Source organism: Melospiza melodia, chromosome 4 (assembly GCF_035770615.1).
Source record: "Melospiza melodia melodia isolate bMelMel2 chromosome 4, bMelMel2.pri, whole genome shotgun sequence".
In the NCBI taxonomy this organism is placed as follows: domain Eukaryota; kingdom Metazoa; phylum Chordata; class Aves; order Passeriformes; family Passerellidae; genus Melospiza; species Melospiza melodia.
The window spans coordinates 40,855,938-40,998,864 of record NC_086197.1 but is presented as its reverse complement, the minus strand read 5'-3'; positions in this window follow the sequence as shown (position 1 = coordinate 40,998,864).

The window sequence follows — 142,927 nt, the reverse complement described above, 5'->3', positions numbered from 1 at the left end:
GTTCTGGGAACCATGCTGCGTATCGTGGATTCTAAGGAGCCAGCCGGCCACTCCCACCCACAGGCCCCCAAACACAAACAACGGCGCTTTTCCCTGGATAACAAACTCGCCTGCCAACTTTTTGATGGCAGATTGCAGGAGCCACTTGGTACTATCAAATCACCCCAACTTGGCACTGGTGCCACCATGGGTCTGGTCACCATCCTGCCTATCGTAGCTTTTCAGGAGCCAGGAGGTCACTCCCAGCCATAGGCCCCCAGACACAAACCTCGGCCCGTTTCCCTGGCAAACAAAAGTAAGCTGCCCCGCTTCTGGATGGCAGATTGCAGGACGCACTTGGTAGTATCAAACCAGCCCGACTTGGCACTGGTGCCACCTCTGGTCTGGGAACCATCCTGCGTATCGTGGTTCTAAGGAGCCATCCGCCACTCCCAGCCACAGGCCCCCAAACACAAACAACGGCGCTTTTCCCTGGAAAACAAAACTCGCCTGCCAACTTTTTGATGGCAGATTGCAGGAGCCACTTGGTACTATCAAATCAGCCCAACTTGGGACTGGTGCCACCATGGGTCTGGTCACCATCCTGCCTATCGTAGCTTTTCAGGAGCCAGCCGGTCACTCGCAGCCATAGGCCCCCAGACACAAACCTCGGCCCGTTTCCCTGGCAAACAAAAGTAAGCTGCCCCGCTTCTGGATGGCAGATTGCAGGAGCCACTTTGCACCATCAAACTAGCCCGACTTGGCACTGGTGCCACCTCAGGTCTGGGAACCATCCTGCGTATCGTGGATTCTAAGGAGCCAGCCGGCCACTCCCACCCACAGGCCCCCAAACAAAAACAACGGCGCTTTTCCCTGGAAAACAAAACTCGCCTGCCAATTTTTTGATGGCAGATTGCAGGAGCCACTTGGTACTATCAAACCAGCCCAACTTGGCACTGGTGCCACCATGGGTCTGGTCACCATCCTGCCTATCGTAGCTTTTCAGGAGCCAGACGGTCACTCCCAGCCATAGGCCCCCAGACACAAACCTCGGCCCGTTTCCCTGGCAAACAAAAGTAAGCTACCCCGCTTCTGGATGGCAGATTGCAGGACGCACTTGATAGTACCAAACCAGCCCGACTTGGCACTGGTGCCACCTCAGGTCTGGGAACCATGCTGCGTATCGTGGATTCTAATTAGCCATCTGGCCACTCCCACCCACAGGCCCCCAAACAAAAACAACGGCGCTTTTCCCTGGAAAACAAACCTCGCCTGCCAAATTTTGATGGCAAATTGCCGGAGCCACTTGGTACTATCAAACCAGCCCAACTTGACACTGGTGCCACCATGGGTCTGGTCACCATCCTGCCTATCGTAGCTTTTCAGGAGCCAGCCGGTCACTCCCAGCCATAGGCCCCCAGACAAAAACCTTGGCCCGTTTCCCTGGCAAACAAAAGTAAGTTATCCCGCTTCTGGATGGCAGATTGCAGGAGCCACTTTTCACCATCAAACCAGCCCGACTTGGCACTGGTACCACCTCTGGTCTGGGAACCATCCTGCGTATCGTGGATTCTAAGGAGCCAGCCGGCCACTCCCAGCCACAGGCCCCCAAACACAAACCACAGCGCTTTTCCCTGGAAAACAAAACTCGCCTGCCCACTTTTTGATGGCAGATTGCAGGAGCCACTTGGTACTATCAAACCGGCCCAACATGGCACTGGTGCCACCATGGATCTGGTCACCATCCTGCCTATCGTAGCTTTTCAGGACCTAGCCGGTCACTCCAAGCCATAGGCCCCCAGAGAAAAACCTCGGCCCGTTTCCCTGGCAAACAAAAGTAAGCTGCCCCGCTTCTGGATGGCAGATTGCAGGAACCACTTGGTACAATCAAACCAGCCCAACTTGGCACTGGTGCCACCTTGGGTCTGGGAACCATCCTGCGTATCGTGGATTCTAAGGAGCCAGCCGGTCACTCCCAGCCACAGGCCACCAAACACAAACAACGGCGCTTTTCCCTGGAAAACAAAACTCGCCTGCCAACATTTTGATGGCAGATTGCAGGAGCCACTTGCTACTATCAAATCAGCCCAACTTGGCACTGGTGCCACCATGGGTCTGGTCACCATCCTGCCTATCGTAGCTTTTCAGGAGCCAGCCGGTCCCTCCCTGCCATAGGCCCCCAGAAAAAAACCTCGGCCCGTTTCCCTGGCAAACAAAAGTAAGCTACCCCGCTTCTGGATGGCAGATTGCAGGAGCCACTTTGCACCATCAAACTAGCCCGACTTGGCACTGGTGCCACCTCAGGTCTGGGAACCATCCTGCGTATCGTTCATTGTAAGGAGCCAGCCGGCCACTCCCAGCCACAGGCCCCCAGACAAAAACAACGGCGCTTTTCCCTGGAAAACAAAACTCGCCTGCCAAATTTTTGATGGCAGATTGCAGGAGCCACTTGGTACTATCAAATCAGCCCAACTTGGCACTGGTGCCACCATGGGTCTGGTCACCATCCTGCCTATCGTAGCTTTTCAGGAGCCAGCCGGTCACTCCCAGCCATAGGCCCCCAGACACAAAACTCGGCCCGTTTCCCTGGCAAACAAAAGTAAGCTACCCCGCTTCTGGATGGCAGATTGCAGGAGCCACTTTGCACCATCAAACTGGCCCGACTTGGCACTGGTGCGACCTCTGGTCTGGGAACCATCCTGCGTATCGTGGATTCTAAGGAGCCAGCCGGTCACTCCCACCCACAGGCCCCCAAACACAAACAACGGCACTTTTCCCTGGAAAACAAAACTCGCCTGCCAACATTTTGATGGCAGATTGCAGGAGCCACTTGGTACTATCAAACCAGCCCAACTTGGCACTGGTGCCACCATGGGTCTGGTCACCATCCTGCCTATCGTAGCTTTTCAGGAGCCAGACGGTCACTCCCAGCCATAGGCCCCCAGACAAAAACCTCGGCCCGTTTCCCTGGCAAACAAAAGTAAGTTATCCCGCTTCTGGATGGCAGATTGCAGGAGCCACTTTTCACCATCAAACCAGCCCGACTTGGCACTGGTGCCACCTCTGGTCTGGGAACCATCCTCCGTATCGTGGATTCTAAGGAGCCAGCCGGCCACTCCCAGCCACAGGCCCCCAAACACAAACAACGGCGCTTTTCCCTGGATAACAAACTCGCCTGCCAACTTTTTGATGGCAGATTGCAGGAGCCACTTGGTACTATCAAACCAGCCCAACTTGGCACTGGTGCCACCATGGGTCTGGTCACCATCCTGCCTATCGTAGCTTTTCAGGAGCCAGGCGGTCACTCCCAGCCATAGGCCCTGAGACACAAACCTCGGCCCGTTTCCCTGGCAAACAAAAGTAAGCTGCCCCGCTTCTGGATGGCAGATTGCAGGACGCACTTGGTACTATCAAACCAGCCCAACTTGGCACGGGTGCCACCTCTGGTCTGGGAACCATGCCGCGTATCGTGGATTCTAAGGAGCCAGCCGGCCACTCCCAGCCACAGGCCCCCAAACAGAAACAACGGCGCTTTTCCCTGGAAAACAAAACTCGCCTGACAAATTTTTCATGGCAGATTGCAGGAGCCACTTGGTACTATCAAATCAGCCCAACTTGGCACTGGTGCCACCATGGGTCTGGTCACCATCCTGCCTATCGTAGCTTTTCAGGAGCCAGCCGGTCACTCCCAGCCATAGGCCCCCAGACACACACCTTGGCCCGTTTCCCTGGCAAACAAAAGTAAGCTGCCCCGCTTCTGGATGGCAGATTGCAGGAGCCACTTGGTACTATCAAACCAGCCCAACTTGGCACTGGTGCCACCTCTGGTCTGGGAACCATGCTGCGTAACACAGATTCTAAGGCGCCAGTCGGCCACTCCCAGCCACAAGCCCCCAAACACAAACAACGGCGCTATTCTCTGGCAAACAAAACTCCACTGCCCCTCTTCTGGATGGCAAATTGCAGGACGCACTTGGTACTATAAAAACAGCCCGACTTGGCACTGGTGCCACCTTGGGTCTGGGAACCATCCTGCGTATCGATCTTTTTAATGAGACAGCCGGCCACTCCCAGCCATATGCCCCCAAACACAACCCACGGCCCTTTTCTCTGGCAAACAAAACTCAACTGCACCGCTTCTGGATGGCAGATTGCAGGAGCCACTTGGTACTATCAAACCAGCCCGACTTGGCACTGGTGCCACCTTGGGTCTGGGAACCATCCTGCGTATGGTGGATTCTAAGGAGCCAGCCGGCCACTCCCAGCCACAGGCCCCCAACAAAAACCACGGCCCTTTTTTCTGGCAAACAAAACTTAGCTGCCTCACTTCTGGATGGCAGATTGCAGGAGCCACTTGGTGTAATCAAACCAGCCCGACTTGGCACTGGTGCCACCTTGGGTCTGGGAACCATCCTGCATATCGTGGATTCTAAGGAGCCAGCCGGCCACTCCCAGCCACAGGCCCCCAAACAAAATCAACGGCGCTGTTCCCTGGAAAACAAAACACGCCTGCCAACTTTTTGATGGAGTTTGCAGGAGCCACTTGGCACTATCAAACCAGCCCGACTTGGCTCTGGTGCCACCTTGGGTCTGGGAAACATCCTGCGTATTGTGGATTCTTAGGAGCCAGCCGGCCACTCCTAGCCACAGGCCCCCAGACAAAAACCTAGGCCTATTTCTCTGGCAAACAAAAGTAAGCTGCCCCGCTTCTGGATGGCAGATTGCAGGAGACACTTGGTACTATCAAACCAGCCCAACTTGGCACTGGTGCCACCTTGGATCTGGGAACCATGCTGTGTATCGTGGATATTCAGGGGCCAGCCGGCCACTCTCAGCCATATGTCCCCAAACAGAAACCTCGGCCCGTTTCTCTGGCAAACAAAACTCAACTGCCCCTCTTCTGGATGGCAAATTGCAGGATGAACTTGATACTAAAACCGCAGGCCGACTTGGTAGTGGTGACACCTTGGACCTGGGAACCATCATGCGTATCGAGCATTTTAAGGAGCCAGCCGGCCACTCCCAGCAATATGCCCCCAAAAACAATCCACGGAATTTTTCTCTGGCAAACAAAAATCAGCTGCCCCGCTTCTGGATGGCAGATTGCAGGAGCCACTTTGCACCATCAAACCAGCCCGACTTGGCACTGGTGCCACCTTGCATCTGGGAACCATGCTGCCTAGCGTGGATTTTCAGGAGCCAGCCGGCCACTCTCAGCCATAGGCCCCCAAACAAAACCCACGGCCCGTTTCCCTGGCAAACAAAATTAAGCTGCCCCGCTTCTGGATGGCAGATTGCAGGACGCACTTGGTAGTATCAAACCAGCCCGACTTGGCACTGGTGCCACCTTGGGTCTGGGAACCATCCTGCGTATCGTGGGTTCAAAGGAGCCAGCCGGCCACTCCCAGCCACAGGCCCCCAAATACAAACAACGGCGCTTTTCCCTGGAAAACAAAACTCGCCTGACAACTTTTTGATGGCAGATTGCAGGAGCCACTTGGCACTATCAAACCAGCCCAACTTGGCACTGGTGCCACCATGGGTCTGGTCACCATCCTGCCTATCGTAGCTTTTCAGGAGCCAGCCAGCCACCCCCAGCCAGAGGCCCCTAGACAAATATTTCGGCCCGTTTCCCTGGCAAACAAAAGTAAGCTACCCCGCTTCTGGATGGCAGATTGCAGGAGCCACTTTGCACCATCAAACTAGCCCGACTTGGCACTGGTGCCACCTCAGCTCTGGGAACCATCCTGCGTATCGTTCATTGTAAGGAGCCAGCCGGCCACTCCAGCCACAGGCCCCCAGACACAAACAACGGCGCTTTTCCCTGGAAAACAAAACTCGCCTGCCAACTTTTTGATGGCAGATTGCAGGAGCCACTTGGTACTATCAAATCAGCCCAACTTGGCACTGGTGCCACCATGGGTCTGGTCAACATCCTGCCTATCGTAGCTTTTCAGGAGCCAGCCGGTCACTCCCAGCCATAGGCCCCCAGACACAAAACTCGGCCCGTTTCTCTGGCAAACAAAAGTAAGCTACCCCGCTTCTGGATGGCAGATTGCAGGAGCCACTTTGCACCATCAAACTAGCCCGACTTGGCACTGGTGCCACCTCTGGTCTGGGAACCATCCTGCGTATCGTGGATTCTAAGGAGCCAGCCGGTCACTCCCACCCACAGGCCCCCAAACACAAACAACGGCACTTTTCCCTGGAAAACAAAACTCGCCTGCCAACTTTTTGATGGCAGATTGCAGGAGCCACTTGGTACTATCAAATCAGCCCAACTTGGCACTGGTGCCACCATGGGTCTGGTCACCATCCTGCCTATCGTAGTTTTCAGGAGCCAGCCGGTCACTCCCAGCCATAGGCCCTGAGACACAAACCTCGGCCCGTTTCCCTGGCAAACAAAATTAAGCTGCCCCGCTTCTGGATGGTAGATTGCAGGACGCACTTGGTACTATCAAACCAGCCCAACTTGGCACTGGTGCCACCTCTGGTCTGGGAACCATCCTGCGTATCGTGGATTCTAAGGAGCCAGCCGGCCACTCCCAGCCACAGGCCCCCAAACACAAACAACGGCGCTTTTCCCTGGAAAACAAAACTCGCCTGCCAACATTTTGATGGCAGATTGCAGGAGCCACTTGGTACTATCAAACCAGCCCAACTTGGCACTGGTGCCACCATGGGTCTGGTCACCATCCTGCCTATTGTAGCTTTTCAGGAGCCAGCCGGTCACTCCCAGCCATAGGCCCCCAGACACAAACCTCGGCCCGTTTCCCTGGCAAACAAAAGTAAGCTGCCCCGCTTCTGGATGGCAGATTGCAGGAACCACTTTGCACCATCAAACTAGCCCGACTTGGCACTGGTGCCACCTCTGGTCTGGGAACCATGCTGTGTATCGTGGATTCTAAGGAGCCATCCGTCCACTCCCAGCCACAGGCCCCCAAACACAAACAACGGCGCTTTTCCCTGGAAAACAAAACTCGCCTGCCAACTTTTTGATGGCAGATTGCAGGAGCCACTTGGTACTATCAAACCAGCCCAACTTGGCACTGGTGCCACCATGGGTCTGGTCACCATCCTGCCTATCGTAGCTTTTCAGGAGCCAGCCGGTCACTCCCAGCCATAGGCCCCCAGACACAAAGCTCGGCCCGTTTCCCTGGCAAACAAAAGTAAGCTGCCCCACTTCTGGATGGCAGATTGCAGGACGCACTTGGTAGTATCAAACCAGCCCGACTTGGCACTGGTGCCACCTCTGGTCTGGGAACCATCCTGCGTATCGTGGATTCTAAGCAGCCAGCCGGCCACTCCCAGCCACAGGCCCCCAAACACAAACAACGGCGCTTTTCCCTGGAAAACAAAACTCGCCTGCCAACTTTTTGATGGCAGATTGCAGGAGCCACTTGGTACTATCAAATCAGCCTAACTTGGCACTGGTGCCACCATGCGTTTGGTCACCATCCTGCCTATCGTAGCTTTTCAGGAGCCAGACGGTCACTCCCAGCTATAGGCCCCCAGACAAAAACCTCGGCCCATTTCCCTGGCATACAAAAGTAAGCTGCCCCGCTTCTGGATGGCAGATTGCAGGAACCACTTGGTACTATCAAACCAGCCCGACTTGGCACTGGTGCCACCTCTGGTCTGGGAACCATCCTGCGTATCGTGGTTCTAAGGAGCCATCCGTCCACTCCCAGCCACAGGCCACCAAACACAAACAACGGCGCTTTTCCCTGGAAAACAAAACTCGCCTGCCAACTTTTTGATGGCAGATTGCAGGAGCCACTTGGTACTATCAAATCACCCCAACTTGGCACTGGTGCCACCATGGGTCTGGTCACCATCCTGCCTATCGTAGCTTTTCAGGAGCCAGCCGGTCACTCGCAGCCATAGGCCCCCAGAAACAATACTCGGCCCGTTTCCCTGGCAAACAAAAGTAAGCTGCCCCGCTTCTGGATGGCAGATTGCAGGAGCCACTTTGCACCATCAAACTAGCCCGACTTGGCACTGGTGCCACCTCTGGTCTGGGAACCATCCTGCGTATCGTGGATTCTAAGGAGCCAGCCGGCCACTCCCACCCACAGGCCCCCAAACAAAAACAACGGCGCTTTTCCCTGGAAAACAAAACTTGCCTGCCAATTTTTTGATGGCAGATTGCAGGAGCCACTTGGTACTATCAAACCAGCCCAACTTGGCACTGGTGCCACCATGGGTCTGGTCACCATCCTGCCTATCGTAGCTTTTCAGGAGCCAGCCGGTCACTCCCAGCCATAGGCCGCCAGACACAAACCTCGGCCCGTTTCCCTGGCAAACAAAAGTAAGTTATCCCGCTTCTGGATGGCAGATTGCAGGACGCACTTGATAGTATCAAACCAGCCCGACTTGGCACTGGTGCCACCTCAGGTCTGGGAACCATGCTGCGTATCGTGGATTCTAATTAGCCATCTGGCCACTCCCACCCACAGGCCCCCAAACAAAAACAACGGCGCTTTTCCCTGGAAAACAAACCTCGCCTGCCAAATTTTTATGGCAGATTGCCGGAGCCACTTGGTACTATCAAACCAGCCCAACTTGACACTGGTGCCACCATGGGTCTGGTCACCATCCTGCCTATCGTAGCTTTTCAGGAGCCAGCCGGTCACTCCCAGCCATAGGCCCCCAGACAAAAACCTTGGCCCGTTTCCCTGGCAAACAAAAGTAAGTTATCCCGCTTCTGGATGGCAGATTGCAGGAGCCACTTTTCACCATCAAACCAGCCCGACTTGGCACTGGTGCCACCTCTGGTCTGGGAACCATCCTGCGTATCGTGGATTCTAAGGAGCCAGCCGGCCACTCCCAGCCACAGGCCCCCAAACACAAACCACAGCGCTTTTCCCTGGAAAACAAAACTCGCCTGCCAACTTTTTGATGGCAGATTGCAGGAGCCACTTGGTACTATCAAACCAGCCCAACTTGGCACTGGTGCCACCATGGGTCTGGTCACCATCCTGCCTATCGTAGCTTTTCAGGACCTAGCCGGTCACTCCAAGCCATAGGCCCCCAGAGAAAAACCTCGGCCCGTTTCCCTGGCAAACAAAAGTAAACTGCCCCGCTTCTGGATGGCAGATTGCAGGAACCAATTGGTACTATCAAACCAGCCCAACTTGGCACTGGTGCCACCTTGGGTCTGGGAACCATCCTGCGTATCGTGGATTCTAAGGAGCCAGCCAGTCACTCCCAGCCACAGGCCACCAAACACAAACAACGGTGCTTTTCCCTGGAAAACAAAACTCGCCTGCCAACATTTTGATGGCAGATTGCAGGAGCCACTTGGTACTATCAAACCAGCCCAACTTGGCACTGGTGCCACCATGGGTCTGGTCACCATCCTGCCTATCGTAGCTTTTCAGGAGCCAGCCGGTCCCTCCCTGCCATAGGCCCCCAGAGAAAAACCTCGGCCCGTTTCCCTGGCAAACAAAAGTAAGCTACCCCGCTTCTGGATGGCAGATTGCAGGAGCCACTTTGCACCATCAAACTAGCCCGACTTGGCACTGGTGCCACCTCAGGTCTGGGAACCATCCTGCGTATCGTTCATTGTAAGGAGCCAGCCGGCCACTCCCAGCCACAGGCCCCCAGACACAAACAACGGCGCTTTTCCCTGGAAAACAAAACTCGCCTGCCAACTTTTTGATGGCAGATTGCAGGAGCCACTTGGTACTATCAAATCAGCCCAACTTGGCACTGGTGCCACCATGGGTCTGGTCACCATCCTGCCTATCGTAGCTTTTCAGGAGCCAGCCGGTCACTCACAGCCATAGGCCCCCAGACACAAAACTCGGCCCGTTTCCCTGGCAAACAAAAGTAAGCTACCCTGCTTCTGGATGGCAGATTGCAGGAGCCACTTTGCACCATCAAACTGGCCCGACTTGGCACTGGTGCGACCTCTGGTCTGGGAACCATCCTGCGTATCGTGGATTCTAAGGAGCCAGCCGGTCACTCCCACCCACAGGCCCCCAAACACAAAGAACGGCACTTTTCCGTGGAAAACAAAACTCGCCTGCCAACATTTTGATGGCAGATTGCAGGAGCCACTTGGTACTATCAAACCAGCCCAACTTGGCACTGGTGCCACCATGGGTCTGGTCACCATCCTGCCTATCGTAGCTTTTCAGGAGACAGCCGGTCACTCCCAGCCACAGGCCCCCAGATAAAAACCTCGGCCCGTTTCCCTGGCAAACAAAAGTAAGTTATCCCGCTTCTGGATGGCAGATTGCAGGAGCCACTTTTCACCATCAAACCAGCCCGACTTGGCACTGGTGCCACCTCAGGTCTGGGAACCATCCTGCGTATCGTGGATTCTAAGGAGCCAGCCGGCCACTCCCAGCCACAGGCCCCCAAACACAAACAACGGCGCTTTTCCCTGGATAACAAACTCGCCTGCCAACTTTTTGATGGCAGATTGCAGGAGCCACTTGGTACTATCAAACCAGCCCAACTTGGCACTGGTGCCACCATGGGTCTGGTCACCATCCTGCCTATCGTAGCTTTTCAGGAGCCAGCCGGTCACTCCCAGCCATAGGCCCCCAGACACAAACCTCGGCCCGTTTCCCTGGCAAACAAAAGTAAGCTGCCCCGCTTCTGGATGGCAGATTGCAGGAACCACTTGGTAGTATCAAACCAGCCCAACTTGGCACTGGTGCCACCTCTGGTCTGGGAACCATCCTGCGTATCGTAGTTCTAAGGAGCCATCCGTCCACTCCCAGCCACAGGCCCCCAAACACAAACAACGGCGCTTTTCCCTGGAAAACAAAACTCGCCTGCCAACTTTTTGATGGCAGATTGCAGGAGCCACTTGGTACTATCAAATCAGCCCAACTTGGCACTGGTGCCACCATGGGTCTGGTCACCATCCTGCCTATCGTAGCTTTTCAGGAGCCAGCCGGTCACTCGCAGCCATAGGCCCCCAGAAACAATACTCGGCCCGTTTCCCTGGCAAACAAACGTAAGCTGCCCCGCTTCTGGATGGCAGATTGCAGGAGCCACTTTGCACCATCAAACTAGCCCGACTTGGCACTGGTGCCACCTCTGGTCTGGGAACCATCCTGCGTATCGTGGATTCTAAGGAGCCAGCCGGCCACTCCCACCCACAGGCCCCCAAACAAAAACAACGGCGCTTTTCCCTGGAAAACAAAACTCGCCTGCCAATTTTTTGATGGCAGATTGCAGGAGCCACTTGGTACTATCAAACCAGCCCAACTTGGCACTGGTGCCACCATGGGTCTGGTCACCATCCTGCCTATCGTAGCTTTTAAGGAGCCAGCCGGTCACTCCCAGCCATAGGCCCCCAGACACAAACCTCGGCCCGTTTCCCTGGCAAACAAAAGTAAGCTACCCCGCTTCTGGATGGCAGATTGCAGGACGCACTTGATAGTATCAAACCAGCCCGACTTGGCCCTGGTGCCACCTCTGGTCTGGGAACCATGCTGCGTATCGTGGATTCTAATTAGCCATCTGGCCACTCCCAGCCACAGGCCCCCAAACAAAAACAACGGCGCTTTTCCCTGGAAAACAAACCTCGCCTGCCAAATTTTGATGGCAGATTGCAGGAGCCACTTGGTACTATCAAACCAGCCCAACTTGACACTGGTGCCACCATGGGTCTGGTCACCATCCTGCCTATCGTAGCTTTTCAGGAGCCAGCCGGTCACTCCCAGCCATAGGCCCCCAGACAAAAACCTTGGCCCGTTTCCCTGGCAAACAAAAGTAAGTTATCCCGCTTCTGGATGGCAGATTGCAGGAGCCACTTTTCACCATCAAACCAGCCCGACTTGGCACTGGTGCCTCCTCTGGTCTGGGAACCATCCTGCGTATCGTGGATTCTAAGGAGCCAGCCGGCCACTCCCAGCCACAGGCCCCCAAACACAAACCACAGCGCTTTTCCCTGGAAAACAAAACTCGCCTGCCAACTTTTTGATGGCAGATTGCAGGAGCCACTTGGTACTATCAAACCAGCCCAACTTGGCACTGGTGCCACCATGGATCTGGTCACCATCCTGCCTATCGTAGCTTTTCAGGACCTAGCCGGTCACTCCAAGCCATAGGCCCCCAGAGAAAAACATCGGCCCGTTTCCCTGGCAAACAAAAGTAAGCTGTCCCGCTTCTGGATGGCAGATTGCAGGAACCACTTGGTACTATCAAACCAGCCCAACTTGGCACTGGTGCCACCTTGGGTCTGGGAACCATCCTGCGTATCGTGGATTCTAAGGAGCCAGCCGGTCACTCCCAGCCACAGGCCACCAAACACAAACAACGGCGCTTTTCCCTGGAAAACAAAACTCGCCTGCCAACATTTTGATGGCAGATTGCAGGAGCCACTTGCTACTATCAAATCAGCCCAAATTGGCACTGGCGCCACCATGGGTCTGGTCACCATCCTGCCTATCGTAGCTTTTCAGGAGCCAGCCGGTCCCTCCCTGCCATAGGCCCCCAGAGAAAACCTCGGCCCGTTTCCCTGGCAAACAAAAGTAACCTACCCCGCTTCTGGATGGCAGATTGCAGGAGCCACTTTGCACCATCAAACTAGCCCGACTTGGCACTGGTGCCACCTCAGGTCTGGGAACCATCCTGCGTATCGTTCATTGTAAGGAGCCAGCCGGCCACTCCCAGCCACAGGCCCCCAGACACAAACAACGGCGCTTTTCCCTGGAAAACAAAACTCGCCTGCCAACTTTTTGATGGCAGATTGCAGGAGCCACTTGGTACTATCAAATCAGCCCAACTTGGCACTGGTGCCACCATGGGTCTGGTCACCATCCTGCCTATCGTAGCTTTTCAGGAGCCAGCCGGTCACTCACAGACATAGGCCCCCAGATACAAAACTCGGCCCGTTTCCCTGGCAAACAAAAGTAAGCTACCCCGCTTCTGGATGGCAGATTGCAGGAGCCACTTTGCACCATCAAACTGGCCCGACTTGGCACTGGTGCGACCTCTGGTCTGGGAACCATCCTGCGTATCGTGGATTCTAAGGAGCCAGCCGGTCACTCCCACCCACAGGCCCCCAAACACAAACAACGGCACTTTTCCCTGGAAAACAAAACTCGCCTGCCAACATTTTGATGGCAGATTGCAGGAGCCACTTGGTACTATCAAACCAGCCCAACTTGGCACTGGTGCCACCATGGGTCTGGTCACCATCCTGCCTATCGTAGCTTTTCAGGAGCCAGCCGGTCACTCCCAGCCATAGGCCCCCAGACAAAAACCTCGGCCCGTTTCCCTGGCAAACAAAAGTAAGTTATCCCGCTTCTGGATGGCAGATTGCAGGAGCCACTTTTCACCATCAAACCAGCCCGACTTGGCACTGGTGCCACCTCTGGTCTGGGAACCATCCTGCGTATCGTGGATTCTAAGGAGCCAGCCGGCCACTCCCAGCCACAGGCCCCCAAACAAAAACAACGGCGCTTTTCCCTGGATAACAAACTCGCCTGCCAACTTTTTGATGGCAGATTGCAGGAGCCACTTGGTACTATCAAACCAGCCCAACTTGGCACTGGTGCCACCATGGGTCTGGGAACCATCCTGCCTATCGTAGCTTTTCAGGAGCCAGGCGGTCACTCCCAGCCATAGGCCCTGAGACACAAACCTCGGCCCGTTTCCCTGGCAAACAAAAGTAAGCTACCCCGCTTCTGGATGGCAGATTGCAGGACGCACTTGGTACTATCAAACCAGCCCAACTTGGCACTGGTGCCACCTCTGGTCTGGGAACCATGCCGCGTATCGTGGATTCTAAGGAGCCAGCCGGCCACTCCCAGCCACAGACCCCCAAACAGAAACAACGGCGCTTTTCCCTGGAAAACAAAACTCGCCTGCCAACTTTTTCATGGCAGATTGCAGGAGCCACTTGGTACTATCAAACCAGCCCAACTTGGCACTGGTGCCACCATGGGTCTGGGCATCATCCTGCCTATCGTAGCTTCTCAGGAGCCAGCCGGTCACTCGCAGCCATAGGCCCCCAGAAACAATACTCGGCCCGTTTCCCTGGCAAACAAAAGTAAGCTGCCCCGCTTCTGGATGGCAGATTGCAGGACGCACTTGATAGTATCAAACCAGCCCGACTTGGCACTGGTGCCACCTCTGGTCTGGGAACCATCCTGCGTATCGTGGATTCTAAGCAGCCAGCCGGCCACTCCCAGCCACAGGCCCCCAAACACAAACAACGGCGCTTTTCCCTGGAAAACAAAACTCGCCTGCCAACATTTTGATGGCAGATTGCAGGAGCCACTTGGTACTATCAAATCAGCCCAACTTGGCACTGGTGCCACCATGCGTTTGGTCACCATCCTGCCTATCGTAGCTTTTCAGGAGCCAGACGGTCACTCCCAGCCATAGGCCCCCAGACAAAAACCTCGGCCCGTTTCCCTGGCATACAAAACTAAGCTGCCCCGCTTCTGGATGGCAGATTGCAGGAACAACTTGGTACTATCAAACCAGCCCGACTTGGCACTGGTGCCACCTCTGGTCTGGGAACCATCCTGCGTATCGTGGTTCTAAGGAGCCATCCGTCCACTCCCAGCCACAGGCCCCCAAACACAAACAACGGCGCTTTTCCCTGGAAAACAAAACTCGCCTGCCAACATTTTGATGGCAGATTGCAGGAGCCACTTGGTACTATCAAACCAGCCCAACTTGGCACTGGTGCCACCATGGGTCTGGTCACCATCCTGCCTATCGTAGCTTTTCAGGACCTAGCCGGTCACTCCAAGCCATAGGCGCCCAGACAAAAAGCTCGGCCCTTTTCCCTGGCAAACAAAAGTAAGCTGCCCCGCTTCTGGATGGCAGATTGCAGGAACCACTTGGTAGTATCAAACCAGCCCGGCTTGGCACTGGTGCCACCTTGGGTCTGGGAACCATCCTGCGTATCGTGGATTCTAAGGAGCCAGCCGGTCACTCCCAGCCACAGGCCCCCAAACACAAACAACGGCGCTTTTCCCTGGAAAACAAAACTCGCCTGCCAACTTTTTGATGGCAGATTGCAGGAGCCACTTGCTACTATCAAATCAGCCCAACTTGGCACTGGTGCCACCATGGGTCTGGTCACCATCCTGCCTATCGTAGCTTTTCAGGTGACAGCCGGTCCCTCCCTGCCATAGGCCCCCAGAGAAAAACCTCGGCCCGTTTCCCTGGCAAACAAAAGTAAGCTACCCCGCTTCTGGATGGCAGATTGCAGGAGCCACTTTGCACCATCAAACTAGCCCGACTTGGCACTGGTGCCACCTCAGGTCTGGGAACCATCCTGCGTATCGTTCATTCTAAGGAGCCAGCCGGCCACTCCAGCCACAGGCCCCCAGACACAAACAACGGCGCTTTTCCCTGGAAAACAAAACTCGCCTGCCAACTTTTAGATGGCAGATTGCAGGAGCCACTTGGTACTATCAAATCAGCCCAACTTGGCACTGGTGCCACCATGGGTCTGGTCACCATCCTGCCTATCGTAGCTTTTCAGGACCTAGCAGGTCACTCCCAGCCATAGGCGCCCAGACACAAAGCTCGGCCCGTTTCCCTGGCAAACAAAAGTAAGCTGCCCCGCTTCTGGATGGCAGATTTCCGGAGCCACTTGGTACTATCAAACCAGCCCGACTTGGCACTGGTGCCACCTCTGGTCTGGGAACCATGCTGCGTATCGTGGATTCTAAGGAGCCAGCCGGCCACTCCCAGCCACAGGCCCCCAAACACAAACAACGGCGCTTTTCCCTGGAAAACAAAACTCGCCTGCCAACATTTTGATGGCAGATTGCAGGAGCCACTTGCTACTATCAAATCAGCCCATCTTGGCACTGGTGCCACCATGGGTCTGGTCACCATCCTGCCTATCGTAGCTGTTCAGGCGCCAGCCGGTCACTCCCAGCCATAGGCCCCCAGAGAAAAACCTCGGCCCGTTTCCCTGGCAAACAAAAGTAAGCTGCCCCACTTCTGGATGGCAGATTGCAGGAGCCACTTTGCACCATCAAACCAGCCCAACTTGGCACTGGTGCGACCTCTGGTCTGGGAACCATCCTGCGTATCGTGGATTCCAATTAGCAAGCCGGCCCCTCCCAGCCACAGGCCTCCAAACAAAAACAACGGCGCTTTTCCCTGGAAAACAAAACTCGCCTGCCAACTTTTTGATGGCAGATTGCAGGAGCCACTTGGTACTATCAAACCAGCCCAACTTGGCACTGGTGCCACCATGGGTCTGCTCACCATCCTGCCTATCGTAGCTTTTCAGGACCTAGACGGTCACTCCCAGCCATAGGCCCCGTGACACAAAGCTCGGCCCGTTTCCCTGGCAAACAAAAGTAAGCTGTCCCGCTTCTGGATGGCAGATTGCAGGACGCACTTGGTAGTATCAAACCAGCCCGACTTGGCACTGGTGCCACCTCTGGTCTGGGAACCATCCTGCGTATCGTGGATTCTAAGCAGCCAGCCGGCCACTCCCAGCCACAGGCCCCAAAACACAAACAACGGCGCTTTTCCCTGGAAAACAAAACTCGCCTGCCAACATTTTGATGGCAGATTGCAGGAGCCACTTGGTACTATCAAACCAGCCCAACTTGGCACTGGTGCCACCATGGGTCTGGTCACCATCCTGCCTATCGTAGCTTTTCAGGAGCCAGCCGGTCACTCCCAGCCATAGGCCCCCAGACACAAACCTCGGCCCGTTTCCCTGGCAAACAAAAGTAACCTACCCCGCTTCTGGATGGCAGATTGCAGGAACCACTTTGCACCATCAAACTAGCCCGACTTGGCACTGGTGCCACCTCTGGTCTGGGAACCATGCTGCGTATCGTGGATTCTAAGGAGCCATCCGTCCACTCCCAGCCACAGGCCCCCAAACACAAACAACGGCGCTTTTCCCTGGAAAACAAAACTCGCCTGCCAACATTTTGATGGCAGATTGCAGGAGCCACTTGGTACTATCAAACCAGCCCAACTTGGCACTGGTGCCACCATGGGTCTGGTCACCATCCTGCCTATCGTAGCTTTTCAGGACCTAGCCGGTCACTCCAAGCCATAGGCGCCCAGACAAAAAGCTCGGCCCGTTTCCCTGGCTAACAAAGTAAGCTGCCCCGCTTCTGGATGGCAGATTGCAGGAACCACTTGGTACTATCAAACCAGCCCGACTTGGCACTGGTGCCACCTTGGGTCTGGGAACCATCCTGCGTATCGTGGATTCTAAGGAGCCAGCCGGTCACTCCCAGCCACAGGCCCCCAAACACAAACAACGGCGCTTTTCCCTGGAAAACAAAACTCGCCTGCCAACTTTTTGATGGCAGATTGCAGGAGCCACTTGCTACTATCAAATCAGCCCAACTTGGCACTGGTGCCACCATGGGTCTGGTCACCATCCTGCCTATCGTAGCTTTTCAGGAGACAGCCGGTCCCTCCCTGCCATAGGCCCCCAGAGAAAAACCTCGGCCCGTTTCCCTGGCAAACAAAAGTAAGCTACCCCGCTTCTGGATGGCAGATTGCAGGAGCCACTTTGCACCATCAAACTAGCCCGACTTGGCACTGGTGCCACCTCAGGTCTGGGAACCATCCTGCGTATCGTTCATTCTAAGGAGCCAGCCGGCCACTCCAGCCACAGGCCCCCAGACACAAAAAACGGCGCTTTTCCCTGGAAAACAAAACTCGCCTGCCAACTTTTAGATGGCAGATTGCAGGAGCCACTTGGTACTATCAAATCAGCCCAACTTGGCACTGGTGCCACCATGGGTCTGGTCACCATCCTGCCTATCGTAGCTTTTCAGGACCTAGCAGGTCACTCCCAGCCATAGGCGCCCAGACACAAAGCTCGGCCCGTTTCCCTGGCAAACAAAAGTAAGCTGCCCCGCTTCTGGATGGCAGATTGCAGGACGCACTTGGTACTATCAAACCAGCCCGACTTGGCACTGGTGCCACCTCTGGTCTGGGAACCATGCTGCGTATCGTGGATTCTAAGGAGCCAGCCGGCCACTCCCAGCCACAGGCCCCCAAACACAAACAACGGCGCTTTTCCCTGGAAAACAAAACTCGCCTGCCAACATTTTGATGGCAGATTGCAGGAGCCACTTGCTACTATCAAATCAGCCCATCTTGGCACTGGTGCCACCATGGGTCTGGTCACCATCCTGCCTATCGTAGCTGTTCAGGCGCCAGCCGGTCACTCGCAGCCATAGGCCCCCAGAGAAAAACCTCGGCCCGTTTCCCTGGCAAACAGAATAAGTTATCCCGCTACTGGATGGCAGATTGCAGGAGCCACTTTTCACCATCAAACCAGCCCGACTTGGCACTGGTGCCACCTCAGGTCTGGGAACCATGCTGCGTATCGTGGATTCTAAGGAGCCAGCCGGCCACTCCCAGCCACAGGCCCCCAAACACAAACAACGGCGCATTTCCCTGGATAACAAACTCGCCTGCCAACTTTTTGTTGACAGATTGCAGGAGCCACTTGGTACTATCAAACCAGCCCAACTTGGCACTGGTGCCACCATGGGTCTGGTCACCATCCTGCCTATCGTAGCTTTTCAGGAGCCAGCCGGTCACTCCCAGCCATAGGCCCCGAGACACAAACCTCGGCCCGTTTCCCTGGCAAACAAAAGTAAGCTACCCCGCTTCTGGATGGCAGATTGCAGGACGCACTTGGTACTATCAAACCAGCCCAACTTGGCACTGGTGCCACCTCTGGTCTGGGAACCATCCTGCGTATCGTGGATTCTAAGGAGCCAGCCGGCCACTCCCAGCCACAGGCCCCCAAACAAAAACAACGGCGCTTTTCCCTGGAAAACAAAACTCGCCTGCCAACATTTTGATGGCAGATTGCAGGAGCCACTTGGTACTATCAAACCAGCCCAACTTGACACTGGTGCCACCATGGGTCTGGTCACCATCCTGCCTATCTTAGCTTTTCAGTAGCCAGCCGGTCACTCCCAGCCATAGGCCCCCAGACACAAACCTCGGCCCGTTTCCCTGGCAAACAAAAGTAAGCTGCCCCGCTTCTGGATGGCAGATTGCAGGACGCACTTGGTACTATCAAACCAGCCCAACTTGGCACTGGTGCCACCTTGGGTCTGGGAACCATCCTGCGTATCGTGGATTCTAAGGAGCCAGCCGGTCACTCCCAGCCACAGGCCCCCAAACACAAACCACAGCGCTTTTCCCTGGAAAACAAAACCCGCGTGCCGACATTTTGATGGCAGATTGCAGGAGCCACTTGCTACTATCAAACCAGCCCAACTTGGCACTGGTGCCACCATGGGTCTGGTCACCATCCTGCCTATCGTAGCTTTTCAGGAGCCAGCCGGTCACTCCCAGCCATAGGCCCCCAGACACAAAGCTCGGCCCGTTTCCCTGGCAAACAAAAGTAAGCTGCCCCGCTTCTGCATGGCAGATTGCAGGAGCCACTTGGTACTATCAAACCAGCCCAACTTGGCACTGGTGCCACCATGGGTCTGGTCACCATCCTGCCTATCGTGGATTCTAATTAGCCATCCGTCCACTCCCAGCCACAGGCCCCCAAACAAAAACAACGGCGCTTTTCCCTGGAAAACAAAACTCGCCTGCCAAATTTTTGATGGCAGATTGCAGGAGCCACTTGGTACTATCAAACCAGCCCAACTTGACACTGGTGCCACCATGGGTCTGGTCACCATCCTGCCTATCGTAGCTTTTCAGGAGCCAGCCGGTCACTCCCAGCCATAGGCCCCCAGACACAAAGCTCGGCCCGTTTCCCTGGCAAACAAAAGTAAGCTGCCCCGCTTCTGGATGGCAGATTGCAGGAACCACTTGGTACTATCAAACCAGCCCAACTTGGCACTGGTGCCACCTTGGGTCTGGGAACCATCCTGCGTATCGTGGATTCTAAGGAGCCAGCCGGTCACTCCCAGCCACAGGCCCCCAAACACAAACCACAGCGCTTTTCCCTGGAAAACAAAACTCGTCTGCCAACTTTTTGATGGCAGATTGCCAGAGCCACTTGGTACTATCAAACCAGCCCAACTTGGCACTGGTGCCACCTTGGGTCTGGGAACCATGCTGCGTATCGTGGATTATAAGGAGCCAGCCGGCCACTCCCAGCCACAGGCCCCCAAACACAAACCACAGCGCTTTTCCCTGGAAAACAAAACCCGCCTGCCGACATTTTGATGGCAGATTGCAGGAGCCACTTGCTGCTATCAAATCAGCCCAACTTGGCACTGGTGCCACCATGGGTCTGGTCACCATCCTGCCTATCGTAGCTTTTCAGGAGCCAGCCGGTCACTCCCAGTCATAGGCCCCCAGACACAAAGCTCGGCCCGTTTCCCTGGCAAACAAAAGTAAGCTGCCCCGCTTCTGGATGGCAGATTGTAGGACGCACTTGGTACTATCAAACCAGCCCGACTTGGCACTGGTGCCACCTCTGGTCTGGGAACTATGGTGCGTATCGTGGATTCTAAGGAGCCAGCCGGCCACTCCCAGCCATAGGCACCCAAACACAAATAACGGCGCTTTTCCCTGGAAAACAAAACTCGCCTGCCAACTTTTTGATGGCAGATTGCAGGAGCCACTTGGTACTATCAAACCAGCTCAACTTGGCACTGGTGCCACCATGGGTCTGGGAACAATCCTGCCTATCGTAGCTTTTCAGGAGCCAGCCGGTCACTCCCAGCCATAGGTCCCCAGTCACAAACCTCGGCCCGTTTCCCTGGCAAACAAAAGTAAGCTGCCCCGCTTCTGGATGGCAGATTGCAGGAGCTATTTCGTACTATCAAACCAGCCCGACTTGGCACTGGTGCCACCTCAGGTCTGGGAACCATCCTGCGTATCGTGGATTCTAAGGAGCCAGCCGGCCACTCCCAGCCACAGGCCCCCAAACACAAACAACGGCGCTTTTCCCTGGAAAACAAAACTCGCCTGCCAAATTTTGACGGCAGATTGCAGGAGCCACTTGGTACTATCAAATCAGCCCAACTTGGGACTGGTGCCACCATGGGTCTGGTCACCATCCTGCCTATCGTAGCTTTTCAGGAGCCAGCCGGTCACTCCCAGCCATAGGCCCCCAGACAAAAACCTCGGCCCGTTTCCCTGGCAAACAAAAGTAAGCTGACCCGCTTCTGGATGGCAGATTGCAGGAACCACTTGGTACTATCAAACCAGCAAAACTTGGCACTGGTGCCACCTTGGGTCTGGATACCATGCTGCGTATCGTGGATTCTAAGGAGCCAGCTGGCCACTCCCAGCCACAGGCCCCCAAACACAAACAACGGCGCTTTTCCCTGGAAAACAAAACTCTCCTGCCAACTTTTTGATGGGAGATTGCAGGAGCCACTTGGTTTTATCAAATCAGACCAACGTGGCACTGGTGCCACCATGGGTCTGGTCACCATCCTGCCTATCGTAGCTTTTCAGGAGCCAGCCGGTCACTCCCAGCCATAGGCCCCCAGACACAAACCTCGGCCCGTTTCCCTGACAAACAAAAGTAAGTTATCCCGCTCCTGGATGGCAGATTCCAGGAGCCACTTGGTACTATCAAACCAGCCCGACTTTGCACTGGTGCCACCATGGGTCTGGTCACCATCCTGCGTATCGTGGATTCTAATTAGCCATCCGTCCACTCCCAGCCACAGGCCCCCAAACAAAAACAACGGCGCTTTTCCCTGGAAAACAAAACTCGTCTGCTAACTTTTTGATGGCAGATTGCCAGAGCCACTTGGTACTATCAAACCAGCCCAACTTGGCACTGGTGCCACCTTGGGTCTGGGAACCATGCTGCGTATCATGGATTATAAGGAGCCAGCCGGCCGCTCCCAGCCACAGGCCCCCAAACACAAACCACAGCGCTTTTCCCTGGAAAACAAAATTCGCCGGCCAACTTTTTGATGGCAGATTGCAGGAGCCACTTGGTACTATCAAATCAGCCCAACTTGGCACTGGTGCCACCATGGGTCTGGTCACCATCCTGCCTATCGTAGCTTTTCAGGAGCCAGCCGGTCACTCCAAGCCATAGGCGCAAAGACACAATGCTCTGCCCTTTTCCCTGGCAAACCAAAGTAAGCTGCCCCGCTTCTGGATGGCAGATTGCAGGAACCACTTGGTACTATAAAACCAGCCCGACTTGGCACTGGTGCCACCTCTGGTCTGGGAACCATGCTGCGTATCGTGGATTCTAAGGAGCCAGCCGGCCACTCCCATTAAAAGGCCCCCAAACACAAACAACGGCGCTTTTCCCTGGAAAACAAAACTCGCCTGCCAACTTTTTGATGGCAGATTGCAGGAGCCACTTGGTACTATCAAACCAGCCCAACTTGGCACTTGTGCCACCATGGGTCTGGTCACCATCCTGCCTACCTTAGCTTTTCAGGACCTAGCCGGTCACTCCCAGCCATAGGCCCCCAGACACAAAGCTCGACCCGTTTCCCTGGCAAACAAAAGCAAGCTGTCCCGCTTCTGGATGGCAGATTGTAGGACGCACTCGGTACTATCAAACCAGCCCGACTTGGCACTGGTGCCACCTCTGGTCTGGGAACCATCCTGCGTATCCTGGATTCTAAGGAGCCAGCCGGCCACTCCCAGACATAGGCACCCAAACACAAACAACGGCGCTTTTCCCTGGAAAACAAAACTCGCCTGCCAACTTTTTGATGGCAGATTGCAGGAGCCACTTGGTACTATCAAACCAGCCCAACTTGGCACTTGTGCCACCATGGGTCTGCTCACCATTCTGCCTATCATAGCTTTTCAGGGGGCAGCCGGTCACTCCCAGCCATAGGCCCCCAGACAAAAAGCTCGGCCCGTTTCCCTGGCAAACAAAAGTAAGCTGCCCCGCTTCTGGATGGCAGATTGCAGGACGCACTTGGTGCTATCAAACCAGCCCGACTTGGCACTGGTGCCACCTCAGGTCTGGGAACCATCCTGCGTATCGTGGATTCTAAGGAGCCAGCCGGCCACTCCCAGCCACAGGCCCCCAAACACAAACAACGGCGCTTTTCCCTGGAAAACAAAACTCGCCTGCCGACATTTTGATGGCAGATTGCAGGAGCCACTTGGTACTATCAAACCAGCCCAACTTGGCACTGGTGCCACCATGGGTCTGGTCACCATCCTGCCTATCGTAGCTTTTCAGGAGCCAGCCGGTCACTCCCAGCCATAGGCCCCGAGACACAAAGCTAAGCCCTTTTCCCTGGCAAACAAAAGTAATCTGCCCCGCTTCTGGATGGCAGATTGCAGGAGCCACTTTGCACCATCATACTAGCCCGACTTGGCACTGGTGCCACCTTGGGTCTGGGAACCATCCTGCGTATCGTGGATTCTAAGGAGCCAGCCGGCCACTCCCAGCCACAGGCCCCCAACAAAAACCACGGCCCTTTTTTCTGGCAAACAAAACTTAGCTGCCTCAGGATGAACTTGATACTAAAACCGCAGGCCGACTTGGTAGTGGTGACACCTTGGACCTGGGAACCATCATGCGTATCGAGCATTTTAAGGAGCCAGCCGGCCACTCCCAGCAATATGCCCCCAAAAACAATCCACGGAATTTTTCTCTGGCAAACAAAAATCAGCTGCCCCGCTTCTGGATGGCAGATTGCAGGAGCCACTTTGCACCATCAAACCAGCCCGACTTGGCACTGGTGCCACCTTGCATCTGGGAACCATGCTGCCTAGCGTGGATTTTCAGGAGCCAGCCGGCCACTCTCAGCCATAGGCCCCCAAACAAAACCCACGGCCCGTTTCCCTGGCAAACAAAATTAAGCTGCCCCGCTTCTGGATGGCAGATTGCAGGACGCACTTGGTAGTATCAAACCAGCCCGACTTGGCACTGGTGCCACCTTGGGTCTGGGAACCATCCTGCGTATTGTGGGTTCAAAGGAGCCAGCCGGCCACTCCCAGCCACAGGCCCCCAAATACAAACAACGGCGCTTTTCCCTGGAAAACAAAACTCACCTGACAACTTTTTGATGGCAGATTGCAGGAGCCACTTGGTACTATCAAACCAGCCCAACTTGGCTCTGGTGCCACCATGGGTCTGGGAACAATCCTGCCTATCGTAGCTTTTCAGGAGCCAGCCGGTCACTCCCAGCCATAGGTCCCCAGTCACAAACCTCGGCCCGTTTCCCTGGCAAACAAAAGTAAGCTGCCCCGCTTCTGGATGGCAGATTGCAGGAGCCACTTGGTACTATCAAACCAGCCCAACTTGGCACTGGTGCCACCTCTGGTCTGGGAACCATGCTGCGTAACACAGATTCTACGGCGCCAGTCGGCCACTCCCAGCCACAAGCTCCCAAACACAAACAACGGCGCTATTCTCTGGCAAACAAAACTCCACTGCCCCTCTTCTGGATGGCAAATTGCAGGACGCACTTGGTACTATAAAAACAGCCCGACTTGGCACTGGTGCCACCTTGGGTCTGGGAACCATCCTGCGTATCGATCTTTTTAATGAGACAGCCGGCCACTCCCAGCCATATGCCCCCAAACACAACCCACGGCCCTTTTCTCTGGCAAACAAAACTCAACTGCACCGCTTCTGGATGGCAGATTGCAGGAGCCACTTGGTACTATCAAACCAGCCCGACTTGGCACTGGTGCCACCTTGGGTCTGGGAACCATCCTGCGTATGGTGGATTCTAAGGAGCCAGCCGGCCACTCCCAGCCACAGGCCCCCAACAAAAACCACGGCCCTTTTTTCTGGCAAACAAAACTTAGCTGCCTCACTTCTGGATGGCAGATTGCAGGAGCCACTTGGTGTAATCAAACCAGCCCGACTTGGCACTGGTGCCACCTTGGGTCTGGGAACCATCCTGCGTATCGTGGATTCTAAGGAGCCAGCCGGCCACTCCCAGCCACAGGCCCCCAAACAAAATCAACGGCGCTGTTCCCTGGAAAACAAAACACGCCTGCCAACTTTTTGATGGAGTTTGCAGGAGCCACTTGGCACTATCAAACCAGCCCGACTTGGCACTGGTGCCACCTTGGGTCTGGGAAACATCCTGCGTATCGTGGATTCTTAGGAGCCAGCCGGCCACTCCTAGCCACAGGCCCCCAGACAAAAACCTAGGCCTATTTCTCTGGCAAACAAAAGTAAGCTGCCCCGCTTCTGGATGGCAGATTGCAGGAGACACTTGGTACTATCAAACCAGCCCAACTTGGCACTGGTGCCACCTTGGATCTGGGAACCATGCTGTGTATCGTGGATATTCAGGGGCCAGCCGGCCACTCTCAGCCATATGTCCCCAAACAGAAACCTCGGCCCGTTTCTCTGGCACACAAAACTCAACTGCCCCTCTTCTGGATGGCAAATTGCAGGATGAACTTGATACTAAAACCGCAGGCCGACTTGGTAGTGGTGACACCTTGGACCTGGGAACCATCATGCGTATCGAGCATTTTAAGGAGCCAGCCGGCCACTCCCAGCAATATGCCCCCAAAAACAATCCACGGAATTTTTCTCTGGCAAACAAAAATCAGCTGCCCCGCTTCTGGATGGCAGATTGCAGGAGCCACTTTGCACCATCAAACCAGCCCGACTTGGCACTGGTGCCACCTTGCATCTGGGATCCATGCTGCCTAGCGTGGATTTTCAGGAGCCAGCCGGCCACTCTCAGCCATAGGCCCCCAAACAAAACCCACGGCCCGTTTCCCTGGCAAACAAAATTAAGCTGCCCCGCTTCTGGATGGCAGATTGCAGGACGCACTTGGTAGTATCAAACCAGCCCAACTTGGCACTGGTGCCACCTTGGGTCTGGGAACCATCCTGCGTATCGTGGGTTCAAAGGAGCCAGCCGGCCACTCCCAGCCACAGGCCCCCAAATACAAACAACGGCGCTTTTCCCTGGAAAACAAAACTCGCCTGTCAACTTTTTGATGGCAGATTGCAGGAGCCACTTGGTACTATCAAACCAGCCCAACTTGGCACTGGTGCCACCTCTGGTCTGGGAACCATGCTGCGTAACACAGATTCTAAGGCGCCAGTCGGCCACTCCCAGCCACAAGCCCCCAAACACAAACAACGGCGCTATTCTCTGGCAAACAAAACTCCACTGCCCCTCTTCTGGATGGCAAATTGCAGGACGCACTTGGTACTATAAAAACAGCCCGACTTGGCACTGGTGCCACCTTGGGTCTGGGAACCATCCTGCGTATCGATCTTTTTAATGAGACAGCCGGCCACTCCCAGCCATATGCCACCAAACACAACCCACGGCCCTTTTCTCTGGCAAACAAAACTCAACTGCACCGCTTCTGGATGGCAGATTGCAGGAGCCACTTGGTACTATCAAACCAGCCCGACTTGGCACTGGTGCCACCTTGGGTCTGGGAACCATCCAGCCTATCGTGGATTTTAAGGAGCCAGCCAGCCACTCCCAGCCACAGGCCCCGAACAAAAACCAGGGCCCTTTTTTCTGGCAAACAAAACTTAGCTGCCTCACTTCTGGATGGCAGATTGCAGGAGCCACTTGGTGTAATCAAACCAGCCCGACTTGGCACTGGTGCCACCTTGGGTCTGGTTAACATCCTGCGTATCGTGGATTCTAAGGAGCCAGCCGGCCACTCCCAGCCACAGGTCCCCAAACAAAATCAACGGCGCTGTTCCCTGGAAAACAAAACACGTCTGCCAACATTTTGATGGAGTTTGCAGGAGCCACTTGGTACTATCAAACCAGCCCGACTTGGCACTGGTGCCACCTTGGGTCTGGGAAACATCCTGCGTATCGTGGATTCTAAGGAGCCAGCCGGCCACTCCTAGCCACAGGCCCCCAGACAAAAACCTAGGCCTATTTCTCTGGCAAACAAAAGTAAGCTGCCCCGCTTCTGGATGGCAGATTGCAGGAGACACTTGGGACTATCAAACCAGCCCAACTTGGCACTGGTGCCACCTTGGATCTGGGAACCATGCTGTGTATCGTGGATATTCAGGGGCCAGCCGGCCACTCTCAGCCATATGTCCCCAAACAGAAACCTCGGCCCGTTTCTCTGGCAAACAAAACTCAACTGCCCCTCTTCTGGATGGCAAATTGCAGGATGAACTTGATACTAAAACCGCAGGCCGACTTGGTAGTGGTGACACCTTGGGCCTGGGAACCATCATGCATATCGAGCATTTTAAGGAGCCAGCCGGCCACTCCCAGCAATATGCCCCCAAAAACAATCCACGGAATTTTTCTCTGGCAAACAAAAATCAGCTGCCCCGCTTCTGGATGGCAGATTGCAGGAGCCACTTTGCACCATCAAACCAGCCCGACTTGGCACTGGTGCCACCTTGCATCTGGGAACCATGCTGCCTAGCGTGGATTTTCAGGAGCCAGCCGGCCACTCTCAGCCATAGGCCCCCATACAAAACCCACGGCCCGTTTCCCTGGCAAACAAAATTAAGCTGCCCCGCTTCTGGATGGCAGATTGCAGGACGCACTTGGTAGTATCAAACCAGCCCGACTTGGCACTGGTGCCACCTTGGGTCTGGGAACCATGCTGCGTATCATGGATTTTCAGGAGCCAGCCGTCCACTGCCAGCCACAGGCCCCGAAACACAAACAACAGCCTTTTTCTCTGGCAAACAAAATTCAGCTGCCCCGCTTCTGGATGGCAGATTGCAGGAACCACTTGGTACTAACAAACTAGCCCGACTTGGCACTGGTGCCACCTTGGGTCTGGGAACCATCCTGCGTATCGTGGATTCTAAGGAGCCAGCTGGCCACTCCCAGCCACAGGCCCCAAAACACACACAACGGTGCTTTTCCCTGGAAAACAAAACTCGCCTGCCAAACATTTGATGGCAGATTGCAGGAGCCACTTGGTACTATCAAACCAGCCCAACTTGGCACAGGTGCCACCATGGGTCTGGTCACCATCCTGCCTATCGTAGCTTTTCAGGTGCCAGCCAGCCACCCCCAGCCAGAGGACCCTAGACAAATATTTCGGCCCGTTTCCCTGGCAAACAAAAGTAAGCTACCCCGCTTCTGGATGGCAGATTGCAGGAGCCACTTTGCACCATCAAACCAGCCCAACTTGGCACTGGTGCCGCCTCTGGTCTGGGAACCATGCTGCGTATCGTGGATTCTAAGGAGCCATCTGGCCACTCCCAGCCACAGGCCCCCAAACACAAACAACGGCGCTTTTCCCTGGAAAACAAAACTCGCCTGCCAACTTTTTGATGGCAGATTGCCGGAGCCACTTGGTACTATCAAACCAGCCCAACTTGGCACTGGTGCCACCATGGGTCTGGTCACCATCCTGCCTATCGTAGCTTTTCAGGAGCCAGCCGGTCACTCCCAGCCATAGGCCCCCAGACACAAACCTCGGCCCGTTTCCCTGGCAAACAAAAGTAAGCTGCCCCGCTTCGGCATGGCAGATTGCAGGAGCTATTTAGTACTATCAAACCAGCCCGACTTGGCACTGGTGACACCTCTGGTCTGGGAACCATCCTGTGTATCGTGGATTTTCAGGGGCCAGCCGGCCACTCTCAGCCATATGCCCCCAAAAACAAACCACGGCCCTTTTCTCTGGTAAACAAAACTCAACTGCCCCTCTTCTGGATGGAAATTTTAGGACGCACTTTGTACTACGAAAACCGCCCAACGTGGCACTGGTGCCACCTTGTGTCAGGGAACCATCCTGCATATCGAGCTTTTTAAGGAGCCAGCCGGCCACGCCCAGCCATATACCCCCAAAAAAAAACCACGGACCATTTCTCATGGAAACAAAAATCCGCTGCCCCGCGTCTGGATGGCAGATTGCAGGAGCCACTTTGCACCATCAAACCAGCCCGACTTGGCACTGGTGCCACCTTGGGTCTGGGAACAATCCTGCATATCGTGGATTCTAAGGAGCCAGCCGGCCACTCCCAGCCACTGGCCCCCAAACACAAACAACGGCGCTTTTCCCTGGAAAACAAAACTCGCCTGCCAGCTTTTTGATGGCAGATTGCAGGAGCCACTTGGTACTATCAAATCATCCCAACTTGGCACTGGTGCCACCATGGGTCTGGTCACCATCCTGCCTATCGTAGCTTTTCAGGAGCCAGCCGGTCACTCCCAGCCATAGGCCCCCAGACAAATATCTCGGCCCGTTCCCCTGGCAAACAAAAGTAAGCTGCCCCGCTTCTGGATGGCAGATTACAGCAGCCACATGGTACTATCAAACCAGGCCAACATGGCACTGGTGCCACCTTGGCTCTGGGAACCATCCTGCCTATCGTGGATTTTCAGGCGCCAGCCGGCCACTCTCAGCCATATGCCCCCAAACACATACCACGGCCCTTTGCTCTGGCAAACAAAACTCAACTGCCCCTCTTCTGGATGGCAAATTGCAGGACGCACTTGGTACTACGAAAACAGCCCGACTTGGCAGTGATGCCACCTTGGGTCAGTGAAGAATCCTGCGTATCGATCTTTTTAAGGAGCCAGCCGGCCACGTCCAGCCATATACCCCCAAAAAAAAACCACGGAACTTTTCTCCAGCAAACAAAAATCCGCTGCCCCGCGTCTGAATGGCAGATTTCAGGAGCTATTTAGTATTATCAAACCAGCCCGACTTGGCACTGGTGCCACCATGAGTCTGGTAACCATCCTGCCTATCGTAGCTTTTCAGTAGCCAGCCGGTCACTCCCAGCCATAGGCCCCCAGACACAAACCTCGGCCCGTTTCCCTGGCAAACAAAAGTAAGCTGACCCGCTTCTGGATGGCAGATTGCAGGAGCCACTTGGTACTATCAAACCAGCCCAACTTGGCACTGGTGCCACCTTGGCTCTGGGAACCATCCTGCGTATCCTGGGTTCAAAGGATGCAGCCGGTCACTCCCAGCCACAGGCCTCTAAACAAGAACAACGGCGCTTTTCCCTGGAAAACAAAAGTCGCCTGACAACTTTTTGATGGCAGATTGCAGGAGCCACTTGGTACTATCAAACCAGCCCAACTTGACACTGGTGCCACCATGGGTCTGGTCACCATCCTGCCTATCGTAGCTTTTCAGGAGCCAGCCGGTCACTCCCAGCCATAGGCCCCCAGACACAAAGCTCGGCCCGTTTCCCTGGCAAACAAAAGTAAGCTGCCCCGCTTCTGGATGGCAGATTGCAGGACGCACTTGGTACTATCAAACCAGCCCAACTTGGCACTGGTGCCACCTTGGGTCTGGGAACCATCCTGCGTATCGTGGATTCTAAGGAGCCAGCTGGCCACTCCCAGCCACAGGCCCCCAAACACAAACAACGGTGCTTTTCCCTGGAAAACAAAACTCACCTGCCAACTTTTTGATGGCAGATTGCAGGAGCCACTTGGTACTATCAAACCAGCCCAACTTGGCACTGGTGCCACCATGGGTCTGGTCACCATCCTGCCTATCGTAGCTTTTCAGGAGCCAGCCGGTCACTCCCAGCCATAGGCCCCCAGACACAAAGCTCTACCCGTTTCCCTGGCAAACAAAAGTAAGCTGCCCCGCTTCTGGATGGCAGATTGCAGGACGCACTTGGTACTATAAAACCAGCCCGACTTGGCACTGGTGCCACCTCAGGTCTGGGAACCATCCTGCGTATCGTGGATTCTAAGGAGCCAGCCGGCAACTCCCAGCCACAGGCCCCCAAACACAAACAACGGCGCTTTTCCCTGGAAAACAAAACTCGCTTGCCAACTTTTTGATGGCAGATTGCAGGAGCCACTTGGTACTATCAAACCACCCCAACTTGGCAACAAGTGGTTCCTGCAATCTGACATCCAGAAGCGGGGCAGCTTACTTTTGTTTGCCAGGGAAATGGACCGTTGTTTGTGTTTGGGGGCGTATGGCTGGGAGTGGCCGACTGGCTCCTTAAAATCCACGATACGCAGCATGGTTCCCAGACCAGAGGTGGCACCAGTGCCAAGTCGGGCTGGTTTGATGGTACAAAGTGGCTCCTGCAATCTGCCATCCAGAAGCGGGGCAGCTTACTTTTGTTTGCCAGGGAAACGGGCCGGGCTTTCTGTCTCGGGGCCTATGGCTGGGAGTGACCGGCTGGCTCCTGAAAAGCTACGATAGGCAGGATGGTGACCAGACCCATGGTGGCACCAGTGCCAAGTTGGGCTGGTTTGATAGTACCAAGTGGCTCCTGCAATCTGCCATCAAAAAGTTGGCAGGCGAGTTTTGTTTTCCAGGGAAAAGCGCCATTGTTTGTGTTTGGGGACCTGTGGTTGGGAGTGCCCGGCTGGCTCCTTAGAAACCACGTTACGCAGCATGGTTACCAGACAAGAGGTGCCACCAGTGCCAAGTTGTGCTGGTTTGATACTGCCAAGTGGTTCCTGCAATCTGCCATCCAGAAACGGGGCAGCTTACTTTTGTTTGCCACGGAAACGGGCCGTTGTTTGTGTTTGGGGGCCTGTGGCTGGGAGTGGCCGACTGGCTCCTTAGAATCCACGATACGCAGGATGGGTCCCAGACCAGAGGTGGCACCAGTGCCAAGTTCGGCTGGTTTGATAGTACCAAGTGGCTCCTGTAATCTGCCATCAAATAGTTGGTAGGCGAGTTTTGTTTTCCAGGGAAAAGCGCCGTTGTTTGTGTTTGGGGGCCTGTGGTAGGGAGTGGCCGGCTGGCTAATTAGAATCCACGATACGCAGGATGGTTCCCAGACCAGAGGTGGCACAAGCGCCAAGACGGGCTAGTTTGATGGTGCAAAGTGGCTCCTGCAATCTGCCATCCAGAAGCGGGGTAGCTTACTTTTGTTTGCCAGGGAAACGGGCCGAGCTTTTTGTCTGGGGGCCTATGGCGGGGAGTGACCGGCTGGCTCCTGAAAAGCTAAGATAGGCAGGATGGTGACCAGACCCATGGTGGCACCAGTGCCAAGTTGGGCTGATTTGATAAAACCAAGTGGCTCCTGCAATCTGCCATCAAAAAGTTGGCAGGAGAGTTTTGTTTTCCAGGGAAAAGCGCCGTTGTTTGTGTTTGGGGGCCTGTGGCTGGGAGTGGCCGGCTGGCTCCTTAGAATCCACGATACGCAGCATGGTATCCAGACCCAAGGTGGCACCAGTGCCAAGTTTTGCTGGTTTGATAGTACCAAGTGGTTCCTGCAATCTGCCATCCAGAAGCAGGGCAGCTTACTTTTGTTTGCCAGGGAAACGGGCCGAGGTTTTTGTCTGGGGGCCTATGGCTGGGAGTGACCGGCTGGCTCCTGAAAAGCTACGATAGGCAGGATGGTGACCAGACCCATGGTGGCACCAGTCCCAAGTTGGGCTGATTTGATAGTACCAAGTGGCTCCTGCAATCTGCCGTCAAAATTTGGCAGGCGAGTTTTTATTTTCCAGGGAAAAGCGCCGTTGTTTGTGTTTGGGGGCCTGTGGCTGGGAGTGGCCGGCTGGCTGCTTAGAATCCACGATACGCAGGATGGTTCCCAGACCCAAGGTGGCACCAGTGCCAAGTCGGGCTAGTATGATGGTGCAAAGTGGCTCCTGCAATCTGCCATCCAGAAGCGGGGCAGCTTACTTTTGTTTGCCAGGGAAACGGTCCGAGCTTTGTGTCTCGGGGCCTATGGCTGGGAGTGACCGGCTGGCTCCTGAAAAGCTACGATAGGCAGGATGGTGACCAGACCCATGGTGGCACCAGTGCCAAGTTGGGCTGGTTTGATAGTACCAAGTGGCTCCTGCAATCTGCCATCAAAATGTCGGCAGGCGAGTTTTGTTTTCCAGGGAAAAGCGCCGTTGTTTTTGTCTGCGGGCCTGTGGCTGGAGTGGCCGGCTGGCTCCTTAGAATCCACGATACGCAGCATGGTTCCCAGACCCAAGGTGGCACCAGTGCCAAGTTGGGCTGGTTTGATAGTACCAAGTGGTTCCTGCAATCTGCCATCAAAAAGTTGGCAGGCGAGTTTTGTTTTCCAGGGAAAAGCGTCGTTGTTTGTGTTTGGGGGCCTGTGGCTGGGAGTGGCCGGCTGGCTCCTTAGAATCCACGATACGCAGGATGGTTCCCAGACCCAAGGTGGCACCAGTCCCAAGTTGGGCTGGTTTGATAGTACCAAGTGTTTCCTGCAATCTGCCATCCAGAAGCGGGGCAGCTTACTTTTGTTTGCCAGGGAAACGGGCCAAGGTTTTTGTCTGGGGGCCTATGGCTGGGAGAGACCGGCTGGCTCCTGAAAGGCTACGATAGGCAGGATTGTGACCAGACCCATGGTGGCACCAGTCCCAAGTTGGGCTGATTTGATAGTACCAAGTGGCTCCTGCAATCTGCCATCAAAAACTTGGCAGGCGAGTTTTGTTTCCCAGGGAAAAGCGCCGTTGTTTGTGTTTGGGGGCCTGTGGCTGGGAGTGGCCGGCTGGCTAATTAGAATCCACGACAGGCAGGATGGTTCCCAGACCAGAGGTGACACCAGTGCCAAGTCGGGCTAGTTTGATGGTGAAAAGTGGCTCCTGCAATCTGCCATCCAGAAGCGGGTTAACTTACTTTTGTTTGCCAGGGAAAAGGGCCGAGGTTTTTGTCTGGGGGCCTATGGCTGGGAGTGACCGGCTGTCTCCTGAAAAGCTACGATAGGCAGGATGGTGACCAGACCCATGGTGGCACCAGTCCCAAGTTGGGCTGATTTGATAGTACCAAGTGGCTCCTGCAATCTGCCATCAAAAAGTTGGCAGGCGAGTTTGTTATCCAGGGAAAAGCGCCGTTGTTTTTGTTTGGGGGCCTGTGGCTGGGAGTGGCCGGATGGCTAATTAGAATCCACGATACGCAGCATGGTTCCCAGACCTGAGGTGGCACCAGTGCCAAGTTGGGCTGGTTTGATACTACCAAGTGCGTCCTGCAATCTGCCATCCAGAAGCGGGGCAGCTTACTTTTGTTTGCCAGGGAAACGGGCCGAGGTTTTGTCTGGGGGCCTATGGCAGGGAGTGACCGGCTGGCTCCTGAGAAACTACGATAGGCAGGATAGTGACCAGACCCATGGTGGCACCAGTGCCAAGTTGGGCTGGTTTGATAGTACCAAGTGGCTCCTGCAATCTGCCATCAAAATGTTGGCAGGCGAGTTTTGTTTTCCAGGGAAAAGCGCCGTTGTTTGTGTTTGGGGGCCTGTGGCTGGGAGTGGCCGGCTGGCTCCGTAGAATCCAAAATACGCAGGATGGTTCCCAGACCTGAGGTGGCACCAGTGCCAAGTTGGGCTGGTTTGATTGTAGCAAATGGTTCCTGCAATCTGCCATCCAGAAGCGGGGCAGCTTACTTTTGTTTGCCAGGGAAACGGGCCGAGCTTTGTGTCTGGGGGCCTATGGCTGGGAGTGACCGGCTGGCTCCTGAAAAGCTACGATAGGCAGGATGGTGACCAGACCCATGGTGGCACCAGTGCCATGTTCGGCTGATTTCATAGTACCAAGTGGCTCCTGCAATCTGCCATCAAAATGTTGGCAGGCGAGTTTTGTTTTCCAGGGAAAAGCGCCGTTGTTTCTGTCTGCGGGCCTGTGGCTGGAGTGGCCGGCTGGCTCCTTAGAATCCACAATACGCAGCATGGTTCCCAGACCCAAGGTGGCACCAGTGCCAAGTTGGGCTGGTTTGATAGTACCAAGTGGTTCCTGCAATCTGCCATCAAAAAGTTGTCAGGCGAGTTTTGTTTTCCAGGGAAAATCGCCGTTGTTTTTGTTTGGGGGCCTGTGGCTGGGAGTGGCCGGCTGGCTCCTTAGGATCCACGATACCCAGGTGGTACCCAGACCAGAGGTGGCACCAGTACCAAGTCGGGCTTGTTTGATGGTGCAAAGTGACTCCTGCAATCTGCCATCCAGAAGCGGGGTAGCTTACTTTTGTTTGCCAGGGAAACGGGTAGAGCTTTGTGTCTGGGGGCCTATGGCTGGGAGTGACCGGCTGGCTCCTGAAAAGCTACGATAGGCAGGATGGTGACCAGACCCATGGTGGCACCAGTGCCAAGTTGGGCTGGTTTGATAGTACCAAGTGGCTCCTGCAATCTGCCATCAAAAAGTTGTCAGGCGAGTTTTGTTTTCCAGGGAAAAGCGCCGTTGTTTGTGTTTGGGGGACTGTTGGTGGGAGTGGCCGGCTGGCTCCTTAGAACACACGATACGCAGGATGGTTCCCAGACCCAAGGTGGCACCAGTGCCACGTCGGGCTGGTTTGATGGTGAAAAGTGGCTCCTGCAATCTGCCATCCTGAAGCGGGGTAGCTTACTTTTGTGTGCCAGGGAAACGGGCCGAGGTTTATGACTGGGGGCCTAGGGCTAGGAGTGACCGGCTGGCTCCTGAAAAGCAACAATAGGCAGGATGGTGAGCAGACCCAAGGTGGCACCAGTGCCAAGTTGGGCTGGTTTGATGGTACCAACTGGCTCCTGCAATCTGCCATCTAAAAGTTGTCAGGCGAGTTTTGTTTTCCAGGGAAAAGCGCCGTTGATTTTGTTTGGAGGCCTGTGGCTAGCAGTGGCTGCCTGTCGTCTTAGAATCCGGGTTACGCAGCATGGTTCCCAGAGCCAAGGTGGCACCAGTGCCAAGTTGGGCTGGTTTGATGGTGCAAAGTGGCTCCTGCAATCTGCCATCCAGAAGTGCGGTAGCTTACTTTTGTGTGCCAGGGAAACAGGCCGAGGTTTGTGTCTGGGGGCCTATGGCTGGGAGTGACCGGCTGGCTCCTGAAAAGCTACGATAGGCAGGATGGTGACCAGACCCATGGTGGCACCAGTGCCAAGTTGGGCTGATTTGATAGTACCAAGTGGCTCCTGCAATCTGCCATCAAAAAGTTGGCAGGCGAGTTTTGTTTTCCAGGGAAAAGCGCCGTTGTGTGTGTTTTGGGGCCTGTGGCTGGGAGTGGCCAGCTGGCTCCTTAGAATCCACGATACGCAGGATGGTTCCCAGACCCAAGGTGGCACCAGTGCCAAGTCGGGCTGGTTTGTTAGTACCAAGTGGTTCCTGCAATCTGCCATCCAGAAGCGGGGCAGCTGAATTTTGTTTGCCAGAGAAAAAGGCTGTTGTTTGTGTTTCGGGGCCTGTGGCTGGCAGTGGACGGCTGGCTCCTGAAAATCCATGATACGCAGCATGGTTCCCAGACCCAAGGTGGCACCAGTGCCAAGTTTTGCTGGTTTGATAGTACCAAGTGGTTCCTGCAATCTGCCATCCAGAAGCAGGGCAGCTTACTTTTGTTTGCCAGGGAAACGGGCCGAGGTTTTTGTCTGGGGGCCTATGGCTGGGAGTGACCGGCTGGCTCCTGAAAAGCTACGATAGGCAGGATGGTGACCAGACCCATGGTGGCACCAGTCCCAAGTTGGGCTGATTTGATAGTACCAAGTGGCTCCTGCAATCTGCCGTCAAAATTTGGCAGGCGAGTTTTTATTTTCCAGGGAAAAGCGCCGTTGTTTTTGTTTGGGGGCCTGTGGCTGGGAGTGGCCGGCTGGCTGCTTAGAATCCACGATACGCAGGATGGTTCCCAGACCCAAGGTGGCACCAGTGCCAAGTCGGGCTAGTATGATGGTGCAAAGTGGCTCCTGCAATCTGCCATCCAGAAGCGGGGCAGCTTACTTTTGTTTGCCAGGGAAACGGTCCGAGCTTTGTGTCTCGGGGCCTATGGCTGGGAGTGACCGGCTGGCTCCTGAAAAGCTACGATAGGCAGGATGGTGACCAGACCCATGGTGGCACCAGTGCCAAGTTGGGCTGGTTTGATAGTACCAAGTGGCTCCTGCAATCTGCCATCAAAATGTCGGCAGGCGAGTTTTGTTTTCCAGGGAAAAGCGCCGTTGTTTGTGTTTGGGGGCCTGTGGCTGGGAGTGGCCGGCTGGCTCCTTAGAATCCACGATACGCAGGATGGTTCCCAGACCCAAGGTGGCACCAGTCCCAAGTTGGGCTGGTTTGATAGTACCAAGTGTTTCCTGCAATCTGCCATCCAGAAGCGGGGCAGCTTACTTTTGTTTGCCAGGGAAACGGGCCGAGGTTTGTGTCTGGGGGCCTATGGCTGGGAGTGACCGGCTGGCTCCTGAAAGGCTACGATAGGCACGATTGTGACCAGACCCATGGTGGCACCAGTGCCAAGTTGGGCTGGTTTGATAGTACCAAGTGGCTCCTGCAATCTGCCATCAAAAACTTGGCAGGCGAGTTTTGTTTCCCAGGGAAAAGCGCCGTTGTTTGTGTTTGGGGGCCTGTGGCTGGGAGTGGCCGGCTGGCTAATTAGAATCCACGACAGGCAGGATGGTTCCCAGACCAGAGGTGACACCAGTGCCAAGTCGGGCTAGTTTGATGGTGAAAAGTGGCTCCTGCAATCTGCCATCCACAAGCGGGTTAACTTACTTTTGTTTGCCAGGGAAAAGGGCCGAGGTTTTTGTCTGGGGGCCTATGGCTGGGAGTGACCGGCTGTCTCCTGAAAAGCTACGATAGGCAGGATGGTGACCAGACCCATGGTGGCACCAGTGCCAAGTTGGGCTGGTTTGATAGTACCAAGTGGCTCCTGCAATCTGCCATCAAAAAGTTGGCAGGCGAGTTTGTTATCCAGGGAAAAGCGCCGTTGTTTTTGTTTGGGGGCCTGTGGCTGGGAGTGGCCGGATGGCTAATTAGAATCCACGATACGCAGCATGGTTCCCAGACCTGAGGTGGCACCAGTGCCAAGTTGGGCTGGTTTGATACTACCAAGTGCGTCCTGCAATCTGCCATCCAGAAGCGGGGCAGCTTACTTTTGTTTGCCAGGGAAACGGGCCGAGGTTTTGTCTGGGGGCCTATGGCAGGGAGTGACCGGCTGGCTCCTGAGAAACTACGATAGGCAGGATAGTGACCAGACCCATGGTGGCACCAGTGCCAAGTTGGGCTGGTTTGATAGTACCAAGTGGCTCCTGCAATCTGCCATCAAAATGTTGGCAGGCGAGTTTTGTTTTCCAGGGAAAAGCGCCGTTGTTTGTGTTTGGGGGCCTGTGGCTGGGAGTGGCCGGCTGGCTCCGTAGAATCCAAAATACGCAGGATGGTTCCCAGACCTGAGGTGGCACCAGTGCCAAGTTGGGCTGGTTTGATTGTAGCAAATGGTTCCTGCAATCTGCCATCCAGAAGCGGGGCAGCTTACTTTTGTTTGCCAGGGAAACGGGCCGAGCTTTGTGTCTGGGGGCCTATGGCTGGGAGTGACCGGCTGGCTCCTGAAAAGCTACGATAGGCAGGATGGTGACCAGACCCATGGTGGCACCAGTGCCATGTTCGGCTGATTTCATAGTATCAAGTGGCTCCTGCAATCTGCCATCAAAATGTTGGCAGGCGAGTTTTGTTTTCCAGGGAAAAGCGCCGTTGTTTGTGTCTGCGGGCCTGTGGCTGGAGTGGCCGGCTGGCTCCTTAGAATCCACAATACGCAGCATGGTTCCCAGACCCAAGGTGGCACCAGTGCCAAGTTGGGCTGGTTTGATAGTACCAAGTGGTTCCTGCAATCTGCCATCAAAAAGTTGTCAGGCGAGTTTTGTTTTCCAGGGAAAATCGCCGTTGTTTTTGTTTGGGGGCCTGTGGCTGGGAGTGGCCTTCTGGCTCCTTAGGATCCACGATACCCAGGTGGTACCCAGACCAGAGGTGGCACCAGTACCAAGTCGGGCTTGTTTGATGGTGCAAAGTGACTCCTGCAATCTGCCATCCAGAAGCGGGGTAGCTTACTTTTGTTTGCCAGGGAAACGGGTAGAGCTTTGTGTCTGGGGGCCTATGGCTGGGAGTGACCGGCTGGCTCCTGAAAAGCTACGATAGGCAGGATGGTGACCAGACCCATGGTGGCACCAGTGCCAAGTTGGGCTGGTTTGATAGTACCAAGTGGCTCCTGCAATCTGCCATCAAAAAGTTGTCAGGCGAGTTTTGTTTTCCAGGGAAAAGCGCCGTTGTTTGTGTTTGGGGGACTGTTGGTGGGAGTGGCCGGCTGGCTCCTTAGAACACACGATACGCAGGATGGTTCCCAGACCCAAGGTGGCACCAGTGCCACGTTGGGCTGGTTTGATGGTGAAAAGTGGCTCCTGCAATCTGCCATCCTGAAGCGGGGTAGCTTACTTTTGTGTGCCAGGGAAACGGGCCGAGGTTTATGACTGGGGGCCTAGGGCTAGGAGTGACCGGCTGGCTCCTGAAAAGCAACAATAGGCAGGATGGTGAGCAGACCCAAGGTGGCACCAGTGCCAAGTTGGGCTGGTTTGATGGTACCAACTGGCTCCTGCAATCTGCCATCTAAAAGTTGTCAGGCGAGTTTTGTTTTCCAGGGAAAAGCGCCGTTGATTTTGTTTGGAGGCCTGGGGCTGGCAGTGGCTGCCTGCCGTCTTAGAATCCGGGTTACGCAGCATGGTTCCCAGAGCCAAGGTGGCACCAGTGCCAAGTTGGGCTGGTTTGATGGTGCAAAGTGGCTCCTGCAATCTGCCATCCAGAAGTGCGGTAGCTTACTTTTGTGTGCCAGGGAAACAGGCCGAGGTTTGTGTCTGGGGGCCTATGGCTGGGAGTGACCGGCTGGCTCCTGAAAAGCTACGATAGGCAGGATGGTGACCAGACCCATGGTGGCACCAGTGCCAAGTTGGGCTGGTTTGATACTACCAAGTGGCTCCTGCAATCTGCCATCAAAAAGCTGGCAGGCGAGTTTTGTTTTCCAGGGAAAAGCGCCGTTGTGTGTGTTTTGGGGCCTGTGGCTGGGAGTGGCCAGCTGGCTCCTTAGAATCCACGATACGCAGGATGGTTCCCAGACCCAAGGTGGCACCAGTGCCAAGTCGGGCTGGTTTGTTAGTACCAAGTGGTTCCTGCAATCTGCCATCCAGAAGCGGGGCAGCTGAATTTTGTTTGCCAGAGAAAAAGGCTGTTGTTTGTGTTTCGGGGCCTGAGGCTGGCAGTGGACGGCTGGCTCCTGAAAATCCATGATACGCAGCATGGTTCCCAGACCCAAGGTGGCACCAGTGCCAAGTTTTGCTGGTTTGATAGTACCAAGTGGTTCCTGCAATCTGCCATCCAGAAGCAGGGCAGCTTACTTTTGTTTGCCAGGGAAACGGGCCGAGGTTTTTGTCTGGGGGCCTATGGCTGGGAGTGACCGGCTGGCTCCTGAAAAGCTACGATAGGCAGGATGGTGACCAGACCCATGGTGGCACCAGTCCCAAGTTGGGCTGATTTGATAGTACCAAGTGGCTCCTGCAATCTGCCGTCAAAATTTGGCAGGCGAGTTTTTATTTTCCAGGGAAAAGCGCCGTTGTTTGTGTTTGGGGGCCTGTGGCTGGGAGTGGCCGGCTGGCTGCTTAGAATCCACGATACGCAGGATGGTTCCCAGACCCAAGGTGGCACCAGTGCCAAGTCGGGCTAGTATGATGGTGCAAAGTGGCTCCTGCAATCTGCCATCCAGAAGCGGGGCAGCTTACTTTTGTTTGCCAGGGAAACGGTCCGAGCTTTGTGTCTCGGGGCCTATGGCTGGGAGTGACCGGCTGGCTCCTGAAAAGCTACGATAGGCAGGATGGTGACCAGACCCATGGTGGCACCAGTGCCAAGTTGGGCTGGTTTGATAGTACCAAGTGGCTCCTGCAATCTGCCATCAAAATGTCGGCAGGCGAGTTTTGTTTTCCAGGGAAAAGCGCCGTTGTTTGTGTTTGGGGGCCTGTGGCTGGGAGTGGCCGGCTGGCTCCTTAGAATCCACGATACGCAGGATGGTTCCCAGACCTGAGGTGGCACCAGTGCCAAGTCGGGCTGGTTTGATGGTGCAAAGTGGCTCCTGCAATCTGCCATCCAGAAGCGGGGCAGCTTACTTTTGTTTGCCAGGGAAACGGGCCGAGCTTTGTGTCAGGGGGCCTATGGCTGGGAGTGACCGGCTGGCTCCTGAAAGGCTACGATAGGCACGATTGTGACCAGACCCATGGTGGCACCAGTGCCAAGTTGGGCTGGTTTGATAGTACCAAGTGGCTCCTGCAATCTGGCATCAAAAACTTGGCAGGCGAGTTTTGTTTCCCAGGGAAAAGCGCCGTTGTTTGTGTTTGGGGGCCTGTGGCTGGGAGTGGCCGGCTGGCTAATTAGAATCCACGACAGGCAGGATGGTTCCCAGACCAGAGGTGACACCAGTGCCAAGTCGGGCTAGTTTGATGGTGAAAAGTGGCTCCTGCAATCTGCCATCCACAAGCGGGTTAACTTACTTTTGTTTGCCAGGGAAAAGGGCCGAGGTTTTTGTCTGGGGGCCTATGGCTGGGAGTGACCGGCTGTCTCCTGAAAAGCTACGATAGGCAGGATGGTGACCAGACCCATGGTGGCACCAGTGCCAAGTTGGGCTGGTTTGATAGTACCAAGTGGCTCCTGCAATCTGCCATCAAAAAGTTGGCAGGCGAGTTTGTTATCCAGGGAAAAGCGCCGTTGTTTTTGTTTGGGGGCCTGTGGCTGGGAGTGGCCGGATGGCTAATTAGAATCCACGATACGCAGCATGGTTCCCAGACCTGAGGTGGCACCAGTGCCAAGTTGGGCTGGTTTGATACTACCAAGTGCGTCCTGCAATCTGCCATCCAGAAGCGGGGCAGCTTACTTTTGTTTGCCAGGGAAACGGGCCGAGGTTTTGTCTGGGGGCCTATGGCAGGGAGTGACCGGCTGGCTCCTGAGAAACTACGATAGGCAGGATAGTGACCAGACCCATGGTGGCACCAGTGCCAAGTTGGGCTGGTTTGATAGTACCAAGTGGCTCCTGCAATCTGCCATCAAAATGTTGGCAGGCGAGTTTTGTTTTCCAGGGAAAAGCGCCGTTGTTTGTGTTTGGGGGCCTGTGGCTGGGAGTGGCCGGCTGGCTCCGTAGAATCCAAAATACGCAGGATGGTTCCCAGACCTGAGGTGGCACCAGTGCCAAGTTGGGCTGGTTTGATTGTAGCAAATGGTTCCTGCAATCTGCCATCCAGAAGCGGGGCAGCTTACTTTTGTTTGCCAGGGAAACGGGCCGAGCTTTGTGTCTGGGGGCCTATGGCTGGGAGTGACCGGCTGGCTCCTGAAAAGCTACGATAGGCAGGATGGTGACCAGACCCATGGTGGCACCAGTGCCATGTTCGGCTGATTTCATAGTACCAAGTGGCTCCTGCAATCTGCCATCAAAATGTTGGCAGGCGAGTTTTGTTTTCCAGGGAAAAGCGCCGTTGTTTGTGTCTGCGGGCCTGTGGCTGGAGTGGCCGGCTGGCTCCTTAGAATCCACAATACGCAGCATGGTTCCCAGACCCAAGGTGGCACCAGTGCCAAGTTGGGCTGGTTTGATAGTACCAAGTGGTTCCTGCAATCTGCCATCAAAAAGTTGTCAGGCGAGTTTTGTTTTCCAGGGAAAATCGCCGTTGTTTTTGTTTGGGGGCCTGTGGCTGGGAGTGGCCGGCTGGCTCCTTAGGATCCACGATACCCAGGTGGTACCCAGACCAGAGGTGGCACCAGTACCAAGTCGGGCTTGTTTGATGGTGCAAAGTGACTCCTGCAATCTGCCATCCAGAAGCGGGGTAGCTTACTTTTGTTTGCCAGGGAAACGGGTAGAGCTTTGTGTCTGGGGGCCTATGGCTGGGAGTGACCGGCTGGCTCCTGAAAAGCTACGATAGGCAGGATGGTGACCAGACCCATGGTGGCACCAGTGCCAAGTTGGGCTGGTTTGATAGTACCAAGTGGCTCCTGCAATCTGCCATCAAAAAGTTGTCAGGCGAGTTTTGTTTTCCAGGGAAAAGCGCCGTTGTTTGTGTTTGGGGGACTGTTGGTGGGAGTGGCCGGCTGGCTCCTTAGAACACACGATACGCAGGATGGTTCCCAGACCCAAGGTGGCACCAGTGCCACGTCGGGCTGGTTTGATGGTGAAAAGTGGCTCCTGCAATCTGCCATCCTGAAGCGGGGTAGCTTACTTTTGTGTGCCAGGGAAACGGGCCGAGGTTTATGACTGGGGGCCTAGGGCTAGGAGTGACCGGCTGGCTCCTGAAAAGCAACAATAGGCAGGATGGTGAGCAGACCCAAGGTGGCACCAGTGCCAAGTTGGGCTGGTTTGATGGTACCAACTGGCTCCTGCAATCTGCCATCTAAAAGTTGTCAGGCGAGTTTTGTTTTCCAGGGAAATGCGCCGTTGATTTTGTTTGGAGGCCTGGGGCTGGCAGTGGCTGCCTGTCGTCTTAGAATCCGGGTTACGCAGCATGGTTCCCAGAGCCAAGGTGGCACCAGTGCCAAGTTGGGCTGGTTTGATGGTGCAAAGTGGCTCCTGCAATCTGCCATCCAGAAGTGCGGTAGCTTACTTTTGTGTGCCAGGGAAACAGGCCGAGGTTTGTGTCTGGGGGCCTATGGCTGCGAGTGACCGGCTGGCTCCTGAAAAGCTACGATAGGCAGGATGGTGACCAGACCCATGGTGGCACCAGTGCCAAGTTGGGCTGGTTTGATACTACCAAGTGGCTCCTGCAATCTGCCATCAAAAAGCTGGCAGGCGAGTTTTGTTTTCCAGGGAAAAGCGCCGTTGTGTGTGTTTTGGGGCCTGTGGCTGGGAGTGGCCAGCTGGCTCCTTAGAATCCACGATACGCAGGATGGTTCCCAGACCCAAGGTGGCACCAGTGCCAAGTCGGGCTGGTTTGTTAGTACCAAGTGGTTCCTGCAATCTGCCATCCAGAAGCGGGGCAGCTGAATTTTGTTTGCCAGAGAAAAAGGCTGTTGTTTGTGTTTCGGGGCCTGTGGCTGGCAGTGGACGGCTGGCTCCTGAAAATCCATGATACGCAGCATGGTTCCCAGACCCAAGGTGGCACCAGTGCCAAGTTTTGCTGGTTTGATAGTACCAAGTGGTTCCTGCAATCTGCCATCCAGAAGCAGGGCAGCTTACTTTTGTTTGCCAGGGAAACGGGCTGAGGTTTTTGTCTGGGGGCCTATGGCTGGGAGTGACCGGCTGGCTCCTGAAAAGCTACGATAGGCAGGATGGTGACCAGACCCATGGTGGCACCAGTCCCAAGTTGGGCTGATTTGATAGTACCAAGTGGCTCCTGCAATCTGCCGTCAAAATTTGGCAGGCGAGTTTTTATTTTCCAGGGAAAAGCGCCGTTGTTTGTGTTTGGGGGCCTGTGGCTGGGAGTGGCCGGCTGGCTGCTTAGAATCCACGATACGCAGGATGGTTCCCAGACCCAAGGTGGCACCAGTGCCAAGTCGGGCTAGTATGATGGTGCAAAGTGGCTCCTGCAATCTGCCATCCAGAAGCGGGGCAGCTTACTTTTGTTTGCCAGGGAAACGGTCCGAGCTTTGTGTCTCGGGGCCTATGGCTGGGAGTGACCGGCTGGCTCCTGAAAAGCTACGATAGGCAGGATGGTGACCAGACCCATGGTGGCACCAGTGCCAAGTTGGGCTGGTTTGATAGTACCAAGTGGCTCCTGCAATCTGCCATCAAAATGTCGGCAGGCGAGTTTTGTTTTCCAGGGAAAAGCGCCGTTGTTTGTGTTTGGGGGCCTGTGGCTGGGAGTGGCCGGCTGGCTCCTTAGAATCCACGATACGCAGGATGGTTCCCAGACCTGAGGTGGCACCAGTGCCAAGTCGGGCTGGTTTGATGGTGCAAAGTGGCTCCTGCAATCTGCCATCCAGAAGCGGGGCAGCTTACTTTTGTTTGCCAGGGAAACGGGCCGAGCTTTGTGTCAGGGGGCCTATGGCTGGGAGTGACCGGCTGGCTCCTGAAAAGCTACGATAGGCAGGATGGTGACCAGACCCATGGTGGCACCAGTGCCATGTTCGGCTGATTTCATAGTACCAAGTGGCTCCTGCAATCTGCCATCAAAAAGTCGGCAGGCGAGTTTTGTTTTCCAGGGAAAAGCGCCGTTGCTTTTGTCTGCGGGCCTGTGGCTGGAGTGGCCGGCTGGCTCCTTAGAATCCACGATACGCAGCATGGTTCCCAGACCCAAGGTGGCACCAGTGCCAAGTTGGGCTGGTTTGATAGTACCAAGTGGTTCCTGCAATCTGCCATCAAAAAGTTGGCAGGCGAGTTTTGTTTTCCAGGGAAAAGCGTCGTTGTTTGTGTTTGGGGGCCTGTGGCTGGGAGTGGCCGGCTGGCTCCTTAGAATCCACGATACGCAGGATGGTTCCCAGACCCAAGGTGGCACCAGTCCCAAGTTGGGCTGGTTTGATAGTACCAAGTGTTTCCTGCAATCTGCCATCCAGAAGCGGGGCAGCTTACTTTTGTTTGCCAGGGAAACGGGCCGAGGTTTGTGTCTGGGGGCCTATGGCTGGGAGTGACCGGCTGGCTCCTGAAAGGCTACGATAGGCAGGATTGTGACCAGACCCATGGTGGCACCAGTGCCAAGTTGGGCTGGTTTGATAGTACCAAGTGGCTCCTGCAATCTGCCATCAAAAACTTGGCAGGCGAGTTTTGTTTCCCAGGGAAAAGCGCCGTTGTTTGTGTTTGGGGGCCTGTGGCTGGGAGTGGCCGGCTGGCTAATTAGAATCCACGACAGGCAGGATGGTTCCCAGACCAGAGGTGACACCAGTGCCAAGTCGGGCTAGTTTGATGGTGAAAAGTGGCTCCTGCAATCTGCCATCCAGAAGCGGGTTAACTTACTTTTGTTTGCCAGGGAAAAGGGCCGAGGTTTTTGTCTGGGGGCCTATGGCTGGGAGTGACCGGCTGTCTCCTGAAAAGCTACGATAGGCAGGATGGTGACCAGACCCATGGTGGCACCAGTGCCAAGTTGGGCTGGTTTGATAGTACCAAGTGGCTCCTGCAATCTGCCATCAAAAAGTTGGCAGGCGAGTTTGTTATCCAGGGAAAAGCGCCGTTGTTTTTGTTTGGGGGCCTGTGGCTGGGAGTGGCCGGATGGCTAATTAGAATCCACGATACGCAGCATGGTTCCCAGACCTGAGGTGGCACCAGTGCCAAGTTGGGCTGGTTTGATACTACCAAGTGCGTCCTGCAATCTGCCATCCAGAAGCGGGGCAGCTTACTTTTGTTTGCCAGGGAAACGGGCCGAGGTTTTGTCTGGGGGCCTATGGCAGGGAGTGACCGGCTGGCTCCTGAGAAACTACGATAGGCAGGATAGTGACCAGACCCATGGTGGCACCAGTGCCAAGTTGGGCTGGTTTGATAGTACCAAGTGGCTCCTGCAATCTGCCATCAAAATGTTGGCAGGCGAGTTTTGTTTTCCAGGGAAAAGCGCCGTTGTTTGTGTTTGGGGGCCTGTGGCTGGGAGTGGCCGGCTGGCTCCGTAGAATCCAAAATACGCAGGATGGTTCCCAGACCTGAGGTGGCACCAGTGCCAAGTTGGGCTGGTTTGATTGTAGCAAATGGTTCCTGCAATCTGCCATCCAGAAGCGGGGCAGCTTACTTTTGTTTGCCAGGGAAACGGGCCGAGCTTTGTGTCTGGGGGCCTATGGCTGGGAGTGACCGGCTGGCTCCTGAAAAGCTACGATAGGCAGGATGGTGACCAGACCCATGGTGGCACCAGTGCCATGTTCGGCTGATTTCATAGTACCAAGTGGCTCCTGCAATCTGCCATCAAAATGTTGGCAGGCGAGTTTTGTTTTCCAGGGAAAAGTGCCGTTGTTTGTGTCTGCGGGCCTGTGGCTGGAGTGGCCGGCTGGCTCCTTAGAATCCACAATACGCAGCATGGTTCCCAGACCCAAGGTGGCACCAGTGCCAAGTTGGGCTGGTTTGTTAGTACCAAGTGGTTCCTGCAATCTGCCATCAAAAAGTTGTCAGGCGAGTTTTGTTTTCCAGGGAAAATCGCCGTTGTTTTTGTTTGGGGGCCTGTGGCTGGGAGTGGCCGGCTGGCTCCTTAGGATCCACGATACCCAGGTGGTACCCAGACCAGAGGTGGCACCAGTACCAAGTCGGGCTTGTTTGATGGTGCAAAGTGACTCCTGCAATCTGCCATCCAGAAGCGGGGTAGCTTACTTTTGTTTGCCAGGGAAACGGGTAGAGCTTTGTGTCTGGGGACCTATGGCTGGGAGTGAGCGGCTGGCTCCTGAAAAGCTACGATAGGCAGGATGGTGACCAGACCCATGGTGGCACCAGTGCCAAGTTGGGCTGGTTTGATAGTACCAAGTGGCTCCTGCAATCTGCCATCAAAAAGTTGTCAGGCGAGTTTTGTTTTCCAGGGAAAAGCGCCGTTGTTTTTGTTTGGGGGACTGTTGGTGGGAGTGGCCGGCTGGCTCCTTAGAACACACGATACGCAGGATGGTTCCCAGACCCAAGGTGGCACCAGTGCCACGTCGGGCTGGTTTGATGGTGAAAAGTGGCTCCTGCAATCTGCCATCCTGAAGCGGGGTAGCTTACTTTTGTGTGCCAGGGAAACGGGCCGAGGTTTATGACTGGGGGCCTAGGGCTAGGAGTGACCGGCTGGCTCCTGAAAAGCAACAATAGGCAGGATGGTTCCCAGACCCAAGGTGGCACCAGTGCCAAGTTGGGCTGGTTTGATGGTACCAACTGGCTCCTGCAATCTGCCATCTAAAAGTTGTCAGGCGAGTTTTGTTTTCCAGGGAAAAGCGCCGTTGATTTTGTTTGGAGGCCTGTGGCTGGCAGTGGCTGCCTGTCGTCTTAGAATCCGGGTTACGCAGCATGGTTCCCAGAGCCAAGGTGGCACCAGTGCCAAGTTGGGCTGGTTTGATGGTGCAAAGTGGCTCCTGCAATCTGCCATCCAGAAGTGCGGTAGCTTACTTTTGTGTGCCAGGGAAACAGGCCGAGGTTTGTGTCTGGGGGCCTATGGCTGGGAGTGACCGGCTGGCTCCTGAAAAGCTACGATAGGCAGGATGGTGACCAGACCCATGGTGGCACCAGTGCCAAGTTGGGCTGGTTTGATAGTACCAAGTGGCTCCTGCAATCTGCCATCAAAAAGTTGGCAGGCGAGTTTTGTTTTCCAGGGAAAAGCGCCGTTGTGTGTGTTTTGGGGCCTGTGGCTGGGAGTGGCCAGCTGGCTCCTTAGAATCCACGATACGCAGGATGGTTCCCAGACCCAAGGTGGCACCAGTGCCAAGTCGGGCTGGTTTGTTAGTACCAAGTGGTTCCTGCAATCTGCCATCCAGAAGCGGGGCAGCTGAATTTTGTTTGCCAGAGAAAAAGGCTGTTGTTTGTGTTTCGGGGCCTGTGGCTGGCAGTGGACGGCTGGCTCCTGAAAATCCATGATACGCAGCATGGTTCCCTGACCCAAGGTGGCACCAGTGCCAAGTAGGGCTGGTTTCATAGTACCCAGTGGCTCTTGCAATCTACCATCCAGAAGAGGGGCAGTTGAGTTTTGTTTTCCAGAGAAAAGGGCCGTGGTTTGTGTTTGGGGCCTATGGCTGAGAGTGACCGGCTGGCTCCTGAAAAGCTACGATAGGCAGGAAGGTGACCAGACCCATGGTGGCACCAGTGCCAAGTCGGGCTGGTTTGATAATACTAAATAGCTCCTGCAATCTGCCATCCAGACGCGGGGCAGCGGATTTTTGCTTGCTGGAGAAAAGTTCCGTGGGTTTTTTTTGGGGGTATATGGCTGGACGTTGCCGGCTGACTCCTTAAAAACATCGATACGCAGGATGGTTCCCTGACCCAAGGTGGCATCACTGCCAAGTCGGGCTGTTTTCGTAGTACCAAGTGCGTCCTGCAATTTGCCATCCAGAAGAGGGGCAGTTGAGTTTTGTTTACCAGAGAAAAGGGCCGTGGTTTGTGTTTGGGGGCATATGGCTGAGAGTGGCCGGCTGGCGCCTGAAAATCCACGATAGGCAGGATGGTTCCCAGAGCCAAGGTGGCACCAGTGCCATGTTGGCCTGGTTTGATAGTACCATGTGGCTCCTGCAATCTGCCATCCAGAAGCGGGGCAGCTTACATTTGTTTGCCAGGGAAACGGGCCGAGGTATTTGTCTGGGGGCCTATGGCTGGGAGTGACCGCCTGGCTCCTGAAAATCTACGATAGGCAGGATGGTGACCAGACCCATGGTGGCACCAGTGCCAAGTTGGGCTGGTTTGATAGTACCAAGTGGCTCCTGCAATCTGCCATCCAGAAGCGGGGTAGCTTACTTTTGTTTGCCAGGGAAACGGGCAGAGCTTTCTGTCTGGGGGCCTATGGTTGGGAGTAACCGGCTGGCTCCTGAAAAGCTACGATAGGCAGGATGGTTCCCAGATCCAAGATGGCACCAGTGCCAAGTCGGGGTGGTTTGATGGTGCAAAGTGGCTCCTGCAATCTGCCATCCTGACGCGGGGCAGCGGATTTTTGTTTCCAAGAGAAATGATCCGTGGTTTGTTTTTGGGGCTATATGGCTGTGCGTGGCCTGCTGGCTCCTTAAAAAGCTACGATAGGCAGGATGGTTCCCTGACCCAAGGTGGCACCAGTGCCAAGTCGGGCGGTATTCGTAGTACAAAGTGCGTCCTAAAATTTGCCATCCAGAAGAGGGGCAGTTGAGTTTTGTTTACCAGAGAAAAGGGCCGTGGTTTGTTTTTGGGGGCATATGGCTGATAGTGGCCGTCTGGCGCCTGAAAATCCACGATAGGCAGGATGGTTCCCAGACCAGAGGTGGCACCAGTGCCAAGTCGGGCTGGTTTGATAGTACTAAATAGCACCTGCAATCTGCCATGCAGAAGCGGGGCAGCTTACTTTTGTTTGCCAGGGAAACGGGCCGAGGTTTGTGTCTGGGGGCCTATGGCTGGGAGTGACCGCCTGGCTCCTGAAAAGCTACGATAGGCAGGATGGTGACCAGACCCATGGTGGCACCAGTGCCAAGTTGGGCTGGTTTGATAGTACCAAGTGGCTCCTGCAATCTGCCATCAAATGTTGGCAGGCCAGTTTTGTTTTCCAGGGAAAAGCGCCGTTGTTTGTGTTTGGGGGACTGTGGCTGGGAGTGGCCGGCTGGCTCCTTAGAACACACGATACGCAGGATGGTTCCCAGACCCAAGGTGGCACCAGTGCCACGTCGGGCTGGTTTGATGGTGAAAAGTGGCTCCTGCAATCTGCCATCCTGAAGCGGGGTAGCTTACATTTGTGTGCCAGGGAAACGGGCCGAGGTTTATGACTGGGGGCCTAGGGCTAGAAGTGACCGGCTGGCTCCTGAAAAGCAACAATAGGCAGGATGGTTCCCAGACCCAAGGTGGCACCAGTGCCAAGTTGGGCTGGTTTGATGGTACCAACTGGCTCCTGCAATCTGCCATCTAAAAGTTGTCAGGCGAGTTTTGTTTTCCAGGGAAAAGCGCCGTTGATTTTGTTTGGAGGCCTGTGGCTGGCAGTGGCTGCCTGTCGTCTTAGAATCCGGGTTACGCAGCATGGTTCCCAGAGCCAAGGTGGCACCAGTGTCAAGTTGGGCTGGTTTGATTGTACCAAGTGGCTCCTGCAATCTGCCATCCAGAAGCGGGGCAGCTTACTTTTGTTTGCCAGGGAAACGGGCCGAGGTATTTTTCTGGGGACCTATGGCTGGGAGTGACGGGCTGGCTCCTGAAAAGCTACAATAGGCAGGATGGTGACCAGACCCATGGTGGCACCAGTGCCAAGTTGGGCTGGTTTGATAGTACCAAGTGGCTCCTGCAATCTGCCATCAAAAAGTTGGCAGGTCAGTTTTGTTTTCCAGGGAAAAGCGCCGTTGTTTCTGTTTGGGGGACTGTGGCTGGGAGTGGCCGGCTGGCTCCTTAGAACACAGGATACGCAGGATGGTTCCCAGACCCAAGGTGGCACCAGTGCCAAGTCGGGCTGGTTTGATAGCACCAAGTGGCTCCTGCAATCTGCCATCCAGAAGCGGGGCAGCTTACTTTTGTTTTCCAGGGAAACGGACCGAGGTTTTTTTCTGGGGGCCTATGGATGGGAGTGACCGGCTGGCTCCTGAAAAGCTACGATAGGCAGGATGGTGACCAGACCCATGGTGGCACCAGTGCCAAGTTGGGCTGGTTTGATAGTACCAAGTGGCTCCTGCAATCTGCCATCAAAATGTTGGCAGGCGAGTTTTGTTTTCCAGGGAAAAGCGCCGTTGTGTGTATTTTGGGGCCTGTGGCTGGGAGTGGCCAGCTGGCTCCTTAGAATCCACGATACGCAGGATGGTTCCCAGACCCAAGGTGGCACCAGTGCCAAGTCGGGCTGGTTTGTTAGTACCAAGTGGTTCCTGCAATCTGCCATCCAGAAGCGGGGCAGCTGAATTTTGTTTGCCAGAGAAAAAGGCTGTTGTTTGTGTTTCGGGGCCTGTGGCTGGCAGTGGACGGCTGGCTCCTGAAAATCCATGATACGCAGCATGGTTCCCAGACCCAAGGTGGCACCAGTGCCAAGTAGGGCTAGTTTCATAGTACCCAGTGGCTCCTGCAATCTGCCATCCAGAAGAGGGGCAGTTGAGTTTTGTTTTCCAGAGAAAAGGGCCGTGGTTTCTGTTTGGGGCCTATGGCTGAGAGTGACCGGCTGGCCCCTGAAAATCCACGATAGGAAGGATGGTTCCCAGATCCAAGGTGGCAGCAGTGCCATGTTGTGCTGGTGTGATAGTCCCAAGTGGCTCCTGCAATCTGCCATCCAGAAGTGGGGCAGCTGAATTTTGTTTGCCAGAGAAAAAGGCTGTGGTTTTTGTTTGGGGGCCTATGGCTGGGAGTGGCCGGCTGGCTCCTGAAAATCCATGATACGCAGGATGGTTCCCAGACCCAAGGTGGCACCAGTGCCAAGTGGGGCTGGTTTCACAGTGTCAAGTGCCTCCTGCAATTTCCCATCCAGAAGCGGGGCAGCTGAGTTTTGTTTGCCTGTGAAACGGGCCGTTGTTTTTGATTGGGGTCTGTGGCCGAGAATGTTCAGCTGGCTCCTGACAATCCACAATACGCAGGATGGTTCCCAGACCCAAGGTGGCACCAGTGCCAAGTCTTGCTGGTTTGATAGTACCAAGTGGCTCCTGCAATCTGCCATCCAGAAGCGGTGCAGCTGAGTTTTGTTTGCCAGAGGAAAGGGCCGTGGGTTGTGTTTGGGGGCATATGGCTGGGAGTGGCCGGCTGTCTCATTAAAAAGATCGATACGCAGGATGGTTCCCAGACCCAAGGTGGCACCAGTGCCAAGTCGGGCTGTTTTTATAGTACCAAGTGCGTCCTGCAATTTGCCATCCAGAAGAGGGGCAGTGGAGTTTTGTTTGCCAGAGAATAGCGCCGTTGTTTGTGTTTGGGGGCTTGTGGCTGGGAGTGGCCGACTGGCGCCTTAGAATCTGCGATACGCAGCATGGTTCCCAGACCCAAGGTGGCACCAGTGCCAAGTCGGGCTGGTTTGATAGTACCAAGTGGCTCCTGCAATCTGCCATCCAGAAGCGGGGCAGCTTACTTTTGTTTGCCAGGGAAACGGGCCGAGGTTTGTGACTGGGGGCCTATGGCTGGGAGTGACCGGCTGGCTCCTGAAAAGCTACAATAGGCAGGATGGTTACCAGACCCATGGTGGCACCAGTGCCAAGTTGGGCTGGTTTGATAGTACCAAGTTGCTCCTGCAATCTGCCATCAAAAAGTTGGCAGGCGAGTTTTGTTTTCCAGGGAAAAGCGCCGTTGTTTGTATTTGGGGGCCTGTGGCTGGGAGTGGCCGGCTGGCTCCTTAGAATCCACGATACGCAGGATGGTTCCCAGACCCAAGGTGGCACCAGTGCCAAGTCGGGCTGGTTTGATACTACCAAGTGGTTCCTGCAATCTGCCATCCAGAAGCGGGGCAGCTTACTTTTGTTTGCCAGGGAAACGGGCCGTGGGTTTTGTTTGGGGGCATATAGCTGAGAGTGGCCGGCTGGCCCCTGAAAATCCACGCTAGGCAGCATGGTTCCAGGATGCAAGGTGGCACCAGTGCCAAGTCGGGCTGGTTTGATGGTGCAAAGTGGCTCCTGCAATCTGCCATCCAGAAGCGGGGCAGCTGATTTTTGTTTGCCAGAGAAAAATTCCGTGGATTGTTTTTGGGGGCATATTGCTGGGAGTGGCCGGCTGGCTCCTTAAAATGCTCGATACGCATGATGGTTCCCAGGCCCAAGGTGTCACCACTACCAAGTCGGCCTGCGGTTTTAGTATCAAGTTCATCTTGCAATTTGCCATCCAGAAGAGGGGCAGTTGAGTTTTGTTTGCCAGAGAAACGGGCCGAGGTTTCTGTTTGGGGGCATATGGCTGAGAGTGGCCGGCTGGCCCCTGAAAATCCACGATACACAGCATGGTTCCCAGATCCAAGGTGGCACCAGTGCCAAGTTGGGCTGGTTTGATAGTCCCAAGTGTCTCCTGCAATCTGCCATCCAGAAGCGGGGCAGCTTACTTTTGTTTGCCAGAGAAATAGGCCTAGGTTTTTGTTTGGGGGCCTGTGGCTAGGAGTGGCCGGCTGGCTCCTAAGAATCCACGATACGCAGGATGTTTACCAGACCCATGGTGGCACCAGTGCCAAGTTGGGCTGGTTTGATAGTACCAAGTGGCTCCTGCAAACTCCATCAAAAAGTTGGCAGGCGTGTTTTGTTTTCCAGGGAACAGCGCCGTTGATTTTGTTTGGGGGCCTGTGGCTGGGAGTGGCCGGCTGGCTCCTTAGAATCCACGATACGCAGGATGGTTCCCAGACCCAAGGTGGCACCAGTGCCAAGTCGGGCTGGTTTGATTACACCAAGTGACTCCTGCAATCTGCCATCCAGAAGTGAGGCAGCTAAGTTTTGTTTGCGAGAAAAAAGGGCCGTGGTTTTTGTTGGGGGCCTGTGGCTGGGAGTAGCCGGCTGGCTCCTTAAAATCCACGATAGGCAGGATGGTTCCCAGACCCAAGGTGGCACCAGTGCCAAGTCGGGCTGGTTTGATAGTACCAAGTGGCTCCTGCAATCTGCCATCCAGAAGCGGGGCAGCTGAGTTTTTATTGCCAGAGAAAAAGGCTGTGGTTTTTGTTTGGGGGCCTGTGGCTGGCAGTGGCCGGCTGGCTCCTGAAAATCCACGATACGCAGCATGGTTCCCAGACCCAAGGTGGCACCAGTACAAAGTGGGGCTCGTTTGACAGTGTCAAGTGCCTCCTGCAATCTCCCATCCAGAAGCGGGGCAGCTGAGTTTTTTTTGCCAGGGAAACGGACCTTTGTTTTTGATTGGGGTCTGTGGCCGAGAGTGGTCGGCTGTCTCCTGACAATCCACAATACGCAGGATGGTTCCCAGACCAAAGGTGGCACCAGTGCCAAGTCGGGCTGGTTTGATAGTACCAAGTGTCTCCTGCACTCTGCCATCCAGAAGCGGGGCAGCTGAGTTTTGTTTGCCAGAGAAAAGGGCCGTGGGTTGTGTTTGGGGGCATATGGCTGGGAGTGGCCACCTGGCTCCTTAAAATGCACGATACGCCGCATGGTAACCAGACGCAAGGTGGCACCAGTGCCAAGTCGGGCTGTTTTTGTAGTACCCAGTGGCTCCTGCAATTTGCCATCCAGAAGCGGGGCAGCTAAATTTTGTTTGCTAGAGAAAAGGGCTGTGGTTTGTGTTTGGGGGCCTATGGCCGAGAGTGGTAGGCTGGCCCCTGAAAATCAACAATAGGCAGGATGGTTCCCAGATACAAGGTGGCACCAGTGCCAAGTAAGGCTGGTTGTATGGTTCAAAGTGACTCCTGCAATCTGCCATCCAGAAGCGGGACAGCTGAGTTTTTTGCCAGAGAAAAGGTCCGTGGTTTCTTTTTGGGGCATACGGCTGGGAATTGCCGGCTGGCTCCTTAAAATGCCCGATACGCAGGATGGTTCCCAGAGCCAAGGTGGCACCACTGCCAAGTCGGGCTCTTTTTGTAGTACCAAGTGCGTCCTGCAATTTGCCATCCAGAAGAGGGGCAGTTGAGTTTTGTTTGCCAGAGAAAAGGGCCGAGGTTTGTGTTTGGGAGCATATGGCTGGGAATGACCGGCTGGCCCCTGAAAATCCACGATACGCCGGATGGTTCCCAGATCCAAGATGGTACCATTACCAAGTCGGGCTGCTTTGATAGTCCCAAGTGGCTCCTGCAAACTGCCACACCAGAAGCGGGGCAGCTGAGTTTTGTTTGCCAGGGAAATGGGCCGTTGTTTGTGTTTGGGGGCCTGTGGCTGGGAGTGTTCGGCTGGTTCCTGAATATGTACGATACGCAGGATTGTTCCCAGATCCAAGGTGGCAGCAGTGCCATGTTGTGCTGGTGTGATAGTCCCAAGTGGCTCCTGCAATCTGCCATCCAGAAGTGGGGCAGCTGATTTTTGTTTGCCAGAGAAAAGGTCCGTGGTTTGTGTTTGGGGGCATATGGCTGAGAGTGGCCGGCTGGCCCCTGAAAATCCACGATACACAGGATGGTTCCCAGATCCAAGGTGGCACCTGTGCCAAGTCGGGCTGATTTGATAGTACTAAGTAGCTCCTGCAATCTGCCATCCAGAAGCGGGGCAGCTTACTTTTGTTTGCCAGGGAAACGGGCCGAGGTTTCTGTTTGGGGGCCTATGGCTGGGAGTGACCGGCTGGCTCCTGAAAAGCTACAATAGGCAGGATGGTTCCCAGAGCCAAGGTGGCACCAGTGCCAAGTTGGGCTGGTTTGATAGTACCAAGTGGCTCCTGCAATCTGCCATCCAGAAGCGGGGCAGCTTACTTTTGTTTGCCAGAGAAATAGGCCTAGGTTTTTGTCTGGGGGCCTGTGGCTAGGAGTGGCCGGCTGGCTCCTTAGAATCCACGATACGCAGGATGTTTCTCAGACCCAAGGTGACACCAGTGCCAAGTCGGGCTGGTTTGATAGTACCAAGTGGCTCCTGCAAACTCCATCAAAAAGTTGGCAGGCGTGTTTTGTTTTCCAGGGAACAGCGCCGTTGATTTTGTTTGGGGGCCTGTGGCTGGGAGTGGCCGGCTGGCTCCTTAGAATCCACGATACGCAGGATGGTTCCCAGACCCAAGGTGGCACCAGTGCCAAGTCGGGCTGGTTTGATTACACCAAGTGGCTCCTGCAATCTGCCATCCAGAAGTGAGGCAGCTAAGTTTTGTTTGCCAGAAAAAAGGGCCGTGGTTTTTGTTGGGGGCCTGTGGCTGGGAGTGGCCGGCTGGCTCCTTAGAATCCACCATATGCAGGATGGTTCCCAGACCCAAGGTGGCACCAGTGCCAAGTCGGGCTGGTTTGATAGTCCCAAGTGGCTCCTGCAAACTGCCATCCAGAAGCGGGGCAGCTGAGTTTTGTTTGCCAGGGAAATGGGCCGTTGTTTGTGTTTGGGGGCCTGTGGCTGGGAGTGTTCGGCTGGTTCCTGAATATGTACGATACGCAGGATTGTTCCCAGACCCAAGGTGGCACCAGTGCCAAGTCGGGCTGATTTGATGGTGCAAAGTGGCTCCTGCAATCTGCCATCCAGACGCGGGGCAGCGGATTTTTGTTTCCATGAGAAATGATCCGTGGTTTGTTTTTGGGGGTATATGGCTGGGCCTGGCCGGCTGGCTCCTTAAAAAGCTCGATATGCAGGATGGTTCCCTGACACAAGGTGGCACCAGTGCCACGTCGGGCGGTTTTCGTAGTACAAAGTGCGTCCTAAAATTTGCCATCCAGAAGAGGGGCAGTTGAGTTTTGTTTGCCAGAGAAAAGGTCCGTGGTTTGTTTTTGGGGGCATATGGCTGAGAGTGGCTGGCTGGCCCCTGAAAATCCACGATACACAGGATGGTTCCCAGATCCAAGGTGGCACCTGTGCCAAGTCGGGCTGATTTGATAGTACTAAGTAGCTCCTGCAATCTGCCATCCAGAAGCGGGGCAGCTTACTTTTGTTTGCCAGGGAAACGGGCCGAGGTTTGTGTTTGGGGGCCTATGGCTGAGAGTGACCGGCTGGCTCCTGAAAAGCTACAATAGGCAGGATGGTGACCAGACCCATGGTGGCACCAGTGCCAAGTTGGGCTGGTTTGATAGTACCAAGTGGTTCCTGCAATCTGCCATCCAGAAGCAGGGCAGCTGAGTTTTGTTTGCCAGAGAAAAGGGCCTTGGTTTGTGTTTGGGGGCATATGGCTGGGTGTGGCCAGCTGGCTCCTTAAAATGCACGATATGCAACATGGCTCCCAGACCCAAGGTGGCACCAGTGCCAAGTTGGGCTGGTTTGATAGTACCAAGTGGCTCCTGCAATCTTCCATGATCACGTGGAGAAATACTTTCTGGTTTCAGCCTCATGCTCTTTCTTCTCTCCCTCAACTTCTCTATCACCTCTCATCTGGTTCACATGCGCTGTCTTCAAGGTCCACAGGCTACTTTTCACAGAATCTTCTGGCCTGATGAAGTAAGAATGATGAATAGAACAGAGCTGGGATCTATTTTCCAGTTTGGATAAAATGCATTCTGCACACAAATCCAAGGAGAACGGGCTGCCCCGATGCCCAGAAAATCTTTCACTCCTGCTAGTGTTCTACGTCAACCGCAACTTAGTCTGAAAGAAAAGCTTTTTCTCTGAGAGCATCTGAGAGGTTTGCATGAAGCACTGATATCTGACATATGCAATTTTGAATAGGAGAGGAAAAAGAAAATGGCAAGGAGTTTTTAATTTTAGTGGTTTCAATTTTAATTTCCGTGCACTTTTTCAAAACTTGTCAGCTCAAATGCCCATCAACATCTTTTAGTCATCTGTAAGTCAGTATTCATATAAAATGTGCTTCAAATCCAAAGAATTTCAAATTTGCACTCCAAGCTTCTATGCCTAGATTTATGATTTCCTACACATATTAGATGAAAGGAAGGCCTTTTTTACTGTGGGAGTGCTGGAACACTGGAACAGGTTGCCCAGAGAAGTTGTGGGTGTCCCATCCCTGAAAGTATTCAAGGTCACCTTGGACGGGGCTTGGAGCAGCAACAAAGGAGAAGCTTGATGGTAGAGAAACAAAGTTGGACTATAGAAGAAACTCGGATTGAAGTATAGGATCAAGTTTTCTCTCAGCTCTTGGGGTAAATTCAAAGTTGTACAAAATGACATTTATCTGTGCTATTCACTACTGTAACAGAAAGTTTCATGAAAACTGTACAGAAGATAGTAAATTTTAAAAGAGATAAGAATTACAGCATAAAATCCATGGGATAGGTTACAACATGAGACACTCTCTAAGAGAAAATCTCTTTGTTTCAGCACTTCATCGGGGTAAGATTTCATGAAGTGCCAAAGAAGGCGGCAAAATATCATTCGGGACATTATTTACTGGAATTCAGCCTGGCCATTAGTAGGAACTGCCTTTGAACATATCATGTAGATATACCACACACACTTTCCCTTCACTGAAAAATTACTGTTTACAACAAATAAGCAATTGACGATCAAAATTGATTGAAAGCATCTTAAACATGTCAAGTATTTCATTGTAGATGATCTGTGATCCAAATGCTTCTTCCACCTTCGAGAGGGACAGAAGAATTCTTCCATATCATGATGGTTTAAAATTGTATCAACCAATGTTTTCTGCTGAAAAGATATCATCTATTTTTTTCTATTTTTGGAAGAAAATATTCCTAGACATACAACAGGTGAGAACTAAGTAATTTTAAAGAAACAAATGAAATGAAAATATTCTGTAAATAGAATGAAATGAAAAGCTGTGTTTTAAATAGGAGCTAAATATTAAACAGAATTTTTGTACCAGGCATTTGAATTACTGCACCAGCTCTTTTGCCCATCAAGAGAGGCATTTAGCATTTCAGTCTTTTCCAAGGTGTTCATGATCTGCTATGCTGATCTCTGTGTGTGCCTAGGTGTGTGTGGAGGGGGGGGCATATGAAGGGGAGTGTGTATGTTTGCTTTACAATTGTTGTGGCAGATTCATGCCTCAGCTCCACATTTTGTTTTAAAAAGGTCACACCGAGTGGATATGAAGTTTACTATCAACAAGAGATCGATTCCCAAATCATCCATTTGACTCTCCCTTATAAATCATGTGCTTTGTTGCATATTTTATCAAATATACTTTCAAGCCAGATGGAGGAAGGAGGATGTGGGAATCCCTCCACCATCTTGCAACTTTTATGTAAGTAGGTTTTCAAGAAAATCATCATTTCTCTTTTAAATATGTCTGGAACAGGCATGATGGTAGTGTCAACCTGTTGGAGTTTTTGTTGCTGGAAGAAGTTGTACAAAAGGATTGGTTTTTACATTGACCAGTTACTGAATCAAGCGCAGGAATACATTGGAAATTTAGCTGGGGGTTCCTTTTCCCAGCAGACTACTTCTAGAACGAGCTTGTACACTGAAGCTGACTCTTTTGCTCTCTTTTTGTTTCTTTCCTATTTTCTTGGCTTCTTTGCCACTATCTAGACAATTTTGGAACTTTGTTCCCAACTAAAATGGTTTCAATAGTCTGATTGTGATCATACATTTTTACAAGGAATTTTTAAAATCTTTCCTCGAGTCCAGAAAGTCAAGGACTTAGATCTTTTTCTTCCCTTATCAATATTGCCATGAAATTGATAAATAAAGACCAACTCTTTATTTTTGTTTTTAACCCACGTAGATAATTCCCATCCATTAATCCATTTTGTGGACCAATAGCTGCCATTCTGATGGAAGCTGTCACTTCTTAACAATAGGCATTCTGTGACTATGTTGACTGCACTTTGGGTGAAGATCCTAACTGGTCTTAGATATACATAGGGAGAAATTTGCTCAGCCAGTGTCAGTCTTAAGCATGCGTATCAGAAGATCTTTCTAGAGCTGGGAATTTTCCCATGAAAGGGATTCAGTTAGGGAAGAGACACTTGTGCCAGAGTTTTACATTCTTCTTGAACACTGCTTAAGGAACTTAGATGCCATGTCCATTTGGATCTCTGTCTGCACAGAACTTTGTCATGCCAGCGCTTTGAAATGCATCTTGAAGAGAATTCACTAGCACAGAATGAAAGAGAGTGGAAGGGGTTGGTGGGGCTAACCAGGCCCAACCCCCCTGCCTAAACCAGGATACCTAGAGCCTCTTGCCCAGGATTCTATCTGGGTGTACTTTTAATGTCTTCAAAGATCCAGGCTCCACAATCTTTCTGGGCAGTCTGTGCCGTGGTTCAGTCACCCTGACAGTAAAGAAACATTTACTGATGTTCAAAGGCAATCTCCTGTATTTCAGTGTGTGCCCACTGCCTCTTGTCTTTTCCCTCAGCATCACTGAAAAGACACTGATTCCCTCCCCTTTGCACTATTGCTTCCATATGTATGTGTGATGCCATGTAGAGGTATGTCAAAAACCTCCCTGAAGCCCAGGCAGATAATATTCCCTTCATCTACCAGTCAAGTTGATTCATCAGAGGAGTTTAAAGTGATGTTCAGCATGAAATTCCCCTGAAAAATCATGCTAACTACATTATTTGGTCATCTGTCATGTGCCTGGCAAGGATTTCCAGGAAGAGCTGCTTCATCAACTTCCTGGGGATAAAAAAGAGGCTGGCTCGTTTGTACTATGGCGAGTCCTCTTAATTGCCTTTTTTGAAGATGGGTGTCATTTGCTAACATCCACTCTTTAGCTCCTCTTCTCATCTACACCTCGGCAAAAAGCTTTTCCACTATGTCTGGCTAGGAAAAACTGTGCCAGCACAGAAAACATCTCCCATCGTGTTCTAGAAGTTGCACGGATGTCTGCCAAGTGTTTGGCAGGAAGAAAAGAAAAGTTGTCCAAAACAGCTTCCAATCGAATGTTCATGTGATTGGAAAAGTCAGGAGAGTGCAAAGGTACTGTTTTCTATCAGTTGGCAAGGTGCGCACACAATCCCAGTGTTGTACAGCTTGCTTCTTCACCTTCCCGAAGCTGCCGCTCTCGCCGGCTGCCGGAGCCCAAGAAGCGGCTTCTTCGCGCAAAGACGATTGTGCCGCTCACAGGGCTCTCCTTAGCGCGGCTTCTGCCGAAAGACGCCCGGCAGCGGCTCTTACCTCCGGAGAGCATCCTACCTTCGTCTTTCGCGTCTTTTGTAGTCTACATCTTAGCAAAACGCTTTTCCACTATGTCTGGCTAGGAAAAACTGTGCCAGCACAGAAAACATCTCCCATCGTGTTCTCGAAGTTGCACGGATGTCTGCCAAGTGTTTGGCAGGAAGAAAAGAAAAGTTGTCCAAAACAGCTTCCAATCGAATGTTCCTGTGATTGGAAAAGTCAGGAGAGTGCAAAGGTACTGTTTTCTATCAGTTGGCAAGGTGCGCACACAATCCCAGTGTTGTACAGCTTGCTTCTTCACCTTCCCGAAGCTGCCACTCTCGCCGGCTCCCGGAACCGAAGAAGCGGCTTCTTCGCGCAAAGACGATTGTGCCGCTCACAGGGCTCTCCTTAGCGCGGCTTCTGCCGAAAGACGCCCGGCAGCGGCTCTTACCTCCGGAGAGCATCCTACCTTCGTCTTTCGCGTCTTATGTAGTCTACATCTTAGCAAAACGCTTTTCCACTATGTCTGGCTAGGAAAAACTGTGCCAGCACAGAAAACATCTCCCATCGTGTTCTAGAAGTTGCACGGATGTCTGCCAAGTGTTTGGCAGGAAGAAAAGAAAAGTTGTCCAAAACAGCTTCCAATCGAATGTTCCTGTGATTGGAAAAGTCAGGAGAGTGCAAAGGTACTGTTTTCTATCAGTTGGCAAGGTGCGCACACAATCCCAGTGTTGTACAGCTTGCTTCTTCACCTTCCCGAAGCTGCCGCTCTCGCCGGCTGCCGGAGCCCAAGAAGCGGCTTCTTCGCGCAAAGACGATTGTGCCGCTCACAGTGCTCTCCTTAGCGCGACTTCTGCTGAAAGACGCCCGGCAGCGGCTCTTACCTCCGGAGAGCATCCTACCTTCGTCTTTCGCGTCTTATGTAGTCTACACCTCGGCAAAAAGCTTTTCCACTATGTCTGGCTAGGAAAAACTGTGCCAGCACAGAAAACATCTCCCATCGTGTTCTAGAAGTTGCACGGATGTCTGCCAAGTGTTTGGCAGGAAGAAAAGAAAAGTTGTCCAAAACAGCTTCCAATCGAATGTTCCTGTGATTGGAAAAGTCAGGAGAGTGCAAAGGTACTGTTTTCTATCAGTTGGCAAGGTGCGCACACAATCCCAGTGTTGTACAGCTTGCTTCTTCACCTTCCCGAAGCTGCCGCTCTCGCCGGCTGCCGGAGCCCAAGAAGCGGCTTCTTCGCGCAAAGACGATTGTGCCGCTCACAGTGCTCTCCTTAGCGCGGCTTCTGCCGAAAGACGCCCGGCAGCGGCTCTTACCTCCGGAGAGCATCCTACCTTCGTCTTTCGCGTCTTTTGTAGTCTACATCTTAGCAAAACGCTTTTCCACTATGTCTGGCTAGGAAAAACTGTGCCAGCACAGAAAACATCTCCCATCGTGTTCTAGAAGTTGCACGGATGTCTGCCAAGTGTTTGGCAGGAAGAAAAGAAAAGTTGTCCAAAACAGCTTCCAATCGAATGTTCCTGTGATTGGAAAAGTCAGGAGAGTGCAAAGGTACTGTTTTCTATCAGTTGGCAAGGTGCGCACACAATCCCAGTGTTGTACAGCTTGCTTCTTCACCTTCCCGAAGCTGCCGCTCTCGCCGGCTGCCGGAGCCCAGGAAGTGGCTTCTTCGCGCAAAGACGATTGTGCCGCTCACAGTGCTCTCCTTAGCGCGGCTTCTGCTGAAAGACGCCCGGCAGCGGCTCTTACCTCCGGAGAGCATCCTACCTTCGTCTTTCGCGTCTTATGTAGTCTACACCTCGGCAAAAAGCTTTTCCACTATGTCTGGCTAGGAAAAACTGTGCCAGCACAGAAAACATCTCCCATCGTGTTCTAGAAGTTGCACGGATGTCTGCCAAGTGTTTGGCAGGAAGAAAAGAAAAGTTGTCCAAAACAGCTTCCAATCGAATATTCCTGTGATTGGAAAAGTCAGGAGAGTGCAAAGGTACTGTTTTCTATCAGTTGGCAAGGTGCGCACACAATCCCAGTGTTGTACAGCTTGCTTCTTCACCTTCCCGAAGCTGCCGCTCTCGCCGGCTGCCGGAGCCCAAGAAGCGGCTTCTTCGCGCAAAGACGATTGTGCCGCTCACAGTGCTCCCCTTAGCGCGGCTTCTGCCGAAAGACGCCCGGCAGCGGCTCTTACCTCCTGAGAGTGGCAGCTTCGGGAAGGTGAAGAAGCAAGCTGTACAACACTGGGATTGTGTGCGCACCTTGCCAACTGATAGAAAACAGTACCTTTGCACTCTCCTGACTTTTCCAATCACAGGAACATTCGATTGGAAGCTGTTTTGGACAACTTTTCTTTTCTTCCTGCCAAACACTTGGCAGACATCCGTGCAACTTCTAGAACACGATGGGAGATGTTTTCTGTGCTGGCACAGTTTTTCCTAGCCAGACATAGTGGAAAAGCGTTTTGCTAAGATGTAGACTACAAAAGACGCGAAAGACGAAGGTAGGATGCTCTCCGGAGGTAAGAGCCGCTGCCGGGCGTCTTTCGGCAGAAGCCGCGCTAAGGAGAGCACTGTGAGCGGCACAATCGTCTTTGCACGAAGAAGCCGCTTCTTGGGCTCCGGCAGCCGGCGAGAGCGGCAGCTTCGGGAAGGTGAAGAAGCAAGCTGTACAACACTGGGATTGTGTGCGCACCTTGCCAACTGATAGAAAACAGTACCTTTGCACTCTCCTGACTTTTCCAATCACAGGAACATTCGATTGGAAGCTGTTTTGGACAACTTTTCTTTTCTTCCTGCCAAACACTTGGCAGACATCCGTGCAACTTCTAGAACACGATGGGAGATGTTTTCTGTGCTGGCACAGTTTTTCCTAGCCAGACATAGTGGAAAAGCGTTTTGCTAAGATGTAGACTACAAAAGACGCGAAAGACGAAGGTAGGATGCTCTCCGGAGGTAAGAGCCGCTGCCGGGCGTCTTTCGGCAGAAGCCGCGCTAAGGAGAGCACTGTGAGCGGCACAATCGTCTTTGCGCGAAGAAGCCGCTTCTTCGGTTCCGGGAGCCGGCGAGAGCGGCAGCTTCGGGAAGGTGAAGAAGCAAGCTGTACAACACTGGGATTGTGTGCGCACCTTGCCAACTGATAGAAAACAGTACCTTTGCACTCTCCTGACTTTTCCAATCACAGGAACATTCGATTGGAAGCTGTTTTGGACAACTTTTCTTTTCTTCCTGCCAAACACTTGGCAGACATCCGTGCAACTTCTAGAACACGATGGGAGATGTTTTCTGTGCTGGCACAGTTTTTCCTAGCCAGACATAGTGGAAAAGCGTTTTGCCGAGGTGTAGATGAGAAGAGGAGCTAAAGACGAAGGTAGGATGCTCTCCGGAGGTAAGAGCCGCTGCCGGGCGTCTTTCGGCAGAAGCCGCGCTAAGGAGAGCACTGTGAGCGGCACAATCGTCTTTGCGCGAAGAAGCCGCTTCTTGGGCTCCGGCAGCCGGCGAGAGCGGCAGCTTCGGGAAGGTGAAGAAGCAAGCTGTACAACACTGGGATTGTGTGCGCACCTTGCCAACTGATAGAAAACAGTACCTTTGCACTCTCCTGACTTTTCCAATCACAGGAACATTCGATTGGAAGCTGTTTTGGACAACTTTTCTCTTCTTCCTGCCAAACACTTGGCAGACATCCGTGCAACTTCTAGAACACGATGGGAGATGTTTTCTGTGCTGGCACAGTTTTTCCTAGCCAGACATAGTGGAAAAGCTTTTTGCTGAGGTGTAGATGAGAAGAGGAGCAAAAGAGTGGATGTTAGCAAATGACACCCATCTTCAAAAAAGGCAATTAAGAGGACTCGCCATAGTACAAACCAGCCAGCCTCTTTTTTATCCCCAGGAAGTTGATGAAGCAGCTCTTCCTGGAAATCCTTGCCAGGCACATGACAGATGACCAAATAATGTAGTTAGCATGATTTTTCAGGGGAATTTCATGCTGAACATCACTTTAAACTCCTCTGATGAATCAACTTGACTGGTAGATGAAGGGAATATTATCTGCCTGGGCTTCAGGGAGGTTTTTGACATACCTCTACATGGCATCACACATACATATGGAAGCAATAGTGCAAAGGGGAGGGAATCAGTGTCTTTTCAGTGATGCTGAGGGAAAAGACAAGAGGCAGTGGGCACACACTGAAATACAGGAGATTGCCTTTGAACATCAGTAAATGTTTCTTTACTGTCAGGGTGACTGAACCACGGCACAGACTGCCCAGAAAGATTGTGGAGCCTGGATCTTCGAAGACATTAAAAGTACACCCAGATAGAATCCTGGGCAAGAGGCTCTAGGTATCCTGGTTTAGGCAGGGGGGTTGGGCCTGGTTAGCCCCACCAACCCCTTCCACTCTCTTTCATTCTGTGCTAGTGAATTCTCTTCAAGATGCATTTCAAAGCGCTGGCATGACAAAGTTCTGTGCAGACAGAGATCCAAATGGACATGGCATCTAAGTTCCTTAAGCAGTGTTCAAGAAGAATGTAAAACTCTGGCACAAGTGTCTCTTCCCTAACTGAATCCCTTTCATGGGAAAATTCCCAGCTCTAGAAAGATCTTCTGATACGCATGCTTAAGACTGACACTGGCTGAGCAAATTTCTCCCTATGTATATCTAAGACCAGTTAGGATCTTCACCCAAAGTGCAGTCAACATAGTCACAGAATGCCTATTGTTAAGAAGTGACAGCTTCCATCAGAATGGCAGCTATTGGTCCACAAAATGGATTAATGGATGGGAATTATCTACGTGGGTTAAAAACAAAAATAAAGAGTTGGTCTTTATTTATCAATTTCATGGCAATATTGATAAGGGAAGAAAAAGATCTAAGTCCTTGACTTTCTGGACTCTAGGAAAGATTTTAAAAATTCCTTGTAAAAATGTATGATCACAATCAGACTATTGAAACCATTTTAGTTGGGAACAAAGTTCCAAAATTGTCTAGATAGTGGCAAAGAAGCCAAGAAAATAGGAAAGAAACAAAAAGAGAGCAAAAGAGTCAGCTTCAGTGTACAAGCTCGTTCTAGAAGTAGTCTGCTGGGAAAAGGAACCCCCAGCTAAATTTCCAATGTATTCCTGCGCTTGATTCAGTAACTGGTCAATGTAAAAACCAATCCTTTTGTACAACTTCTTCCAGCAACAAAAACTCCAACAGGTTGACACTACCATCATGCCTGTTCCAGACATATTTAAAAGAGAAATGATGATTTTCTTGAAAACCTACTTACATAAAAGTTGCAAGATGGTGGAGGGATTCCCACATCCTCCTTCCTCCATCTGGCTTGAAAGTATATTTGATAAAATATGCAACAAAGCACATGATTTATAAGGGAGAGTCAAATGGATGATTTGGGAATCGATCTCTTGTTGATAGTAAACTTCATATCCACTCGGTGTGACCTTTTTAAAACAAAATGTGGAGCTGAGGCATGAATCTGCCACAACAATTGTAAAGCAAACATACACACTCCCCTTCATATGCCCCCCCCTCCACACACACCTAGGCACACACAGAGATCAGCATAGCAGATCATGAACACCTTGGAAAAGACTGAAATGCTAAATGCCTCTCTTGATGGGCAAAAGAGCTGGTGCAGTAATTCAAATGCCTGGTACAAAAATTCTGTTTAATATTTAGCTCCTATTTAAAACACAGCTTTTCATTTCATTCTATTTACAGAATATTTTCATTTCATTTGTTTCTTTAAAATTACTTAGTTCTCACCTGTTGTATGTCTAGGAATATTTTCTTCCAAAAATAGAAAAAAATAGATGATATCTTTTCAGCAGAAAACATTGGTTGATACAATTTTAAACCATCATGATATGGAAGAATTCTTCTGTCCCTCTCGAAGGTGGAAGAAGCATTTGGATCACAGATCATCTACAATGAAATACTTGACATGTTTAAGATGCTTTCAATCAATTTTGATCGTCAATTGCTTATTTGTTGTAAACAGTAATTTTTCAGTGAAGGGAAAGTGTGTGTGGTATATCTACATGATATGTTCAAAGGCAGTTCCTACTAATGGCCAGGCTGAATTCCAGTAAATAATGTCCCGAATGATATTTTGCCGCCTTCTTTGGCACTTCATGAAATCTTACCCCGATGAAGTGCTGAAACAAAGAGATTTTCTCTTAGAGAGTGTCTCATGTTGTAACCTATCCCATGGATTTTATGCTGTAATTCTTATCTCTTTTAAAATTTACTATCTTCTGTACAGTTTTCATGAAACTTTCTGTTACAGTAGTGAATAGCACAGATAAATGTCATTTTGTACAACTTTGAATTTACCCCAAGAGCTGAGAGAAAACTTGATCCTATACTTCAATCCGAGTTTCTTCTATAGTCCAACTTTGTTTCTCTACCATCAAGCTTCTCCTTTGTTGCTGCTCCAAGCCCCGTCCAAGGTGACCTTGAATACTTTCAGGGATGGGACACCCACAACTTCTCTGGGCAACCTGTTCCAGTGTTCCAGCACTCCCACAGTAAAAAAGGCCTTCCTTTCATCTAATATGTGTAGGAAATCATAAATCTAGGCATAGAAGCTTGGAGTGCAAATTTGAAATTCTTTGGATTTGAAGCACATTTTATATGAATACTGACTTACAGATGACTAAAAGATGTTGATGGGCATTTGAGCTGACAAGTTTTGAAAAAGTGCACGGAAATTAAAATTGAAACCACTAAAATTAAAAACTCCTTGCCATTTTCTTTTTCCTCTCCTATTCAAAATTGCATATGTCAGATATCAGTGCTTCATGCAAACCTCTCAGATGCTCTCAGAGAAAAAGCTTTTCTTTCAGACTAAGTTGCGGTTGACGTAGAACACTAGCAGGAGTGAAAGATTTTCTGGGCATTGGGGCAGCACGTTCTCCTTGGATTTGTGTGCAGAATGCATTTTATCCAAACTGGAAAATAGATCCCAGCTCTGTTCTATTCATCATTCTTACTTCATCAGGCCAGAAGATTCTGTGAAAAGTAGCCTGTGGACCTTGAAGACAGCGCATGTGAACCAGATGAGAGGTGATAGAGAAGTTGAGGGAGAGAAGAAAGAGCATATGGCTGAAACCAGAAAGTATTTCTCCACGTGATCATGGAAGATTGCAGGAGCCACTTGGTACTATCAAACCAGCCCGACTTGGCACTGGTGCCACTATGGGTCTGGGAGCCATGTTGCATATCGTGCATTTTAAGGAGCCAGCTGGCCACACACAGCCATATGCCCCCAAACACAAACCAAGCCCTTTTCTCTGGCAAACAAAACTCAGCTGCCCTGCTTCTGGATGGCAGATTGCAGGAGCCACTTGGTACTATCAAACCAGCCCAACTTGGCACTGGTGCCACCTTGGCTCTGGGAACCATCCTGCCTATTGTAGCTTTTCAGGAGCCAGCCGGTCACTCTCAGCCATAGGCCCCCAAACACAAACCTCGGCCCGTTTCCCTGGCAAACAAAAGTAAGCTGCCCCGCTTCTGGATGGCAGATTGCAGGAGCTACTTAGTACTATCAAATCAGCCCGACTTGGCACAGGTGCCACCTTGGATCTGGGAACCATCCTGTGTATCGTGGATTTTCAGGGGCCAGCCGGCCACTCTCAGCCATATGCCCCCAAACACAAACCACGGACCTTTTCTCTGGCAAACAAAAATCAGCTGCCCCACTTCTGGATGGCAGATTGCAGGAGTCACTTTGAACCATACAACCAGCCTTACTTGGCACTGGTGCCACCTTGTATCTGGGAACCATCCTGCCTATCGTTGATTTTCAGGGGCCAGCCTACCGCTCTCGGCCATAGGCCCCCAAACACAAACCACAGCCCTTTTCTCTAGCAAACAAAATTTAGCTGCCCCGGTTCTGGATGGCAAATTGCAGGAGCCACAGGGTACTACAAAAACAGCCCGACTTGGCACTGGTGCCACCTTGCGTCTGGTTACCATGCGGCGTATCGTGCATTTTAAGGAGCCAGGTGGCCACTCCCAGCCATATGCCCCCAAACACAACCCACGGCCCTTTTCTCTGGCAAACAAAACTCAGCTGCCCCGCTTCTGGATGGCAGAGTGCAGGAGCCACTTGGTACTATCAAACCAGCCCGACTTGGCACTGGTGCCACCTTTGGTCTGGGAACCATCCTGCGTATTGTGGATTGTCAGGAGACAGCCGACCACTCTCGGCCACAGACCCCAATCAAAAACAAAGGTCCGTTTCCCTGGCAAAAAAAACTCAGCTGCCCCGCTTCTGGATGGGAGATTGCAGGAGGCACTTGACACTGTCAAAAGAGCCCCACTTTGTACTGGTGCCACCTTGGGTCTGGGAACCATGCTGCGTAACATGGATTTTCAGGAGCCAGCCGGCCACTCCCAGCCATAGGCCCCCAAACAAAAACCACAGCCTTTTTCTCTGGCAAACAAAACTCAGCTGCCCCGCTTCTGGATGGCAGATTGCAGGAGCCACTTGGTACTATCAAACCAGCCCGACTTGGCACTGGTGACACCTTGGGTCTGGGAACCATCCTGCCTATCGTGGATTTTAAGGAGCCAGCCGGCTACTCCCAGCCACAGGCCCCCAACAAAAACCACGGCCCTTTTTTCTCGCAAACAAAACTTAGCTGCCTCACTTCTGGATGGCAGATTGCAGGAGTCACTTGGTGTAATCAAACCAGCCCGACTTGGCACTGGTGCCACCTTGGTCTGGGAACAATCCTGCGTATCGTGGATTCTAAGGAGCCAGCCGGCCACTCCCAGCCACAGGCCCCCAAACAAAATCAACGGCGCTGTTCCCTGGAAAACAAAACACGCCTGCCAACTTTTTGATGGAGTTTGCAGGAGCCACTTGGTACTATCAAACCAGCCCAACTTGGCACTGGTGCCACCATGGGTCTGGTAAACATCCTGCGTATCGTGGATTCTTAGGAGCCAGCCGGCCACTCCTAGCCACAGGCCCCCAAACAAAAACCTAGGCCTATTTCTCTGGCAAACAAAAGTAAGCTGCCCCGCTTCTGGATGGCAGATTGCAGGAGACACTTGGGACTATCAAACCAGCCCAACTTGGCACTGGTGCCACCTTGGATCTGGGAACCATGTTGTGTATCGTGGATTTTCAGGGGCCAGCCGGCCACTCTCAGCCATATGCCCCCAAACAGAAACCTCGGCCCGTTTCTCTGGCAAACAAAACTCAACTGCCCCTCTTCTGGATGGCAAATTGCAAGATGAACTTGATACTAAAACCGCAGGCCGACTGGGTAGTGGTGACACCTTGGGCCTGGGAACCATCATGCGTATCGAGCATTTTAAGGAGCCAGCCGGCCACTCCCAGCAATATGCCCCCAAAAACAATCCACGGAATTTTTCTCTGGCAAACAAAAATCAGCTGCCCCGCTTCTGGATGGCAGATTGCAGGAGCCACTTTGACCCATCAAACCAGCCCGACTTGGCACTGCTGCCACCTTGCATCCTGGAACCATGCTGCCTAGCGTGGATTTTCAGGGGCCAGCCGGCCACTCTCAGCTATATGCCCCCAAACAAAACCCACGGCCCGTTTCCCTGGCAAACAAAAGTAAGCTGCCCCGCTTCTGGATGGCAGATTGCAGGAACCACTTGGTAGTATCAAACCACCCCGACTTGGCACTGGTGCCACCTTGGGTCTGGGAACCATCCTGCGTATCGTGTGTTCTAAGGAGCCAGCCGGCCACTCCCAGCCACAGGCCCCCAAATACAAACAACGGCGCTTTTCCCTGGAAAACAAAACTCGCCTGCCAACTTTTTGATGGCAGATTGCAGGAGCAACTTGGTACTATCAAACCAGCCCAACTTGGCACTGGTGCCACCATGGGTCTGGTAAGCATCCTGCCTATTGTAGCTTTCCAGGAGCCAGCCGGTCACTCCCAGCCATAGGCCCCCAGTCACAAACCTCGGCCCGTTTCCCTGGCAAACAAAAGTAAGCTGCCCCGCTTCTGGATGGCAGATTGCAGGAGCCACTTGGTACTATCAAACCAGCCCGACTTGGCACTGGTGCCACCTTGGGTCTGGGAACCATGCTGCGTATCGCAGATTCTAAGGCGCCAGTCGGCCACTCCCAGCCACAAGCCCCCAAACACAAACAACGGCGCTTTTCTCTGGCAAACAAAACTCAACTGCCCCTCTTCTGGATGGCAAATTGCAGGACGCACTTGGTACTATCAAACCAGCACGACTTGGCACTGGTGCCACCTTGGGTCTGGGAACCATCCTGCGTATTGTGGATTGTCAGGAGCCAGCTGGACACTCTCGGCCACAGACCCCAATCAAAAACAACGGCCCGTTTCACAGGCAAACAAAAGTCAGCTGCCCCGCTTCTGGATGGGAGATTGCAGGAGGCACTTGACACTGTGAAACCAGCCCCACTTGGCACTGGTGCCACCTTGGGTCTGGGAACCATGCTGCGTATCATGGATTTTCAGGAGCCAGCCGGCCACTCCCAGCCATAGGCCCCCAAACAAAAACCACAGCCTTTTTCTCTGGCAAACAAAATTCAGCTGCCCCGCTTCTGGATGGCAGATTGCAGGAGCCACTTGGGACTATCACACCAGCACAACATGGCACTGGTGCCACCTTGGATCTGGGAATCATCCTTCCTATCGTGGATTTTCAGGGGCCAGCCGGTCACTCTCAGCCATAGGCCCCAAACACAAACCACGGCCCTTTTCTCTGGAAAACAAAACTCAACTGCCCCTCTTCTGGATGGCAGATTGCAGGAGCCACTGGGTACTATGAAACCAGCCCTACTTGGCACTGGTGCCACCTTGGGTCTGGGAACCATGCTGCGTATCATGGATTTTCAGGAGCCAGCCGTCCACTGCCAGCCACAGGCCCCGAAACACAAACAACAGCCTTTTTCTCTGGCAAACAAAATTCAGCTGCCCCGCTTCTGGATGGCAGATTGCAGGAACCACTTGGTACTAACAAACCAGCCCGACTTGGCACTGGTGCCACCTTGGGTCTGGGAACCATCCTGCGTATCGTGGATTCTAAGGAGCCAGCCGGCCACTCCCTGCCACAGGCCCCAAAATACACACAACGGCGCTTTTCCCTGGAAAACAAATCTTGCCTGCCAACTTTTTGATGGCAGATTGCAGGAGCCACTTGGTACTATCAAACCAGCCCAACTTGGCACTGGTGCCACCATGGGTCTGGTCACCATCCTGCCTATCGTAGCTTTTCAGGAGCCAGCCGGTCACTCCCAGCCATAGGCCCCCAGACAAAAACCTCGGTCCGTTTCCCTGGAAAACAAAAGTAAGCTGCCCCGCTTCTGGATGGCAGATTGCAGGAGCCACTTGGTGCTATCAAACCAGCCCGACTTGGCACTGGTACCACCTTGGGTCTGGGAACCATCCTGCCTATCGTGGATTTTAAGGAGCCAGCCGGCTACTCCCAGCCACAGGCCCCCAACAAAAACCACGGCCCTTTTTTCTGGCAAACAAAACTTAGCTGCCTCACTTATGGATGGCAGATTGCAGGAGCCACTTGGTGTAATCAAACCAGCCCGACTTGGCACTGGTGTCACCTTGGGTCTGGGAACCATCCTGCGTATCGTGGATTCTAAGGAGCCAGCCGGCCACTCCCAGCCACAGGCCCCCAAACAAAATCAACGGCGCTGTTCCCTGGAAAACAAAACACGCCTGCCAACTTTTTGATGGAGTTTGCAGGAGCCACTTGGTACTATCAAACCAGCCCAACTTGGCACTGGTGCCACCATGGGTCTGGTAAACATCCTGCGTATCGTGGATTCTTAGGAGCCAGCAGGCCACTCCTAGCCACAGGCCCCCAAACAAAAACCTAGGCCTATTTCTCTGGCAAACAAAAGTAAGCTGCCCCGCTTCTGGATGGCAGATTGCAGGAGACACTTGGGACTATCAAACCAGCCCAACTTGGCACTGGTGCCACCTTGGATCTGGGAACCATGTTGTGTATCGTGGATTTTCAGGGGCCAGCCGGCCACTCTCAGCCATATGTCCCCAAACAGAAACCTCGGCCCGTTTCTCTGGCAAACAAAACTCAACTGCCCCTCTTCTGGATGGCAAATTGCAGGATGAACTTGATACTAAAACCGCAGGCCGACTTGGTAGTGGTGACACCTTGGGCCTGGGAACCATCATGCGTATCGAGCATTTTAAGGAGCCAGCCGGCCACTCCCAGCAATATGCCCCCAAAAACAATCCACGGAATTTTTCTCTGGCAAACAAAAATCAGCTGCCCCGCTTCTGGATGGCAGATTGCAGGAGCCACTTTGCACCATCAAACCAGCCCGACTTGGCACTGGTGCCACCTTGCATCTGGGAACCATGCTGCCTAGCGTGGATTTTCAGGGGCCAGCGGGCCACTCTCAGCTATATGCCCCCAAACAAAACCCACGGCCCGTTTCCCTGGCAAACAAAAGTAAGCTGCCCTGCTTCTGGATGGCAGATTGCAGGAACCACTTGGTACTATCAAACCAGCACGACTTGGCACTGGTGCCACCTTGGGTCTGGGAACCATCCTGCGTATCGTGGATTCTAAGGAGCCAGCCGGCCACTCCCAGCCACAGGCCCCCAAACACAAACAACGGCGCTTTTCCCTGGAAAACAAAACTCGCCTGCCAACTTTTTGATGGCAGATTGCAGGAGCAACTTGGTACTATCAAACCAGCCCAACTTGGCACTGGTGCCACCATGGGTCTGGTCACCATCCTGCCTATTGTAGCTTTCCAGGAGCCAGCCGGTCACTCCCAGCCATAGGCCCCCAAACACAAACCTCGGCCCGTTTCCCTGGCAAACAAAAGTAAGCTGCCCCGCTTCTGGATGGCAGATTGCAGGAGCCACTTGGTACTATCAAACCAGCCCAACTTGGAACTGGTGCCAGCTTGGGTCTGGGAACCATGCTGCGTATCGCAGATTCTAAGGCGCCAGTCGGCCACTCCCAGCCACAAGCCCCCAAACACAAACAACGGCGCTTTTCTCTGGCAAACAAAACTCAACTGCCCCTCTTCTGGATGGCAAATTGCAGGACGCACTTGGTACTATAAAAACAGCCCGACTTGGCACTGGTGCCACCTTGGGTCTGGGAACCATCCTGCGTATCGATCTTTTTAATGAGACAGCCGGCCACTCCCAGCCATATGCCCCCAAACACAACCCACGGCCCTTTCCTCTGGCAAACAAAACTCAGCTGCACCGCTTCTGGATGGCAGATTGCAGGAGCCACTTGGTACTATCAAACCAGCAAGACTTGGCACTGGTGCCACCTTGGGTCTGGGAACCATCCTGCGTATTGTGGATTGTCAGGAGCCAGCTGAACATTCTCGGCCACAGACCCCAATCAAAAACAACGGCCCGTTTCACAGGCAAACAAAACTCAGCTGCCCCGCTTCTGGATGGGAGATTGCAGGAGGCACTTGACACTGTGAAACCAGCCCCACTTGGCACTGGTGCCACCTTGGGTCTGGGAACCATGCTGCGTATCATGGATTTTCAGGAGCCAGCCGGCCACTCCCAGCCATAGGCCCCCAAACAAAAACCACAGCCTTTTTCTCTGGCAAACAAAATTCAGCTGCCCCACTTCTGGATGGCAGATTGCAGGAGCCACTTGGGACTATCACACCAGCACAACATGGCACTGCTGCCACCTTGGATCTGGGAACCATCCTTCCTATCGTGGATTTTCAGGGGCCAGCCGGTCACTCTCAGCCATAGGCCCCAAACACAAACCACGGCCCTTTTCTCTGGAAAACAAAACTCAACTGCCCCTCTTCTGGATGGCAGATTGCAGGAGCCACTGGGTACTATGAAACTAGCCCTACTTGGCACTGGTGCCACCTTGGGTCTGGGAACCATGCTGCGTATCATGGATTTTCAGGAGCCAGCCGTCCACTGCCAGCCACAGGCCCCGAAACACAAACAACAGCCTTTTTCTCTGGCAAACAAAATTCAGCTGCCCCGCTTCTGGATGGCAGATTGCAGGAACCACTTGGTACTAACAAACCAGCCCGACTTGGCACTGGTGCCACCTTGGGTCTGGGAACCATCCTGCGTATCGTGGATTCTAAGGAGCCAGCTGGCCACTCCCAGCCACAGGCCCCAAAATACACACAACAGCGCTTTTCCCTGGAAAACAAAACTCGCCTGCCAACTTTTTGATGGCAGATTGCAGGAGCCACTTGGTACTATCAAACCAGCCCAACTTGGCACTGGTGTCACCATGGGTCTGGTCACCATCCTGCCTATCGTAGCTTTTCAGGAGCCAGCCGGTCACTCCCAGCCATAGGCCCCCAGAAAAAAACCTCGGTCCGTTTCCCTGGAAAACAAAAGTAAGCTGCCCCGCTTCTGGATGGCAGATTGCAGGAGCCACTTGGTGCTATCAAACCAGCCCGACTTGGCACTGGTGCCACCTTGGGTCTGGGAACCATCCTGCGTATCCTGTGTTCTAAGGAGCCAGCCGGCCACTCCCAGCCACAGTCCCCCAAACACAAACAACGGCGCTTTTACCTGGAAAACAAAACTGACCTGCCAACTTTTTGATGGCAGATTGCAGGTGCTATTTAGTACTATCAAACCAGCCCGACTTGGCACTGGTGCCACCTCTGGTCTGGGAACCATCCTGCCTATCGTGGATTTTCAGGGGCCAGACGGCCACTATCAGCCATATGCCCCCAAAAACAAACCACGGGCTTTTCTCTGGTAAACAAAACTCAACTGCCCCTCCTCTGGATGGCAAATTTTAGGACGCACTTTTTACTACGAAAACCGCCCGACTTGGCACTGGTGCCACCTTGGGTCTGGGAACCATCCTGCCTATCGTAGCTTTTCAGGAGCCAGCCGGTCACTCCCAGCCATAGGTCCCCAGACAAATACCTCAGCCCGTTTCCCTGGCAAACAAAAGTAAGCTGCCCCGCTTCTGGATGGCAGATTGCAGGAGCCACTTGGTACTATCAAACCAGCCCAACTTGACAATGGTGCCACCTTGGCTCTGGGAACCATGCTGCGTAACCCGGATTCTAAGACGACAGGCAGCCACTGCCAGCCACAGGCCTCCAAACAAAATCAACGGCGCTTTTCCCTGGAAAACAAAACTCGCCTGACAACTTTTAGATGGCAGATTGCAGGAGCCAGTTGGTACCATCAAACCAGCCCAACTTGGCACTGGTGCCACCTTGGGTCTGGGAACCATCCTGCCTATTGTTGCTTTTCAGGAGCCAGCCGGTCACTTCTAGCCCTAGGCCCCCAGTCATAAACCTCGGCCCGTTTCCCTGGCACAAAAATGTAAGCTACCCCGCTTCAGGATGGCAGATTGCAGGAGCCACTTTTCACCATCAAACCAGCCCGACGTGGCACTGGTGCCACCTTGGGTCTGGGAACCATCCTGCGTATCGTGTGTTCTAAGGAGCCAGCCGGCCACTCCCACCCACAGTCCCCCAAACACAAACAACGGCGCTTTTCCCTGGAAAACAAAACTGGCCTGCCAACTTTTTGATGGCAGATTGCAGGAGCCACTTGGTACTATCAAACCAGCCCAACTTGGCACTGGTGCCACCATGGGTCTGGTAACCATCCTGCCTATCGTAGCTTTTCAGGAGCCAGCCGGTCACTCCCAGCCATAGGCCCCCAGACACAAACCTCGGCCCGTTTCCCTGGCAAACAAAAGTAAGCTGCCCCGCTTCTGCATGGCAGATTGCAGGTGCTATTTAGTACTATCAAACCAGCCCGACTTGGCACTGGTGCCACCTCTGGTCTGGGAACCATCCTGCCTATCGTGGATTTTCAGGCGCCAGACGGCCACTATCAGCCATATGCCCCCAAAAACAAACCACGGCCCTTTACTCTGGTAAACAAAACTCAACTGCCCCTCTTCTGGATGGCAAATTTTAGGACGCACTTTGTACTACGAAAAACGCCCGACTTGGCACTGCTGCCACCTTGGATCAGGGAACCATCCTGCCTATCGTAGCTTTTTAAGGAGCCAGCAGGCCACGCCCAGCCATATAGCCCCAAAAACAAACCACGGACCATTTCTCTTGGAAACAAAAATCCGCTGCCCCGCGTCAGGATGGCAGATTGCAGGAGCCACTTTGCACCATCAAACCACCCCGACTTGGCACTGGTGCCAGCTTGGATCTGGGAACCATCCTGCCTATCGTAGCTTTTCAGGAGCCAGCCGGTTACTCCCAACCATAGGCCCCCAGACAGAAAGCTCTGCCCGTTTCCCTGGCAAACAAAAGTAAGCTACCCCGCTTCTGGATGGCAGATTGCAGGAGCCACTTGGTACTATCAAACCAGCCCAACTTGGCACTGGTGCCACCATGGGTCTGGTCACCATCCTGCCTATCGTAGCTTTTCAGGAGCCAGGCGGTCACTCCCAGCCATAGGCCACCAGACAAATACCTCGGCCCGTTTCCCTGGCAAACAAATGTAAGCTGCCCCGCTTCTGGATGGCAGATTGCAGGAGCCACATGGTACTATCAAACCAGGCCAACATGGCACTGGTGCCACCTTGGCTCTGGGAACCATCCTGCCTATCGTGGATTTTCAGGCGCCAGCCGGCCACTCTCAGCCATATGCCCCAAAACACAAACCACGGCTCTTTTCTCTGGTAAACAAAACTCAACTGCCCTCTTCTGGATGGCAAATTGCAGGACGCACTTGGTACTACGAAAACAGCCCGACTTGGCAGTGATGCCACCTTGGGTCAGGGAACCATCCTGCGTATCGATGTTTTTAAGGAGTCAGCCGGCAACGTCCAGCCATATACCCCCAAAAAAAACCCACGGAACTTTTCTCCAGCAAGCAAAAATCCGCTGCCCCGCGTCTGGATGGCAGATTGCAGGAGCTATTTAGTATTATCAAACCAGCCCGACTTGGCACTGGTGCCACCATGGGTCTGGTCACCATCCTGCCTATCGTAGCTTTTCAGGAGCCAGCCGGTCACTCTCAGCCATAGGCCCCAAACACAAACCACGGCCCTTTTCTCTGGAAAACAAAACTCAACTGCCCCTCTTCTGGATGGCAGATTGCAGGAGCCACTGGGTACTATGAAACCAGCCCTACTTGGCACTGGTGCCACCTTGGGTCTGGGAACCATGCTGCGTATCATGGATTTTCATGAGCCAGCCGTCCACTGCCAGCCACAGGCCCCGAAACACAAACAACAGCCTTTTTCTCTGGCAAACAAAATTCAGCTGCCCCGCTTCTGGATGGCAGATTGCAGGAACCACTTGGTACTAACAAACCAGCCCGACTTGGCACTGGTGCCACCTTGGGTCTGGGAACCATCCTGCGTATCGTGGATTCTAAGGAGCCAGCTGGCCACTCCCAGCCACAGGCCCCAAAACACACACAATGGCGCTTTTCCCTGGAAAACAAAACTCGCCTGCCAACTTTTTGATGGCAGATTGCAGGAGCCACTTGGTACTATCAAACCAGCCCAACTTGGCACTGGTGCCACCATGGGTCTGGTCACCATCCTGCCTATCGTAGCTTTTCAGGAGCCAGCCGGTCACTCCCAGCCATAGGCCCCCAGACACAAACCTCGGCCTGTTTCCCTGGCACACAAAAGTAAGCTACAGCACTTCTGGATGGCAGATTGCAGGAGCCACTTTGCACCATCAAACCAGCCCAACTTGGCACTGGTGCCACCTTGGCTCTGGGAACCATGCTGCGTAACCCGGATTCTAAGACGACAGGCAGCCACTGCCAGCCACAGGCCTCCAAACAAAATCAACGGCGCTTTTCCCTGGAAAACAAAACTCGCCTGACAACTTTTAGATGGCAGATTGCAGGAGCCAGTTGGTACCATCAAACCAGCCCAACTTGGCACTGGTGCCACCTTGGGTCTGGGAACCATCCTGCCTATTGTTGCTTTTCAGGAGCCAGCCGGTCACTCCTAGCCCTAGGCCCCCAGTCATAAACCTCGGCCCGTTTCCCTGGCACACAAAAGTAAGCTACCCCGCTTCAGGATGGCAGATTGCAGGAGCCACTTTTCACCATCAAACCAGCCCGACGTGGCACTGGTGCCACCTTGGGTCTGGGAACCATCCTGCGTATCGTGTGTTCTAAGGAGCCAGCCGGCCACTCCCACCAACAGTCCCCCAAACACAAACAACGGCGCTTTTCCCTGGAAAACAAAACTCGCCTGACAACTTTTTGATGGCAGATTGCAGGAGCCACTTGGTACTATCAAACCAGCCCAACTTGGCACTGGTGCCACCATGGGTCTGGTAACCATCCTGCCTATCGTAGCTTTTCAGGAGCCAGGCGGTCACTCCCAGCCATAGGCCCCCAGACACAAACCTCGGCCCGTTTCCCTGGCAAACAAAAGTAAGCTGCCCCGCTTCTGCATGGCAGATTGCAGGTGCTATTTAGTACTATCAAACCAGCCCGACTTGGCACTGGTGCCACCTCTGGTCTGGGAACCATCCTGCCTATCGTGGATTTTCAGGCGCCAGACGGCCACTATCAGCCATATGCCCCCAAAAACAAACCACGGCCCTTTTCTCTGGTAAACAAAACTCAACTGCCCCTCTTCTGGATGGCAAATTTTAGGACGCACTTTGTACTACGAAAAACGCCCGACTTGGCACTGCTGCCACCTTGGGTCAGGGAACCATCCTGCCTATCGTAGCTTTTTAAGGAGCCAGCAGGCCACGCCCAGCCATATAGCCCCAAAAACAAACCACGGACCATTTCTCTTGGAAACAAAAATCCGCTGCCCCGCGTCAGGATGGCAGATTGCAGGAGCCACGTTGCACCATCAAACCACCCCGACTTGGCACTGGTGCCATCTTGGATCTGGGAACCATCCTGCCTATCGTAGCTTTTCAGGAGCCAGCCGGTTACTCCCAACCATAGGCCCCCAGACAGAAAGCTCTGCCCGTTTCCCTGGCAAACAAAAGTAAGCTACCCCGCTTCTGGATGGCAGATTGCAGGAGCCACTTGGTACTATCAAACCAGCCCAACTTGACACTGGTGCCACTTTGGGTCTGGGAACCATGCTGCGTAACGTAGATTCTAAGGCGCCAGGCGGCCACTCCCAGCCACAGGCCCCCAAATACAAACAACGGCGCTTTTCCCTGGAAAACAGAACTCGCCTGCCAGCTTTTTGATGGCAGATTGCAGGAGCCACTTGGCACTATCAAATCATCCCAACCAGGCACTGGTGCCACTATGGGTCTGGGGACCATCCTGCCAATTGTACCATTTCAGGAGCCAGCCGGTCACTCCCAGCCATAGGCCCCCATCACAAACCTCGGACCGTTTCCCTGGCAAACAAAATTAAGCTGCCCCGATTCTGGATGGCAGATTGCAGGAGCCACTTGGTAGTGTCAAAACAGCCCGACTTGGCACTGGTGCCACCTTGGGTCTGGGAACCATCCTGCGTATCGTGGATTCTAAGCAGCCACCCGGCCACTCCGTGCCACAGGCGCCCAAACACAAACAACGGCGCTTTTCCCTGGAAAACAAAACTCGCCTGCCAACATTTTGATGGCAGATTGCAGGAGCTACTTGGTACTATCAAACCAGCCCAACTTGGCACTAGTGCCACCATGGGTCTGGTCACCATCCTGCCTATCGTAGCTTTTCAGGAGCCAGCCGGTCCCTCCCAGCCATAAACCCTTAGACAAAAACCTCGGCCCGTTTCCCTGGAAAACAAAAGTAAGCACCCCCGATTCTGGATGGCAGATTGCAGGAGCCACTTGGTAGTATCAAATTAGCCCAACTTGGCACTGGTGCCATCATGGGTCTGGTAAACATCCTGCCTATCTTAGCTTTTCAGGAGCCGGCCGGTCACTCCCTGCCATAGGCCCCCAGAGAAATACCTCGGCCCGTTTCCCTGGCAAACAAAAGTAAGCTGCCCCTCTTCTGGATGGCAGATTGCAGGAACCACTTGCTACTATCAAACCAGCCCAACTTGGCACTGGTGCCACCTTGGCTCTGGGAACCATGCTGCGTAACGTAGATTCTAAGAGGACAGGCGGACACTCCCAGCCACAGGCCTCTAAACAAAAACAACGGCGCGTTACCCTGGAAAACAAAACTCGCCTGCCAACTTTTTGATGGCAGATTGCAGGAGCCACTTGGTACTATCAAACCAGCCCAACTTGGCGCTGGTGCCACCATGGGTCTGGTCACCATCCTGCCTATCGTAGCTTTTCAGGAGCCAGCCGGTCACTCCCAGCCATAGGCCCCCAGACAAATACCTCGGCCCGTTTCCCTGGCAAACAAAAGTAAGCTGCCCCGCTTCTGGATGGCAGATTGCAGGAGCCACATGGTACTATCAAACCAGGCCAACATGGCACTGGTGCCACCTTGGCTCTGGGAACCATCCTGCCTATCGTGGATTTTCAGGCGCCAGCCGGCCACTCTCAGCCATATGCCCCAAACACAAACCACGGCCCTTTTCTCTGGTAAACAAAACTCAACTGCCCCTCTTCTGGATGGCAAATTGCAGGAGCCACTTGGTACTACGAAAACAGCCCGACTTGGCAGTGATGCCACCTTGGGTCAGGGAACCATCCTGCGTATCGATGTTTTTAAGGAGTCAGCCGGCAACGTCCAGCCATATACCCCCAAAAAAAACCCACGGAACTTTTCTCCAGCAAGCAAAAATCCGCTGCCCCGCGTCTGGATGGCAGATTGCAGGAGCTATTTAGTATTATCAAACCAGCCCGACTTGGCACTGGTGCCACCATGGGTCTGGTCACCATCCTGCCTATCGTAGCTTTTCAGGAGCCAGCCGGTCACTCTCAGCCATAGGCCCCAAACACAAACCACGGCCCTTTTCTCTGGAAAACAAAATTCAACTGCCCCTCTTCTGGATGGCAGATTGCAGGAGCCACTGGGTACTATGAAACCAGCCCGACTTGGCACTGGTGCCACCTTGGGTCTGGGAACCATGCTGCGTATCATGGATTTTCAGGAGCCAGCCATCCACTGCCAGCCACAGGCCCCGAAACACAAACAACAGCCTTTTTCTCTGGCAAACAAAATTCAGCTGCCCCGCTTCTGGATGGCAGATTGCAGGAACCACTTGGTACTAACAAACCAGCCCGACTTGGCACTGGTGCCACCTTGGGTCTGGGAACCATCCTGCGTATCGTGGATTCTAAGGAGCCAGCTGGCCACTCCCAGCCACAGGCCCCAAAACACACACAACGGCGCTTTTCCCTGGAAAACAAAACTCGCCTGCCAACATTTTGATGGCAGATTGCAGGAGCCACTTGGTACTATCAAACCAGCCCAACTTGGCACTGGTGCCACCATGGGTCTGGTCACCATCCTGCCTATCGTAGCTTTTCAGGAGCCAGCCGGTCACTCCCAGCCATAGGCCCCCAGACACAAAGCTCGGCCCGTTTCCCTGGCAAACAAAAGTAAGCTGCCCCGCTTCTGGATGGCAGATTGCAGGATCCACTTGTTATTATCAAACCAGCCCGACTTGGTACTGGTGCCACCTCTGGTCTGGGAACCATCCTGGGTATCGTGGATCCTAAGGAGCCAGCCGGCCACTCCCAGCCACAGGCCCCCAAACAAAAACAACGGCGATTTTCCCTGGAAAACAAAACTCGCCTGACAACTTTTTGATGGCAGATTGCAGGAACCACTTGGTACTATCAAACCAGCCCAACTTGGCACTGGTGCCACCTTGGGTCTGGGAACCATGCTGCGTATTGTGGATTCTAAGGAGCCAGCCGGCCACTCCAGCCACAGGCCCGCAGACACAAACAACGGCGCTTTTCCCTGGAAAACAAAACTCGCCTGCCGACTTTTTGATGGCAGATTGCAGGAGCCACTTGGTACTATGAAATCAGCCGAACATGGCACTGGTGCCAGCATGGGTCTGGTCACCATCCTGCCTATCGTAGCTTTTCAGGAGCCAGCCGGTCACTCCCAGCCATAGGCCCCCAGACACAAAGCTCGGCCCGTTTCCCTGGCAAACAAAAGTAAGCTGCCCCGCTTCTGGATGGTAGATTGCAGGAACCATTTGCTACAATCAAACCAGCCCAACTTGGCACTGGTGCCACCTCAGGTCTGGGAACCATCCTGCGTATTTTGGATTCTAAGGAGCCAACCGGCCACTCCCAGCCACAGGCCCCCAAACAAAAACAACGGCGCTTTTCCCTGGAAAACAAGACTCGCCTGCCAACTTTTTGATGGCAGATTGCAGGAGCCACTTGGTACTATCAAACCAGCCCAACTTGGCACTGGTGCCACCATGGGTCTGGTCACCATCCTGCCTATCGTAGTTTTTCAGGAGCCAGCCGGTCACTCCCTGCCATAGGCCCCCAGACAAAACCTCGGCCCGTTTCCCTGGCAAACAAAAGTAAGCTGCCCCGCTTCTGGATGGCAGATTGCAGGACGCACTTGGTAGTATCAAACCAGTCCAACTTGGCACTGGTGCCACCTTGGCTCTGGGAACCATGCTGCGTATCGTGGATTCTAATTAGCCATCCGGCCACTCCCAGCCACAGGCCCCCAAACAAAAACAACGGCGCTTTTCCCTGGATAACAAACTCGCCTGCCAACTTTTTGATGGCAGATTGCCGGAGCCACTTGGTACTATCAAACCAGCCCAACTTGGCACTGGTGCCACCATGGGTCTGGTCACCATCCTGCCTATCGTAGCCTTTCAGGAGCCAGCCGCTCACTCCCAGCCATAGGCCCCCAGACACAAACCTCGGCCCGTTTCCCTGGCAAACAAAAGTAAGCTGCCCCGCTTCTGGATGGCAGATTGCAGGAACCACTTGGTACTATCAAACCAGCCCAACTTGGGACTGGTGCCACCTTGGGTCTGGGAACCATCCTGCGTATCGTGGATTCTAAGGAGCCAGCCGGCCACTCCCAGCCACAGGCCCCCAAACACAAACAACGACGCTTTTCCCTGGAAAACAAAACTCGCCTGCCAACTTTTTGATGGCAGATTGCAGGAACCACTTGGTACTATCAAACCAGCCCGACTTGGCACTGGTGCCACCTTGGGTCTGGGAACCATGCTGCGTATCGTGGATTCTAAGGAGCCAGCCGGTCACTCCAGCCACAGGCCCGCAGACACAAACAACGGCGCTTTTCCCTGGAAAACAAAACTCGCCTGCCGACTTTTTGATGGCAGATTGCAGGAGCCACTTGGTACTATGAAATCAGCCGAACATGGCACTGGTGCCAGCATGGGTCTGGTCACCATCCTGCCTATCGTAGCTTTTCAGGAGCCAGCCGGTCACTCCCAGCCATAGGCCCCCTGACACAAAGCTCGGACCGTTTCCCTGGCAAACAAAAGTAAGCTGCCCCGCTTCTGGATGGCAGATTGCAGGAGCCACTTTGCACCATCATACTAGCCCGACTTGGCACTGGTGCCACCTTGGGTCTGGGAACCATCCTGCGTATCGTGGATTCTAAGGAGCCAGCCGGCCACTCCCAGCCACAGACCCCCAAACACAAACAACGGCGCTTTTCCCTGGAAAATAAAAACTCGCCTGCCAAATTTTGACGGCAGATTGCAGGAGCCACTTGGTACTATCAAATCAGCCCAACTTGGCACTGGTGCCACCATGGGTCTGGTCACCATCCTGCCTATCGTAGCTTTTCAGGAGCCAGCCGGTCACTCCCTGCCATAGGCCCCCAGACAAAAACCTCGGCCCGTTTCCCTGGCAAACAAAAGTAAGCTGCCCTGCTTCTGGATGGCAGATTGCAGGAACCACTTGGCACTATCAAACCAGCAAAACTTGGCACTGGTGCCACCTTGGGTCTGGATACCATGCTGCGTATCGTGGATTCTAAGGAGCCAGCCGGCCACTCCCAGCCACAGGCCCCCAAACACAAACAACGGCGCTTTTCCCTGGAAAACAAAACTCCCCTGCCAACTTTTTGATGGCAGATTGCAGGAGCCACTTGGTAGTATCAAATTAGCCCAACTTGGCACTGGTGCCATCATGGGTCTGGTAAACATCCTGCCTATCTTAGCTTTTCAGGAGCCGGCCGGTCACTCCCTGCCATAGGCCCCCAGAGAAATACCTCGGCCCGTTTCCCTGGCAAACAAAAGTAAGCTGCCCCTCTTCTGGATGGCAGATTGCAGGAACCACTTGCTACTATCAAACCAGCCCAACTTGGCACTGGTGCCACCTTGGCTCTGGGAACCATGCTGCGTAACGTAGATTCTAAGAGGACAGGCGGACACTCCCAGCCACAGGCCTCTAAACAAAAACAACGGCGCGTTACCCTGGAAAACAAAACTCGCCTGCCAACTTTTTGATGGCAGATTGCAGGAGCCACTTGGTACTATCAAACCAGCCCAACTTGGCGCTGGTGCCACCATGGGTCTGGTCACCATCCTGCCTATCGTAGCTTTTCAGGAGCCAGCCGGTCACTCCCAGCCATAGGCCCCCAGACAAATACCTCGGCCCGTTTCCCTGGCAAACAAAAGTAAGCTGCCCCGCTTCTGGATGGCAGATTGCAGGAACCACATGGTACTATCAAACCAGGCCAACATGGCACTGGTGCCACCTTGGCTCTGGGAACCATCCTGCCTATCGTGGATTTTCAGGCGCCAGCCGGCCACTCTCGGCCATATGCCCCAAAACACAAACCACGGCCCTTTTCTCTGGTAAACAAAACTCAACTGCCCCTCTTCTGGATGGCAAATTGCAGGAGCCACTTGGTACTACGAAAACAGCCCGACTTGGCAGTGATGCCACCTTGGGTCAGGGAACCATCCTGCGTATCGATGTTTTTAAGGAGTCAGCCGGCAACGTCCAGCCATATACCCCCAAAAAAAACCCACGGAACTTTTCTCCAGCAAGCAAAAATCCGCTGCCCCGCGTCTGGATGGCAGATTGCAGGAGCTATTTAGTATTATCAAACCAGCCCGACTTGGCACTGGTGCCACCATCGGTCTGGTCACCATCCTGCCTATCGTAGCTTTTCAGGAGCCAGCCGGTCACTCTCAGCCATAGGCCCCAAACACAAACCACGGACCTTTTCTCTGGAAAACAAAATTCAACTGCCCCTCTTCTGGATGGCAGATTGCAGGAGCCACTGGGTACTATGAAACCAGCCCGACTTGGCACTGGTGCCACCTTGGGTCTGGGAACCATGCTGCGTATCATGGATTATCAGGAGCCAGCCATCCACTGCCAGCCACAGGCCCCGAAACACAAACAACAGCCTTTTTCTCTGGCAAACAAAATTCAGCTGCCCCGCTTCTGGATGGCAGATTGCAGGAACCACTTGGTACTAACAAACCAGCCCGACTTGGCACTGGTGCCACCTTGGGTCTGGGAACCATCCTGCGTATCGTGGATTCTAAGGAGCCAGCTGGCCACTCCCACCCACAGGCCCCAAAACACACACAACGGCGCTTTTCCCTGGAAAACAAAACTCGCCTGCCAACTTTTTGATGGCAGATTGCAGGAGCCACTTGGTACTATCAAACCAGCCCAACTTGGCACTGGTGCCACCATGGGTCTGGGAACCATCCTGCCTATCGTAGCTTTTCAGGAGCCAGCCGGTCACTCCCAGCCATAGGCCCCCAGACACAAAGCTCGGCCCGTTTCCCTGGCAAACAAAAGTAAGCTGCCCCGCTTCTGGATGGTAGATTGCAGGAACCATTTGCTACAATCAAACCAGCCCAACTTGGCACTGGTGCCACCTCAGGTCTGGGAACCATCCTGCGTATTTTGGATTCTAAGGAGCCAGCCGGCCACTCCCAGCCACAGGCCCCCAAACAAAAACAACGGCGCTTTTCCCTGGATAACAAACTCGCCTGCCAACTTTTTGATGGCAGATTGCAGGAGCCACTTGGTTTTATCAAATCAGCCCAACTTGGCACTGGTGCCACCATGGGTCTGGTCACCATCCTGCCTATCGTAGCTTTTCAGGAGCCAGCCGGTCACTCCCAGCCATAGGCCCCCAGACAAAAACCTCGGCCCTTTTCCCTGGCAAACAAAAGTCAGTTAACCCGCTTCTGGATGGCAGATTGCAGGAGCCACTTTTCACCATCAAACTAGCCCGACTTGGCACTGGTGTCACCTCTGGTCTGGGAACCATCCTGCCTGTCGTGGATTCTAATTAGCCAGCCGGCCACTCCCAGCCACAGGCCCCCAAACACAAACAACGGCGCTTTTCCCTGGGAAACAAAACTCGCCTGCCAAGTTTTTGATGGCAGATTGCAGGAGCCACTTGGTACTATCAAACCAGCCCAACTTGGCACTGGTGCCACCATGGGTCTGGTCACCATCCTGCCTATCGTAGCCTTTCAGGAGCCAGCCGGTCACTCCCAGCCATAGGCCCCCAGACACAAACCTCGGCCCGTTTCCCTGGCAAACAAAAGTAAGCTGCCCCGCTTCTGGATGGCAGATTGCAGGAACCACTTGGTACTATCAAACCAGCCCAACTTGGGACTGGTGCCACCTTGGGTCTGGGAACCATCCTGCGTATCGTGGATTCTAAGGAGCCAGCCGGCCACTCCCAGCCACAGGCCCCCAAACACAAACAACGACGCTTTTCCCTGGAAAACAAAACTCGCCTGCCAACTTTTTGATGGCAGATTGCAGGAACCACTTGGTACTATCAAACCAGCCCGACTTGGCACTGGTGCCACCTTGGGTCTGGGAACCATGCTGCGTATCGTGGATTCTAAGGAGCCAGCCGGTCACTCCAGCCACAGGCCCGCAGACACAAACAACGGCGCTTTTCCCTGGAAAACAAAACTCGCCTGCCGACTTTTTGATGGCAGATTGCAGGAGCCACTTGGTACTATGAAATCAGCCGAACATGGCACTGGTGCCACCATGGGTCTGGTCACCATCCTGCCTATCGTAGCTTTTCAGGAGCCAGCCGGTCACTCCCAGCCATAGGCCCCCTGACACAAAGCTCGGCCCGTTTCCCTGGCAAACAAAAGTAAGCTGCCCCGCTTCTGGATGGCAGATTGCAGGACGCACTTGGTACTATAAAACCAGCCCGACTTGGCACTGGTGCCACCTCTGGTCTGGGAACCATCCTGCGTATCGTGGATTCTAAGGAGCCAGCCGGCCACTCCCAGCCACAGGCCCCCAAACACAAACAACGGCGCTTTTCCCTGGGAAACAAAACTCGCCTGCCGACATTTTGATGGCAGATTGCAGGAGCCACTTGGTACTATCAAACCATCCGAACATGGCACTGGTGCCACCATGGGTCTGGTCACCATCCTGCCTATCGTAGCTTTTCAGGAGCCAGCCGGTCACTCCCAGCCATAGGCCCCCAGACACAAAGCTCGGACCGTTTCCCTGGCAAACAAAAGTAAGCTGCCCCGCTTCTGGATGGCAGATTGCAGGAGCCACTTTGCACCATCATACTAGCCCGACTTGGCACTGGTGACACCTTGGGTCTGGGAACCATCCTGCGTATCGTGGATTCTAAGGAGCCAGCCGGCCACTCCCAGCCACAGGCCCCCAAACACAAACAACGGCGCTTTTCCCTGGAAAACAAAACTCTCCTGCCAACTTTTTGATGGCAGATTGCAGGAGCCACTTGGTTTTATCAAATCAGCCCAACTTGGCACTGGTGCCACCATGGGTCTGGTCACCATCCTGCCTATCTTATCTTTTCAGGAGCCAGCCGGTCACTCCCCGCCATAGGCCCCCAGAGAAAAACCTCGGCCCGTTTCCCTGGCAAACAAAAGTAAGCTACCCCGCTTCTGGATGGCAGATTGCAGGAGCCACTTTGCACCATCAAACTAGCCCGTCTTGGCACTGGTGACACCTCTGGTCTGGGAACCATCCTGCGTATCGTGGATTCTAATTAGCCAGCCGGCCACTCCCTACCACAGGCCCCCAAACACAAACAACGGCGCTTTTCCCTGGAAAACAAAACTCGCCTACCAACTATTTGATGGCAGATTACAGGAGCCACTTGGTACTATCAAACCAGCCCGACTTGGCACTGGTGCCACCTCTGGTCTGGGACCCATCCTGCGTATCATGGATTCTAAGGAGCCAGTCGGCCACTCCCAGCCACAGGCCCCCAAACACAAACAACGGCCCGTTTCCGTGGCAAACAAAAGTAAGCTGCCCCGCTTCTGGATGGCAGATTGCAGGAACCACTTGGTAGTATCAAACCAGCACAACTTGGCACTGGTGGCACCTCTTGTCTGGTAACCATGCTGCGTATCGTGGTTTCTAAGGAGCCAGCCGGGCACTCCCAACCACAGGTCCCCAAACACAAACAATGGCGCTTTTCCCTGGAAAACAAAACTCGCCTGCCAAGTTTTTGATGGCAGATTGCAGGAGCCACTTGGTACTATCAAACCAGCCCAACTTGGCACTGGTGCCACCATGGGTCTGGTCACCATCCTGCCTATTGTAGCATTTCAGGAGCCAGCCGGTCACTCCCTGCCATAGGCCCCGAGACAGAAAGCCCGGCCCGTTTCCCTGGCAAACAAAAGTAAGCTGCCCCGCTTCTGGATGGCAGATTGCAGGAGCCACTTTGTACTATCAAACCAGCCCGACTTGGCACTGGTGCTAACTCTGGTCTGGGAACCATGCTGCGTATCGTGGATTTTAAGGAGCCAGTCGGCCACTCCCAGCCATACGCCTCCAAACACAAACAACGGTCCATTTCCCTGGCAAACAAAAGTAAGCTGCCCCGCTTCTGGATGTCAGATTGCAGGAACCACTTGTTGCCAAGTTGGGGTGGTTTGATAGTACCAAGTGGCTCCTGCAATCTGCCATCAAAAAGTTGGCAAGCGAGTTTTGTTTTCCAGGGAAAAGCGCCGTTGTTTGTGTTTGGGGGCCTGTGGCTGGGAGTGGCCAGCTGTCTCCTTAGAATCCACGATACGCAGGATGGGTCCCAGACCAGAGGTGGCACCAGTGCCAAGTCGGGCTGGTTTGATGGTGCAAAGTGACTCCTGCAATCTGCCATCCAGAAGCGGGGTAGCTTACTTTTGTTTGCCAGGGAAACGGGCCGAGGTTTGTGTCTGGGGACCTATGGCTGGGACTGACCGGCTGGCTCCTGAAAAGCTACGATAGGCAGGATGGTGACCAGACCCATGGTGGCACCAGTGCCAAGTTGGGCTGGTTTGATAGTACCAAGTGGCTCCTGCAATCTGCCATCAAAAAGTTGGCAGGTGAGTTTTGTTTTCCAGGGAAAAGCACCGTTGTTTGTGTTTGGGGGCCTGTGGCTGGGAGTGGCCAGCTGGCTCCTTAGAATCCACGATACGCAGGATGGTTCCCAGACCAGAGGAGGCACCAGTGCCATGTTGGCCTGGTTTGATAGTACCATGTGGCTCCTGCAATCTGCCATCCAGAAGCGGGGCTGCTTACTTTTGTTTGCCAGGGAAACCGGCCGAGATATTTTTCTGGGGGCCTATGGCTGGGAGTGAGCGGCTGGCTCCTGAAAAGCTACGATAGGCAGGATGGTGACCAGACCCATGGTGGCACCAGTGCCAAGTTGGGCTGGTTTGATAGTACCAAGTGGCTCCTGCATTCTGCCATCAAAAAGTTGTCAGGCGACTTTTGTTTTCCAGGGAAAAGCGCCGTTGTTCTTGTTTAGAGGCCTGTGGCTGGGAGTGGCCGGCTGCCTCCTTTGAACCCAGGATACGGAGGATGGTTCCCAGAGCCAAGGTGGCACCAGTCCCAAGTTGGGCTGGTTTGATAGTACCAAGTGGCTCCTGCAATCTGCCATCCAGAAGCGGGTCAGCTTACTTTTGTTTCCCAGGGAAACGGGCCGAGGTTTGTGTCTGGGGGCCTATGGCTGGGAGTGACCGGCTGGCTACTGAAAAGCTACGATAGGCAGGATGGTTACCAGACTCATGGTGGCACCAGTGCCAAGTCGGGCTTTTTTGATAATACTAAATAGCTCCTGAAATCTGCCATTCAGACGCGGGGCAGCGGATTTTTGTTTGCTGGAGAAAAGTTCCGTGGTTTTTTTTTGGGGGTATATGGCTGGACGTGGCCGGCTGGCTCCTTAAAAAGATCGATACGCAGGATTGTTCCCTGACCCAAGGTGGCATCACTGCCAAGTCGGGCTGTTTTCGTAGTACCAAGTGCGTCCTGCAATTTGCCATCCAGAAGAGGGGCAGTTGAGTTTTGTTTGCCAGAGCAAAGGGCCGTGGTATGTGTTTGGGGGCATATGGCTGAGAGTGGCCGGCTGGCCCCTGAAAATCCACGATAGGCAGGATGGTTCCCAGAGCCAAGGTGGCACCAGTGCCATGTTGGCCTGGTTTGATAGTACCATGTGGCTGCTGTAATCTGCCATCCAGAAGCGGGGCAGCTTACTTTTGTTTGCCAGGGAAACGGGCCGAGATATTTGTCTGGGGGCCTATGGCTGGGAGTGACCGGCTGGCTCCTGAAAAGCTACGATAGGCAGGATGGTTACCAGACCCATGGTGGCACCAGTACCAAGTTGGGCTGGTTTGATAGTACCAAGTGGCTCCTGCAATCTGCCATCAAAAATTTGGCAGGCGAGTTTTGTTTTCCAGGGAAAAGCGCCGTTGTTTTTGTTTAGAGGCCTGTGGCTGGGAGTGGCCGCCTGTCCTCGTAGAATCTACGTTACGCAGCATGGTTCCCAGAGCCAAGGTGGCACGAGGGCCAAGTCGGGCAGGTTTGATAGTACCAAATGCATCCTGCAATCTGCCATCCAAAAGCGGGGCAGTTTACTTTTGTTTGCCAGAGAAACGGGCCGAGGTTTGTGTCTGGGGGCCTATGGCAGGGAGTAACCGGCTGGCTCCTGAAAAGCTACGATAGGCAGGATGTTTACCAGACCCATGGTGGCACCAGTGCCAAGTTGGGCTGATTTGATAGCACCAAGTGTCTCCTGCAATCTGCCATCCAGAATCGGGGCAGCTTATTTTTGTTTTCCAGGGAAACGGGCCGAGGTTTGTGTCTGGGGGTCTATGGCTGGGAGTGACCGGCTGGCTCCTGAAAAGCTACGATAGGCAGGATGGTGACCAGACCCATGGTGGCACCAGTGCCAAGTTGGGCTGGTTTGATAGTACCAAGTGGCTCCTGCAATCTGCCATCAAAATGTTGGCAGGCGAGTTTTGTTTTCCAGGGAAAAGCGCCGTTGTTTTTGTTTGGGCGCCTGTGGCTCAGAGTGGCCAGGTGGCTGCTTAGAATCCACGATACGCAGGATGGTTCCCAGACCCAAGGTGGCACCAGTGCCAAGTCGGGCTGGTTTGACACTACCAAGTGGCTCCTGCAATCTGCCATCCAGAATCGGGGCAGCCAAATTTTGTTTGCCAGGGAAACGGTCCGAGGTTTGTGTCTGGGGGACTATGGCTGGGAGTGACCGGCTGGCTCCTGAAATGCTACAATAGGCAGGATGGTTCCCAGACCCATAGTGGCACCAGTGCCAAGTTGGGATGATTTGATAGTACCAAGTGGCTCCTGCAATCTGCCATCAAAAAGCTGGCAGGCGAGTTTTGTTTTCCAGGGAAAAGCGCCGTTGTTTGTGTTTGGGGGCCTGTGGCTGGGAGTGGCCGGCTGGCTCCTTAGAATCCACGATATGCAGGATTGTTCCCAGACCCAAGGTGGCACCAGTGCCAAGTCGGTCTGGTTTGATGGTGCAAAGTGGCTCCTGCAATCTGCCATCCAGACGCGGGGCAGCGGATTTTTGTTTCCATGAGAAATGGTCCGTGGTTTGTTTTTGGGGGTATATGGCTGGGCGTGGCCGGCTGGCCCCTTAAAAAGCTCGATATGCAGGATGGTTCCCTGACACAAGGTGGCACCAGTGCCACGTTTGGCGGTTTTCGTAGTACAAAGTGCGTCCTAAAATTTGCCATCCAGAAGAGGGGCAGTTGAGTTTTGTTTGCCAGAGAAAAGGGCCGTGGTTTGTTTTTAGGGGCATATGGCTGAGAGTGGCCGGCTGGCCCCTGAAAATCCACGATAGGCAGGATGGTTCCCAGACCAGAGGTGGCACCAGTGCCAAGTCGGGCTGGTTTGATAGTACTAAATAGCTCCTGCAATCTGCCATGCAGAAGCGGGGCAGCTTACTTTTGTTTGCCAGGGAAACGGGCCGAGGTTTGTGTCTGGGGGCCTATGGCTGGGAGTGACCGACTGGCTCCTGAAAAGCTACGATAGGCAGGATGGTGACCAGACCCATGGTGGCACCAGTGCCAAGTTGGGCTGGTTTGATAGTACCAAGTGGCTCCTGCAATCTGCCATCAAATAGTTGGCAGGCGAGTTTTGTTTTCCAGGGAAAAGCGCTGTTGTTTGTGTTTGGGGGCCTGTGGCTGGGAGTGGCCAGCTGGCTCCTTAGAACCCACGATACGCAGGATGGTTCCCAGACCAGAGGTGGCACCAGTGCCAAGTTGGGCTGGTTTGATGGTGGAAAGTGGCTCCTGCAATCTGCCATCCAGAAGCGGGGTAGCTTACTTTTGTTTGCCAGGGAAACGGGCCGAAATATTTGTCTAGGGGCCTCTGGCTGGGGGTGGCTGGCTGGCACCTGAAAGGCTACGATAGGCAGGATGTTTACCAGACCCATGGTGGCACCAGTGCCAAGTTGGGCTGGTTTGATAGTACCAAGTGGCTCCTGCAATCTGCCATCAAATGTTTGGCAGGCGAGTTTTGTTTTCCAGGGAAAAGCACCGTTGTGTGTGTTTGGGGGCCTGTGGCTGGGAGTGGCCAGCTGGCTCCTTAGAATCCACGATACGCAGGATGGTTCCCAGACCCAAGGTGGCACCAGTGCCAAGTCGGGCTGGTTTGTTAGTACCAAGTGGTTCCTGCAATCTGCCATCCAGAAGCGGGGCAGCTGAATTTTGTTTGCCAGAGAAAAAGGCTGTTGTTTGTGTTTCGGGGCCTGTGGCTGGCAGTGGACGGCTGGCTCCTGAAAATCCATGATACGCAGCATGGTTCCCAGACCCAAGGTGGCACCAGTGCCAAGTCGGGCTGGTTTGATACTACCAAGTGCGTCCTGCAATCTGCCATCCAGAAGCGGGGCAGCTTAATTTTGTTTGCCAGGGAAACGGGCCGTGGGTTTTGTATGGGGGCCTATGGCTGAGAGTGGCCGGCTGGCTCCTGAAAATCCACGCTAGGCAGCATGGTTCCCAGATGCAAGGTGGCACCAGTGCCAAGTCGGGCTGGTTTGATGGTGCAAAGTGGCTCCTGCAATCTGCCATCCAGAAGCGGGGCAGCTGATTTTTGTTTGCCAGAGAAAAATTCCGTGGATTGTTTTTGGGGGCATATTGCTGGGAGTGGCCGGCTGGCTCCTTAAAATGCTCGATACGCATGATGGTTCCCAGGCCCAAGGTGTCACCACTACCAAGTCGGCCTGCGGTTTTAGTATCAAGTTCATCCTGCAATTTGCCATCCAGAAGAGGGGCAGTTGAGTTTTGTTTGCCAGAGAAACGGGCCGAGGTTTCTGTTTGGGGACATATGGCTGAGAGTGGCCGGCTGGCCCCTGAATATCCACGATACACAGCATGGTTCCCAGATCCAAGGTGGCACCAGTGCCAAGTTGGGCTGGTTTGATAGTCCCAAGTGTCTCCTGCAATCTGCCATCCAGAAGCGGGGCAGCTTACTTTTGTTTGCCAGAGAAATAGGCCTAGGTTTTTGTCTGGGGGCCTGTGGCTAGGAGTGGCCGGCTGGCTCCTTAGAATCCACGATACGCAGGATGTTTCCCAGACCCAAGGTGGCACCAGTGCCAAGTCGGGCTGGTTTGATAGTACCAAGTGGCTCCTGCAAACTCCATCAAAATGTTGGCAGACGTGTTTTGTTTTCCAGGGAACAGCGCCGTTGATTTTGTTTGGGGACCTGTGGCTGGGAGTGGCCGGCTGGCTCCTTAGAATCCACGATACGCAGGATGGTTCCCAGACCCAAGGTGGCACCAGTGCCAAGTCGGGCTGGTTTGATTACACCAAGTGGCTCCTGCAATCTGCCATCCAGAAGTGAGGCAGCTAAGTTTTGTTTGCCAGAAAAAAGGGCCGTGGGTTGTGTTTGGGGGCATATGGCTGGGAGTGGCCGGCTGTCTCATTAAAAAGATCGATACGCAGGATGGTTCCCAGACCCAAGGTGGCACCAGTGCCAAGTCGGGCTGTTTTTATAGTACCAAGTGCGTCCTGCAATTTGCCATCCAGAAGAGGGGCAGTGGAGTTTTGTTTGCCAGAGAATAGCGCCGTTGTTTGTGTTTGGGGGCTTGTGGCTGGGAGTGGCCGACTGGCGCCTTAGAATCTGTGTTACGCAGCATGGTTCCCAGACCAGAGGTGGCACCAGTGCCAAGTTGGGCTGGTTTGATAGTACCAAGTGGCTCCTGCAATCTGCCATCCAGAAGCGGGGCAGCTTACTTTTGTTTGCCAGGGAAACGGGCCGAGGTATTTGTCTGGGGACCTATGGCTGGGAGTGACCGGCTGGCTCCTGAAAAGCTACGATAGGCAGGATGGTGACCAGACCCATGGTGGCACCAGTGCCAAGTTGGGCTGGTTTGATAGTACCAAGTGGCTCCTGCAATCTGCCATCAAAAAGTTATCAGGCCAGTTTTGTTTTCCAGGGAAAAGCGCCGTTGTTTGTGTTTGGGGGACTGTTGGTGGGAGTGGCCGGCTGGCTCCTTAGAACACACGATACGCAGGATGGTTCCCAGACCCAAGGTGGCACCAGTGCCAAGTCGGGCTGGTTTGATGGTGAAAAGTGGCTCCTGCAATCTGCCATCCTGAAGCGGGGTAGCTTACATTTGTGTGCCAGGGAAACGGGCCGAGGTTTATGACTGGGGGCCTAGGGCTAGAAGTTACCGGCTGGCTCCTGAAAAGCAACAGTAGGCAGGATGGTTCCCAGACCCAAGGTGGCACCAGTGCCAAGTTGGGCTGGTTTGATGGTACCAACTGGCTCCTGCAATCTGCCATCTAAAAGTTGTCAGGCGAGTTTTGTTTTCCAGGGAAAAGCGCCGTTGATTTTGTTTGGAGGCCTGTGGCTGGCAGTGGCTGCCTGTCGTCTTAGAATCCGGGTTACGCAGCATGGTTCCCAGAGCCAAGGTGGCACCGGTGTCAAGTTGGGCTGGTTTGATAGTACCAAGTGGCTCCTGCAATCTGCCATCCAGAAGCGGGGCAGCTTACTTTTGTTTGCCAGGGAAACGGGCCGAGGTATTTGTCTGGGGACCTATGGCTGGGAGTGACCGGCTGGCTCCTGAAAAGCTACGATAGGCAGGATGGTTCCCTGACCCAAGGTGGCACCAGTGCCAAGTCGGGCGGTTTTCGTAGTACAAAGTGCGTCCTAAAATTTGCCATCCAGAAGAGGGGCAGTTGAGTTTTGTTTACCAGAGAAAAGCCCGTGGTTTGTTTTTGGGGGCATATGGCTGATAGTGGCCGTCTGGCCCCTGAAAATCCACGATAGGCAGGATGGTTCCCAGACCAGAGGTGGCACCAGTGCCAAGTCGGGCTGGTTTGATAGTACTAAATAGCACCTGCAATCTGCCATGCAGAAGCGGGGCAGCTTACTTTTGTTTGCCAGGGAAACGGGCCGAGGTTTGTGTCTGGGGGCCTATGGCTGGGAGTGACCGGCTGGCTCCTGAAAAGCTACGATAGGCAGGATGGTTACCAGACCCATGGTGGCACCAGTGCCAAGTTGGGCTGGTTTGATAGTACCAAGTGGCTCCTGCAATCTGCCATCAAAAAGTTGTCAGGCCAGTTTTGTTTTCCAGGGAAAAGCGCCGTTGTTTGTGTTTGGGGGACTGTGGCTGGGAGTGGCCGGCTGGCTCCTTAGAACACACGATACGCAGGATGGTTCCCAGACCCAAGGTGGCACCAGTGCCAAGTCGGGCTGGTTTGATGGTGAAAAGTGGCTCCTGCAATCTGCCATCCTGAAGCGGGGTAGCTTACATTTGTGTGCCAGGGAAACGGGCCGAGGTTTATGACTGGGGGCCTAGGGCTAGAAGTGACCGGCTGGCTCCTGAAAAGCAACAATAGGCAGGATGGTTCCCAGACCCAAGGTGGCACCAGTGCCAAGTTGGGCTGGTTTGATGGTACCAACTGGCTCCTGCAATCTGCCATCTAAAAGTTGTCAGGCGAGTTTTGTTTTCCAGGGAAAAGCGCCGTTGATTTTGTTTAGAGGCCTGTGGCTGGCAGTGGCTGCCTGTCGTCTTAGAATCCGGGTTACGCAGCATGGTTCCCAGAGCCAAGGTGGCACCAGTGTCAAGTTGGACTGGTTTGATTGTACCAAGTGGCTCCTGCAATCTGCCATCCAGAAGCGGGGCAGCTTACTTTTGTTTGCCAGGGAAACGGGCCGAGGTATTTGTCTGGGGGCCTATGGCTGGGAGTGACCGGCTGGCTCCTGAAAAGCTACGATAGGCAGGATGGTGACCAGACCCATGGTGGCACCAGTGCCAAGTTGGGCTGGTTTGATAGTACCAAGTGGCTCCTGCAATCTGCCATCAAAAAGTTGGCAGGTCAGTTTTGTTTTCCAGGGAAAAGCGCCGTTGTTTGTGTTTGGGGGACTGTGGCTGGGAGTGGCCGGCTGGCTCCTTAGAACACAGGATACGCAGGATGGTTCCCAGACCCAAGGTGGCACCAGTGCCAAGTCGGGCTGGTTTGATAGCACCACGTGGCTCCTGCAATCTGCCATCCAGAAGCGGGGCAGCTTACTTTTGTTTGCCAGGGAAACGGACCGAGGTTTTTTTCTGGGGGCCTATGGCTGGGAGTGACCGGCTGGCTCCTGAAAAGCTACGATAGGCAGGATGGTGACCAGACCCATGGTGGCACCAGTGCCAAGTTGGGCTGGTTTGATAGTACCAAGTGGCTCCTGCAATCTGCCATCAAAAAGTTGGCAGGCGAGTTTTGTTTTCCAGGGAAAAGCGCCGTTGTGTGTATTTTGGGGCCTGTGGCTGGGAGTGGCCAGCTGGCTCCTTAGAATCCACGATACGCAGGATGGTTCCCAGACCCAAGGTGGCACCAGTGCCAAGTCGGGCTGGTTTGTTAGTACCAAGTGGTTCCTGCAATCTGCCATCCAGAAGCGGGGCAGCTGAATTTTGTTTGCCAGAGAAAAAGGCTGTTGTTTGTGTTTCGGGGCCTGTGGCTGGCAGTGGACGGCTGGCTCCTGAAAATCCATGATACGCAGCATGGTTCCCAGACCCAAGGTGGCACCAGTGCCAAGTAGGGCTAGTTTCATAGTACCCACTGGCTCCTGCAATCTGCCATCCAGAAGAGGGGCAGTTGAGTTTTGTTTTCCAGAGAAAAGGGCCGTGGTTTGTGTTTGGGGCCTATGGCTGAGAGTGACCGGCTGGCCCCTGAAAATCCACGATAGGAAGGATGGTTCCCAGATCCAAGGTGGCAGCAGTGCCATGTTGTGCTGGTGTGATAGTCCCAAGTGGCTCCTGCAATCTGCCATCCAGAAGTGGGGCAGCTGAATTTTGTTTGCCAGAGAAAAAGGCTATGGTTTTTGTTTGGGGGCCTATGGCTGGGAGTGGCCGGCTGGCTCCTGAAAATCCATGATACGCAGCATGGTTCCCAGACCCAAGGTGGCACCAGTGCCAAGTGGGGCTGGTTTCACAGTGTCAAGTGCCTCCTGCAATCTCCCATCCAGAAGCGGGGCAGCTGAGTTTTGTTTGCCTGTGAAACGGGCCTTTGTTTTTGATTGGGGTCTGTGGCCGAGAATGTTCAGCTGGCTCCTGACAATCCACAATACGCAGGATGGTTCCCAGACCCAAGGTGGCACCAGTGCCAAGTCTTGCTGGTTTGATAGTACCAAGTGGCTCCTGCAATCTGCCATCCAGAAGCGGTGCAGCTGAGTTTTGTTTGCCAGAGGAAAGGGCCGTGGGTTGTGTTTGGGGGCATATGGCTGGGAGTGGCCGGCTGTCTCATTAAAAAGATCGATACGCAGGATGGTTCCCAGACCCAAGGTGGCACCAGTGCCAAGTCGGGCTGTTTTTATAGTACCAAGTGCGTCCTGCAATTTGCCATCCAGAAGAGGGGCAGTTGAGTTTTGTTTGCCAGAGAAAAGCGCCGTTGTTTGTGTTTGGGGGCTTGTGGCTGGGAGTGGCCGACTGGCGCCTTAGAATCTGCGATACGCAGCATGGTTCCCAGACCCAAGGTGGCACCAGTTCCAAGTTGGGCTGGTTTGATAGTACCAAGTGGCTCCTGCAATCTGCCATCCAGAAGCGGGGCAGCTTACTTTTGTTTGCCAGGGAAACGGGCCGAGGTTTGTGTTTGGGGGCCTATGGCTGGGAGTGACCGGCTGGCTCCTGGAAAGCTACAATAGGCAGGATGGTGACCAGACCCATGGTGGCACCAGTGCCAAGTCTGGCTGGTTTGATAGTACCAAGTTGCTCCTGCAATCTGCCATCAAAATTTGGCAGGAGAGTTTTGTTTTCCAGGGAAAAGCGCCGTTGTTTGTGTTTGGGGGCCTGTGGCTGGGAGTGGCCGGCTGGCTCCTTAGAATCCACGATACGCAGGATGGTTCCCAGACCCAAGGTGGCACCAGTGCCAAGTCGGGCTGGTTTGATACTACCAAGTGGTTCCTGCAATCTGCCATCCAGAAGCAGGGCAGCTTACTTTTGTTTGCCAGGGAAACGGGCCGTGGGTTTTGTTTGGGGGCATATAGCTGAGAGTGGCCCGCTGGCCCCTGAAAATCCACGCTAGGCAGCATGGTTCCCAGATGCAAGGTGGCACCAGTGCCAAGTCGGGCTGGTTTGATGGTGCAAAGTGGCTCCTGCAATCTGCCATCCAGAAGCGGGGCAGCTGATTTTTGTTTGCCAGAGAAAAATTCCGTGGATTGTTTTTGGGGGCATATTGCTGGGAGTGGCCGGCTGGCTCCTTAAAATGCTCGATACGCATGATGGTTCCCAGGCCCAAGGTGTCACCACTACCAAGTCGGCCTGCGGTTTTAGTATCAAGTTCATCCTGCAATTTGCCATCCAGAAGAGGGGCAGTTGAGTTTTGTTTGCCAGAGAAACGGGCCGAGGTTTCTGTTTGGGGACATATGGCTGAGAGTGGCCGGCTGGCCCCTGAAAATCCACGATACACAACATGGTTCCCAGATCCAAGGTGGCACCAGTGCCAAGTTGGGCTGGTTTGATAGTCCCAAGTGTCTCCTGCAATCTGCCATCCAGAAGCGGGGCAGCTTACTTTTGTTTGCCAGAGAAATAGGCCTAGGTTTTTGTTTGGGGGCCTGTGGCTAGGAGTGGCCTGCTGGCTCCTAAGAATCCACGATACGCAGGATGTTTACCAGACCCATGGTGGCACCAGTGCCAAGTTGGGCTGGTTTGATAGTACCAAGTGGCTCCTGCAATCTGCCGTCAAAATTTGGCAGGCGAGTTTTTATTTTCCAGGGAAAAGCGCCGTTGTTTGTGTTTGGGGGCCTGTGGCTGGGAGTGGCTGCCTGTCGTCTTAGAATCCGGGTTACGCAGCATGGTTCCCAGAGCCAAGGTGGCACCAGTGCCAAGTCGGGCTAGTTTGATGGTGCAAAGTGGCTCCTGCAATCTGCCATCCAGAAGCGGGGCAGCTTACTTTTGTTTGCCAGGGAAACTGTCCGGGCTTTCTGTCTCTGGGCCTATGGCTGGGAGTGACCGGCTGGCTCCTGAAAAGCTACGATAGGCAGGATGGTGACCAGACCCATGGTGGCACCAGTGCCAAGTTGGGCTGGTTTGATAGTACCAAGTGGCTCCTGCAATCTGCCATCAAAAAGTTGGCAGGCGAGTTTTGTTTTCCAGGGAAAAGCGCCATTGTTTGTGTTTGGGGACCTGTGGTTGGGAGTGCCCGGCTGGCTCCTTAGAAACCACGATACGCAGCATGGTTACCAGACAAGAGGTGCCACCAGTGCCAAGTTGTGCTGGTTTGATACTGCCAAGTGGTTCCTGCAATCTGCCATCCTGAAACGGGGCAGCTTACTTTTGTTTGCCACGGAAACGGGCCATTGTTTGTGTTTGGGGGCCTGTGGCTGGGAGTGGCCGACTGGCTCCTTAGAATCCACGATACGCAGGATGGGTCCCAGACCAGAGGTGGCACCAGTGCCAAGTCGGGCTGGTTTGATAGTACGAAGTGGCTCCTGCAATCTGCCATCCAGAAGCGGGGCAGCTTACTTTTGTTTGCCAGGGAAACGGGCCGAGGTTTGTGACTGGGGACCTATGGCTGGGAGTGACCGGCTGGCTCCTGAAAAGTTACGATAGGCAGGATTGTGACCAGACCCATGGTGGCACAAGTGCCAAGTTGGGCTGGTTTGATAGTACCAAGTGGCTCCTGTAATCTGCCATCAAATAATTGGTAGGCGAGTTTTGTTTTCCAGGGAAAAGCGCCGTTGTTTGTGTTTGGGGGCCTGTGGTAGGGAGTGGCCGGCTGGCTAATTAGAATCCACGATACGCAGGATGGTTCCCAGACCAGAGGTGGCACCAGTGCCAAGACGGGCTAGTTTGATGGTGCAAAGTGGCTCCTGCAATCTGCCATCCAGAAGCGGGGTAGCTTACTTTTGTTTGCCATGGAAACGGGCCGAGCTTTTTGTCTGGGGGCCTATGGCTGGGAGTGACCGGCTGGCTCCTGAAAAGCTAAGATAGGCAGGATGGTGACCAGACCCATGGTGGCACCAGTGCCAAGTTGGGCTGATTTGATAAAACCAAGTGGCTCCTGCAATCTGCCATCAAAAAGTTGGCAGGAGAGTTTTGTTTTCCAGGGAAAAGCGCCGTTGTTTGTGTTTGGGGGCCTGTGGCTGGGAGTGGCCGGCTGGCTCCTTAGAATCCACGATACGCAGCATGGTATCCAGACCCAAGGTGGCACCAGTGCCAAGTTTTGCTGGTTTGATAGTACCAAGTGGTTCCTGCAATCTGCCATCCAGAAGCAGGGCAGCTTACTTTTGTTTGCCAGGGAAACGGGCCGAGGTTTGTGTCTGGGGGCCTATGGCTGGGAGTGAGCGGCTGGCTCCTGAAAAGCTACGATAGGCAGGATGGTGACCAGACCCATGGTGGCACCAGTCCCAAGTTGGGCTGATTTGATAGTACCAAGTGGCTCCTGCAATCTGCCGTCAAAATTTGGCAGGCGAGTTTTTATTTTCCAGGGGAAAGCGCCGTTGTTTGTGTTTGGGGGCCTGTGGCTGGGAGTGGCCGGCTGGCTGCTTAGAATCCACGATACGCAGGATGGTTCCCAGACCCAAGGTGGCACCAATGCCAAGTCGGGCTAGTATGATGGTGCAAAGTGGCTCCTGCAATCTGCCATCCAGAAGCGGGGCAGCTTACTTTTGTTTGCCAGGGAAACGGGCCGAGCTTTGTGTCAGGGGGCCTATGGCTGGGAGTGACCGGCTGGCTCCTGAAAAGCTACGATAGGCAGGATGGTGACCAGACCCATGGTGGCACCAGTGCCATGTTCGGCTGATTTCTTAGTACCAAGTGGCTCCTGCAATCTGCCATCAAAAAGTCGGCAGGCGAGTTTTGTTTTCCAGGGAAAAGCGCCGTTGTTTTTGTCTGCGGGCCTGTAGGTGGGAGTGGCCGGCTGGCTCCTTAGAATCCACGATACGCAGCATGGTTCCCAGACCCAAGGTGGCACCAGTGCCAAGTTGGGCTGGTTTGATAGTACCAAGTGGCTCCTGCAATCTGCCATCAAAAAGTTGGCAGGCGAGTTTTGTTTTCCAGGGAAAAGCGTCGTTTTTTGTGTTTGGGGGCCTGTGGCTGGGAGTGGCCGGCTGGCTCCTTAGAATCCACGATACGCAGGATGGTTCCCAGACCCAAGGTGGCACCAGTCCCAAGTTGGGCTGATTTGATAGTACCAAGTGGCTCCTGCAATCTGCCGTCAAAATTTGGCAGGCGAGTTTTTATTTTCCAGGGAAAAGCGCCGTTGTTTGTGTTTGGGGGCCTGTGGCTGGGAGTGGCCGGCTGGCTGCTTAGAATCCACGATACGCAGGATGGTTCCCAGACCCAAGGTGGCACCAATGCCAAGTCGGGCTAGTATGATGGTGCAAAGTGGCTCCTGCAATCTGCCATCAAAATGTCGGCAGGCGAGTTTTGTTTTCCAGGGAAAAGCGCCGTTGTTTGTGTTTGGGGGCCTGTGGCTGGGAGTGGCCGGCTGGCTCCTTAGAATCCACGATACGCAGGATGGTTCCCAGACCTGAGGTGGCACCAGTGCCAAGTCGGGCTGGTTTTATAGTACCAAGTGCGTCCTGCAATCTGCCATCCAGAAGCGGGGCAGCTTACTTTTGTTTGCCAGGGAAACGGGCCGAGCTTTGTGTCAGGGGGCCTATGGCTGGGAGTGACCGGCTGGCTCCTGAAAAGCTACGATAGGCAGGATGGTGACCAGACCCATGGTGGCACCAGTGCCATGTTCGGCTGATTTCATAGTACCAAGTGGCTCCTGCAATCTGCCATCAAAAAGTCGGCAGGCGAGTTTTGTTTTCCAGGGAAAAGCGCCGTTGTTTTTGTCTGCGGGCCTGTGGCTGGAGTGGCCGGCTGGCTCCTTAGAATCCACGATACGCAGCATGGTTCCCAGACCCAAGGTGGCACCAGTGCCAAGTTGGGCTGGTTTGATAGTACCAAGTGGTTCCTGCAATCTGCCATCAAAAAGTTGGCAGGCGAGTTTTGTTTTCCAGGGAAAAGCGTCGTTGTTTGTGTTTGGGGGCCTGTGGCTGGGAGTGGCCGGCTGGCTCCTTAGAATCCACGATACGCAGGATGGTTCCCAGACCCAAGGTGGCACCAGTCCCAAGTTGGGCTGGTTTGGTAATACCAAGTGTTTCCTGCAATCTGCCATCCAGAAGCGTGGCAGCTTACTTTTGTTTGCCAGGGAAACGGGCCGAGGTTTGTGTCTGGGGGCCTATGGCTGGGAGTGACCGGCTGGCTCCTGAAAGGCTACGATAGGCAGGATTGTGACCAGACCCATGGTGGCACCAGTGCCAAGTTGGGCTGGTTTGATAGTACCAAGTGGCTCCTGCAATCTGCCATCAAAAAGTTGGCAGGCGAGTTTTGTTTCCCAGGGAAAAGCGCCGTTGTTTGTGTTTGGGGGCCTGTGGCTGGGAGTGGCCGGCTGGCTAATTAGAATCCACGACAGGCAGGATGGTTCCCAGACCAGAGGTGACACCAGTGCCAAGTCGGGCTAGTTTGATGGTGAAAAGTGGCTCCTGCAATCTGCCATCCAGAAGCGGGTTAACTTACTTTTGTTTGCCAGGGAAAAGGGCCGAGGTTTTTGTCTGGGGGCCTATGGCTGGGAGTGACCGGCTGTCTCCTGAAAAGCTACGATAGGCAGGATGGTGACCAGACCCATGGTGGCACCAGTGCCATGTTCGGCTGATTTCATAGTACCAAGTGGCTCCTGCAATCTGCCATCAAAAAGTTGGCAGGCGAGTTTGTTATCCAGGGAAAAGCGCCGTTGTTTTTGTTTGGGGGCCTGTGGCTGGGAGTGGCCGGATGGCTAATTAGAATCCACGATACGCAGCATGGTTCCCAGACCTGAGGTGGCACCAGTGCCAAGTTGGGCTGGTTTGATACTACCAAGTGCGTCCTGCAATCTGCCATCCAGAAGCGGGGCAGCTTACTTTTGTTTGCCAGGGAAACGGGCCGAGGTTTTGTCTGGGGGCCTATGGCAGGGAGTGACCGGCTGGCTCCTGAGAAACTACGATAGGCAGGATGGTGACCAGACCCATGGTGGCACCAGTGCCAAGTTGGGCTGGTTTGATAGTACCAAGTGGCTCCTGCAATCTGCCATCAAAATGTTGGCAGGCGAGTTTTGTTTTCCAGGGAAAAGCGCCGTTGTTTGTGTTTGGGGGCCTGTGGCTGGGAGTGGCCGGCTGGCTCCTTAGAACACACGATACGCAGGATGGTACCCAGACCTGAGGTGGCACCAGTGCCAAGTTGGGCTGGTTTGATTGTAGCAAATGGTTCCTGCAATCTACCATCCAGAAGCGGGGCAGCTTACTTTTGTTTGCCAGGGAAACGGGCCGAGCTTTGTGTCTCGGGGCCTATGGCAGGGAGTGACCGGCTGGCTCCTGAAAAGCTACGATAGGCAGGATGGTGACCAGACCCATGGTGGCACCAGTGCCATGTTCGGCTGATTTCATAGTACCAAGTGGCTCCTGCAATCTGCCATCAAAAAGTTGGCAGGCGAGTTTTGTTTTCCAGGGAAAAGCGCCGTTGTTTGTGTCTGCGGGCCTGTGGCTGGAGTGGCCGGCTGGCTCCTTAGAATCCACAATACGCAGCATGGTTCCCAGACCCAAGGTGGCACCAGTGCCAAGTTGGGCTGGTTTGATAGTACCAAGTGGTTCCTGCAATCTGCCATCAAAAAGTTGTCAGGCGAGTTTTGTTTTCCAGGGAAAATCGCCGTTGTTTTTGTTTGGGGGCCTGTGGCTGGGAGTGGCCGGCTGGCTCCTTAGGATCCACGATACCCAGGATGGTACCCAGACCAGAGGTGGCACCAGTACCAAGTCGGGCTGGTTTGATAATAACAAGTGGATCCTGCAATCTGCCATCCAGAAGCGGGGCAGCTTACTTTTGTTTGCCAGGGAAACGGTCCGAGCTTTGTGTCTGGGGGCCTATGGCTGGGAGTGACCGGCTGGCTCCTGAAAAGCTACGATAGGCAGGATGGTGACCAGACCCATGGTGGCACCAGTGCCAAGTTGGGCTGGTTTGATAGTACCAAGTGGCTCCTGCAATCTGCCATCAAAAAGTTGGCAGGCGAGTTTTGTTTTCCAGTGAAAAGCGCCGTTGTGTGTGTTTTGGGGCCTGTGGCTGGGAGTGGCCAGCTGGCTCCTTAGAATCCACGATACGCAGGATGGTTCCCAGACCCAAGGTGGCACCAGTGCCAAGTCGGGCTGGTTTGTTAGTACCAAGTGGTTCCTGCAATCTGCCATCCAGAAGCGGGGCAGCTGAATTTTGTTTGCCAGAGAAAAAGGCTGTTGTTTGTGTTTCGGGGCCTGTGGCTGGCAGTGGACGGCTGGCTCCTGAAAATCCATGATACGCAGCATGGTTCCCAGACCCAAGGTGGCACCAGTGCCAAGTCGGGCTGGTTTCATAGTACCCAGTGGCTCCTGCAATCTGCCATCCAGAAGAGGGGCAGTTGAATTTTGTTTTCCAGAGAAAAGGGCCGTGGTTTGTGTTTGGGGCCTATGGCTGAGAGTGACCGGCTGGCTCCTGAAAAGCTACGATAGGCAGGATGGTGACCAGACCGATGGTGGCACCAGTGCCAAGTCGGGCTGGTTTGATAATACTAAATAGCTCCTGCAATCTGCCATCCAGACGCGGGGCAGCGGATTTTTGCTTGCTGGAGAAAAGTTCCGTGGGTTTTTTTTGGGGGTATATGGCTGGACGTTGCCGGCTGACTCCTTAAAAACATCGATACGCAGGATGGTTCCCTGACCCAAGGTGGCATCACTGCCAAGTCGGGCTGTTTTCGTAGTACCATGTGGCTCCTGCAATCTGCCATCCAGAAGCGGGGCAGCTTACATTTGTTTGCCAGGGAAACGGGCCGAGGTATTTGTCTGGGGGCCTATGGCTGGGAGTGACCGGCTGGCTCCTGAAAATCTACGATAGGCAGGATGGTGACCAGACCCATGGTGGCACCAGTGCCAAGTTGGGCTGGTTTGATAGTACCAAGTGGCTCCTGCAATCTGCCATCAAAAAGTTGGCAGGCGAGTTTTGTTTTCCAGGGTAACGCGCCGTTGTTTTTGTTTAGAGGCCTGTGGCTGGGAGTGTCTGCCTGTCCTCTTAGAATCTACGTTACGCAGCATGGTTCCCAGAGCCAAGGTGGCACCAGTGCCAAGTTGGGCTGGTTTGATAGTACCAACTGGCTCCTGCAATCTGCCATCCAGAAGAGGGGCAGCTTACTTTTGTTTGCCAGGGAAACGGGCCGAGGTATTTCTCTGGGGGCCTATGGCAGGGAGTGACCGGCCGGCTCCTGAAAAGCTAAGATAGGCAGGATGTTTACCAGACCCATGATGGCACCAGTGCCAAGTTGGGCTAATTTGATACTACCAAGTGGCTCCTGCAATCTGCCATCCAGAATCGGGGGTGCTTACTTTTGTTTTCCAGGGCAACGGGCCGAGGTTTGTGTCTGGGGGTTTATGGCTGGGAGTGACCGGCTGGCTCCTGAAAAGCTACGATAGGCAGGATGGTGACCAGACCCATGGTGGCACCAGTGCCAAGTTGGGCTGGTTTGATAGTACCAAGTGGCTCCTGCAATCTGCCATCAAAATGTTGGCAGGCGAGTTTTGTTTTCCAGGGAAAAGCGCCGTTGTTTGTGTTTGGGCGCCTGTGGCACGGAGTGGCCGGGTGGCTGCTTAGAATCCACGATACGCAGGATGGTTCCCAGACCCAAGGTGGCACCAGTGCCAAGTCGGGCTGTTTTGACACTACCAAGTGGCTCCTGCAATCTGCCATCCAGAATCGGGGCAGCTTAATTTTGTTTGCCAGGGAAACGGGCCGAGGTTTGTGATGGGGGCCTATGGCTGGGAGTGACCGGCTGGCTCCTGAAATGGTACAATTGGCAGGATGGTTCCCAGACCCATAGTGGCACCAGTGCCAAGTTGGGATGATTTGATAGTACCAAGTGGCTCCTGCAATCTGCCATCAAAAAGCTGGCAGGCGAGTTTTGTTTTCCAGGGAAAAGCGCCGTTGTTTGTATTTGGGGGCCTGTGGCTGGGAGTGGCCGCCTGGCGCCTTAGAATCTACGTTACGCAGCATGGTTCCCAGACCCAAAGTGGCACCAGTGTCAAGTTGGGCTGGTTTGATAGTACCAAGTGGCTCCTGCAATCTGCCATCCAGAAGCGGGGTAGCTTACTTTTGTTTGCCAGGGAAACGGGCAGAGCTTTCTGTCTGGGGGCCTATGGCTGGGAGTAACCGGCTGGCTCCTGAAAAGCTACGATAGGCAGGATGGTTCCCAGATCCAAGATGGCACCAGTGCCAAGTCGGGGTGGTTTGATGGTGCAACGTGGCTCCTGCAATCTGCCATCCTGACGCGGGGCAGCGGATTTTTGTTTCCAACAGAAATGGTCCGTGGTTTGTTTTTGGGGCTATATGGCTGGGCGTGGCCTGCTGGCTCCTTAAAAAGCTACGATAGGCAGGATGGTTCCCTGACCCAAGGTGGCACCAGTGCCAAGTCGGGCGGTTTTCGTAGTACAAAATGCGTCCTAAAATTTGCCATCCAGAAGAGGGGCAGTTGAGTTTTGTTTACCAGAGAAAAGGGCCGTGGTTTGTTTTTGGGGGCATATGGCTGATAGTGGCCGTCTGGCGCCTGAAAATCCACGATAGGCAGGATGGTTCCCAGACCAGAGGTGGCACCAGTGCCAAGTCGGGCTGGTTTGATAGTACTAAATAGCACCTGCAATCTGCCATGCAGAAGCGGGGCAGCTTACTTTTGTTTGCCAGGGAAACGGGCCGAGGTTTGTGTCTGGGGGCCTATGGCTGGGAGTGACCGCCTGGCTCCTGAAAAGCTACGATAGGCAGGATGGTGACCAGACCCATGGTGGCACCAGTGCCAAGTTGGGCTGGTTTGATAGTACCAAGTGGCTCCTGCAATCTGCCATCAAAAAGTTGTCAGGCGAGTTTTGTTTTCCAGGGAAAAGCGCCGTTGTTTGTGTTTGGGGGACTGTTGGTGGGAGTGGCCGGCTGGCTCCTTAGAACACACGATACGCAGGATGGTTCCCAGACCCAAGGTGGCACCAGTGCCACGTCGGGCTGGTTTGATGGTGAAAAGTGGCTCCTGCAATCTGCCATCCTGAAGCGGGGCAGCTTACTTTTGTGTGCCAGGGAAACGGGCCGAGGTTTATGACTGGGGGCCTAGGGCTAGGAGTGACCGGCTGGCTCCTGAAAAGCAACAATAGGCAGGATGGTTCCCAGACCCAAGGTGGCACCAGTGCCAAGTTGGGCTGGTTTGATAGTACCAACTGGCTCCTGCAATCTGCCATCTAAAAGTTGTCAGGCGAGTTTTGTTTTCCAGGGAAAAGCGCCGTTGATTTTGTTTGGAGGCCTGTGGCTGGCAGTGGCTGCCTGTCGTCTTAGAATCCGGGTTACGCAGCATGGTTCCCAGAGCCAAGGTGGCACCAGTGCCAAGTTGGGCTGGTTTGATGGTGCAAAGTGGCTCCTGCAATCTGCCATCCAGAAGTGCGGTAGCTTACTTTTGTGTGCCAGGGAAACAGGCCGAGGTTTGTGTCTGGGGGCCTATGGCTGGGAGTGACCGGCTGGCTCCTGAAAAGCTACGATAGGCAGGATGGTGACCAGACCCATGGTGGCACCAGTGCCAAGTTGGGCTGGTTTGATAGTACCAAGTGGCTCCTGCAATCTGCCATCAAAAAGTTGGCAGGCGAGTTTTGTTTTCCAGGGAAAAGCGCCGTTGTGTGTGTTTTGGGGCCTGTGGCTGGGAGTGGCCAGCTGGCTCCTTAGAATCCACGATACGCAGGATGGTTCCCAGACCCAAGGTGGCACCAGTGCCAAGTCGGGCTGGATTGTTAGTACCAAGTGGTTCCTGCAATCTGCCATCCAGAAGCGGGGCAGCTGAATTTTGTTTGCCAGAGAAAAAGGCCGTGGTTTGTGTTTGGGGCCTATGGCTGAGAGTGACCGGCTGGCTCCTGAAAAGCTACGATAGGCAGGATGGTTCCCAGACCCAAGGTGGCACCAGTGCCAAGTTGGGCTGGTTTGATGGTACCAACTGGCTCCTGCAATCTGCCATCTAAAAGTTGTCAGGCGAGTTTTGTTTTCCAGGGAAAAGCGCCGTTGATTTTGTTTGGAGGCCTGTGGCTGGCAGTGGCTGCCTGTCGTCTTAGAATCCGGGTTACGCAGCATGGTTCCCAGAGCCAAGGTGGCACCAGTGTCAAGTTGGGCTGGTTTGATAGTACCAAGTGGCTCCTGCAATCTGCCATCCAGAAGCGGGGCAGCTTACTTTTGTTTGCCAGGGAAACGGGCCGAGGTATTTGTCTGGGGACCTATGGCTGGGAGTGACCGGCTGGCTCCTGAAAAGCTACGATAGGCAGGATGGTTCCCAGACCCAAGGTGGCACCAGTGCCAAGTCGGGCGGTTTTCGTAGTACAAAGTGCGTCCTAAAATTTGCCATCCAGAAGAGGGGCAGTTGAGTTTTGTTTACCAGAGAAAAGGGCCGTGGTTTGTTTTTGGGGGCATATGGCTGATAGTGGCCGTCTGGCCCCTGAAAATCCACGATAGGCAGGATGGTTCCCAGACCAGACGTGGCACCAGTGCCAAGTCGGGCTGGTTTGATAGTACTAAATAGCACCTGCAATCTGCCATGCAGAAGCGGGGCAGCTTACTTTTGTTTGCCAGGGAAACGGGCCGAGGTTTGTGTCTGGGGGCCTATGGCTGGGAGTGACCGCCTGGCTCCTGAAAAGCTACGATAGGCAGGATGGTGACCAGACCCATGGTGGCACCAGTGCCAAGTTGGGCTGGTTTGATAGTACCAAGTGGCTCCTGCAATCTGCCATCAAAAAGTTGGCAGGCCAGTTTTGTTTTCCAGGGAAAAGCGCCGTTGTTTGTGTTTGGGGGACTGTGGCTGGGAGTGGCCGGCTGGCTCCTGAAAAGCTACGATAGGCAGGATGGTGACCAGACCCATGGTGGCACCAGTGCCAAGTTGGGCTGGTTTGATAGTACCAAGTGGCTCCTGCAATCTGCCATCAAAAAGTTGGCAGGCCAGTTTTGTTTTCCAGGGAAAAGCGCCGTTGTTTGTGTTTGGGGGACTGTGGCTGGGAGTGGCCGGCTGGCTCCTGAAAAGCTACGATAGGCAGGATGGTGACCAGACCCATGGTGGCACCAGTGCCATGTTCGGCTGATTTCATAGTACCAAGTGGCTCCTGCAATCTGCCATCAAAATGTTGGCAGGCGAGTTTTGTTTTCCAGGGAAAAGCGCCGTTGTTTGTGTCTGCGGGCCTGTGGCTGGAGTGGCCGGCTGGCTCCTTAGAATCCACAATACGCAGCATGGTTCCCAGACCCAAGGTGGCACCAGTGCCAAGTTGGGCTGGTTTGATAGTACCAAGTGGTTCCTGCAATCTGCCATCAAAAAGTTGTCAGGCGAGTTTTGTTTTCCAGGGAAAATCGCCGTTGTTTTTGTTTGGGGGCCTGTGGCTGGGAGTGGCCGGCTGGCTCCTTAGGATCCACGATACCCAGGATGGTACCCAGACCAGAGGTGGCACCAGTACCAAGTCGGGCTGGTTTGATAATAACAAGTGGATCCTGCAATCTGCCATCCAGAAGCGGGGCAGCTTACTTTTGTTTGCCAGGGAAACGGTCCGAGCTTTGTGTCTGGGGGCCTATGGCTGGGAGTGACCGGCTGGCTCCTGAAAAGCTACGATAGGCAGGATGGTGACCAGACCCATGGTGGCACCAGTGCCAAGTTGGGCTGGTTTGATAGTACCAAGTGGCTCCTGCAATCTGCCATCAAAAAGTTGGCAGGCGAGTTTTGTTTTCCAGTGAAAAGCGCCGTTGTGTGTGTTTTGGGGCCTGTGGCTGGGAGTGGCCAGCTGGCTCCTTAGAATCCACGATACGCAGGATGGTTCCCAGACCCAAGGTGGCACCAGTGCCAAGTCGGGCTGGTTTGTTAGTACCAAGTGGTTCCTGCAATCTGCCATCCAGAAGCGGGGCAGCTGAATTTTGTTTGCCAGAGAAAAAGGCTGTTGTTTGTGTTTCGGGGCCTGTGGCTGGCAGTGGACGGCTGGCTCCTGAAAATCCATGATACGCAGCATGGTTCCCAGACCCAAGGTGGCACCAGTGCCAAGTCGGGCTGGTTTCATAGTACCCAGTGGCTCCTGCAATCTGCCATCCAGAAGAGGGGCAGTTGAATTTTGTTTTCCAGAGAAAAGGGCCGTGGTTTGTGTTTGGGGCCTATGGCTGAGAGTGACCGGCTGGCTCCTGAAAAGCTACGATAGGCAGGATGGTGACCAGACTGATGGTGGCACCAGTGCCAAGTCGGGCTGGTTTGATAATACTAAATAGCTCCTGCAATCTGCCATCCAGACGCGGGGCAGCGGATTTTTGCTTGCTGGAGAAAAGTTCCGTGGGTTTTTTTTGGGGGTATATGGCTGGACGTTGCCGGCTGACTCCTTAAAAACATCGATACGCAGGATGGTTCCCTGACCCAAGGTGGCATCACTGCCAAGTCGGGCTGTTTTCGTAGTACCATGTGGCTCCTGCAATCTGCCATCCAGAAGCGGGGCAGCTTACATTTGTTTGCCAGGGAAAAGGGCCGAGGTATTTGTCTGGGGGCCTATGGCTGGGAGTGACCGGCTGGCTCCTGAAAAGCTACGATAGGCAGGATGGTGACCAGACCCATGGTGGCACCAGTGCCAAGTTGGGCTGGTTTGATAGTACCAAGTGGCTCCTGCAATCTGCCATCAAAAAGTTGGCAGGCGAGTTTTGTTTTCCAGGGTAACGCGCCGTTGTTTTTGTTTAGAGGCCTGTGGCTGGGATTGTCCGCCTGTCCTCTTAGAATCTACGTTACGCAGCATGGTTCCCAGAGCCAAGGTGGCACCAGTGCCAAGTTGGGCTGGTTTGATAGTACCAACTGGCTCCTGCAATCTGCCATCCAGAAGAGGGGCAGCTTACTTTTGTTTGCCAGGGAAACGGGCCGAGGTATTTCTCTGGGGGCCTATGGCAGGGAGTGACCGGCCGGCTCCTGAAAAGCTAAGATAGGCAGGATGTTTACCAGACCCATGATGGCACCAGTGCCAAGTTGGGCTAATTTGATACTACCAAGTGGCTCCTGCAATCTGCCATCCAGAATCGGGGGTGCTTACTTTTGTTTTCCAGGGCAACGGGCCGAGGTTTGTGTCTGGGGGTTTATGGCTGGGAGTGACCGGCTGGCTCCTGAAAAGCTACGATAGGCAGGATGGTGACCAGACCCATGGTGGCACCAGTGCCAAGTTGGGCTGGTTTGATAGTACCAAGTGGCTCCTGCAATCTGCCATCAAAATGTTGGCAGGCGAGTTTTGTTTTCCAGGGAAAAGCGCCGTTGTTTGTGTTTGGGCGCCTGTGGCACGGAGTGGCCGGGTGGCTGCTTAGAATCCACGATACGCAGGATGGTTCCCAGACCCAAGGTGGCACCAGTGCCAAGTCGGGCTGTTTTGACACTACCAAGTGGCTCCTGCAATCTGCCATCCAGAATCGGGGCAGCTTAATTTTGTTTGCCAGGGAAACGGGCCGAGGTTTGTGATGGGGGCCTATGGCTGGGAGTGACCGGCTGGCTCCTGAAATGGTACAATTGGCAGGATGGTTCCCAGACCCATAGTGGCACCAGTGCCAAGTTGGGATGATTTGATAGTACCAAGTGGCTCCTGCAATCTGCCATCAAAAAGCTGGCAGGCGAGTTTTGTTTTCCAGGGAAAAGCGCCGTTGTTTGTATTTGGGGGCCTGTGGCTGGGAGTGGCCGCCTGGCGCCTTAGAATCTACGTTACGCAGCATGGTTCCCAGACCCAACGTGGCACCAGTGTCAAGTTGGGCTGGTTTGATAGTACCAAGTGGCTCCTGCAATCTGCCATCCAGAAGCGGGGCAGCTGAGTTTTTATTGCCAGAGGAAAAGGCTGTGGTTTTTGTTTGGGGGCCTGTGGCTGGGAGTGGCCGGCTGGCTCCTTAGGATCCACGATACCCAGGATGGTACCCAGACCAGAGGTGGCACCAGTACCAAGTCGGGCTGGTTTGATAATAACAAGTGGATCCTGCAATCTGCCATCCAGAAGCGGGGCAGCTTACTTTTGTTTGCCAGGGAAACGGTCCGAGCTTTGTGTCTGGGGGCCTATGGCTGGGAGTGACCGGCTGGCTCCTGAAAAGCTACGATAGGCAGGATGGTGACCAGACCCATGGTGGCACCAGTGCCAAGTTGGGCTGGTTTGATAGTACCAAGTGGCTCCTGCAATCTGCCATCAAAAAGTTGGCAGGCGAGTTTTGTTTTCCAGTGAAAAGCGCCGTTGTGTGTGTTTTGGGGCCTGTGGCTGGGAGTGGCCAGCTGGCTCCTTAGAATCCACGATACGCAGGATGGTTCCCAGACCCAAGGTGGCACCAGTGCCAAGTCGGGCTGGTTTGTTAGTACCAAGTGGTTCCTGCAATCTGCCATCCAGAAGCGGGGCAGCTGAATTTTGTTTGCCAGAGAAAAAGGCTGTTGTTTGTGTTTCGGGGCCTGTGGCTGGCAGTGGACGGCTGGCTCCTGAAAATCCATGATACGCAGCATGGTTCCCAGACCCAAGGTGGCACCAGTGCCAAGTCGGGCTGGTTTCATAGTACCCAGTGGCTCCTGCAATCTGCCATCCAGAAGAGGGGCAGTTGAGTTTTGTTTTCCAGAGAAAAGGGCCGTGGTTTGTGTTTGGGGCCTATGGCTGAGAGTGACCGGCTGGCTCCTGAAAAGCTACGATAGGCAGGATGGTGACCAGACCGATGGTGGCACCAGTGCCAAGTCGGGCTGGTTTGATAATACTAAATAGCTCCTGCAATCTGCCATCCAGACGCGGGGCAGCGGATTTTTGCTTGCTGGAGAAAAGTTCCGTGGGTTTTTTTTGGGGGTATATGGCTGGACGTTGCCGGCTGACTCCTTAAAAACATCGATACGCAGGATGGTTCCCTGACCCAAGGTGGCATCACTGCCAAGTCGGGCTGTTTTCGTAGTACCATGTGGCTCCTGCAATCTGCCATCCAGAAGCGGGGCAGCTTACATTTGTTTGCCAGGGAAACGGGCCGAGGTATTTGTCTGGGGGCCTATGGCTGGGAGTGACCGGCTGGCTCCTGAAAATCTACGATAGGCAGGATGGTGACCAGACCCATGGTGGCACCAGTGCCAAGTCGGGCTGGTTTCATAGTACCCAGTGGCTCCTGCAATCTGCCATCCAGAAGAGGGGCAGTTGAGTTTTGTTTTCCAGAGAAAAGGGCCGTGGTTTGTGTTTGGGGCCTATGGCTGAGAGTGACCGGCTGGCTCCTGAAAAGCTACGATAGGCAGGATGGTGACCAGACCCATGGTGGCACCAGTGCCAAGTCGGGCTGGTTTGATAATACTAAATAGCTCCTGCAATCTGCCATCCAGACGCGGGGCAGCGGATTTTTGCTTGCTGGAGAAAAGTTCCGTGGGTTTTTTTTGGGGGTATATGGCTGGACGTTGCCGGCTGACTCCTTAAAAACATCGATACGCAGGATGGTTCCCTGACCCAAGGTGGCATCACTGCCAAGTCGGGCTGTTTTCGTAGTACCAAGTGCGTCCTGCAATTTGCCATCCAGAAGAGGGCAGTTGAGTTTTGTTTACCAGAGAAAAGAGCCGTGGTTTGTGTTTTGGGGCATATGGCTGAGAGTGGCCTGCTGGCTCCTTAAAAAGCTACGATAGGCAGGATGGTTCCCAGAGCCAAGGTGGCACCAGTGCCATGTTGGCCTGGTTTGATAGTACCATGTGGCTCCTGCAATCTGCCATCCAGAAGCGGGGCAGCTTACATTTGTTTGCCAGGGAAACGGGCCGAGGTATTTGTCTGGTGGCCTATGGCTGGGAGTGACCGCCTGGCTCCTGAAAAGCTACGATAGGCAGGATGGTGACCAGACCCATGGTGGCACCAGTGCCAAGTTGGGCTGGTTTGATAGTACCAAGTGGCTCCTGCAATCTGCCATCCAGAAGCGGGGTAGCTTACTTTTGTTTGCCAGGGAAACGGGCAGAGCTTTCTGTCTGGGGGCCTATGGTTGGGAGTAACCGGCTGGCTCCTGAAAAGCTACGATAGGCAGGATGGTTCCCAGATCCAAGCTGGCACCAGTGCCAAGTCGGGGTGGTTTGATGGTGCAAAGTGGCTCCTGCAATCTGCCATCCTGACGCGGGGCAGCGGATTTTTGTTTCCAAGAGAAATGGTCCGTGGTTTGTTTTTGGGGCTATATGGCTGGGCGTGGCCTGCTGGCTCCTTAAAAAGCTACGATAGGCAGGATGGTTCCCTGACCCAAGGTGGCAGCAGTGCCAAGTCGGGCGTTTTTCGTAGTACAAAGTGCGTCCTAAAATTTGCCATCCAGAAGAGGGGCAGTTGAGTTTTGTTTACCAGAGAAAAGGGCCGTGGTTTGTTTTTGGGGGCATATGGCTGATAGTGGCCGTCTGGCGCCTGAAAATCCACGATAGGCAGGATGGTTCCCAGACCAGAGGTGGCACCAGTGCCAAGTCGGGCTGGTTTGATAGTACTAAATAGCACCTGCAATCTGCCATGCAGAAGCGGGGCAGCTTACTTTTGTTTGCCAGGGAAACGGGCCGAGGTTTGTGTCTGGGGGCCTATGGCTGGGAGTGACCGGCTGGCTCCTGAAAAGCTACGATAGGCAGGATGGTGACCAGACCCATGGTGGCACCAGTGCCAAGTTGGGCTGGTTTGATAGTACCAAGTGGCTCCTGCAATCTGCCATCAAAAAGTTGGCAGGCCAGTTTTGTTTTCCAGGGAAAAGCGCCGTTGTTTGTGTTTGGGGGACTGTGGGTGGGAGTGGCCGGCTGGCTCCTTAGAACACACGATACGCAGGATGGTTCCCAGACCCAAGGTGGCACCAGTGCCACGTCGGGCTGGTTTGATGGTGAAAAGTGGCTCCTGCAATCTGCCATCCTGAAGCGGGGTAGCTTACATTTTTGTGCCAGGGAAACGGGCCGAGGTTTATGACTGGGGGCCTAGGGCTAGAAGTGACCGGCTGGCTCCTGAAAAGCAACAATAGGCAGGATGGTTCCCAGACCCAAGGTGGCACCAGTGCCAAGTTGGGCTGGTTTGATGGTACCAACTGGCTCCTGCAATCTGCCATCTAAAAGTTGTCAGGCGAGTTTTGTTTTCCAGGGAAAAGCGCCGTTGATTTTGTTTGGAGGCCTGTGGCTGGCAGTGGCTGCCTGTCGTCTTAGAATCCGGGTTACGCAGCATGGTTCCCAGAGCCAAGGTGGCACCAGTGTCAAGTTGGGCTGGTTTGATAGTACCAAGTGGCTCCTGCAATCTGCCATCCAGAAGCGGGGCAGCTTACTTTTGTTTGCCAGGGAAACGGGCTGAGGTATTTGTCTGGGGACCTATGGCTGGGAGTGACCGGCTGGCTCCTGAAAAGCTACGATAGGCAGGATGGTTCCCAGACCCAAGGTGGCACCAGTGCCAAGTCGGGCTGGTTTGATAGCACCAAGTGGCTCCTGCAATCTGCCATCCAGAAGCGGGGCAGCTTACTTTTGTTTTCCAGGGAAACGGACCGAGGTTTTTTTCTGGGGGCCTATGGCTGGGAGTGACCGGCTGGCTCCTGAAAAGCTACGATAGGCAGGATGGTGACCAGACCCATGGTGACACCAGTGCCAAGTTGGGCTGGTTTGATAGTACCAAGTGGCTCCTGCAATCTGCCATCAAAAAGTTGGCAGGCGAGTTTTGTTTTCCAGGGAAAAGCGCTGTTGTGTGTATTTTGGGGCCTGTGGCTGGGAGTGGCCAGCTGGCTCCTTAGAATCCACGATACGCAGGATGGTTCCCAGACCCAAGGTGGCACCAGTGCCAAGTCGGGCTGGTTTGTTAGTACCAAGTGGTTCCTGCAATCTGCCATCCAGAAGCGGGGCAGCTGAATTTTGTTTGCCAGAGAAAAAGGCTGTTGTTTGTGTTTCGGGGCCTGTGGCTGGCAGTGGACGGCTGGCTCCTGAAAATCCATGATACGCAGCATGGTTCCCAGACCCAAGGTGGCACCAGTGCCAAGTAGGGCTAGTTTCATAGTACCCAGTGGCTCCTGCAATCTGCCATCCAGAAGAGGGGCAGTTGAGTTTTGTTTTCCAGAGAAAAGGGCCGTGGTTTGTGTTTGGGGCCTATGGCTGAGAGTGACCGGCTGGCCCCTGAAAATCCACGATAGGAAGGATGGTTCCCAGATCCAAGGTGGCAGCAGTGCCATGTTGTGCTGGTGTGATAGTCCCAAGTGGCTCCTGCAATCTGCCATCCAGAAGTGGGGCAGCTGAATTTTGTTTGCCAGAGAAAAAGGCTGTGGTTTTTGTTTGGGGGCCTATGGCTGGGAGTGGCCGGCTGGCTCCTGAAAATCCATGATACGCAGCATGGTTCCCAGACCCAAGGTGGCACCAGTGCCAAGTGGGGCTGGTTTCACAGTGTCAAGTGCCTCCTGCAATCTCCCATCCAGAAGCGGGGCAGCTGAGTTTTGTTTGCCTGTGAAACGGGCCGTTGTTTTTGATTGGGGTCTGTGGCCGAGAATGTTCAGCTGGCTCCTGACAATCCACAATACGCAGGATGGTTCCCAGACCCAAGGTGGCACCAGTGCCAAGTCTTGCTGGTTTGATAGTACCAAGTGGCTCCTGCAATCTGCCATCCAGAAGCGGTGCAGCTGAGTTTTGTTTGCCAGAGGAAAGGGCCGTGGGTTGTGTTTGGGGGCATATGGCTGGGAGTGGCCGGCTGTCTCATTAAAAAGATCGATACGCAGGATGGTTCCCAGACCCAAGGTGGCACCAGTGCCAAGTCGGGCTGTTTTTATAGTACCAAGTGCGTCCTGCAATTTGCCATCCAGAAGAGGGGCAGTTGAGTTTTGTTTGCCAGAGAAAAGCGCCGTTGTTTGTGTTTGGGTGCTTGTGGCTGGGAGTGGCCGACTGGCGCCTTAGAATCTGCGATACGCAGCATGGTTCCCAGACCCAAGCTGGCACCAGTTCCAAGTTGGGCTGGTTTGATAGTACCAAGTGGCTCCTGCAATCTGCCATCCAGAAGCGGGGCAGCTTACTTTTGTTTGCCAGGGAAACGGGCCGAGGTTTGTGTTTGGGGGCCTATGGCTGGGAGTGACCGTCTGGCTCCTGGAAAGCTACAATAGGCAGGATGGTGACCAGACCCATGGTGGCACCAGTGCCAAGTTGGGCTGGTTTGATAGTACCAAGTTGCTCCTGCAATCTGCCATCAAAAAGTTGGCAGGCGAGTTTTGTTTTCCAGGGAAAAGCGCCGTTGTTTGTGTTTGGGGGCCTGTGGCTGGGAGTGGCCGGCTGGCTCCTTAGAATCCACGATACGCAGGATGGTTCCCAGACCCAAGGTGGCACCAGTGCCAAGTCGTGCTGGTTTGATAGTACCAAGTGGTTCCTGCAATCTGCCATCCAGAAGCAGGGCAGCTTACTTTTGTTTGCCAGGGAAACGGGCCGTGGGTTTTGTTTGGGGGCATATAGCTGAGAGTGGCCCGCTGGCCCCTGAAAATCCACGCTAGGCAGCATGGTTCCCAGATGCAAGGTGGCACCAGTGCCAAGTCGGGCTGGTTTGATGGTGCAAAGTGGCTCCTGCAATCTGCCATCCAGAAGCGGGGCAGCTGATTTTTGTTTGCCAGAGAAAAATTCCGTGGATTGTTTTTGGGGGCATATTGCTGGGAGTGGCCGGCTGGCTCCTTAAAATGCTCGATACGCATGATGGTTCCCAGGCCCAAGGTGTCACCACTACCAAGTCGGCCTGCGGTTTTAGTATCAAGTTCATCCTGCAATTTGCCATCCAGAAGAGGGGCAGTTGAGTTTTGTTTGCCAGAGAAACGGGCCGAGGTTTCTGTTTGGGGACATATGGCTGAGAGTGGCCGGCTGGCCCCTGAAAATCCACGATACACAACATGGTTCCCAGATCCAAGGTGGCACCAGTGCCAAGTTGGGCTGGTTTGATAGTCCCAAGTGTCTCCTGCAATCTGCCATCCAGAAGCGGGGCAGCTTACTTTTGTTTGCCAGAGAAATAGGCCTAGGTTTTTGTTTGGGGGCCTGTGGCTAGGAGTGGCCTGCTGGCTCCTAAGAATCCACGATACGCAGGATGTTTACCAGACCCATGGTGGCACCAGTGCCAAGTTGGGCTGGTTTGATAGTACCAAGTGGCTCCTGCAAACTCCATCAAAAAGTTGGCAGGCGTGTTTTGTTTTCCAGGGAACAGCGCCGTTGATTTTGTTTGGGGGCCTGTGGCTGGGAGTGGCCGGCTGGCTCCTTAGAATCCACGATACGCAGGATGGTTCCCAGACCCAAGGTGACACCAGTGCCAAGTCGGGCTGGTTTGATTACACCAAGTGGCTCCTGCAATCTGCCATCCATAAGTGAGGCAGCTAAGTTTTGTTTGCCAGAAAAAAGGGCCGTGGTTTTTGTTGGGGGCCTGTGGCTGGGAGTAGCCGGCTGGCTCCTTAAAATCCACGATAGGCAGGATGGTTCCCAGACCCAAGGTGGTACCAGTGCCAAGTCGGGCTGGTTTGATAGTACCAAGTGGCTCCTGCAATCTGCCATCCAGAAGCGGGGCAGCTTACTTTTGTTTGCCAGGGAAACGGGCCGAGCTTTGTGTCTCGGGGCCTATGGCAGGGAGTGACAGGCTGGCTCCTGAAAAGCTACGATAGGCAGGATGGTGACCAGACCCATGGTGGCACCAGTGGCAAGTTGGGCTGGTTTGATAGTACCAAGTGGCTCCTGCAATCTGCCATCAAAAAGTTGGCAGGCGAGGTTGTTTTCCAGGGAAAAGCGCCGTTGTGTGTGTTTTGGGGCCTGTGGCTGGGAGTGGCCGGCTGGCTCCTTAGAATCCACGATACGCAGGATGGTTCCCAGACCCAAGGTGGCACCAGTGCCAAGTCGGGCTGGTTTGTTAGTACCAAGTGGTTCCTGCAATCTGCCATCCAGAAGCGGGGCAGCTGAATTTTGTTTGCCAGAGAAAAAGGCTGTTGTTTGTGTTTCGGGGCCTGTGGCTGGCAGTGGAGGGCTGGCTCCTGAAAATCCATGATACGCAGCATGGTTCCCAGACCCAAGGTGGCACCAGTGCCAAGTAGGGCTGGTTTCATAGTACCCAGTGGCTCCTGCAATCTGCCATCCAGAAGAGGGGCAGTTGAGTTTTGTTTTCCAGAGAAAAGGGCCGTGGTTTGTGTTTGGGGCCTATGGCTGAGAGTGACCGGCTGGCCCCTGAAAATCCACGATAGGAAGGATGATTCCCAGATCCAAGGTGGCACCAGTGCCATGTTGTGCTGGTGTGATAGTCCCAAGTGGCTCCTGCAATCTGCCATCCAGAAGCGGGGCAGCTGAATTTTGTTTGCCAGAGAAAAAGGCTGTGGTTTTTGTTTGGGGGCCTATGGCTGGGAGTGGCCGGCTGGCTCCTGAAAATCCATGATACGCAGCATGGTTCCCAGACCCAAGGTGGCACCAGTGCCAAGTGGGGCTGGTTTCACAGTGTCAAGTGCCTCCTGCAATCTCCCATCCAGAAGCGGGGCAGCTGACTTTTGTTTGCCTGTGAAACGGGCCGTTGTTTTTGATTGGGGTCTGTGGCCGAGAGTGTCCAGCTGGCTCCTGACAATCCACAATACGCAGGATGGTTCCCAGACCCAAGGTGGCACCAGTGCCAAGTCGTGCTGGTTTGATAGTACCAAGTGCGTCCTGCAATTTGCCATCCAGAAGAGGGGCAGTTGAGTTTTGTTTGCCAGAGAAAAGCGCCGTTGTTTGTGTTTGGGGGCTTGTGGCTGGGAGTGGCCGACTGGCGCCTTAGAATCTGCGATACGCAGCATGGTTCCCAGACCCAAGGTGGCACCAGTGCCAAGTCGGGCTGGTTTGATAGTACCAAGTGGCTCCTGCAATCTGCCATCCAGAAGCGGGGCAGCTTACTTTTGTTTGCCAGGGAAACGGGCCGAGGTTTGTGACTGGGGGCCTATGGCTGGGAGTGACCGGCTGGCTCCTGGAAAGCTACAATAGGCAGGATGCTTACCAGACCCATGGTGGCACCAGTGCCAAGTTGGGCTGGTTTGATAGTACCAAGTTGCTCCTGCAATCTGCCATCAAAAAGTTGGCAGGCGAGTTTTGTTTTCCAGGGAAAAGCGCCGTTGTTTGTATTTGGGGGCCTGTGGCTGGGAGTGGCCGGCTGGCTCCTTAGAACACACGATACGCAGGATGGTTCCCAGACCCAAGGTGGCACCAGTGCCAAGTCGGGCTGGTTTGATACTACCAAGTGGTTCCTGCAATCTGCCATCCAGAAGCGGGGCAGCTTACTTTTGTTTGCCAGGGAAACGGGCCGTGGGTTTTGTTTGGGGGCATATAGCTGAGAGTGGCCGGCTGGCCCCTGAAAATCCACGCTAGGCAGCATGGTTCCAGGATGCAAGGTGGCAGCAGTGCCAAGTCGGGCTGGTTTGATGGTGCAAAGTGGCTCCTGCAATCTGCCATCCAGAAGCGGGGCAGCTGATTTTTGTTTGCCAGAGAAAAATTCCGTGGATTGTTTTTGGGGGCATATTGCTGGGAGTGGCCGGCTGGCTCCTTAAAATGCTCGATACGCATGATGGTTCCCAGGCCCAAGGTGTCACCACTACCAAGTCGGCCTGCGGTTTTAGTATCAAGTTCATCTTGCAATTTGCCATCCAGAAGAGGGGCAGTTGAGTTTTGTTTGCCAGAGAAACGGGCCGAGGTTTCTGTTTGGGGGCATATGGCTGAGAGTGGCCGGCTGGCCCCTGAAAATCCACGATACACAACATGGTTCCCAGATCCAAGGTGGCACCAGTGCCAAGTTGGGCTGGTTTGATAGTCCCAAGTGTCTCCTGCAATCTGCCATCCAGAAGCGGGGCAGCTTACTTTTGTTTGCCAGAGAAATAGGCCTAGGTTTTTGTTTGGGGGCCTGTGGCTAGGAGTGGCCGGCTGGCTCCTAAGAATCCACGATACGCAGGATGTTTACCAGACCCATGGTGGCACCAGTGCCAAGTTGGGCTGGTTTGATAGTACCAAGTGGCTCCTGCAAACTCCATCAAAAAGTTGGCAGGCGTGTTTTGTTTTCCAGGGAACAGCGCCGTTGATTTTGTTTGGGGGCCTGTGGCTGGGAGTGGCCGGCTGGCTCCTTAGAATCCACGATACGCAGGATTGTTCCCAGACCAAGGTGGCACCAGTGCCAAGTCGGGCTGGTTTGATTACACCAAGTGACTCCTGCAATCTGCCATCCAGAAGTGAGGCAGCTAAGTTTTGTTTGCGAGAAAAAAGGGCCGTGGTTTTTGTTGGGGGCCTGTGGCTGGGAGTAGCCGGCTGGCTCCTTAAAATCCACGATAGGCAGGATGGTTCCCAGACCCAAGGTGTCACCAGTGCCAAGTCGGGCTGGTTTGATAGTACCAAGTGGCTCCTGCAATCTGCCATCCAGAAGCGGGGCAGCTGAGTTTTGTTTGCCAGAGAAAAAGGCTGTGGTTTTTGTTTGGGGGCCTATGGCTGGGAGTGGCCGGCTGGCTCCTGAAAATCCATGTTACGCAGCATGGTTCCCAGACCCAAGGTGGCACCAGTACAAAGTGGGGCTCTTTTGACAGTGTCAAGTGCCTCCTGCAATCTCCCATCCAGAAGCGGGGCAGCTGAGTTTTTTTTGCCAGGGAAACGGACCTTTGTTTTTGATTGGGGTCTGTGGCCGAGAGTGGTCGGCTGTCTCCTGACAATCCACAATACGCAGGATGGTTCCCAGACCAAAGGTGGCACCAGTGCCAAGTCGGGCTGGTTTGATAGTACCAAGTGGCTCCTGCACTCTGCCATCCAGAAGCGGGGCAGCTGAGTTTTGTTTGCCAGAGAAAAGGGCCGTGGGTTGTGTTTGGGGGCATATGGCTGGGAGTGGCCACCTGGCTCCTTAAAATGCACGATACGCCGCATGGTAACCAGACGCAAGGTGGCACCAGTGCCAAGTCGGGCTGTTTTTGTAGTACCCTGTGGCTCCTGCAATTTGCCATCCAGAACCGGGGCAGCTAAATTTTGTTTGCTAGAGAAAAGGGCTGTGGTTTGTGTTTGGGGGCCTATGGCCGAGAGCGGTAGGCTGGCCCCTGAAAATCAACGATAGGCAGGATGGTTCCCAGATACAAGGTGGCACCAGTGCCAAGTAAGGCTGGTTGTATGGTTCAAAGTGACTCCTGCAATCTGCCATCCAGAAGTGGGGCAGCTGATTTTTGTTTGCCAGAGAAAAGGTCCGTGGTTTGTGTTTGGGGGCATATGGCTGAGAGTGGCCGGCTGGCCCCTGAAAATCCACGATACACAGGATGGTTCCCAGATCCAAGGTGGCACCTGTGCCAAGTCGGGCTGATTTGATAGTACTAAGTAGCTCCTGCAATCTGCCATCCAGAAGCGGGGCAGCTTACTTTTGTTTGCCAGGGAAACGGGCCGAGGTTTGTGTTTGGGGGCCTATGGCTGAGAGTGACCGGCTGGCTCCTGAAAAGCTACAATAGGCAGGATGTTTACCAGACCCATGGTGGCACCAGTGCCAAGTTGGGCTGGTTTGATAGTACCAAGTGGCTCCTGCAATCTGCCATCCAGAAGCAGGGCAGCTGAGTTTTGTTTGCCAGAGAAAAGGGCCTTGGTTTGTGTTTGGGGGCATATGGCTGGATGTGGCCAGCTGGCTCCTTAAAATGCACGATATGCAACATGGCTCCCAGACCCAAGGTGGCACCAGTGCCAAGTTGGGCTGGTTTGATAGTACCAAGTGGCTCCTGCAATCTTCCATGATCACGTGGAGAAATACTTTCTGGTTTCAGCCTCATGCTCTTTCTTCTCTCCCTCAACTTCTCTATCACCTCTCATCTGGTTCACATGCGCTGTCTTCAAGGTCCACAGGCTACTTTTCACAGAATCTTCTGGCCTGATGAAGTAAGAATGATGAATAGAACAGAGCTGGGATCTATTTTCCAGTTTGGATAAAATGCATTCTGCACACAAATCCAAGGAGAACGGGCTGCCCCGATGCCCAGAAAATCTTTCACTCCTGCTAGTGTTCTACGTCAACCGCAACTTAGTCTGAAAGAAAAGCTTTTTCTCTGAGAGCATCTGAGAGGTTTGCATGAAGCACTGATATCTGACATATGCAATTTTGAATAGGAGAGGAAAAAGAAAATGGCAAGGAGTTTTTAATTTTAGTGGTTTCAATTTTAATTTCCGTGCACTTTTTCAAAACTTGTCAGCTCAAATGCCCATCAACATCTTTTAGTCATCTGTAAGTCAGTATTCATATAAAATGTGCTTCAAATCCAAAGAATTTCAAATTTGCACTCCAAGCTTCTATGCCTAGATTTATGATTTCCTACACATATTAGATGAAAGGAAGGCCTTTTTTACTGTGGGAGTGCTGGAACACTGGAACAGGTTGCCCAGAGAAGTTGTGGGTGTCCCATCCCTGAAAGTATTCAAGGTCACCTTGGACGGGGCTTGGAGCAGCAACAAAGGAGAAGCTTGATGGTAGAGAAACAAAGTCGGACTATAGAAGAAACTCGGATTGAAGTATAGGATCAAGTTTTCTCTCAGCTCTTGGGGTAAATTCAAAGTTGTACAAAATGACATTTATCTGTGCTATTCACTACTGTAACAGAAAGTTTCATGAAAACTGTACAGAAGATAGTAAATTTTAAAAGAGATAAGAATTACAGCATAAAATCCATGGGATAGGTTACAACATGAGACACTCTCTAAGAGAAAATCTCTTTGTTTCAGCACTTCATCGGGGTAAGATTTCATGAAGTGCCAAAGAAGGCGGCAAAATATCATTCGGGACATTATTTACTGGAATTCAGCCTGGCCATTAGTAGGAACTGCCTTTGAACATATCATGTAGATATACCACACACACTTTCCCTTCACTGAAAAATTACTGTTTACAACAAATAAGCAATTGACGATCAAAATTGATTGAAAGCATCTTAAACATGTCAAGTATTTCATTGTAGATGATCTGTGATCCAAATGCTTCTTCCACCTTCGAGAGGGACAGAAGAATTCTTCCATATCATGATGGTTTAAAATTGTATCAACCAATGTTTTCTGCTGAAAAGATATCATCTATTTTTTTCTATTTTTGGAAGAAAATATTCCTAGACATACAACAGGTGAGAACTAAGTAATTTTAAAGAAACAAATGAAATGAAAATATTCTGTAAATAGAATGAAATGAAAAGCTGTGTTTTAAATAGGAGCTAAATATTAAACAGAATTTTTGTACCAGGCATTTGAATTACTGCACCAGCTCTTTTGCCCATCAAGAGAGGCATTTAGCATTTCAGTCTTTTCCAAGGTGTTCATGATCTGCTATGCTGATCTCTGTGTGTGCCTAGGTGTGTGTGGAGGGGGGGGCATATGAAGGGGAGTGTGTATGTTTGCTTTACAATTGTTGTGGCAGATTCATGCCTCAGCTCCACATTTTGTTTTAAAAAGGTCACACCGAGTGGATATGAAGTTTACTATCAACAAGAGATCGATTCCCAAATCATCCATTTGACTCTCCCTTATAAATCATGTGCTTTGTTGCATATTTTATCAAATATACTTTCAAGCCAGATGGAGGAAGGAGGATGTGGGAATCCCTCCACCATCTTGCAACTTTTATGTAAGTAGGTTTTCAAGAAAATCATCATTTCTCTTTTAAATATGTCTGGAACAGGCATGATGGTAGTGTCAACCTGTTGGAGTTTTTGTTGCTGGAAGAAGTTGTACAAAAGGATTGGTTTTTACATTGACCAGTTACTGAATCAAGCGCAGGAATACATTGGAAATTTAGCTGGGGGTTCCTTTTCCCAGCAGACTACTTCTAGAACGAGCTTGTACACTGAAGCTGACTCTTTTGCTCTCTTTTTGTTTCTTTCCTATTTTCTTGGCTTCTTTGCCACTATCTAGACAATTTTGGAACTTTGTTCCCAACTAAAATGGTTTCAATAGTCTGATTGTGATCATACATTTTTACAAGGAATTTTTAAAATCTTTCCTCGAGTCCAGAAAGTCAAGGACTTAGATCTTTTTCTTCCCTTATCAATATTGCCATGAAATTGATAAATAAAGACCAACTCTTTATTTTTGTTTTTAACCCACGTAGATAATTCCCATCCATTAATCCATTTTGTGGACCAATAGCTGCCATTCTGATGGAAGCTGTCACTTCTTAACAATAGGCATTCTGTGACTATGTTGACTGCACTTTGGGTGAAGATCCTAACTGGTCTTAGATATACATAGGGAGAAATTTGCTCAGCCAGTGTCAGTCTTAAGCATGCGTATCAGAAGATCTTTCTAGAGCTGGGAATTTTCCCATGAAAGGGATTCAGTTAGGGAAGAGACACTTGTGCCAGAGTTTTACATTCTTCTTGAACACTGCTTAAGGAACTTAGATGCCATGTCCATTTGGATCTCTGTCTGCACAGAACTTTGTCATGCCAGCGCTTTGAAATGCATCTTGAAGAGAATTCACTAGCACAGAATGAAAGAGAGTGGAAGGGGTTGGTGGGGCTAACCAGGCCCAACCCCCCTGCCTAAACCAGGATACCTAGAGCCTCTTGCCCAGGATTCTATCTGGGTGTACTTTTAATGTCTTCGAAGATCCAGGCTCCACAATCTTTCTGGGCAGTCTGTGCCGTGGTTCAGTCACCCTGACAGTAAAGAAACATTTACTGATGTTCAAAGGCAATCTCCTGTATTTCAGTGTGTGCCCACTGCCTCTTGTCTTTTCCCTCAGCATCACTGAAAAGACACTGATTCCCTCCCCTTTGCACTATTGCTTCCATATGTATGTGTGATGCCATGTAGAGGTATGTCAAAAACCTCCCTGAAGCCCAGGCAGATAATATTCCCTTCATCTACCAGTCAAGTTGATTCATCAGAGGAGTTTAAAGTGATGTTCAGCATGAAATTCCCCTGAAAAATCATGCTAACTACATTATTTGGTCATCTGTCATGTGCCTGGCAAGGATTTCCAGGAAGAGCTGCTTCATCAACTTCCTGGGGATAAAAAAGAGGCTGGCTGGTTTGTACTATGGCGAGTCCTCTTAATTGCCTTTTTTGAAGATGGGTGTCATTTGCTAACATCCACTCTTTTGCTCCTCTTCTCATCTACACCTCAGCAAAAAGCTTTTCCACTATGTCTGGCTAGGAAAAACTGTGCCAGCACAGAAAACATCTCCCATCGTGTTCTAGAAGTTGCACGGATGTCTGCCAAGTGTTTGGCAGGAAGAAGAGAAAAGTTGTCCAAAACAGCTTCCAATCGAATGTTCCTGTGATTGGAAAAGTCAGGAGAGTGCAAAGGTACTGTTTTCTATCAGTTGGCAAGGTGCGCACACAATCCCAGTGTTGTACAGCTTGCTTCTTCACCTTCCCGAAGCTGCCGCTCTCGCCGGCTGCCGGAGCCCAAGAAGCGGCTTCTTCGCGCAAAGATGATTGTGCCGCTCACAGTGCTCTCCTTAGCGCGGCTTCTGCCGAAAGACGCCCGGCAGCGGCTCTTACCTCCGGAGAGCATCCTACCTTCGTCTTTAGGTCCTCTTCTCATCTACACCTCGGCAAAACGCTTTTCCACTATGTCTGGCTAGGAAAAACTGTGCCAGCACAGAAAACATCTCCCATCGTGTTCTAGAAGTTGCACGGATGTCTGCCAAGTGTTTGGCAGGAAGAAAAGAAAAGTTGTCCAAAACAGCTTCCAATCGAATGTTCCTGTGATTGGAAAAGTCAGGAGAGTGCAAAGGTACTGTTTTCTATCAGTTGGCAAGGTGCGCACACAATCCCAGTGTTGTACAGCTTGCTTCTTCACCTTCCCGAAGCTGCCGCTCTCGCCGGCTCCCGGAACCGAAGAAGCGGCTTCTTCGCGCAAAGACGATTGTGCCGCTCACAGTGCTCTCCTTAGCGCGGCTTCTGCCGAAAGACGCCCGGCAGCGGCTCTTACCTCCGGAGAGCATCCTACCTTCGTCTTTCGCGTCTTTTGTAGTCTACATCTTAGCAAAACGCTTTTCCACTATGTCTGGCTAGGAAAAACTGTGCCAGCACAGAAAACATCTCCCATCGTGTTCTAGAAGTTGCACGGATGTCTGCCAAGTGTTTGGCAGGAAGAAAAGAAAAGTTGTCCAAAACAGCTTCCAATCGAATGTTCCTGTGATTGGAAAAGTCAGGAGAGTGCAAAGGTACTGTTTTCTATCAGTTGGCAAGGTGCGCACACAATCCCAGTGTTGTACAGCTTGCTTCTTCACCTTCCCGAAGCTGCCGCTCTCGCCGGCTCCCGGAACCGAAGAAGCGGCTTCTTCGCGCAAAGACGATTGTGCTGCTCACAGGGCTCTCCTTAGCGCGGCTTCTGCCGAAAGACGCCCGGCAGCGGCTCTTACCTCCGGAGAGCATCCTACCTTCGTCTTTCGCGTCTTTTGTAGTCTACATCTTAGCAAAACGCTTTTCCACTATGTCTGGCTAGGAAAAACTGTGCCAGCACAGAAAACATCTCCCATCGTGTTCTAGAAGTTGCACGGATGTCTGCCAAGTGTTTGGCAGGAAGAAAAGAAAAGTTGTCCAAAACAGCTTCCAATCGAATGTTCCTGTGATTGGAAAAGTCAGGAGAGTGCAAAGGTACTGTTTTCTATCAGTTGGCAAGGTGCGCACACAATCCCAGTGTTGTACAGCTTGCTTCTTCACCTTCCCGAAGCTGCCGCTCTCGCCGGCTGCCGGAGCCCAAGAAGCGGCTTCTTCGCGCAAAGACGATTGTGCCGCTCACAGTGCTCTCCTTAGCGCGGCTTCTGCCGAAAGACGCCCGGCAGCGGCTCTTACCTCCGGAGAGCATCCTACCTTCGTCTTTCGCGTCTTTTGTAGTCTACATCTTAGCAAAACGCTTTTCCACTATGTCTGGCTAGGAAAAACTGTGCCAGCACAGAAAACATCTCCCATCGTGTTCTAGAAGTTGCACGGATGTCTGCCAAGTGTTTGGCAGGAAGAAAAGAAAAGTTGTCCAAAACAGCTTCCAATCGAATGTTCCTGTGATTGGAAAAGTCAGGAGAGTGCAAAGGTACTGTTTTCTATCAGTTGGCAAGGTGCGCACACAATCCCAGTGTTGTACAGCTTGCTTCTTCACCTTCCCGAAGCTGCCACTCTCAGGAGGTAAGAGCCGCTGCCGGGCGTCTTTCGGCAGAAGCCGCGCTAAGGGGAGCACTGTGAGCGGCACAATCGTCTTTGCGCGAAGAAGCCGCTTCTTGGGCTCCGGCAGCCGGCGAGAGCGGCAGCTTCGGGAAGGTGAAGAAGCAAGCTGTACAACACTGGGATTGTGTGCGCACCTTGCCAACTGATAGAAAACAGTACCTTTGCACTCTCCTGACTTTTCCAATCACAGGAATATTCGATTGGAAGCTGTTTTGGACAACTTTTCTTTTCTTCCTGCCAAACACTTGGCAGACATCCGTGCAACTTCTAGAACACGATGGGAGATGTTTTCTGTGCTGGCACAGTTTTTCCTAGCCAGACATAGGGGAAAAGCTTTTTGCCGAGGTGTAGACTACATAAGACGCGAAAGACGAAGGTAGGATGCTCTCCGGAGGTAAGAGCCGCTGCCGGGCGTCTTTCAGCAGAAGCCGCGCTAAGGAGAGCACTGTGAGCGGCACAATCGTCTTTGCGCGAAGAAGCCACTTCCTGGGCTCCGGCAGCCGACGAGAGCGGCAGCTTCGGGAAGGTGAAGAAGCAAGCTGTACAACACTGGGATTGTGTGCGCACCTTGCCAACTGATAGAAAACAGTACCTTTGCACTCTCCTGACTTTTCCAATCACAGGAACATTCGATTGGAAGCTGTTTTGGACAACTTTTCTTTTCTTCCTGCCAAACACTTGGCAGACATCCGTGCAACTTCTAGAACACGATGGGAGATGTTTTCTGTGCTGGCACAGTTTTTCCTAGCCAGACATAGTGGAAAAGCGTTTTGCTAAGATGTAGACTACAAAAGACGCGAAAGACGAAGGTAGGATGCTCTCCGGAGGTAAGAGCCGCTGCCGGGCGTCTTTCGGCAGAAGCCGCGCTAAGGAGAGCACTGTGAGCGGCACAATCGTCTTTGCGCGAAGAAGCCGCTTCTTGGGCTCCGGCAGCCGGCGAGAGCGGCAGCTTCGGGAAGGTGAAGAAGCAAGCTGTACAACACTGGGATTGTGTGCGCACCTTGCCAACTGATAGAAAACAGTACCTTTGCACTCTCCTGACTTTTCCAATCACAGGAACATTCGATTGGAAGCTGTTTTGGACAACTTTTCTTTTCTTCCTGCCAAACACTTGGCAGACATCCGTGCAACTTCTAGAACACGATGGGAGATGTTTTCTGTGCTGGCACAGTTTTTCCTAGCCAGACATAGTGGAAAAGCTTTTTGCCGAGGTGTAGACTACATAAGACGCGAAAGACGAAGGTAGGATGCTCTCCGGAGGTAAGAGCCGCTGCCGGGCGTCTTTCAGCAGAAGTCGCGCTAAGGAGAGCACTGTGAGCGGCACAATCGTCTTTGCGCGAAGAAGCCGCTTCTTGGGCTCCGGCAGCCGGCGAGAGCGGCAGCTTCGGGAAGGTGAAGAAGCAAGCTGTACAACACTGGGATTGTGTGCGCACCTTGCCAACTGATAGAAAACAGTACCTTTGCACTCTCCTGACTTTTCCAATCACAGGAACATTCGATTGGAAGCTGTTTTGGACAACTTTTCTTTTCTTCCTGCCAAACACTTGGCAGACATCCGTGCAACTTCTAGAACACGATGGGAGATGTTTTCTGTGCTGGCACAGTTTTTCCTAGCCAGACATAGTGGAAAAGCGTTTTGCTAAGATGTAGACTACATAAGACGCGAAAGACGAAGGTAGGATGCTCTCCGGAGGTAAGAGCCGCTGCCGGGCGTCTTTCGGCAGAAGCCGCGCTAAGGAGAGCCCTGTGAGCGGCACAATCGTCTTTGCGCGAAGAAGCCGCTTCTTCGGTTCCGGGAGCCGGCGAGAGCGGCAGCTTCGGGAAGGTGAAGAAGCAAGCTGTACAACACTGGGATTGTGTGCGCACCTTGCCAACTGATAGAAAACAGTACCTTTGCACTCTCCTGACTTTTCCAATCACAGGAACATTCGATTGGAAGCTGTTTTGGACAACTTTTCTTTTCTTCCTGCCAAACACTTGGCAGACATCCGTGCAACTTCGAGAACACGATGGGAGATGTTTTCTGTGCTGGCACAGTTTTTCCTAGCCAGACATAGTGGAAAAGCGTTTTGCTAAGATGTAGACTACAAAAGACGCGAAAGACGAAGGTAGGATGCTCTCCGGAGGTAAGAGCCGCTGCCGGGCGTCTTTCGGCAGAAGCCGCGCTAAGGAGAGCCCTGTGAGCGGCACAATCGTCTTTGCGCGAAGAAGCCGCTTCTTGGGCTCCGGCAGCCGGCGAGAGCGGCAGCTTCGGGAAGGTGAAGAAGCAAGCTGTACAACACTGGGATTGTGTGCGCACCTTGCCAACTGATAGAAAACAGTACCTTTGCACTCTCCTGACTTTTCCAATCACATGAACATTCGATTGGAAGCTGTTTTGGACAACTTTTCTTTTCTTCCTGCCAAACACTTGGCAGACATCCGTGCAACTTCTAGAACACGATGGGAGATGTTTTCTGTGCTGGCACAGTTTTTCCTAGCCAGACATAGTGGAAAAGCTTTTTGCCGAGGTGTAGATGAGAAGAGGAGCTAAAGAGTGGATGTTAGCAAATGACACCCATCTTCAAAAAAGGCAATTAAGAGGACTCGCCATAGTACAAACCAGCCAGCCTCTTTTTTATCCCCAGGAAGTTGATGAAGCAGCTCTTCCTGGAAATCCTTGCCAGGCACATGACAGATGACCAAATAATGTAGTTAGCATGATTTTTCAGGGGAATTTCATGCTGAACATCACTTTAAACTCCTCTGATGAATCAACTTGACTGGTAGATGAAGGGAATATTATCTGCCTGGGCTTCAGGGAGGTTTTTGACATACCTCTACATGGCATCACACATACATATGGAAGCAATAGTGCAAAGGGGAGGGAATCAGTGTCTTTTCAGTGATGCTGAGGGAAAAGACAAGAGGCAGTGGGCACACACTGAAATACAGGAGATTGCCTTTGAACATCAGTAAATGTTTCTTTACTGTCAGGGTGACTGAACCACGGCACAGACTGCCCAGAAAGATTGTGGAGCCTGGATCTTTGAAGACATTAAAAGTACACCCAGATAGAATCCTGGGCAAGAGGCTCTAGGTATCCTGGTTTAGGCAGGGGGGTTGGGCCTGGTTAGCCCCACCAACCCCTTCCACTCTCTTTCATTCTGTGCTAGTGAATTCTCTTCAAGATGCATTTCAAAGCGCTGGCATGACAAAGTTCTGTGCAGACAGAGATCCAAATGGACATGGCATCTAAGTTCCTTAAGCAGTGTTCAAGAAGAATGTAAAACTCTGGCACAAGTGTCTCTTCCCTAACTGAATCCCTTTCATGGGAAAATTCCCAGCTCTAGAAAGATCTTCTGATACGCATGCTTAAGACTGACACTGGCTGAGCAAATTTCTCCCTATGTATATCTAAGACCAGTTAGGATCTTCACCCAAAGTGCAGTCAACATAGTCACAGAATGCCTATTGTTAAGAAGTGACAGCTTCCATCAGAATGGCAGCTATTGGTCCACAAAATGGATTAATGGATGGGAATTATCTACGTGGGTTAAAAACAAAAATAAAGAGTTGGTCTTTATTTATCAATTTCATGGCAATATTGATAAGGGAAGAAAAAGATCTAAGTCCTTGACTTTCTGGACTCGAGGAAAGATTTTAAAAATTCCTTGTAAAAATGTATGATCACAATCAGACTATTGAAACCATTTTAGTTGGGAACAAAGTTCCAAAATTGTCTAGATAGTGGCAAAGAAGCCAAGAAAATAGGAAAGAAACAAAAAGAGAGCAAAAGAGTCAGCTTCAGTGTACAAGCTCGTTCTAGAAGTAGTCTGCTGGGAAAAGGAACCCCCAGCTAAATTTCCAATGTATTCCTGCGCTTGATTCAGTAACTGGTCAATGTAAAAACCAATCCTTTTGTACAACTTCTTCCAGCAACAAAAACTCCAACAGGTTGACACTACCATCATGCCTGTTCCAGACATATTTAAAAGAGAAATGATGATTTTCTTGAAAACCTACTTACATAAAAGTTGCAAGATGGTGGAGGGATTCCCACATCCTCCTTCCTCCATCTGGCTTGAAAGTATATTTGATAAAATATGCAACAAAGCACATGATTTATAAGGGAGAGTCAAATGGATGATTTGGGAATCGATCTCTTGTTGATAGTAAACTTCATATCCACTCGGTGTGACCTTTTTAAAACAAAATGTGGAGCTGAGGCATGAATCTGCCACAACAATTGTAAAGCAAACATACACACTCCCCTTCATATGCCCCCCCCTCCACACACACCTAGGCACACACAGAGATCAGCATAGCAGATCATGAACACCTTGGAAAAGACTGAAATGCTAAATGCCTCTCTTGATGGGCAAAAGAGCTGGTGCAGTAATTCAAATGCCTGGTACAAAAATTCTGTTTAATATTTAGCTCCTATTTAAAACACAGCTTTTCATTTCATTCTATTTACAGAATATTTTCATTTCATTTGTTTCTTTAAAATTACTTAGTTCTCACCTGTTGTATGTCTAGGAATATTTTCTTCCAAAAATAGAAAAAAATAGATGATATCTTTTCAGCAGAAAACATTGGTTGATACAATTTTAAACCATCATGATATGGAAGAATTCTTCTGTCCCTCTCGAAGGTGGAAGAAGCATTTGGATCACAGATCATCTACAATGAAATACTTGACATGTTTAAGATGCTTTCAATCAATTTTGATCGTCAATTGCTTATTTGTTGTAAACAGTAATTTTTCAGTGAAGGGAAAGTGTGTGTGGTATATCTACATGATATGTTCAAAGGCAGTTCCTACTAATGGCCAGGCTGAATTCCAGTAAATAATGTCCCGAATGATATTTTGCCGCCTTCTTTGGCACTTCATGAAATCTTACCCCGATGAAGTGCTGAAACAAAGAGATTTTCTCTTAGAGAGTGTCTCATGTTGTAACCTATCCCATGGATTTTATGCTGTAATTCTTATCTCTTTTAAAATTTACTATCTTCTGTACAGTTTTCATGAAACTTTCTGTTACAGTAGTGAATAGCACAGATAAATGTCATTTTGTACAACTTTGAATTTACCCCAAGAGCTGAGAGAAAACTTGATCCTATACTTCAATCCGAGTTTCTTCTATAGTCCGACTTTGTTTCTCTACCATCAAGCTTCTCCTTTGTTGCTGCTCCAAGCCCCGTCCAAGGTGACCTTGAATACTTTCAGGGATGGGACACCCACAACTTCTCTGGGCAACCTGTTCCAGTGTTCCAGCACTCCCACAGTAAAAAAGGCCTTCCTTTCATCTAATATGTGTAGGAAATCATAAATCTAGGCATAGAAGCTTGGAGTGCAAATTTGAAATTCTTTGGATTTGAAGCACATTTTATATGAATACTGACTTACAGATGACTAAAAGATGTTGATGGGCATTTGAGCTGACAAGTTTTGAAAAAGTGCACGGAAATTAAAATTGAAACCACTAAAATTAAAAACTCCTTGCCATTTTCTTTTTCCTCTCCTATTCAAAATTGCATATGTCAGATATCAGTGCTTCATGCAAACCTCTCAGATGCTCTCAGAGAAAAAGCTTTTCTTTCAGACTAAGTTGCGGTTGACGTAGAACACTAGCAGGAGTGAAAGATTTTCTGGGCATCGGGGCAGCCCGTTCTCCTTGGATTTGTGTGCAGAATGCATTTTATCCAAACTGGAAAATAGATCCCAGCTCTGTTCTATTCATCATTCTTACTTCATCAGGCCAGAAGATTCTGTGAAAAGTAGCCTGTGGACCTTGAAGACAGCGCATGTGAACCAGATGAGAGGTGATAGAGAAGTTGAGGGAGAGAAGAAAGAGCATGAGGCTGAAACCAGAAAGTATTTCTCCACGTGATCATGGAAGATTGCAGGAGCCACTTGGTACTATCAAACCAGCCCAACTTGGCACTGGTGCCACCTTGGGTCTGGGAGCCATGTTGCATATCGTGCATTTTAAGGAGCCAGCTGGCCACACCCAGCCATATGCCCCCAAACACAAACCAAGGCCCTTTTCTCTGGCAAACAAAACTCAGCTGCCCTGCTTCTGGATGGCAGATTGCAGGAACCACTTGGTACTATCAAACCAGCCCAACTTGGCACTGGTGCCACCATGGGTCTGGTCACCATCCTGCCTATTGTAGCTTTTCAGGAGCCAGCCGGTCACTCTCAGCCATAGGCCCCCAAACACAAACCTCGGCCCGTTTCCCTGGCAAACAAAAGTAAGCTGCCCCGCTTCTGGATGGCAGATTGCAGGAGCTACTTAGTACTATCAAATCAGCCCGACTTGGCACAGGTGCCACCTTGGATCTGGGAACCATCCTGTGTATCGTGGATTTTCAGGGGCCAGCCAGCCACTCTCAGCCATATGCCCCCAAAAACAAACCACGGACCTTTTCTCTGGCAAACAAAACTCAACTGCCCCTCTTCTGGATGGCAAATTTTAGGACGCACTTTGTACTACGAAAACCGCCCGACGTGGCACTGGTGCCACCTTGTGTCAGGGAACCATCCTGCATATCGAGCTTTTTAAGGAGCCAGCCGGCCAGGCCCAGCCATATACCCCCAAAAACAAACCACGGATCATTTCTCATGGAAACAAAAATCCGCTGCCCCGCGTCTGGATGGCAGATTGCTAGAGCCACTTTGCACCATCAAATCAGCCCGACTTGGCACTGGTGCCACCTTGGGTCTGGGAACAATCCTGCGTATCGTACATATTCAGGAACCAGCCGAACACTCCCAGCCACAGGCCCCCAAACACAAACAACGGCCCATTTCCCTGGCAAACAAAACTCAGCTGCCCCGCTTCTGGATGGCAGTTTGCAGGAGCCACTTGGGACTATCAAACCAGCCCGACTTGGCACTGGTGCCACCTTGGGTCTGGGAACCATCCTGCATATGGTGGATTCTAAGGAGCCAGCCGGCCACTCCCAGCCACAGGCCCCCAACAAAAACCACGGCCCTTTTTTCTGGCAAACAAAACTTAGCTGCCTCACTTCTGGATGGCAGATTGCAGGAGCCACTTGGTGTAATCAAACCAGCCCGACTTGGCACTGGTGCCACCTTGGGTCTGGGAACCATCCTGCGTATCGTGGATTCTAAGGAGCCAGCCGGCCACTCCCAGCCACAGGCCCCCAAACAAAATCAACGGCGCTGTTCCCTGGAAAACAAAACACGCCTGCCAACTTTTTGATGGAGTTTGCAGGAGCCACTTGGTACTATCAAACCAGCCCGACTTGGCACTGGTGTCACCTTGGGTCTGAGAAACATCCTGCGTATCGTGGATTCTAAGGAGCCAGCCGGCCACTCCTAGCCACAGGCCCCCAGACAAAAACCTAGGCCTATTTCTCTGGCAAACAAAAGTAAGCTGCCCCGCTTCTGGATGGCAGATTGCAGGAGCCACTTGGTACTATCAAACCAGCCCAACTTGGCACTGGTGCCACCTTGGCTCTGGGAACCATCCTGCCTATTGTAGCTTTTCAGGAGCCAGCCGGTCACTCCCAGCCATAGGCCCCCAAACAGAAACCTCGGCCCGTTTCCCTGGCAAACAAAAGTAAGCTGCCCCGCTTCTGGATGGCAGATTGCAGGAGCTACTTAGTACTATCAAATCAGCCCGACTTGGCACAGGTGCCACCTTGGATCTGGGAACCATCCTGTGTATCGTGGATTTTCAGGGGCCAGCCGGCCACTCTCAGCCATATGCCCCCAAACACAAACCACGGACCTTTTCTCTGGCAAACAAAAATCAGCTGCCCCACTTCTGGATGGCAGATTGCAGGAGCCACTTGGGACTATCACACCAGCACAACATGGCACTGCTGCCACCTTGGATCTGGGAACAATCCTGCGTATCGTACATATTCAGGAACCAGCCGAACACTCCCAGCCACAGGCCCCCAAACACAAACAACGGCCCATTTCCCTGGCAAACAAAACTCAGCTGCCCCGCTTCTGGTGTGGCAGTTTGCAGGAGCCACTTGGGACTATCAAAGCAGCCCGACTTGGTAATGGTACCATCTTGGATCTGGGAACCATCCGGCGTATCGTGGATTTTCAGGGGCCAGCCGGTCATTCCCAGCCATATGCTCCCAAACACAAACCTCGGCCCTTTTCTCTGGCAAACAAAACTCAACTGCCCCTCTTCTGGATGGCAAATTGCAGGACGCACTTGGTACTACAAAAAGAGCCCGACTTGGCAGTGGTGCCACCTTGGCTCTGGGAACCATCCTGCGTATCGGGCATTTTAAGGAGCCAGCCGGCAATTCCCAGCCGTATGCCCCAAAAAGAAACCACGGACCTTTTCTCTGGCAAAAAACTCAGCTGTCCCGCTTCTGGATGGCAGATTGCAGGAGTCACTTTGAACCATACAACCAGCCTTACTTGGCACTGGTGCCACCTTGTATCTGGGAACCATCCTGCCTATTGTTGATTTTCAGGGGCCAGCCTACCACTCTCGGCCATAGGCCCCCAAACACAAACCACAGCCCTTTTCTCTAGCAAACAAAATTTAGCTGCCCCGCTTCTGGATGGCAAATTGCAGGAGCCACTGGGTACTACAAAAACAGCCCGACTTGGCACTGGTGCCACCTTGCGTCTGGTTACCATGCGGCGTATCGTGCATTTTAAGGAGCCAGGTGGCCACTCCCAGCCATATGCCCCCAAACACAACCCACGGCCCTTTTCTCTGGCAAACAAAACTCAGCTGCCCCGCTTCTGGATGGCAGAGTGCAGGAGACACTTGGTACTATCAAACCAGCCCGACTTGGCACTGGTGCCACCTTTGGTCTGGGAACCATCCTGCGTATTGTGGATTGTCAGGAGACAGCCGACCACTCTCGGCCACAGACCCCAATCAAAAACAAAGGTCCGTTTCCCTGGCAAAAAAAACTCAGCTGCCCCGCTTCTGGATGGGAGATTGCAGGAGGCACTTGACACTGTCAAACGAGCCCCACTTTGTACTGGTGCCACCTTGGGTCTGGGAACCATGCTGCGTATCGTGGATTTTCAGGAGCCAGCCGGCCACTGCCAGCCACAGGCCCCCAAACAAAAACCACAGCCTTTTTCTCTGGCAATAAAAACTCAGCTGCCCCGCTTCTGGATGGCAGATTGCAGGAGCCACTTGGTACTATCAAACCAGCCCGACTTGGCACTGGTGCCACCTTGGGTCTGGGAACCATCCTGCCTATCGTGGATTTTAAGGAGCCAGCCGGCTACTCCCAGCCACAGGCCCCCAACAAAAACCACGGCCCTTTTTTCTCGCAAACAAAACTTAGCTGCCTCACTTCTGGATGGCAGATTGCAGGAGTCACTTGGTGTAATCAAACCAGCCCGACTTGGCACTGGTGCCACCTTGGGTCTGGGAACCATCCTGCGTATCGTGGATTCTAAGGAGCCAGCCGGCCACTCCCAGCCACAGGCCCCCAAACAAAATCAACGGCGCTGTTCCCTGGAAAACAAAACACGCCTGCCAACTTTTTGATGGAGTTTGCAGGAGCCACTTGGTACTATCAAACCAGCCCAACTTGGCACTGGTGCCACCATGGGTCTGGTAAACATCCTGCGTATCGTGGATTCTTAGGAGCCAGCCGGCCACTCCTAGCCACAGGCCCCCAAACAAAAACCTAGGCCTATTTCTCTGGCAAACAAAAGTAAGCTGCCCCGCTTCTGGATGGCAGATTGCAGGAGACACTTGGGACTATCAAACCAGCCCAACTTGGCACTGGTGCCACCTTGGATCTGGGAACCATGCTGTGTATCGTGGATTTTCAGGGGCCAGCCGGCCACTCTCAGCCATATGCCCCCAAACAGAAACCTCGGCCCGTTTCTCTGGCAAACAAAACTCAACTGCCCCTCTTCTGGATGGCAAATTGCAAGATGAACTTGATACTAAAACCGCAGGCCGACTTGGTAGTGGTGACACCTTGGGCCTGGGAACCATCATGCGTATCGAGCATTTTAAGGAGCCAGCCGGCCACTCCCAGCAATATGCCCCCAAAAACAATCCACGGAATTTTTCTCTGGCAAACAAAAATCAGCTGCCCCGCTTCTGGATGGCAGATTGCAGGAGCCACTTTGCACCATCAAACCAGCCCGACTTGGCACTGGTGCCACCTTGCATCCTGGAACCATGCTGCCTAGCGTGGATTTTCAGGGGCCAGCCGGCCACTCTCAGCTATATGCCCCCAAACAAAACCCACGGCCCGTTTCCCTGGCAAACAAAAGTAAGCTGCCCCGCTTCTGGATGGCAGATTGCAGGAACCACTTGGTAGTATCAAACCAGCCCGACTTGGCACTGGTGCCACCTTGGGTCTGGGAACCATCCTGCGTATCGTGGATTCTAAGGAGCCAGCCGGCCACTCCCAGCCACAGGCCCCCAAATACAAACAACGGCGCTTTTCCCTGGAAAACAAAACTCGCCTGCCAACTTTTTGATGGCAGATTGCAGGAGCAACTTGGTACTATCAAACCAGCCCAACTTGGCACTGGTGCCACCATGGGTCTGGTAACCATCCTGCCTATTGTAGCTTTTCAGGAGCCAGCCGGTCACTCCCAGCCATAGGCCCCCAGTCACAAACCTCGGCCCGTTTCCCTGGCAAACAAAAGTAAGCTGCCCCGCTTCTGGATGGCAGATTGCAGGAGCCACTTGGTACTATCAAACCAGCCCGACTTGGCACTGGTGCCACCTTGGGTCTGGGAACCATGCTGCGTATCGCAGATTCTAAGGCGCCAGTCGGCCACTCCCAGCCACAAGCCCCCAAACACAAACAACGGCGCTATTCTCTGGCAAACAAAACTCCACTGCCCCTCTTCTGGATGGCAAATTGCAGGACGCACTTGGTACTATAAAAACAGCCCGACTTGGCACTGGTGCCACCTTGGGTCTGGGAACCATCCTGCGTATCGATCTTTTTAATGAGACAGCCGGCCACTCCCAGCCATATGCCCCCAAACACAACCCACGGCCCTTTCCTCTGGCAAACAAAACTCAGCTGCACCGCTTCTGGATGGCAGATTGCAGGAGCCACTTGGTACTATCAAACCAGCAAGACTTGGCACTGGTGCCACCTTGGGTCTGGGAACCATCCTGCGTATTGTGGATTGTCAGGAGCCAGCTGAACATTCTCGGCCACAGACCCCAATCAAAAACAACGGCCCGTTTCACAGGCAAACAAAACTCAGCTGCCCCGCTTCTGGATGGGAAATTGCAGGAGGCACTTGACACTGTGAAACCAGCCCCACTTGGCACTGGTGCCACCTTGGGTCTGGGAACCATCCTGCGTATCATGGATTTTCAGGAGCCAGCCGGCCACTCCCAGCCATAGGCCCCCAAACAAAAACCACAGCCTTTTTCTCTGGCAAACAAAATTCAGCTGCCCCACTTCTGGATGGCAGATTGCAGGAGCCACTTGGGACTATCACACCAGCACAACATGGCACTGCTGCCACCTTGGATCTGGGAACCATCCTTCCTATCGTGGATTTTCAGGGGCCAGCCGGTCACTCTCAGCCATAGGCCCCAAACAGAAACCACGGCCCTTTTCTCTGGAAAACAAAACTCAACTGCCCCTCTTCTGGATGGCAGATTGCAGGAGCCACTGGGTACTATGAAACTAGCCCTACTTGGCACTGGTGCCACCTTGGGTCTGGGAACCATGCTGCGTATCATGGATTTTCAGGAGCCAGCCGTCCACTGCCAGCCACAGGCCCCGAAACACAAACAACAGCCTTTTTCTCTGGCAAACAAAATTCAGCTGCCCCGCTTCTGGATGGCAGATTGCAGGAACCACTTGGTACTAACAAACCAGCCCGACTTGGCACTGGTGCCACCTTGGGTCTGGGAACCATCCTGCGTATCGTGGATTCTAAGGAGCCAGCTGGCCACTCCCAGCCACAGGCCCCAAAATACACACAACGGCGCTTTTCCCTGGAAAACAAAACTCGCCTGCCAACATTTTGATGGCAGATTGCAGGAGCCACTTGGTACTATCAAACCAGCCCAACTTGGCACTGGTGCCACCATGGGTCTGGTCACCATCCTGCCTATCGTAGCTTTTCAGGAGCCAGCCGGTCACTCCCAGCCATAGGCCCCCAGAAAAAAACCTCGGTCCGTTTCCCTGGAAAACAAAAGTAAGCTGCCCCGCTTCTGGATGGCAGATTGCAGGAGCCACTTGGTGCTATCAAACCAGCCCGACTTGGCACTGGTGCCACCTTGGGTCTGGGAACCATCCTGCGTATCCTGTGTTCTAAGGAGCCAGCCGGCCACTCCCAGCCACAGTCCCCCAAACAGAAACAACGGCGCTTTTCCCTGGAAAACAAAACTGACCTGCCAACTTTTTGATGGCAGATTGCAGGAGCCACTTGGTACTATCAAACCAGCCCAACTTGGCACTGGTGCCACCATGGGTCTGGTCACCATCCTGCCTATTGTAGCTTTTCAGGAGCCAGCCCGTCACTCCCAGCCATAGGTCCCCAGAAAAATACCTCGGCCCGTTTCCCTGGCAAACAAAAGTAAGCTGCCCCGCTTCTGGATGGCAGATTGCAGGAGCCACTTGGTACAATCAAACCAGCCCAACTTGACACTGGTGCCACCTTGGCTCTGGGAACCATGCTGCGTAACCCGGATTCTAAGACGACAGGCAGCCACTGCCAGCCACAGGCCTCCAAACAAAATCAACGGCGCTTTTCCCTGGAAAACAAAACTCGCCTGACAACTTTTAGATGGCAGATTGCAGGAGCCAGTTGGTACCATCAAACCAGCCCAACTTGGCACTGGTGCCACCTTGGGTCTGGGAACCATCCTGCCTATTGTTGCTTTTCAGGAGCCAGCCGGTCACTTCTAGCCCTAGGCCCCCAGTCATAAACCTCGGCCCGTTTCCCTGGCACACAAATGTAAGCTACCCCGCTTCAGGATGGCAGATTGCAGGAGCCACTTTTCACCATCAAACCAGCCCGACGTGGCACTGGTGCCACCTTGGGTCTGGGAACCATCCTGCGTATCGTGTGTTCTAAGGAGCCAGCCGGCCACTCCCAGCCACAGTCCCCCAAACACAAACAACGGCGCTTTTCCCTGGAAAACAAAACGGGCCTGCCAACATTTGATGGCAGATTGCAGGAGCCACTTGGTACTATCAAACCAGCCCAACTTGGCACTGGTGCCACCATGGGTCTGGTCACCATCCTGCCTATCGTAGCTTTTCAGGAGCCAGGCGGTCACTCCCAGCCATAGGCCCCCAGACACAAACCTCGGCCCGTTTCCCTGGCAAACAAAAGTAAGCTGCCCCGCTTCTGCATGGCAGATTGCAGGTGCTATTTAGTACTATCAAACCAGCCCGACTTGGCACTGGTGCCACCTCTGGTCTGGGAACCATCCTGCCTATCGTGGATTTTCAGGCGCCAGACGGCCACTATCAGCCATATGCCCCCAAAAACAAACCACGGCCCTTTTCTCTGGTAAACAAAACTCAACTGCCCCTCTTCTGGATGGCAAATTTTAGGACGCACTTTGTACTACGAATACCGCCCGACTTGGCACTGGTGCCACCTTGGGTCAGGGAACCATCCTGCCTATCGTAGCTTTTTAAGGAGCCAGCAGGCCACGCACAGCCATATAGCCCCAAAAACAAACCACGGACCATTTCTCTTGGAAACAAAAATCCGCTGCCCCGCGTCAGGATGGCAGATTGCAGGAGCCACTTTGCACCATCAAACCACCCCGACTTGGCACTGGTGCCATCTTGGATCTGGGAACCATCCTGCCTATCGTAGCTTTTCAGGAGCCAGCCGGTTACTCCCAACCATAGGCCCCC